The sequence below is a fragment of the Tachypleus tridentatus genome, chromosome 13 (assembly GCF_004210375.1).
Source record: "Tachypleus tridentatus isolate NWPU-2018 chromosome 13, ASM421037v1, whole genome shotgun sequence".
In the NCBI taxonomy this organism is placed as follows: Eukaryota; Metazoa; Arthropoda; class Merostomata; order Xiphosura; family Limulidae; genus Tachypleus; species Tachypleus tridentatus.
Window position 1 is genome coordinate 137,934,408 of NC_134837.1, and position 144,179 is coordinate 138,078,586.

Genomic DNA, 144,179 nt, shown 5'->3' on the forward strand with positions numbered 1-144,179 from the left:
CTTACGTCTTGTTATAGCCCAGTATGTTATAAGTAAGTATCATACAAAATCAATAAAACTTCAGGTACGCCAATAGTTTATAATCTTATTGGATTAGTTTCCCTACAAATTATGTCCATTCCAACTCAGTGTATAAGAAGTTATACAGTTTATAAACGACACAGAACATTCCTTGTACTTTAAAAATGAACATTTTATATACTCTGCTCATATCACTGTACTTTAAAAAGAACGTTTTATATAGTCTATTCAAGTATCAAACTGCACCAGTCCACTCAGAAAAAGCGATTCAATTCTGTTTCTAATATTTACTTAGATATGAGAAGTGTATGAGCTTTTATTATACAATGAATGGTAACAGTCCATATTTTGCATTTCCTAAGGTTTTTCATTCCTATAGCATATATCCGTTTTGAAAGGGACACTTATTTTCATGTTTAGTTTTGTAAGTCGCTAAAGTTGAAAGGATCTTCGCAAATAACAGTAAGTAAAGTTACCGCTTTGCCAGAGCTTGCTTCTTACTAACTGCATATAGTCTATACATTTACTTGGTTTTTTTTTACCCTACTGCTAACATGATCCACGTGTTCGATATTCAAGACCATGAACTGGTCAATAAATTTGATTTTAGAAAATATACAGGGCAGTGAGTCAAGCTTGGAAAGTGGTTGACCTTTTGTGTTTTGTTAAAACAGATAATGCTTTCACTAGAATGTGGAATACTATTTCACTCAATTTTATTAAAAGGAGAAAGTAGTAATAGGGTTAAAACGTTTAATGAAAATAAAACTTGAACAAGAAATTTATTAATACATTATCATCATCTACGTATTTACATTATACTTAATATTGGAAATAAACAGTTCAAACTCTACGTAATCACATGTTTTCTACATAAATTTTATGTTCATCGTGCTTTAACTAGTTTTTGTATACGACTGAATTCGGTAAATAATCATCCTGTGAAATGTAAGAGATTTACAATTTCATTACGCAATACAACACATTTATATTTGTACGTACTCAAATTGCGATAGAGTGCTGTTTCTGATTAGTTTTGATAAGTTTGATTATGAGTTCAGACGTATCCTAATTTTTAATATCGGTTTACATCAAACAAGATAAAATTCAGCTATATCTGGGTCACTTTTCAAATATAATTACCTTGTTCCTTTCACCATTAATAATCAAACTGATGCAGTTCTACCACATGGAAAAAGGCATAATGAACCAGCTTTTAAAGAAAAGTATATCATGGGTCATATTTCTTTGCTTGTAAATCTAACTTGTATGTTTCTTTGATATAGTAATGTTTATTTTCAAACACATTTATTATGTTAATAAAAACGATGCTGTGTTTTACTAATTAAATACTATATTTTATTCAAATGGAAAGAAAAAACATGTTGCTGATGTTAATGAAATGAAGAAAAAATCAAATCCAACAGTAACAAAAACAATAAAATGGAAAAAATATATACAACCTGAAGAAGAACCTGATTTATATGCAATGACTTTTACATCACGTTATGAACTTTCTAGAATCATTTCAAATATTTATATTTGTTAGTTCAAGGACTTTGAAAAAAGGAACAATACCCAACCAAGGAAAGCACCATTTTTTCTCTTGAACAGAATGTTAAGGAATTTAAACAATGGATCTCAATCATTGTTGTAGTTGTACAGAGCAAAACTGAACAAGGTTTCTTGAAGGATGAAATCGTGTAGTTTGTGTTGTATGTGTTAATAAGATCTCTTCTATTTTGTTTATGTGTTGATATGCACTCACATAATATCTCATAAGGTTCGCTTTGTTTCATCAAATTCAAAATGGCAGAATTTATATTCAAAAATGTTTTATGTTGATACGTACTTGAACATTATCCATACATACATAGTGTCGCTTTCTCAATCAATTCTCTTACAGTTTTGTTTTTTCGTACTAAAATGGCGATTCATTTCTACTTTTAATATTTACTTAGATATATGAAATGGATAAAATTTTATTATATAATGTTATTTCTATAACATCTATCCGTCTTGAAAAGGACACTCATTTTCATGTTTACTTTTATACGTCACTAGAGTTTAAAGGATCTAGGTAAATAACGATTAGTATTGTTATCTCTTTGTCTGGAGCTTGTTTCTTACTGACTGCATATAGTGTACACATCTGCTTGTTTATTTTCAGCCCATTACTAATATGAACCAAACTTTGCCTCATGACCTTACAACTTCATCTCAGAAAACATCCCTGCAAGAAAAGACCATCAATTAACTAATTGATAAAGGATGGTTACCTCAGCTTGTGTAATATAATTCTTCACTTCACTTCGAGAATTAGTGGGTAAGGACTAAAATATAACCCTGCTTAATAATTTATTCCAAACTTCAATCGGTAGGATTTTGTTTATTTGTTTTGAATTTCGCGCAAAGCTACACGAGGGCTATCTTTGCTAGCCGTCCATAATTTAGAAGTGTAAGACTAGAAGGAAAACAGCTAGTCATCACCAATCTCTGTCAACGCTTGGGCTATTCTTTTACTAACGAATAGTGGGATTGACCATAACATAATAACACCCTCCTAACCAATTGGCCATATCGAGCCAAAAATTGTCCTCAATTCTAGTTTTCTTTACTTGTTTAAAGTTAAGCGCAAAGCTACACAATGGGTTATCTGTGCTCTGTTCATCACGAGTATTGAAACCTGGTTTCTAGTATTGCAAGTCCGTAGACATATTATTGTGCTGCTGGGGGTGGGTGGCAGCAGGGTATAAATATAATTATTCATATCATTTCGAGAATTAATGGCTGTAGTGTAATATTTCACTTCATTTTTGTAACTGGTGATTAAGGCCTAAAGACTACATGGACGTCCACAGGGGGCGCTTACCTCCGCCTGGAGAAGGAGAAACATAATTCTTTCTCTATTCATTCAGCATATGTATAAAAGTGAGTCACCCCTTGAAAATGTTGTTAATTTATTATATCCATCGTTAGATAACAGAAAAAATATGTAAAACTGTATGTTTTTACAATGCACAACATTATCTAAAATCTTGATTTTAACACTGGCTTTCGCAAATACCTGAAATTTTCATGATTTTAGTTGCAATTTTTCATACGAAGTGTTGTGCACCTGCTGTAGTTTCTGCAATTACGAAGTCTTGCTGTGGATTGATGCTATGAAATGGCCAGGACAATCCTTTGATGTCAATCCGATTGAAAATTTATGTGCTGAGTTAAACCAATTGACGAAAGATAGGAAGCTAAACACTGAAGATGAACTTTTTGCAGTACTTAAAGAAAGATGTCAGTCACTCATAAATATCTACACATGTCCATGTGAAACAGGCCTGAAATCCAAGGAAACGACGAAATATTAACTTGTGAAACTGGTTTGTGTTATTTTGAGTTTTATTTTTATTTTCGATTACTGTTTAGAAACTTGTTTGATCATTTTGTAAGCTAACTGGGATATGAAATTCTAAGAAACTACAGCAGATGCACAACACTTTTTATGAGAAAATGTAACTAAAATCCTAAAAAAGTTTGGTATTTCCGAAATCCAGTGTTAGAATTTGAGATCAGACTTGAACAGATTTCGCCGAATGTGTTCAAATACATATAGTTTTATATATTTTTCTGTTATCTATTAAAAGATATAACAAATCAACATTTTCAAGGGGGGCCACTTTTTGTATATGAATTTTTTTTCTATACATAATTTCACACCACTTTGCTCCGCTCACCGTGGAAAACTTTCTGCAGACGTCCCCGTGCCTGAATGGTATTTTTTTTTCACTTCGTTATGGTAACCAGTCGCTCACCATTCTTCACTTCATTTCGAGAAATAATCACTACAGTTTTAAACGGCCCGGCATGGCCAAGTGTGTTAAGGCGTGCGACTCGTAATCTTAGGGTCGCGAGTTCGCATCCCCGTCGCGCCAAACATGCTCGCCCTTTCAGCCGTGGGGGCGTTGTAATGTGACGGTCAATCCCACTATTAGTTGGTAAAAGAGTAGCCCAAGAGTTGGCGGTGGGTGGTGATGACTAGTTGCCTTCCCTCTAGTCTTACACTGCTAAATTAGGGACGGCTAGCACAGATAACTCTCGAGTAGCTTTGTGCGAAATTCAAAAACAAACAAACAAAACAGTTTTAAACAGTAGAGTAGCGATAGGTGGGGTTTCTCAAAATTTCTGTTTGACATTTTGAATATTGGGACTGAGAGAAAATGATTTTTAAGTACAGAAAAAACTGTAATGGAGGCAACAAAATATTTTCCACAGAGTCTTTTGAGACATAGTTACACAACTATTTATAGTGTGAGGGGGGAGAGAGAAAGAGTGAATATTTATATATACATAAGTTTATAAGTTTTCTTACAATTACTCACATTTGATGTGAATTTGCTCTATCATCATCATCATCAAAATAGTTTAACTGACGAATTAGTATTGACATGAGCGAACATGACAACATGAAAGGACTAGTGCTGATGCGTCGCAACTGGGCTCATTAACCGCCAACATAACGGAACTGGTATTGACGTATTGCAACTAAACTTTCATTGTTGTTAGCCTTGTTTTACACTTTTTCATCATACAAAGAGAAAGCAAATGGAAACAGTATAGAAAATTCAAGTGATTTAAAAAATGGAATATGAAATCTATAGCATTTACAGCAAAAACTAAGAAGTCAAAAAGAAGATTACAAAAATGCATAGGTTATTTATGTAAGAAATTAAAAAAATAAATTTCGGCTACAGCAGATCGTGTACAAAAACACATAATATAATTTCATGAGACAAAACTGTAATTCTAGATCAATCTAACAATTAGACTACTAAACATATATGAAACTATAGCAACAATTAAATAAAAATACAATGTAGTATTAAACAAAGAAAATGTTTTTTGAATTAAGCACAAAGCTACACAATGGGCTATTTGTGCTCTGCTCACCACGGGTATCGAAACCCGGCTTTTAGCGTTGTAAGTCCACAGATATACCGCTGAGCCACTGGGGGGCCAAAATACATATACATAGCCAAATCAGGTTATCTGCTGTATCCACCAAGAGGAATCGAACTCCTGACTTTAATATTGTAAATCCGAAGACTTACCGCTGTCCCAGCAGGGAACTAAACAAAGAATAAAAGTCCCACTTGACATTTTGTTGGTATATGGTGTGACCTATTTATAGGTAGTTAGCAAGTTACATAAATAAAGACCGAAATGACTTGTAACAAGTGTATAAACGTTCTTTTCTTGGTTACACAAGTTATTCTTGAAGTTTATGTAATAACTTCGAAACATTTTGCAATTTTTGTTCAAATGAAGGTCGTTGACAGCTTCAATAAATAAGAGCTTTCACTGTGTACGGAAAAGAATGTTGTATTTCTTTGGTTTTGGAGTAGAAAGTGTTATGATAAGAAAAAGTTTAATAAATTTTTGAACACTTCTTTGAAAATTTTTGAATAACTATGACTTTCAATGTCTTTACCCCATTTTTTATTTTCCTCAACCCCTGTTCCCCACTATCACAGCGTTAAGTCTGCAGACTTCAAACGCTAACGACTGGGTTGCGATATCCATGGTTTTTACAGCATAGATATCCTGTAACCAAGCTTTGTGCTTAGCTACAAACAAACAAATCCTAAATGTCAACGGGTTTTATATCTTTTTAAACGATCATTCCGAAACAAAACACTCGCTCAGAAAACGTGTTCCAACATGTTTTTACATAATAAAATGAGGATTATGATTAGTTCAAGCATACATCAGTTACACAAAATGGAATTAGTGTGAAGATACACAAAAGAGAGATTGGGTAACCACACCCAATCAACTACCCCTTCCTCGATCTTTCTTTTTAAAGCCGATGTAACCTTGAAGTTCTCTGAAACTCTTTCTCACAGAAGTTATTTCCATGACCTTACGCCTGGATAGATAAACTGCGATCTTGCTCTTTCAAGGTCCTCAATAGTCCTTAGTCTCTTTCAGATCCATGTAGACACGTCATTTCTCGAGTATAATCTAGATGATCCAGTTTCGTAATAAAAAGACTCGACCTTGCAAGAGAAGCGCTATCAAGAAGTTTAAGGAAGCTTCAAACAAAGCATAGCTGTTGACCTTGGTTTGTCCTCGGTGAGAAAAGCGCCATGAAAATATTCACATTAAAAAAAAAACAAAAAAAGAAGCTATAACGTAAACAGAACTAGCAGTGCACGTCCGGCACGCAGCGTTGATTATATTCAGCTCTCAAAACATAAAAAAATGTGTCCGTTCTTCGTCCTTTATAAACAACATGAATTATTTTTGACAGAACAATGAGAAATAAGATTTTACATATGTGCATAAAGTTTCATCAAATTCAATCATTTTTAACTGTGTTATAGAGCAAAAATAAGTTAACAGACAGATATTTTTTATTTTTGTGACCTTATTGTGACCTTGACCCTCCAAAAATTAATCACTTCTAACTTTAGTCTTAGTCCAAATCAGTCAGGCCGTTTTTCTAAAGAGATTGCTGACAGACAAACAAACAAACACACATAATGGTAACAATAACACAACCTCTGTCCATCTTCGGTGGCGGAGGTAAAGATTTGTGTTAATTTTAAAACAAGAAATTATTTATATTAAGGCAAATGTAACAATAATACAGCTGACAATGTGTCTCCAGATTTTGGTTAAAAAAAAGGACAAAGTCTCGTCTAAATATTTTTATGTAGTCTACCCTTTTATTTATTTTTATTACTTTTTTAAGACATCTTGAAAGTTTGCTTGTTTCAAAGCCCCCATCCGCAGTAGCGGACTTACACCGGTAAAAACCGGATTTCTATACCTATGGTGGGCAGAGCACAGATAGCCCATTATGCAGCTTTGTGCTTAACTTCAGACAAACAATTGTTTCAAAGTAAGAACTTAATTATGTTGGGAAAATCATTTCAAAAGAGTGTTTGTTTCTAAGTTAAAATCTAAATATGTGAGTAATTCGGTAATTATAGCTCATAGTTTTCAGGATGAGAAATTACACATTGTTACATAAAATTGGCGTCTCATTAGGAAGAAGCAGTTCTATTTCAATAACACGATTGTCAAAAATATTTTTCAGTCGAACTAATTTAAAAAAAAATATTGAGAAACATAAAAGACACTTATTCGAAAAAACAATATTGTCTGAACACAAAACAAAAACTACGATAATTCAATAACTGTAAAGAAAAACTTAGACCAATTGTCCACAATTGAAACATCGTTCAAAAAGTTCTTGAATATTTATGAAAATTAGAGAAGTTTTGGTGGTCGACTTCATTTCATTACTGCATTCAAATCTTATAGTTATAACTTTTTACAATGTATGTTTCTTATGATTTATCAAAGTGACGCCAAATTTTTGTAAAACTCTGTATTTATGAATAGAAATGCAACATCAACAGATTGTTTATTTATCAATGATCACAGAGGTGAGACATTGCCCTGGATCCTTTGATTTATGTGCAGATGTGTGATGTTTAGCTTAAGAAAGATATTGATTCAATTATTTATTTGCCGATTGAAGAAGATACAATAAGTCATTTGGTAGATTTTCTATTAATAATTTAGTGTGCCAGTATGCCAGGAGAGACTTAGTTGTAATCAATGTTTCAATACTCTTGATAAAGACAAACACTCTAGTACCGAAATGTTAACTAGTTAAACTAAGCTTTTCTTTTCAGAAACGTGTATCATGGATGCACAAAGTATTTACTAAAAATGAAGTGGGGAGATATAAAGAGTTGATTAGGCGTTTGTTGGTTTATCTTTTGAAATACTTTTATCTTGTCAAAATTCAAGTGTAGTATTATAAAACTTACACAGATATAATTGCGATTTTGTTTGATTGAAACACAGACAAACATGTAAACAGGCACACAGCTTAATAAGGGTATGTAATGATGGACAGACGTGCGGGCAGGCAAATAGACATTTATATTTCAGTTCCTAGAAAGATGGGTAGTTTCCAATGGTGCCAACAATAATAATCATTATAATCACAATGGTTAATGTCAAAAAGGTTTCTGTAAACAACAATGAAAGTTGCAGTTAGTCCCATCAATAGAAATTGTTTTTTAAGCACTGCATAACACCGACACATATAACAATTTAAGACATTGGTATGATCCTTAATCGCAATGTTAAAGCCAAATTGACAATGATATCAAATATAACTTACACGTTTTCATAGGAATCATATTGCAGATTGTTGATTTAAAGTACTGGACGTATATAAAGGTATCGTAATGTGGATTGTTGGTCTATATTGTCGGACATTCCTTAAGAAACTTCAACGTAGATTGTTGGTCTATATTGTCGGACATTTCTAAAGAAACTACAATGTAGATTGTTGGTCTATATTGTCGGACATTTCTAAAAAAAATACAATGTAGATTGTTGGTTTAAATTGTCAAACGTTTGTAAAGGTACCACACTGCAAATTGTTGATCTCAATAGTTCAAACATTTGTAAAGATACAGCATTACTGAGTGTTGAACTTAGGTCACAGTACAGCTATTTTATTGTATCATATCTTTGCTCTTCTTTATCTCCATATTACTTTATAAGTTTCTCTGAGTGGTTTCCTGGGATGAATTATAAATCCAACTTCTGGGAGGTTATACACAGCGTTTCTATGATCTTTGTAGATTAGAGCCGTACTAACTAGATAGCAAATTGCCCAGTTTCTCATGATCGAAGATGACCCCCGACTAAGTCGAAAATAATAAACAATTTAACCAAAAAGTAAAATACATATTTGCAACTTTGTCGCTATGAAAACATCGATTTTAATCGATTCGCCTAAAACTACTATTTTTAATTATTCATTAATCTTCTTGCAGCTCGGTTTTTCATAAGTATTTGCTTGGTCACTTGATAAACCTTTGTTGTTATCTACGTTTTAAAGAAAAGTACGTGTCCGGGAAAAAATAAACAAACAAGGTTGTTTATCTATCATTTCATACTTTTCTACATGCATTATTCCATCAAAACCAAACTTGACATGGTGATATAGGATGATATGAGGAAGGCTATAAAATGACCGGAGATTGTACATCCTCATTTTCTATATACATAAATGTCAAAATGTGTGTGAATCTCTTCCTTGCACATTTTCACATTTCTCGATCAATCAGCACCAAACTTGAAACAATCATACAAAATGAGAAAGGTCATGATGGATGTGATTTAAACTTTCCACTTTATGTCAGAAAATATAGGTATCAGTACTGTAAAAAGATACACTCTTTAAAAATTCTTTCTATATGAAACTAGGTGTACATTATCACAATTTTAGTGTTTGTTATGTTAAGAAAAACTGAAGCGCAATTTCCTATCGTATGTTACAGATACATCAACTACTTACCTTATACTTATTATAGCTATTCTATTTAGTATTTTACATATTACCTCTTTATTGTTTGTCTTTATGTATTGCTCAAGGTGTTAATAAATAATATTCAATGATATTTTATTTATGAAGTTCAATTCTAATGGCTACCAAATCCTAAATACGGTTCTGAGAGAAATGAACAAATTACGGGTATGAATGTTAAATCCAACTCCTAACAGGGCAGAGAACAATATAAAAATGATCTAGCCTTTCAAGAGGTGAATAAATTCCAGAGATGAATTATAAATACAACTTTTATTAGGATAGGGAACATTATAAAGATTCTTTCATCTTAAAATAGATGAATATGTTCCAGGGATGAAGTATAAATCTAACTTCCATAAAGATGAAGAACAGTGTAATATTCAGTGATGTCGAGAAAACCCACTTGTAGAGAAATATATATGCAAAAACGGCTCGTTTGGGTCGAGGAAATATTTTACATAGAAGAGCGAACAATGTTTCGACCTTCTTCGGTCATCGTCAGGTTCACAAAGAAAAAGGTAGCTAACCGGAAGCTGACCACATGTTTGAAAGGGGTTGTGTAACTGATTGTCGGAATGTAGAGGGCAGTGTTTGATGATTGAATATATAAGTTGTTGTGACAGTTAATGTGATTGAATAACCTTAGACTACTTTAGTTAGTGGAATAAAAAGTGTGAATAAAAATACAAGTATGATATTGGGTGCATGAATAAGTGGGCTTGGTCCTGGGATATGGGGGGAGCTGATATCTCCATCTCAGGATGGTAATCGTCCACATCATCCCGAACGTCATCTCTTTTGACATAACGATTTTTTTCTCACACTAACTGTTCGCGTACTGTGAGCTGGACAGCTACTGGTTAGTCCATATTTTCGAAAAAAAAACGTTTCGCACTTCGAGACTATATGTGCCATTAAGTGAAAGGTTAAGCATTCTCTATTCAGTGAAACAAGAGTACCCCAGGAAATGGCGGCTATGCTGTTTATAAACTGCCTTCCCTCAAGTCTATCACTAAAAAAAAAGAAAAAAGGCCAATCATGATCAGATAGTCCTTGTGTACCTTTGAACAATGTTTTGAAACAATAAAATAACTAGTTAAGGAACTCAGATTTTGCTTCATTTGTGACCACGTTTTTCTCTTGTACCATAGGTGAAAGGATTCTTTTTCGGTCTAAAAATTAAACTGATTATTTGTGGGGATATAACAAAAACAGTGAACAAATTTTATGTATATATAAGTTCAAAGTTTTATTTCAATGAATACTCGTCAGAAGTGCTTTAGCCTTCTCCCACTGAAGAGCTGAGATCGATTAGACAAAAGAATTGGTCTGCACTTTATATCTCGGGGCCACACACGCACAATAATATTTATAAATCAAGAGTAAGCATTTTATGTGTGTGGGGTTAAAGGAGAAGCTAAGGCACATATTGGTCTAGCTTCAATTCTAGTAAGCCGTTACCTTCACCCCTGATACAAATAAAAAAATAATAAAAGTAAAAAAATATTACAGATATGGTTTCCACTCATGACCTATATATTTCACTGATGCTCTTCCGACATAAATACTATCAGCCATAAGCAAAGATCTTTTTTTCAAGTTTTATACATTTTACAGCGATGAAATGATAAATTCTGACACTAACATTTTAGATTTTGTTATGATTTATTATGCACAATAAATGTGCATTTATATATTTAAGCGAGTTTAAGGTCATATTTGGCAACTATTTACTTTTTATCAGAAACTTTAAAAGGTGTGTCTTTCTTAATGGATCAAGTTTGGTGCACAAGCTATTTTGCATCATTTTCAGAATATTTTTATCGATACGCCAAACTTCATGGTGGATCGAGTTTTGACCAGTTTGGCCTATAAGCTGACGACAAATTAATTTATTCATCATTGTTCGGCTTTAAAATCTGATGGAGACAAATAGTCCATTACTGTTTAGCCTAGAAGCTAGTGGAAACCTAACCTTATTGATCTAGAAGGTGATAAAGACTAAAGTTGCCCATTACAGTTTTTCGTAGAGCCATATAAAGACTTATATAGTCCATCACTGTTCGATTATATCCATACTTTGAAATCCTATTAATGTGAAAAAGTTAACTTTTATGTACAGGCAGTTAATTTATCCAGTTAGTATATTAATTATCAAGTCTTATAAACCATATGAAGTTCCCTACCTTGTATATAAGTTAAATTCATGATTCATCCATTGAATCTATCCATCTATTTAAAGATCACAGAAACTTTACATTGTTTCCCATTTTTCTGAAAGATGGGTTTATAACTCATCCTCCTATTAGTCAGAGAAGCTTTATACTATTCCCTATTCTACAAAATCTTGATTTTACATATATATATAATCTTGATTTATAATCCATTTCCAAGATCTCTTTATTTCTAACACACTGCTTTGCAAAAATTTCCATATTTTGCTGCCGTCTGAGTCTGCAATCATGAAATTTTGAAATGGGGTCTTATATGTAGAATCTGCAAAACTAGAAGACGCTGATATTGTGTAAGGAAGTTAAATTTTTAAAGAAAGTTAAAACATTCTCAATTGAATAAGTGTTTATCCCCTTTGCTATGGCAACCCTAAATCAGTTCAGGCGCAAAATATTAGTTTGAAAGATAACAAAATTATTGTAGTGGCTTCTGTCCAAGCCATAACTCACATATAGTGTTGAGACAAACTAGCACCCTTAGTGGCACAGCGGGATTTCTGTGGACTAACAACGCTGTAAAACGGGTTTCGATAGTGTGGTGGGCAGAACATAGATATCACATTGTGTAGCTTTGTGCTTAACTTCAAACAAACCAACCATGAAGACCAAGAAGCTTTCTAAACAAATCAGATATTAGGTGGTAGAAAAGTAAAAAACCAGGAGAAGGTTACAAGGAAATTTCAAAGTTGTTGATTATTTATTTGACTACAGTGAAGCGCATTATTAAGAAGTGGAATGTGCGTCATACTACCCATTCTCTGAGCAGATTAGGTCGCATTTCCAAACTAATCAGCCGGGAAAGCAAGAAACTGCATAGGGATGCCTGCCACTGTGAAGTCATCAGTTACTTTGAAAGATTTGTAAAGTTCCTGTCTGAAATTGTAGTCAATGGTCATTCATTGATAATGTCTTTGTACCTACGTCAAACTAGTTTTTACGGAAGAGTAGCAAGAAATAAGCCATTACTTAAAATAATCATCTTAAATCTCGTATGGAGTTTACGACAAAGCATGTAAATGATACTGTAGACATGTGACAGGAGGTTTAATGGTCAGATCAGACAAATATTGAGCTTCTTGAAATAAATTAAAGTGTTACTTCTGGTATAAGCACAGCACAGCACATCCCACCTGTCAAGCATGGTACTGGTAACATCGTGTTATGAGAATGATTTTCATCAGCATGAAATGATCAAAAATTTGCATTTAAGCAGAATAGTGACTCGAAGCACAAGGCCAAAGTCAAACTGGAGTGATTTCAAAAGAATAAAATGAATGGTTTAGAGTAGCCCAGCGAATTTGTAAGAATTGGAGAAATTTTGTCAGGAAGAACAGGAAAAAGTACACATTTCAACTGTGCAAAGTTGGTAAAGATCTATTCAAAAAGATTTAAAGCAGCACTTTCTACCAAATGTATTTCCACCAAGTACTGAAATTGGGGGCTGAATACTTATGCATTCAGCATCTTTGAATTTATGTATTTTCTTTTCTGGTCTTGCTGGTATTCATCCTCGTTTACACATGAATGTTAAGTTTGATTATCAGAGTTTTGAAATAAAAACATGCTCATTAAAAACATTTTTCTACATTATTTCAAAAAAAAAGAAAAAGAAAGAAAAAAGAAAGAAATTGCCCCTGTGGGGTTATAATACGACAGTGATGACTAACTGCGTTCTCTCTAGTCATTCATTCTTAAATTAGAGACAGCTAGCGTAGATATTCTTCGTGTAGCTTTGCCCAAAATTTAAAAACAACAACAAACAATCATCAAAAGGTGACATTATTGGTAGTGAATGCGTAATTTTACAAGAAACTGAACATTAGAAACCTAGAAGCTGGAATTAAATTCATCTCTAAAATATATTTAGCCATCTAAAGAACATAGAAACTCGAAACTGTTCATTCCCTTCTAAAAGTTGTATCTATAACTCATCCTTAAAATTTCATTAATTTAAGGATCAGGTAATATTTATTCTGATTTCAGCCCTACTAAATATTAATTAATAATTCATCTCTATAACCTATTCATTTATTTTAAGATTAAAGAATCTGTGAACTACTCTTTACCCTACAAGAAGTTGGATTTATAATTTCTCTCTGGAATTCTTTCCATTCTCTCTAGATAAGAAAAAACTATGTACTGTTTTCTACCTCATTAAAAGTTGGATTTATAACTCACCCCTGGAACCTGTTCGTTTGTCTAAAGATAAGAGAAACATTATGTTGTTCACTATCCTCTTAGAAGTTGGGTATATAATTCATACCTGGAATCTCTTCATTTCTCTAAAGGTGAAATAATCTTAATCTTTATATTGTTATCTACCTTACTAGAATTTGAATTTAAAATTTATCCATGCAATCTATTCATCTCTTTAAAATTTGTTTGTTTTTGAATTTCGCACAAAGCTACTTGAGGGCTATCTGTGCTAGCCGTCCCTAATTTAGCAGTGTAAGACTAGAGGGAAGGCAGCTAGTCATCACCACCCACTGCCAACTCTTGAGCTACTCTTTTACCAACGAATAGTGGGATTGGCCGTCACTTTATAACGCCCCCACGGCTGAAAGGGCGAGCATGTTTGGCGCGACGGGGATGCGAACCCGCGACCCTCAGATTACGAGTTGCAACGCCTTAACACTCTTGGTCATGTCGGGCCACCTCTTTAAAAATCAGAGAAATTTATATTGTTCCAAACTCCCAAACAAATTGGATCGATAACTCTTCTTTTGAACCCATTCATTTAGCTGAAGATAAGATAATTTGTATGCTCTTCTTTATTCTGCTAAAAATTACATTTACAATTAATACCTAGAATCGTTTTTCTTTCTATAGATCAAAATGCTTCATACTCTTCACTACCCTATTAGAATTCAGACTTATTATTATTCAACCCTGAAAGTTATTTATCTACATAAAGATCAGAATAATAATTTTACACTGTATATATGCAAAAACGGCTCGTTTGGGTTGAGAAAATATTTTGCATAGAAGAGCGAACAACGTTTCGACCTTCTTCGGTCATCGTCAGGTTCACAAAGAAAAAGGTAGCTGACCGGAAGCTGACCACATGTTTGAAAGGGGTTGTGTAACTGAGTGTCGGAATGTAGAGGGCGGTATTAGATGTTTGAATATATAATTTATTTATTTTATTATATTAATATAGGTATAAAGGAATTCCTTTATATTGGTTTATTTTGGGTTTAAGTTGTTGTATAAGTAAGGCTTCTTTAATTTTGCGTTTGTTTATGTTTATTTCTTTATTTAGTATTTGAGTGTTTTCTATGGTTATGTTGTGTTTATTTGACTTGCAGTGTTCGAAAACGTGTGAAGGTGACTTTCTATGTTCTTTGAATCTGGTTTCCATTTTTCTACTTGTTTCTCCAATATAGAAGTCGTGGCAGTTATCACATTGTATTTTATAAATAATGTTGGTGTGGTGTTTGTCAGTGTAGTTTTTACATAGTATAAACCTCAGTTTTGTGCCTGGTTTTTTGAATAAATTTGGTATTAACAGGAATGTCATATTTTGTTACTAATTTTTTGCCAAATGCTGGTTATTTGTTTGCTGATGTCAGGAATATATGGTATACAGCAGTATATGGTTTCGTGATTTTTTGATACGTGAGATATATTTATTTTAGTTGGTTGATTTTGCTTTCTGTCTAGGTGTGTGCGTATTATGTTTTCTACGGTTTGTGGAGGAAACTTATTGATGTTGATGAAGTATTGTTTTATTTTGTCTAATTCATCGTTAATTTTATCTGGTGAGCATAGTTTTATGGCTGTGTTTATTTGGTTTCTTAGTATGTTGAGTTTTTGGTTTGTTTCATATGCTGAGTCCCAAGGAATGTATAGTCCAGTATGGGTGATTTTTCGGTGGATTTCTGTTTTGAATTGTGTGTCGATTCTTGTAATTTTGAGGTTAAGAAACGATATTTGATTGCTTTCTTCCTGTTCACATGTGAAGTTAATGTTGGGATGTATAGAGTTAATGTGATTGAAAAAATTAAGTATGTGTTCTGTAGATTTGAATCTCGCAACCGTGTCATCTACATATCTGTACCAGTATAGTGGTGGATGTAATGCTGTGTTAATTGCTTGTGTTTCAACTTGTGTCATAAAAATATTAGCTAGAACTGGTGATACTGGGTTGCCCATGCTTAGGCCATTTGTTTGTATATAGTTTTGGTTGTTGAACATGAAGTTTGTCTTTATCGTGGTGAATTCTATGAAGGTTGCTAATTGGTTACTGGGAATGCCTATAGTTGGGTTAGGGTCTCGGATATAGAGTTCTAAGGCTATCTTGCAGGCTTCAGTGGTTGGAACTTCTGTAAAGAGGGATATAACATCGAAACTGGTCATTAAGGCTTTATGATTAAGTTGATTTAGATTATACTTGAAATTAAAAGAGTCTTTGATGAATGAGCTGGCTGATGTTACATATTTGGAGAATGCCCATGCTATGTATTTCCCAAGATTGTAATTAACGATCTTTTTTGTGGCAGATCTTTTTGCCACAACAAAAAACTAGAAAAATCAAGATGCAAACAACAGAAAAGACATCAACATAACAAACCGTTGACTAACCTCATAATTTACAGATCCGACCGACAATTAAACACAGACGAGATACATCTACTTAACAAAGGACTCAACTTCACAATAGCACCTAGATACATTCCAACCATAGAAATCAAAACATGTTTAGAAGATCTAGCCAGGAGACTTGTGATACTTTGTACAGAAAGCAAAAACAAGGAAACAACCAAAAATAATCAACAGAAAGAAGACAACTTAGATAATTTTATTAACATCCAACAGCCAAACTTCCCAGGTAAAATTACAAATTTATATTTTCCAGAAACACCTAAAAACAACATCTTAAACGATTTTTTCAAAGAATTTTCTCACAAAACCATCAACATAATTTCACAAAACAGAAAACTAAATAACAACCTTACAAAAAGAGACATTAATTCCATTAAAAACCTAAAACAAGACAAAAACATAAAAATTCTAAAAGCAGATAAAGGTAACGCTATAGTCATAATGAACACGAATGAATACACCCAAAAAATGAAGAACATCCTATCAGACACTAACAAATTTAAACCAACACACACAAATCCAACAAAGACACACGAGACGCAACTGAACAAATTACTACTACAAATGAAAAAGCCAACACAATTTCACAAACACTTTATTCCTACCTACGTAAAAGCGACTCACGCACACCACTAATATACGGCATCACCAAAACTTAAAAAACCAGATTGTCCACTACGGCCAATAATGTCCACATATGAATCGTTTAATTACAATCATATGGTTTGGCCCCTAGCGTTTTAAAAAAGAAAACCAGCTTAAATGTGTTTAATTTTTCTTGCAAATATAGCTGAATTAATTCACAAATAGTAAAAGCTCATACATCTCCGTTAACAGCAATTTCGTGAAAAAATATGATCGATTGGAATTAAGCATGAAGCTACACAGTAGGTTATCTATGTTTTTCTCACTACGGGTATCGAAACCCGGTTTCTAGCGGTGTAAGTCTGCAGACACACCGCTGTGCCACTGGGGAGCCGTAAGAAATATGGACGCGGTTTTATAATAATCGTTTCATGCTCTGTCTGTTGCCTTCAGTAGCTTTGTGTGTATGTGTATAAAGAGTATTTAGAGGCCCGGCATGGCTATGTGGTTAGGGCGCTCGACTCGGATTCTGACAGTGGTGGGTTCGAATCCTCAACACACCAAGCACGTTCACCCTTTCAGCCGTGATGGCATTATTACGTGAAAATCAATCGCACTTAAGAGTTGACAGATGCTGGTAATGACTTTCCTCTAGTCTTACACTGCTAAAGTAGGGAAGACTAACGCAGACAGTCCTCGTATAGCTTTGCGCGAAATTCAAAACAAACAAACAAATAGTATTTAGTGTTTGAGTATTGGTTTATTTGTCATTAAAGCCTCATTTCGCTTATTTAATATTTGCTATAAAGTAAGATTTATTCAAAACTGTTTCAAGTGATTCAAAGTAGAAACAATTTAATTTTATGAAAAAAATTTACGTCATTTGATTTTCAATTGTGTTATATTTTTAGTGGATAGTATCTCTCAAGTTACGTAAGATATTTCTCAAAACGATTGAATAGCGTGTATTAAATTTATTTTATTTTCCTTTCTCTTAAATTGAATATTCAGGAATCAAAGCAACTTCACTGGATTACGATGTTATCACCTGAAAAAAAAAATGATTTAACAGACGCTGTAACTGGTTGACTGTTTCAGTAGTTTTATCTTATTTCAGTATTTTCCTTTCCACCACTTCTTCTTCAGTTGACAGAGAAGAATAAAAGCAGTTAGCTATGGCAGGTACTTAAGTAAAAATGTTTTTAATGTCAGAATGTCCTTTTGGCCTTCTACTTGAAATGGATAAATTGTTAAATGGATTGATTGATTGATTGTTTAAAATTAAGAACAAAGCTACACAACGAGCTATCTATGCTCTGCCCACCATGGATATCAAAACCCAGCTTACAGCGATGTGAATTTGCAGACGTACCGTTGCGCCACTGGAGAGCTGTTAAATGGAAATATGTACCCTTACAAGTTACACATGAATGACTAAACTCAACCCATGACTCAACAGCTGCAACGGTTTCAATCCATGACCAAAATAGGGACAAGAGTTTAAATCAATGTAAGCTGTCAATATCTACTTATCGTCAATTCAGTTTTACAATACGTAAACGTGTTTGTTTATAAAGTTTTTTGGTTGGCGCTTCGTTATCCATTCTTACCACATTGTCACAAGAAGTGTATGTGTATATATGCATATAATATTTATATTAAAGCACTTAAACACAATCCAAGAAGGTTGCGCCTTTCTAAACAATACTTTGTAGAAAAAAAAATTAGTTTATACCTACTAAATATTTTGGAGGAAAAAAACAACCTTGATGCCAAGGTATAGTCGCATGTGATTAGAGTAAGTGGCGTCACCTCAGGGCGTGGCCTTTTTTTATCACTCAACGCTTCTGTTGAATCTTCTCAAACCCCTATTTAATAACCGAACCAGTTCTGAAGTTGGCAATGACCTACATTTCCATCTCTCTTATCTCCTGTCCTCTGAACCTGTCTGAAGTATTAGTAGGTGCATATACGTTTTCAAATACCAGCAACGGAGAACAGTTCTGGTAGCAATAGTTTCGTTATTGTTAAGTTTAGTTGTTTTCAACGCATCTATTTCCGTCTTTCGATGGATGAATTGTTAAATAAAAATATGTAAACTTACAGTAATTAACAAACATCATATCGAGATAGGAACAACAGTTTGAATCCAAATAAGCTATGGAGATTGTAACCCAATGTCACTGTAATGTTCATTGGGGAAATTTCTCGCTGTTGAACGGATGAGAACTGATCAAGGCCAAAACTTTAACACTCAACTGGCTACTTTGTGAAGTTCGTTACTTAATGCAGGAGTAATACTGTTGATGGTACCAAATAAAGATATCAAATGCATATAAAATATACACTAAAAATTCACTTGCACCTAAAAACACGCAAAGTATCTTTGAGAAGCTTCCAATTACTGCTGGTGTTGTCTGAGTGAAGCATTCTCTCAGATTTGAACTTGAAAACTTCAAAACTTGTTTTGAAAGATTTTCGTCGTTGTATATCTAAGTGACAAAATCTGGTGTATTATATTTTTTTTAGTACATTACTATTATTTTCATCTTTCATTTTAATTAAACTAGTCTAACTTATTTTAATCTTACTCAAAGTGATTGTTATCACGGAAATGGTGAGAAAAAAAGAATTTGGAGATATATTGCTAATTGATACTTTTCTTAAAGATATCTTTTAAATTTATGATTTGTACAATTATCTACTGGTTCACCTACCATCAGGGAAAAAACACGGTTTTTGGAAATAGAAAAGCTTTTAAAACAATAAAATAACCTGCTGAACTCTGAACCAAAAACTTTAAATGGAATTTCCTTAATATCTTATAGGTTTTCGTATTGAAAATATATCTTGAGTAGTAGCACATTCTCTGATGTCTATTGTATGTTAAAAAGCTAGTTAATAATTCCAGCTTGATTTTATCATTTTATCCTTAAAGTTTACATAGGTTGATCTCTTTTACCATAAATTGCTTACTGCCTTTTTCAGAATTGATGTTTATAATATATTACTGATACATAAGACTTTGTTCGTAGTATATTCTTGTTATGTATTTCAAAGTGAAAAATATAATTCACAGTTTTGCACTAACTACTGTGTTATTATTTTTATATAGGTTTAGAAATGTTATTTTATTTTTACACATATCGTATATTGTGAGAATTAAAACAGGTTATAGCACATCCAAAATTATTGTATGTGTTTGTGTTTGTTTGTTGCGTTTTCTTGTAATAAAGCCATATTGGGGTTTCTGTCGAGTCCACCGTACTGTATGTGATGCAAATGAGAATAAATAGTTCGTCTTATATATGACGTAAATGACTAAACCATCAAAATTTGTTTCAAAAGTAACTTGTGAAAAAAAATTTCAAGTAAGGAGCGACAGTATACGTCATCAAAATTTGTATTAGTGATGATTACTTTTTAGTAACATGTTGTAGATGAAAACAGGCAGAATAATTAACTTAGATTATAACAGTACATAAAGTGACACATACCAAGTGATATGTGCATAATTGATAAAACAAAAACCAATCCATATTTTGTTGCATATTGAAATATCTTAAATGTTAGAGTTTTAGATAACTAGAGTACGTGAATCCACAATAAAAAAAAAAGAGTTGAATTTTCAGATCAAGCTGAAAAAACAGCCTTTATTCTAATAGAATGGTACTAAACTTTGTAATATGGAGCTTCGAAAAGTCAAGCACAACAATCAATTAAATTTAAAACATGATACTGTCCGTTATCAAAGTGTACAGTAATATTAGTGATCAAATTATGAGGGATTTTAGATACACCTCTCAAATTTTTTTCTCGAAAATTAAAAACTAGGTACAGATAAAGTATACAAGGTATTCTCAAACACAAACGGTTTAAAATAAAATCAAACCTGCATTCATTTTATATATCATATGCATTATATTGTTAGTTTAATTTACTAAGAAAGTAAGGAACATTTAGGTTATGGTTTGTTTGTTTTGAATTTCGCAGAAAGCTACTCGAGGGCTATCTGTGCTAGCCGTCCCTAATTTAGCAGTGTAAGACTAGAGGGAAGGCAGCTAGTCTTACACTGCTAAATTAGGGACGGCTAGCACAGATAGCCCTCGAGTAGCTTTGTGCGAAATTCCAAAAACAAAACAAACAAGCTAAGGAACGTACGTCACTAATTGTTGTCTTCTATTTTACAAACACTAAAATAAACTGATAAACATTCTTAATTCAAAAATATGTTATTTTTGGTTCAATAGTGTAATAAAGAATTTTATGCGTCTGATACACAAAGTCGTTTGGTCTCCTTATTTCACACTTAAAGAAAAACACATACTCATTATACTTACGAAAACGCTTTTGTTCTGTATGTTGTTGTTTTTTGTGGAAAGTTACTTCTCTGAAACTATTAGAGAAATCACTAATTCACCATTCAAACAAATAATAGCTTTTCTTATCTTAGTATTTAATGTGGGGTTTCAAGTATGCAAAGTGAGACCGTGTAACATATCTCATTTTGACAGGGATAATAGGTTTCACAGTCTCAGTGTTTAAAGTAGTTTGTTTTTGAATTTCGCACAAAGCTACTCGAGGGCTATCTGTGCTAGCCGTCCCTAATTTAGTAGTGTAAGACTAGAGGGAAGCCAGCTAGTCATCACCACCCACCGCCAACTCTTGAGCTACTCTTTTACCAACGAATAGTGGGACTGATGGTCACATTATAACGCCCCCACAGCTGAAAGGGCGAGCTCGTTTGGCGCGACGGGGATGCGAACCCGCGACCCTCGGATTACGAGTCGCACGCCGAAACACGCTTGGCCATGCCGGGCTACTTAGGGTATGGGCCCCTTAGTATTAAATATTAAGCGAACACTTTGGTTGTGTTATGACACCCTGTATTAGGAAAATTAAAATATTACTTTAAAATATGATGATATTCATAGTTTATATACGAATATATTTTTGAATAATTTTTCACTTTTTTTCAGGTAACTGTTTTCTTCTGTTGTTTTCTAATAATTTCAGAAGAAATTGTGAATTTAGTGATGTGCTGATAAAACCATTAGTTAACTCTCATTGATATTCTATATCAACTTCTTACATTATTCTTGGATTACTACTTTGTGTTTTCATATTAGTGCATTTCAAAATTCAAACGCATATTTGTCTCTTTAAATGGCTTTATTGGTTTACTCTAATTTTGATTGATAAAACAAAGTTACAAATATTTTTAGAACTACTACAGAGAAAACGTTTCAAAAACAAAAAAGTTACATTATGCCAGTATCAACTTTAATCGAATGTCGTACAATCAAATTCAAAGTGGTCCAGCTCAAAACTGATTCTAATCTTTCTTCACCTCAGACTTGAGAGGGATGAATCCAGGGTAAGTCGCCAACCAGGGGCTGTAAAATGGGTTGTAGGCAGTATAGAGTGGGCTGTAGGCAGGAATAATATATCTTGTAGGATATTTGTAATTAATTCTGGTTACTCGAGCAGAAGAAACGAGATTCGGATAATAAAAGATCTGAGCGGAACACAAAGCAACCACCAGAGACAAAACGAGCTGAAAGAGAAAATATTTAAATTACTCACGTTGCTTTCTGTGTTCGAATAAAAAAGCGTTTATTAGTTCTTAGATAATCTTAGTTAAATCAAAAAGTTTACAAACGTATTATATTCTACTAGACACACGTACATTTTGTTATTTTTATATGAAACATCGACTTGCTTCCTAGGATTCTATTATGAATTTGCATAACGAACAGATAATCTACATTTCCACATATAATACTGTTACATACTGACAAAAAATGTGTTTTATATGTATTATCAATCGTTCTTCTCTCCAATTTACCCTCCAATCCAAATTGCACATAAAAACTAATCTTAAACATTCGCATAGCATTAAGATGCAAACAATATAACCTAGGAATAAGAAATAAAAGTATTTTGTAAATCATAATAATAAGATTATATATATGAACTTTTCAATTACTTACCAATTTTATCATCTTGGAAGTTTGATTTCGTGACTGACTTATCTTGAAAGTTGCTTCTCTTTGCAAGAGTAGAAATTCTGATTCTTCGTCATCTTTTATAGTGCGTCCAAAATACCCCTTTGCTTATCTACCCTTTCAGTCCCTCTTTATCCCTTCATTATTCCTGGATAATGTATGATTGACCGTGCATTCTTAATGATGCAACACAAAGGCGTGTTTCACTTATTTAGCATGTACTGAGACGTTTAATTTTTGCTTTTGGTTTACCGTTTTGGAGTTGACCATGGAAAAATAGCACGGGGCGGCTGGTACTACTGGACGAAAGGGCGGGTAATGTAGGTCATGAACAAATGATGCAAACAAATAACTAATTTTATCTTATCCAGATTTGCTACTTTTAATTTTCACTTATGGTATTTCAGTAAGACTTGAAATAAAATGAAACAGTTGCTTCTTTTTTGTTTTGATGTGAAATAAATTGTAAAACCTAATGAACTCTCGTTAGTCTAACGTTAAAATTTCTAAAAATAATTATATTGTACGTTAATAAGATTAGATAATTCTTTGATATTAAAGTCCTTTATCAAATTTTTGGTAGTTTTATTCATCAGTTCTACATAATTATATTAGAATTTTGTGTGAGGCATGATATTAGAACTTAGAAAATAATGATTTAATTAATTCACTTTTCTTCTATTTTTGTAAATCCTACTTTGAAACGTCATTTGTTAAATGGACAGAAAAGAAGAGCAACGTGTTTGCATCAAATTTTGTGTGAAAAATGATGAAGGAGGAACAGAAATTCTCAAAATGTAAAGAACTGCCTTTGGTGATGACTGCTTAAGTAAGGCTGTCGCTTTCAGTAGATAAAACGCTTCCAAGATGGCCGGAAATCGATCACAGATAACCCACGTTCTGGGCAACCGTCGACATCATCCATTGATGAAATGGTCGCTAAGGTGATAGAAAAAAATTCTAAGTGATCGACGATTAGCTGTCCGCGAAATTCCTGATGAACTGGACATTTCCTTTAGATCGTGTTAGGTGATTTTAACTGAAAAACTCTGCATTCGTCGAATGTCTGCAAATTTTGTTCCAAGACTGTTGACGGATGACCAAAAGTTTCACCGTCGACATGTGTGCGAAGAACTGAAAAGGCTACGAATTGATTCTAATTTCATCTACGTCATTATTACTGGTGATAAGTCTTGGATATACGGTTATGACCCTGAAATAAAACTTCAGTCATCCCAGTGGAAGTCTCCATCATCACCACGTCCGAAAAAAGCACGACAGTTTCGGTCAAATGTGAAGACAATGTTGATCGTGTTTTTTGATGTTCAAGGTATTGTTATACTCGTGGCCAGAGAGTTAACCAGGCCTTTTATAAAGAGGTCTTAATTCGCTGTGGGAGAATGGTCACTGGTTCCTTCATCATGACAACGCGCCTTCATACACTGGTGTGTCTGTTCAAGAATTTTTGGCAAAAAAAAAACCTTCCTGTGATATACGCCCCCACTCCCCGGATTCTTCCCATCTTGCCCCGTATGATTTTTTTCCTATTCCAAAAATTAAAAATCAACTTGAAAGGAAAGAGATTTGATCACTTTCCAACCATCCATAATAATGTGAAAGCAAAACTTAGTCACATAACAGTTGAAGACTTCCAGCATTGCTTCTGAAAATGGCAGGAACGTTGGAACAAGTGTGTATCAGCTGGGGATATTACTATAAATGAGATAGCATATAATACTAATGTATGTACATTATTATTCGGAATAAAAGTGAAGTCCTGGAACTTTTGATCACACCTCGTACGTTGCTTAGTTTGTTTTTTCCTTAATGTTTCCAATTGTATATATGCGTTACAAAAATAAAATATACTTGAGTCGAATAGACTTCATTTTTTTTTCATTTCACACTGAAAACCCATCAATATATTTAGTTATCCGACAGAACATGTTTCAGTGAAGGCATTCCTAAGAGCTTGTAGATCAGAAGTCGTGCTTAAGAGTGGTTCGTAGCAAAGATTCTCGGCTCAGAAAGTTAAAAGTCGTACATATGTTGTTAATGAAGATTTCTGGATGCAGTGACAACGAAACTTAGCGTTAGTAAATTGAAATAAACTTAGATTACTAATGTTTCTGAAGTCGTTAAATAATTTTTGTATTCAGTTTGAGTATTTCTTGTTAAGTGAAAAGCTACAAAATGTACTGTACTCATAGTAGAACTCGATCTCCACTTTTAGACGTTTAGCATTATAAGCCTAAAGATTATTAGTTAGTCATCACGGAAAGGGAAGCATTTATTTATAAACTTTTGACACGTAAGGGAATCGAACTGAATTATAAATTGTTCAACTTGCAGGACGAAAAACTAACGCCAGTAATCGAAGAGTTAATTGAATTAAATCGAGCATTTAAACACTAAATATGACGAATATGTAAAAGCATCGAATAAATCAATAAATGCACAAGTACTGTTTTTCGATCATATATGCTGTGTGATTGAAAATCGCTTTTAGCTGAGTTTCCAGTCTTTTTGCCTCTACTGATTTTTCAAATATATTCTGTTTGTGTTTATTTTTACGTTCATCTTACGATTAATGCACATTTTTTGATCGTTGGATCAAAGTTCCAAGTCTTGAAATGACTTTGTGAGTCAATCTTGGATTGTCCATAGCTCTCAGTTTTGCATATTTTGCATTTATTGCAAAAATAATTAATATATTTTCAAATATATTCTGTTTGTGTTTATTTTTACGCTCATCTCACGATTAATGCACATTTCATTCTACTTTAATTGCACCAACATTTTACAGTATCAAAATTTTGGGCATCTTTTTCTGTTGTTTTTTAATACTCACGAACTCACATAGTTGACTGTCCCTTTGCGGTTAACTTTCCTGAATGTGAATTTTTGAGTGACATTTGCATCTTGTTGCCACAAAATATAAAATAAATAAGATTGACGGCTGCGCTACAAGATTGACGGCCAAATACCACTCTTCGAAATTTCTAAGCAATCTTAAACTTTGTTTTAACTGAATATAACTACTGACTTTTCAGAGCAACTTAGGCATTATGTGCTCCCGTATTAGCTCTATTTTATAAATGTTTTGATTACTTTAAACACGAAATATCTATTCATTAAGTACATGTTACATGTATATTGCAAAAATAAATAAACACTGTTTGAGTTTAATGCCAAATATATACCGAAGGTTAACTACGTTATGTTAAAACGTTTTTGTTTTTTTTGAGACTCACCACGTCGTTACAGTTCACATCGCTACATTTGGTCGTGCTTTATTTAGCGACCATATATCTTGAAAATAGCTCTGAAGCTTAGTTTCTGTTGTAAAGAGCTGTGTTGTAAGGTTGTCAAATCGAAAGCAAACCATTCAATAAAAAATATTATTATTAGCACTATTTATTCAGCAGAATTAGAAATTGAAAATACTTCAATATATAATACAGAAATACATTATTTAGATTTAGAAATTAAAATAATTGGTAAGGATATCAATGTAAATATTTTTGATAAAAGGAAATATTTTGCCTTTCCAATAACCCCAAATGGTAGTACCTTAGTACCTTATTTCCTTTTTATCTTTTATTTCAATTGATTCTTTATTTGGGAAAGAAGCCACCTTCCAAAACTATCTGCAGGCAGTAAAGGTAGTATAGATGCGGGACGTTGTGGGCTTGAATACCCACATCTCGCTCTCCTAATTTTTTGCTGCTCTTTATTTCTTATGTGATACTGGCGAATGGTAGACTGATAGAGGTGTATCCCCATCGCAATTATAGTCCTACTTCTTCTTCAATTGCCTCCAAAACCAAGGGTATATCTTATAATCTCACATTGTAGCTTGTACCCTGGGATCTTTTCAGACAATGCAGCGTTTTCTGTTTACATTATTTTAGTTTTGGATTGTTTTTGAGTTACGACAAACAAATATAATTAGTCAGAGGTTTGGATTTGCTGTTTCTAGTGTAGTCCTTCCTTATGATTTTACTTATTTTACTATTCATTAAATACACTTCATTAAAGTGTATTTATTTTCATTAAATATAAATATATATATAAGCTGAGTCGCATGTCCTTGTGCGAGGTATGAACTAAAATATGTAGGAGAGAATGTTATGACACATAATGCAAAGATCCTAACTTTCACACAGTTTATTACATATTATTACAGTATTCATTATTATCTTACAAAAGGTTTTGTATAAGCTTTAAAAACTCACTCAAAACATGTTATACACCGTGTGATAATCAGTATTACTTTGTACAGTGAAGTTTAGCCGAAATAGTGGCGGTAAGGATGATTTCTTTACTCGCTTTCAACACCCAACTCTTAATGTCCTTCTACACAGTTTCACGTAATAAATTAACTGACGTTCATTAGCCGCAAAAAATGTCTTATGGAATGGATGAAGTTGTAAGGTCAAGGGTCATATCAGCATCATGGAGACTGTAATCGTACCAGTTTCATCTGAGTTTATATGTTATTGCAATAATAACGGCTATTTTTTTTATTACATTCCTCTATAGAGAGTGCTAGCGTATTCGGTGAAATATAGAAGACGTTTATGATCCCTCTCCCCACACTGTATGTATGTTGTTCTATAGAACATTAATGTGTTTGCTCTTATAACAAAGTCACATCGAGCTATATGCTGTGTCCACCAAGTGGATTCGAGTTCCTGATTTTAGCATTATAGAGCTGGAGGCTTACCGCTGTTTCACCGGGAGGAAGGAAAAATTAATATATTTTTTTTGTTTAGTGTAAAAACGAGGCACTGTATTTGAATGTGGTTAACGTTATCTACATTAAATATAATAAATCCTCAGTAACATCATTAATTGGGTGAATGGGCTGTGAACCCCATTAATATGCTCATTGTTCCAAACTATTACCTCACAATGCTTCGGCATGGCCAGGTGGTTAAGGCACTCGACTAATAATCTGAGGATCGCAGGTTCAAATCCCTGTCGCACCAAAAATGCTTACTCTTTTAGCTGTGGGAGTTTTATAATGTGATTGTTAATCCCACTATTCGCTGGTAACAAGAGCACCCCAAGAGTTGGGTGGTGATGATTAGTTGCTTTCCCTTTAGTCTTACACTTTTAAATTAGGGACGGCTAGCGCAGAGAGTCCTCGTGTAGCTTTGTGCAAAATTTAAAAACAAACAAACCAACATATCACAAAGTTTAATTGCGATTAGCCTAACGACCTAGGAGTAATTAGATAAGGGACAAACTGAAGTTATTTTTTAATGTAAAAATAGTTTACAGTAATAATGACCGGCATTAGAAAAAATTAAGATTTCAGATTTGGTTGATATTGACCAGCACTAAAATATCCAAAGTGTACAAATATTATAGATTCTATTGAATTTTATTTATGCTTTAATTACAAAAATTGTTTGTACACACTCTTTTCCGAAGCTACAGTTAATTCACCCTATTTATAGACATCTTTCAATCGAAGATACACTTCGTCCTGTTTATAGACATCTCTCAACCAATATAAGGTTCGTCATGTTTGTAAATATTTTTAATTTCAAAATACAGTTTGACCGGTTTGTAGATAACTTTTAATCCAAAATACGATTCATCTTGCTTGTAATCATCTTTTAACCTAAGATACAGTTCACTCTGTTTATAGAAATAATACAAGATATGGCTCACCCTGTTTATGGAGGCCTTTTATTTTAACACATGGATCGCCCTATTCGTAGACATATTTTGACACAATCACTCTTCACTCTGTTTATAAATACATTTTGACCCAAAATACAATTAACCATGTTTAGCCCAAGATATGGTTTACCCTGTTTGTAAACAGTTTTCGTCCTAAGATACAACTCCGTTGTTTGTTTGTTTTTCTCAAACCTTTTACATGGGAAACATCTTTCGTTATTTGATTGGACGCATGAAACACTGAAAAGTTAACACTGTAATCCAAAAAACTTAGCACTTGTATTCTTTAATGTCTTTCGTTTTTTTATTTTCTTAGCGTTGTACACTCTCTTTACAGCGACTTCTACAAAAAAAAGTAAATCATTACTAATTATTTTAATTTTGAAGATACCTCGACTCCGGAGAATTTACTTATTGTAAATCTACTTATAGTATAATTCCTAAATTAAAACACAGACCCAAATGTCGTAGCAAATATAAAAACAATTTATTTTAATATTTTTACAGCTGTGTTAGTAAAAAGAAAAATAAGACCACTATACAAAAGATAAAATGTTACTTGATAAAAAAAAAACATTGAAAACTGTCATAGAAAACATAAAGTTTTAGTCTTCTGTCCATCTACTCCAGCTTGATTTCCTTGGGTTGAGCCTCTAGACCCAGCACAAATGAGCGTCTCAGTACGTTTAAAGGATGGTAGTAGTAGTAGCCATAGTTGGCCCATTTTGGAACTTTGAATACAGGGGTCAAAGTGTAGGGAACCCTGATGTAGCGATGAATATATAGAGGAGTTTGAAGACTGTAAGTGTGGGTAGCCACTCGACTAGTTGTTGAAGGCCAAAGAACAGAGTGGTAGCTAAGGTCAGCGAGAATCTGGGCACTTGCGACTGCCAGAAGCATGGCAAAGACCACCTGTTGATAACAATACAATTTCAAAAGATTTATAAATTTGCCGTAATACAAACTCAAATGAAAATATATCATTTATTTGTTAAACTGACTATCACCACTTGGTTGTTTCTACTTCTTTAAGTATATCAGGTTTCTGATCTAAGCTTTTCAGATATTTTAATCATGAATAGTGTGTAAGACTTTGCAAATGTAAAAGTCTTATCTTTGCCAAGTTACACGTTCACCTAACTCTAGTTATTAATTAGTTACTTCTGTGTAAACAACATTAGTGTATTATAATAATTACACAGATAAAGGAGTTTAACAGCGTATTTCAGCTACATTATTGATATGGAAAGTTGTCGAAATGAGCTTTAAACATCTTCAGATGTGAATGGCAACTTGTCGTAGATCAGTACTCAGCTAATCATGACGTTGTCCAAGGCAACCAAAAACTTCACATTTCAAACTTTACTATCCAAAAAGAACAAATTTGAGTGCTAAATCTGGTTGGAAAATTAGGTAGCTTCCTTTAAGAGTATTTTCTCGGTGGGACGGCGGTAAGTCTATGGATTTACAACGTTAAAATCAGGGGCTCGATTTCTTTTGGTGGACACAGCAGATGGCCCAATGCGGTTTTGCCACAAGAAAACACACACCCTTTAAGAGTAGAAGTGTATGTGTGTGAATAGAAGTGTAAAGTCATATAGTTTTTACCTAAAAGTAGAAGTTGTTAAGTTAAGTAGTTTCCTTTAAGAGCAGAAAAACGTATATGTTTAAATAAACAAAAGCTTCAAGGGCTACACCATCTTTGAATGTTTTTTTTCCTTCCGTACATTCGTCCCTCGACCAAAACACTTTAAATCTATTTTAATGACTTTGAAAACTTGATTCAAAAATGACTTCAACGCTCTATTGCTTAATATTTCACCTAAAGACCATTGCATCTTAGTAATTAAAGTTATCAGTAACATTACTTGACTGAAAAATGTAAAATATATGCAATATTTATGGTACGATGTAGTTGTAATTTTGAACATGACTGATAGCTTATCTACACGTTAACTAAGTTACTGATACTTTACGCACACGTTGACTAAGTAACTGGTACCTTATGTACGTATTGGCTAAATGACTGGTACCTTATGTACACGTTGACTAAGAGATAAGTTAGAGACTCTTAGGATTCAGACACAGTTGTCTCTAATTTTGAGCTCTTGGACAGGTGAAATGTAACAGCCACCACAAAGGTTTTCGTCTAGTTCTTTAAAGAGAAGAACGGGTTTGTTTTCACTTATACATGCCTACAGTTGAAAGTGTAGAAAGAATTCAGTGGCGTCACGTCGCGGGCCTTGGCTTCTTCAGTCTGCAACTCCGTCTAACCCTGTCACAACATAACCATGACGTTCTTCACTTCTTGTTATTACCAAAACACAAAATTCGATTTACGTCTGGCGGCTGAGCAGTAAGTTTAAAGGCTTATAAAGCTAAACATCAGGTTTGATATTCGCAACTGCAGAGCATAACTAACATATTGTGTAGCTTTGCGCTTAAAAATGAACATTTTTTAAAATAAAATTTCAACAAAATTGTCTCTTTGACTGACTGAAATTATTTTAATTCTATCCTTGTCCTTCGTGTCACAAAACATAATATTAAAGTGCCTGCCTATCATATGTCAAACACAACTACATTTATTTAATATGCAGTTGATGCTCGTAAACGTAATAATAAGAACTGGTTGTTTTGGTTCACTGTAGGAGATAAGAAGAAAGCTTCTTGCAAGTAGCACATGTGACGCTCAAAGTAAACGTGAATAATAATAGATTAAGTTACTTTCACTCAAATCATTTATAATACCCAGGAGTTTTAGTTGCTAAAACTCTCTACTCCAGTGCTTGTCAACAGTACCAGAAGGATGTGCTTAACTCATACCTAACTGGGTAAGTGATCAAAGAAGCGTATTCATAAAAGCCATTAAATGCCCTCAAACATGAAAAGGGTTAATCAAAATTTAAAACTTTATAATACTTCAAAAGTATGAGCAACATGGAATGCTGTTAAGCAGCTGTATACAGTTTAAGCTCTAAATAAATTAATAATAACCCTAAACAAAATTGAGGAATTCCAAATTTAAGATGATACTTACATGTTTCATCATCTTTACGTTTTTCCTGATTAACCGCAACTACCGATTTTCACGACAACTACAGGAAGAACACCGATAGAATAGCCCTTATATACACCTGGCAGTCGAGCAGCGTAAAGAATCAGGTCAGGTGTCTTCTGCACATCTTAATCAACTGAAAAAATAAAAGTCGGCAATTTGGCCATGAAAAGAAACAGTATGAGCGCCCAAGACGTACCGCAAAACTCTTCATTCACAGAATGTTGTATCAATGAAACAACTTAGAATTGTAACGTGAAACAACTTAGAAATAAGAAATACCATAGTCTGACTTTTGATAATTTGCCAGTTGCAGAGCAAAAAATTATATTGAAATTACTTTCAAAGCAATTTATGTTGTTAAAGTCAAGTGAAGATTTACTGATTTGAAAAAATACTAAAATAACATTAAAACTAACTCTTACTATAAAGTGTGTAAAAGGCACCTTAGTTCAGCAACGCCCCCAACGTCTCTTTTCGTTTTTCCTTTTTTTTTCACCCTGTAAATACGTTATATAGCAAACACTTTTTTATCCTTTTCTCCCTGAAACTACTATTAACACATTGATAAACTCATGCCTTTTCTACAGCAATCTTCAGGAATCTTCCTAACTCTGTGTCTTTACTATATATATTTGTATATATGTAACCTCTCGAACACTGTGCCTTTACGATATAAAACTTCCCTAATATTATTTGCCTACCATATAAATATTTTGATAGCTTGCTAATCCACATGACTTTACTACACCGAGTTTACTTAGTTCAACTACTGGATACCTAGTTAACCCAAGTATCTTCCTTTGACAAACCTTCAAAGAGTGTGCTATCGACATTGTAAATGGTTATTGACCCACATCTCTTTCCTACACTGATCTTCAGAAAGTTTAATAATCCAAGATCCTTAATTATGAAGTTTTCTAATCCATAGTTATTAATTATTCACAATTCAGAGAGTTTCTTAAGCCTTGTTTTTACTATATGAACATTCATAAAAATCCCTGACACTAAGTTATTACATGACCAATGTTTTAAAGATTTTAACTTAATGGTTTTTCTGATGTGATTTCTACTGACATTCGGACAGCCATCTAGTTCACTAGTCTTTCATATATTATCAGAGAGTTTGGTATTTATTCGTCTTTACTGTATTAATATTTTCCAAGCTTGTTAATAATGTATCTTTATGGTATTAATATTTAGAAACCTTTGTTAATATATAGTAAATTTGTTAATCCCATGTCTTTGCTGTGTTAATGCCTATTAAGCTTGTTAGTCACATATCTTTGATGTGTTAACGTTTAGTAGGGTTGTTAACCAAGTGTCTTTACTGTGATAATGTTTAGTAAGTTTGTTAGTCACGTGTTTCGCTGTGATAATATTTACTAAGCTTCTTAATCAAAAGTCTTTGTTATGTTAATATTTAGTAAGCTTGTTAGTCACATGTCTTTGCTGTGTTAATATTTAGTAAAGTTGTTAGCTAAGTGTCTTTACTGTGATACTGTTTAGTAAGTTTGTTAGTCATGCGTTTTTGCTGTGATAATAATTACTAAGCTTGTTAGTCACATCTATTTGTTGTGTTAATGTTTAGTAAGCTTGTAGTCCCATGTCTTTGCTGTGCTAATGTTTAGTAAGCTTGTTAGTCACGTGTTTTTACTATAGAATGTTTAAAAATATTATTATTCATGTTTCGTTACCGCATCCTTGTTCATAAAACTTGTTAGATATGTATATTTACTGTACTACTATTTAAAATCTTCTTAATCATGCGTTTTATTATGACCAACAGAACATTAAATATAACAAGGAATCTTTTGGTTTATATATGCCTTTCTATCGACCAAATTAGAATAACCACTAAAAACTCAAAGTTAAAACTTATCATTCAAATGTTTGATAAATTCTCCTTTCAAATTTGAAAACAACGCCTTTAACTTTTATTTTGTCCAAAAAACGTTCAGAGATCTTATGACAATCTTTCCATTGCGGCTATCATTCCAATAGCTCTCTTATGAATTGTTTCAAATATTACAATGTTCTTTCCACGGTAAGGAACCCAAAACTGATCACACTGCTCTACTCTAAACGTGACCTAGCCAATGACCTATACAATGATATTATAACCTCTTTAGACTTGTATCCAATATTTCGAAAACCTGTAAAGTTATATTTCTAAAGCCTATTCGTATGCATGTTTACTGTATTCATGGGCCCGGCATGGCCAAGCGTGTTAAGACGTGCGGCTCGTAATCTGAGGGTCGCGGGTTCGCATCCCCGTCGCGCCAAACATGCTCGCCCTTTCAGCCGTGGGGGCGTTATAATGAGACGGTCAATCCCACTATTCGTTGGTAAAAGAGTAGCCCAAGAGTTGGCGGTGGGTGGTGATGACTAGCTGCCTTCCCTCTAGTCTTACACTGCTAAATTAGGGACGGCTAGCACAGATAGCCCTCGAGTAGCTTTGTGTGAAATTCAAAACAAACAAACAAACTGTATTAATATAACATTTTATTCATGTGTCTTTAATGCATTAATATTAGCTTATGTTATGTATAACTTCAGCTTATTAGTTATGTATTAATATTTAGAACTCTTGCTGTGAATGTGTTTTTATGTATTAGTATTTGGAGACAAAAACCTGTTATCCAAGCCTCTCTTCCTTATTAATATTTAAAAAGCTTGAAAAATATGTATAATTACTATGTGTCTTAATCGTATAGTAACATTTAGAAATCTTGTCAGTTACGTTTCTTTACCATTTGATAATATTTCGAAAGGTTGTTAATTTTATGTATTTAATACGTTAATATTTAGCAAAATTATTAGAAAAGTGTCGCTACTGTATCAACAACTAATAAAAACATTCTATAAATATAAAATGATATAGGAATTGCAATGTCAAAAATAATACAAAGAAGAATATAGAGAGGATACAGTTAAACATAGATCTTTCCTACACGACTTTCAATATTAAAATATAATTTTACGCTGTAAAATCCATGGTCACAAGTTATAAAGTTGATCAAGATCTTAGTTGCGTCGCATGGATGCCTACTCTGACGTGACCATGATATTATTATAAAAAGTTACATACCAACAGTCAGAAACACATATCTTTCAAATGCAGTAATACTATTAAAGTCAAGTATGTTAATGAGATTCACAACCAATTCACCACCATTACTGATGTTACTGAGGAATTACTTAACTTTAACTACATTCATATACAATGTTTTTACACCAAACATCAAACACTTCATTACATTTTTCCGCCCCCTTGACGTACAACGCTAAAATCAGGAGCTCGATTCCTCTCTATGGACACAGCATATAGCTGGATATGGCTTTTATATAAGAACACACATATTAATTTTTCTATAGCACAACATACACACAGAGTGGGGACGGAACATAAATGACTTATACCTCAAAGAGTGCTCTAGCACTCTTTATGGAAGAATATAACGAAGAAAAAAAAATAACCGCCACTATTACCATAATACATAAACTCAGATGAAAACGATACAACAGCTACCATAACGCTCATATGAAGAACCGTTTATAGAGTTCTACCCACTTCCTACCTTGACATTAAGAGATGGGACTTGAAAGTGAGATCGTTAGAAATGTACCTTTACTCTAGTAATTTTTAACAAGATTATTAGAAACTTGTTTTTAGTGTATTAATGTTTTACTCTATTAATATTTAGCAAAACTATTTGGCATGTGTCGTTACTGCATAAATATTTAGTAAGATGGTTAGAAACGTGTCTTCACCCCGTTAAAATTTAGCAACATTGATAGAAATGTGTGTTATTGAATAAATATTTAGCAAAATGGTTAGAGATGTTTCGTTACTGTATTAAAATTTAGCAAGATTATTAGAAACGTATCTTTACTGTAATGATAAATGGCAAGACTGTCAGAAATGTGCCGTTGCTTTATCAATAAAAATGTGTATTTGCTGCATTCATGTTTAGGGGCCGCCATGGCCAGGTGGGTTAAGGCGTTCGACTCGTAATCTGAAGGGCGCGGGTTCTAATTCCTGTCGCACCAAACATTCTAGCCCTTTCAGCTGTGGGGGCATTATAATGCGACTGTCAATCCCACTATTCTTTGGTAAAAGAGTAGCCCAAGAGTTGGCGGTGGGGGGTGATGACTAGCTGCATTCCCTATAGTCTTACACTGTTAAATTAGGGACGGCTAGCGCAGATAGCCCTCGTGTAGCTTTTCACGAAATTCAAAACAGACAAACAATTAATGTTTAGCAAGATTATTATTGTATTGATATTAACAAGGTTGCTTGAAGTGTGTCTTAAAGTTATTACAGCTTCTAAATAGACAAATACATTTTATAATACTAGAAGTAGTTTACTTGTTGAACCTACGTTATTAATATCCAGCCTGAGTTTGTGAATGAGCAAAAACTCTTTGATACAGGATACTTTTCTTCATTGGTCCTTTTAAGTATCTTGAAATACTTTGAATGAAAATCAACATCACATGCACATGAGGGATATTCAAATTCACTTCTCTGAATCGATTACAGCAAAGACAAGTTTACTTGTAACCTATATTTGCTGACTTTATTGCAGGAACATGTCCTTAAATTAATGAGAAATATAGACCACAATTAGGTTAAAAACTCACCTGTTTTTGAAGATATCTCTAGGAACTACTTCTTCTTACATTTTATGTATGATAAGGTAATGCCAACAGGATAGTTGAAATCTTCAAATGTAGATTAGTTGTTACAGCTCTAATTATTCAAGTAACCATGAATTATTTTATGAATAATGTAAATAGGAAAATTATTTCTGCATAATGATTTTTTTATGTTATTGAATTATTTAATCAAAGCTTCCAGGGTGCTAAATATTTTATATGATCAGTGGAACAAAAGTTTAGGAAAGTTTTATTTAAATACATGTGGTATAAAATTTCCGAAATTAAAGTATAAAACAGCAAATAATTTTATGTTATATTTCACATTGGAAGTGGCCATTACTTTTATAAATAAATTAACAAGAAATGAAAGTTTATAGTCTAGTTGGTGTTCAGCAGTGAATTTTATAACGTAATGTTTACTGTTCAAGATATTGAAAAGCTTGATCGTCATCCATGCACTACCAGGAGTCAAGTGGTTTAACGACAGACGATATTTTGCCAACCATTTGTTTTTACGGTAATACAGGAAAAAAGAGTGCCAATCTGGAACCCATAGCGACACCATCACAAATATTCAAGTTAAGAAGAAAAATATATTCCTTTGTAGTAAAGCTCATCAACTTCCAAAAATAAAACTGTTTTGAAAATGGTAAACTTGTCGGTTAAATCGAACCAGCACTTATTCTGCAGATTCTTCTAATGGTACCTCCAGTGGCACAACGGTATAGTCCAGACTCACAACGCTGGTAACCGTATAGCTTTGCGCTTAATTTCAAACAAACAAATTGATCAATTCCTTAACTCTTTGTCTTTACTTCGCTGAGATTTTGCTACCGTAGTATTGCTACACACAACTGTTTTAATAGCTTGAAAAGTCACAGATGTTTATTAACCCAATCTCCAAAGAGCTATTTAACTCCCTCGTTATTACTGCGTATTAACCTTCAGAAAACGTGCTCTCCCTCTCTTTGTTGTATTCGTATTACAAGAGTTTGGTAACACATATAACTTTTATTATATTAATATGATATTGTTAGCAGTAACAGTTAATGTGCTTGTTCTGCTGTCCAGGTACTCAGTAAGTTTCAGAACAACTCCGTTAAATAGCAAAATAGTCATGATTGTATATATAAATAAGGGGTTAATCTTTCAAAGTTCTTTATACATTTAGTTATTACACTAACTGGTGAAAACATTACAAATGCGATAGATAGAAAAACTGAATTACATAGAATACCCTGCTATCAACTCCACAAGATAATCAGATACATCTGGCGAGTTTGGCACCATTTTTCAAGAAAGATGGAGCGTAACTGTGTCAAGGAAGATGGAAGATGTGGAAAGACTGATGCAACGTCCTAATACACCCTGAAAATGAAGATACTTAAATCTAAAACCTAAATGGTCAAGGGATATTTCTTGTCCTATTGTCAAATCCAGTCCTGTACCACACGGGCCAAATAGATAGTGGTATTACCATCCTAAAGCAACCCACCGGTGTCTAAATAAATGAGTAACACTGTTCGGTGTACTTGGTTAATAAAGATGTTTCTGGATGTTTCTGGATGTTTCTTGGAGCTTAAAGGGGATAAGAATTAGGCCGTTAACTGAACACCACCTCCAAATACATGTAATTAACGTCATAAGCTACTGAAGGTACAATAATTTTCAGCATGAAACAATAGAATATAGAACCGTCATTCACTGGTTCTGAGTCCAATATGGTCGATCGAAGCACCTTTTCAGAATAATTTTCTAGTTCATCTCTAAACTTGTAGATTTACTCAACAGAAATGTGACTACCAAATCTATTGCTTTGCAATATTCAATAATTATTTCGTGAAAAGAATGTGGACCTGTCCAATTTTCATTTTTCCATGATATGTGCAACTGCAATTCCCTACTTGTGAATTCTAGCAATGTACCTTCTTCGTTAGGGGCCAAGCGTAGCCTCGCGGTTAGTATGTTGACTGTGAATTTAAAGATCCATGGTTCGCAACCCATTGTCACAAGTCCTATTCTGCAATTTGAGACCATGAATGCTTTATCAGAGTGAAAGTCAAATCCTAATATTATAACAGAGTAACTTAAGAGTTGGCACTCGATGCTCTGACCAACTAACTTCATTTAACCTTTTAAATCAAAATTTGATATAACTAACACAGGTATGGAATATCGAGAACAAACAAAAAGCATATTCGTAAGCAATCCCTGCCGTTGGTGCTTCTCTAACCAATAAGTGTTTTCTTCGGGTTTTCTATTCTCGTTAGATCTCGTTATTTGTTTTGCTACTTTATGGAAAACGACCCCGGATCTCTAACCCTCTTCCTCATTATACCCTTCGTAAAGTGGCACAGAACATTATGTTTATGTATGCTAAGCAGCAAATAGTGTTCACCGCTAGAGCTTGATGTTATATGCATTGGGACGCACTTAACATGGCAAGCGGTTCAACAGAACCGTTGCCAGGGTAGACAAAATTCAGAAAGCATGCATTCTAATAAACACAATAACTGAGTAACATTTCGAAATTTAACACACATTTCGTGGTGGGAATGAGTGTATTAAAAATGTTATATTTATCTACCCTTATTTCTCCCTGCAGAAGCCAGACATGGACAGGTGGTTAGAGTTCTACTCTTAATCTGAGGGTCTCGAGTTACAATCTCTGTCACACCAAACATGTTCACTCTTTCAGCAATGAAAACATTATAGTCTTACGGTCAATCTCACTATTAGTTGGTAAAAGAGTAGCCCAAGAGTTGGCAGAGAGTGGTGATGACTAGCTACCCTTTTGACTAGTCTTACACTGTTAAATTAGGGACAGCTAACGTAGATAGTTCTTGTGTAGCTTTGCGCGAAATTAAAAAACAGATAAACACATCTTCCCGCCGGTGTGTCAGCGATAAGTACACGCTTTTACAAGGCTAAATTTCTGGATTTTGTTCTCCTCGGTGTACAGAGCACAGAAAGCCCATTATCGTAGCTTTACATTAAAAGATACCCACAATTACACACGTTTATTCTTTGTTTGTTTTTAAATAAAATTTACACAATTGTCTGTCTGCAGTTACCCACAATGGCTATCGAAATTCATATTTTAGGTTAAAAGTTCTTAAGTTTACCACTGAGTAAAATAAAAAGTAAATACAGATGAAAGCTAAAAAAGGACATAGTTTGCAAGACATCAATAGTTGTCTTTTCCTATGTTTCAATAGTTTTTATTCATTTTAAATTGGCCCGGCATGGCCAGGTGGGTTAATTCGTTCGACTCGTAATCCGAATGTCGCGGGTTCGAATCCCCGTCGCACCAAACATGCTCGCTCTTTCAGCCGTGGGGGCGTTATAATGTAACGGTTACCCCCACTCTTCGTTGGTTAAAGAGTAGCCCAAGAGTTGGCGGTGGGTGGTGATGACTAGCTGCCTTCCCTTTAGTCTTACACTGCTAAATTAGGGACGGCTAGCTCGAGTAGCTTTGCGCGAAATTAAAAAAAATATATATTATTTTAAATTATTCAGTGCACATTTGCTTGAATTTGTGTGCAGACGAAGTTCTACTTCAGGTCATCTAATTCAAGACCAAAGATAACTGTGGATTTTCTAGTTAGAATTAACAAAGTCTTAGACCACATATACAAGCTCGCTATAATGCACATTTAATGCTTGAACTACTATATTTGTGTGATTTAATGTAAATCAATACCATATTGGGGGTGCGCTTTTGAAGTATTCCCGTAAAAGTATTTCCACAAAATATTAGGGTTCTCTTAGATGTTAGTTGAACAGTGTATATCTGTGAAATTACAACGCTAGAAACCAGGTTTCGATACCTATGGTGGGCAGAGCAAAGATAGTCCATTCTGTAGTTTTGTGCTTAATTACAAACAACCTTAAATAAATTTTAAAATATTGAAATATAGTTCTACAAACTCCCGTATTTTAATAATTTAACAGAATTTTTTATATTGAATATTAAATTGTTATCTAAATGGTTCATCTTTAAAATCACAATAGGTCAAAGCAGAGCTTACTGTGTCTGTTTCTTCACGTTACTCTACTTCGAAGAGAGGTTATACACGAAATAAACGAAAAAATAAGAAGAGCAAAAGTGGATGAAAAAAATAGATTCTGCTATTCCAGAGACAACAACGTGTACTTTACCTTAATTTACAGGAATTTAGTGAAGTATTATCTAACACTTTTTATTAGTCCTATATGACTGTATATGTGTCATAACAATGACAGTCAAACATCACTGTTTGGACAGACAAGAGTAGCTCATTGATGTGTTTTTGCTCTCCCTCTAACCTATCATTTTAGTTAGGTACGTTTAAACAACAATAAACAAATGCTTTATTTTAATATAATTCTTAAACGAATGTAGTAAGGTAGTTTTAACCATTTTTATTTCATTTCACATACAAACAAAAACCTGTAAAGGTGTTAAATATTCATTAAAGAATGTTGACAGATTTGAAGTAGGAACAGTTTGTTTTTGAATTTCGCACAAAGCTACTCGAGGACTATCTGTGCTAGCCGTCCCTAATTTAGTAGTGTAAGACTAGAGGGAAGGCGACTAGTCATCACCACCCACCGCCAACTCTTAGACTACTCTTTTACCAACGAATAGTGCGATTGACCGTTACATCATAACGCCCCCACGGCTGAAAAGGGGAGCATGATTGTTGCGGTGCGACGGGAATGCGAACCCGAGTACGAACAGAAAGTGAAAATTTAATTAAAATAAAGATGTATTTACTTCTTAAATTTAAAACCTTAATTTTATATTGAAAGATTGAAAGACGTCATATGCCTGTAAGATGTTTCTAAAGTTTTGAAGAAGTAATAAAAATAAAATTAGTTATCAAAAGTAAACTACCTCTATGATAAAGTAAATGAACTTATAAAAAGAAAAGGTCCATCAGACAAAGGTTTAGAAAGAGAATTTTGATTTGCTTGAAACACAAGAATGAGAAGATAGCCAGTTTAGTGAATGAGAGGAATAAATTATTGATAATGAAAAGCCTACTATTGTTTGTTTGTTTTTTCTACAAAATGCCGACTAGTGTAAATTAAATCCACTATACAGTATACGGCTATTTATTAACCAAGAAATATTTAACGATATATACTGTTAGTTCTGACATTTATGCAACAACAACATAAACAGCGGATTTTCGATCTGTAATCCTTTCCAACTAAGAGTAAAACTTGCAATGATAGTTTCATCGGCGTTGCGACAAATAGGAGCAAGCAGCAGAAATCGGATCTTAAAAAACCTTTTCAAACAAAAGACCCAATGTAGTGTTAACAGTTTTCTTTACACAGCTTATCTAGATATCTAACAAAGGTGTGGTTAGACTGACCTAATTTTGTTTTGTCCTGCAGGTGGGAAGAGAAGGGGTGAGAAGAGTTGATAGTAACTAGATGTAGAAAATAAAGTTAAATGCCACGAGGGGCTGAAGGACTCGAGAAAGTCACGCAAGGACAACTACATACGTCACCTTGTGGCACCTGAATGGTTCGAAAGGTGTGCTCTCATTACATCCGTTTGTCTCGTTTGCATCTCACTTTTGTTTAAAGTAATGCTATTTTTAACGTTCTTGACCTAATTTTGATGATGTATTTGATTTAGAAAATACGAAATTAAAAATAAAAACTTAAAGTAATAAGAACAGACCGTTATCTCAATTAAGAATTAACAATACTAGAAATAGGTAAACATTAGTGTATTAACATTGTTACAAAGTAAAACTGATACCGTTGATTTTATATATATTTCAAAGAATCAGAAAAAAGAAAGAAAATAGCGTTATAAGCTTAGTACAGGTAGTAATACATTCACTTAATTACTTTGTTGTGCCTACCACGGGTATCGAAACCTGATTTTTAGCGCTATAAGCTCATAGACTTGCCACTGAGTCACTAGGTGGCGTATTCTTATGGTAACCACACAAAATAATTGTATGCTCATGCTTGTACGATATTATATTCAATTCGTTCTTTTTTTTTTTACTAAATGTTTGTGAAAAACTGGCAATTATTTAACAGTTTTATTAAATATGTTGGCTACAGTATGGTTAGTGACACAACGGACTAACTGTACTCTACATCATAGATATTGAAACTCGATTTTCAGCGTTATAAGCTCTCAGACTTATCGTTGAGCCTCCGCGGAACTTGGAACTTAAAATATTTTCATTAAGTAAGTTAACTTGAAAGTAGTAATTTCATTTTGTATGGGGAGTGGACAGAATACCGCCCAATAGTTAGCGTGACGGGCAGTGAAGCTGAGGTTTTCGGTTCATGTTCCATTATTATAAACATTAAACAAAAATACTTCGCACTTTGAAACCGTGAGTACATTACAAAAACGACAGAAAAGTTGGTGCTGAGATCTGTTGACTAGTTGCCTTCACTTTAATTTATCACTTCAAAATTATGGAAGTTTAATGCAAATAGCTTTTGTTCAGCTTTGCATAAAATCTAACAAACCACTTGTTTGTTATTTTCGTTTCTAAACATGGAGCAGTTTTACTTGTCTAAGATAAATCCATCTGGAACAAAAGACAAAAACAATATTTACAAAGCCTAAATTTATCACTGTCGGAGACAAAGAATTCTTGTATAGTTAATTGCAAATTATTAATTTTTGAACATGAATAAAATTATTCTAAAAATATATAAAATCAACTGATAACACGAATTTGATGTTTTCATAACTTGATTTTTTTTCAGAAAATTTCACTGCAAAATTATAATTAGAAACGATGATTAAACTCTAGTCCATAACCCATCAGTGCGACACCAATCGTATTGTGGAATGAAAAAGTGTTTTATTCATTTATTGGAGTACATTTTCTAATATGATCAAAAACTTTCAAAAAGATAGACTCGATAATTTTTTTCAGGCACATTGTGCTACTATATTAAGAGTAAAAAACTCAAAACTAATATTTCGATAATACACTTACCATTACAGTCTGATAATGGTAAATGTGTTAGTGATACTGGCTGGCTTTATCCTATAATAAAGATTTTACCTTTTTTGTTCTGCCAAACAATGTCGATTTTTGTGTTTTTCTTTTCAGATAGACTTCAACTAATATTAATAAAATAATCTTGTTTAGTTGTTCAGATAAATTATTTTTTCTACTAATCTGTATGATACCATGAGAACGAGCGTGTCTTAGTGTTTAGTGTATCAAACTAGGAATATGAGGGTCTCCAATTCCATATGTCACGCTACCAAGCACTTTTCAAACATCCAACTGTGAGTGAAATATATAAGGGCCAAATCCGCTTTTTAGTCAAGAGTGGCATCTTTTGGCCCTTTTGTGCTGACAACTGGTTGTCTTCCATTTGATCTGCGGCCTGGCATAACCAAGTGGTTAAGGAACTCGACTCGTAATCCGAGGGTCGCGGTTTCGAATTCACATCAAACATGCTCACCCTTTCAGCCGTGACGGTCAACCACACTATTGATTGTTAAAAGAGTAGCCAAACAGTTGACGGTAGGTGGTGATGACTAGTTGCTTTCCCTCTAGTCCTACACTTTTAAATTAGGGACGGCTAGCGCAGAAAACCCTCGAGTAGCTTTGCGCGAAATTCAATAAAAACAAACGCCCCATTTGATCTGCAGTTCAGAAATACGGATGTTTATTCTTCATCCATAGAGGTCTCTAACTTGGAGGTCTAATCAGTTGCGTGTATAATGTTTCAGGTGAATAAACTAGAAAACGGTATGATAATATATTATTTTAAATGATACATCGGCAACGATGACGTAAAAATAGATTAACTCTGTTGACATACACTATGACTTTGTTCTATCAGCACAAACAATAAAAAACGTTTGTTACGCGCTTAAAATGAATGGGAATAATATGCATGTTTTTATATACGAATCATATTTAATTCGCAGATGTGTGACACAACGAATGAGGGAAAACGTTTCTAATAGTGAGAGATGATGACGTAAAGGGATCTACTAACCTTCATTACTTGTTAAATATTATTTCAACACGGATTAGACGGGAGCAGATTTAGAAATACACCGTAAAGAATGAATTCTTTCAGGTTTTCTTGCTGATGTCAAGAAAGTAAAACGTTATGCTTGATTATTCGTTGCTTAAAACTGATTTATGATGAGGTTGTTTTTTGTAAGAACACGTAGTTGTAAAACTATTTTGTGTGTACTCAATGGACATGTATAATTGAAGAAGAAATAATTTACTTATATATTTTGAGAAAAACACTGAAACTACATATTACCACAATTTGTCAATTCAATTTTAAAATGAGGTAGAGATATCTGTGTGAATGCTGAAGTTAAGTTTTATAGACGTATGTCACAAGCAATTACAAAACACGAATTTACTGTCTGTTCACAAAAGTTATAGTTGAACATCGAATGTGTTTGTCAAAATCAAATTTCATTTGGTCAATAAACTATTCGAGTAACTGCATTCAAACAACTTGAAATGTCCGAATTACATAAAACAAATATTTGTTTCAATTGATGTGCTAACTTGAAATGTCCAAGTTACATAAAACAAATTTTTGTTTCAATTGATGTGCCAGGTGTTTTGTATTAAGAAAGACGATTTGAGATATATAAATAAAAAACAACAAAAAACTGACACTCTACTATCAGTGTACCAGAGTAGCTAATTTACAACAACTTGTAGAATTTAGAGTGCATCAAAGTGTGTGTTTTTTCTTACTTCTGTCAAAGTACCATGATATATTTGTAAGAATAACTCAAAACTCTGAAGAAAAAAAAAAAAGAAATTCTATCGAGGAAAACCTCTGTTGCCTTTCTCTTTCCATTCCAGCACCATGATACATATGTCTTAATACACGGGTAAATACCCGCATGAAATGTTTCTTATAACGAGATAGTTCGGCTTGGGATATTTTCTCTACCTATTATTTCACTAGTATAATTACTTTTAAGAATTGTTTTTTTCGTTCGACCACAGTACGAGGAAAACCTTTTCTTTACATTTTGTTTACTACGGGATTACAATGGAATCGTTTCGTCATGTTTTGTGTTATATGACAGCTGTGAAGTAAAAAAAGCTATAAATACAGTTAATAATAAATCAGACAAATTACTGAAAAGTGAGTACACTTGTGGGACAATTGTATGGATTATTTGGAGAGAAAATGCTCAAATATGTTTAAGCAGACAAATTCTTGTTAAGTTAGCAGAGTTAAAGGTAACTGAAGGATACCGTAGGGTAAATGTGCTTAGTTGAAGTAGACAAATTTTTGTAGAGTAATCACGCTTGTGAAACAGTTGGGTGGATATTTAGAGTAAATTTGGTCAGCTGTATTTTAATAGTAGAATTCGTGTAGAGTAAGTAACTGGGTGGATACTTTAAAGTCAATGTGATTAATTGTGTTTGAGTAAACAAATTCTTGCAGTGTAAATAAACTAGTGGTGTAATTCAGTGATAACCATAGAAATGCAAGTGTTCTTTATCCATAAATCATGGCAATAAGAAAATGTTATATTTGTAAACCAGAACTTTGGGAGATTTCTTTATCTATAAACCAGAGTACTGGGAGATATATATATATATAAACCAGAAATATGTAAGGGTTCTTTGTCTATAAACCAGGACACTGGGAGAGTTGTTTATTTATAAACCAGGTTTTGTAATAAGTAAACTTAGCAATGCTTAAGTATTTTTTGAACAAAAGTTGATAATGTAGGTATGGTGAATGAAAACAGTGAAATTAATTTTCTAATTTAATTTTCTGCAGTTAACAACATACTTGCTTGACCCGTTGGTTCACCAGTTATTCTGAATTATGAGTAAAAGTTAATTAATTAAAGAAAAACAAATGTTCAATATTAATAAATTTCTGGTGGTAAAATAAATAAATGATAATGTGCTATTAATGCGTTATCTAATTTTGATTTTGAAATTGCTCATATAAAATTAATAACAATTACACCTCACTAATTTAACTTAGTTCGCACTGTAACAGTCAGGGACGTAGATTCTGAGGGTATGGGGTATACATACACATACATCCCCTTCTTCATTTTAGGTGGGGGTATGGTGCATACAATCATCCCCCCCTATAGTTTGGTCTGTTGAATTCTTTTATTGTATCACAGACCTACAAGTTGTGTGTTTGTTCTTGGAATTCTCGTGTTCTTACCAATCGAATTACATAATTAGGCCTAGATGTAGGCTTTTTCAGTAGCCGAAATTTACATCTTTTATAAAGGCGTGCTTCTAAGCTTTTCGATCTAAGCGATAGTTCGTAAGTATCAGTCAGTAGGCCTAAGTATACATGCAAGTATCGTGGCAACAAGATTACTCTGTGACTGCATGTTTACAGCTTTCAGGTTCACGTAATCAAAAATTACCAATTTGCAAACTGAACAGGCCACATAAGTGGTTACAAAAATCATCCCCCCCCCCCATCGGGTGTAAAAAATCTACGCCCCTGGTAACAGTTATCGTTCATACAGTTTTATAATATCAATAGCGTTTCATCCACCGCTGTATTAATTGTATCCCAGCAGGATTGATAAGTCCTGGTACTAGGCGCTGGATATTATATATATATATAGCTTGGTTGACATATTGTTATAAGTTCTTGAAATTAGTTTATGTTTGTCCTTTGCTTGAAAAGAAGTTTATAACATATGTACAATTTAAGAATTGTTTGTTTGTTTTTTGAATTTCGCACAAAGCTACTCGAGGGCTATCTGTGCTAGCCGTCCCTAATTTAGCAGTGTAAGACTAGAGGGAAGGCAGCTAGTCATCACCACCCACTGCCAACTCTTGGGCTACTCTTTTACCAATGAATAGTGGGATTGACCGCACATTATAACGTCTCCACGGCTGAAAGGGCGAGCATGTTTGGTGCGACGGGGATGCGAACTCGCGACCCTCAGATTACGAGTCGCACGCCATAACACGCTTGGCCATGCCGGGCCGACAATTTAAGAAATGCCATACTGTTTATGTACTTTGTGTTAATTGGATATGATAGTTCGTGTAGCTTAGATCTGTTTTACAAGGTAAATAAAAAATTGGGAATTTAAAAACATGCAAATAGGGATTGTAAACAAGGCTGGAGATACTACAGACATTATTAACTCAAACTTAAAACCCCTATTTTGGCTCCATGCTGCTACCTAGAATTATATTTGCAGTTTTTTAAATTCCAAGTTTTTATTTATCTTGTTTGCTAACCTTTTTATGCTCAACTATAGGCAAAGGATTATCTGGTATGGTGGCTTTGAACATTATAGTGATTGTAAACACAGCTGGGGACTGACTAGCTGATACGGTTCATGGTGACTTACTGTAGCTATTAACTATTTGATCGTATTAGTTCGACATGTAAAGTGCTAAGCTGCAGCTGAAGATTGTGAAGGAGATTTGTTTGATGATATAATGAGCATTTATAGTTTCCGTGTAACTATATTCTCTATGTATAATGCATAGCAATGAGCAAATATATGGGTAGACTAAGAGACAATCTCTACTAAGCGCGTATAAAATTTTATCAGTAAGAAACGTAGTCTTTTCAAATAAAACATATAAATGTGTGCATCTTCCTAGTTATATAAATTAATTAGTCTACGAATGTCTCTAATACAATTTAATATTATGTCTTCTTTTTTTTTCTTTTTTTACTCCTTCACTTCATATATAATATAGCAGTTGGGTCCCTAAAATCACCGATTTTGTATTGTAGAAAGCATTAAGTATCTAAATGTTACAGTCATCCAATGTTAATGTATTACCGGCTGATAATTTTTATTTCACCAGTACTAAGCTTCCTAAACGAACGCCAGATATCTGTAAAAAAGCTAACTTGAGAGGGTAATGATAACATCGTTTACACTAGAATAACCATGTTTGTTAGCTTATGTAAAATAAAGAAGAAACAAATCTTTTTTTTTTTCAATACAGTATTCCCTCGCTATTCGCGGGGGTTACGTTCTTTACCCCCCGCGAATAGCGAAAAACCGCGAATATTGGATGCAGTTTTAAAACTTCTATGTATGAGATTATATACGGTACTAAATGCTTCCCAGACACTTTCTAAAGACACTCTTACTCATTAATACAGTAATAATGTAGTAATATTGCATGCAGTCATGTATTTCACTAATGTAGTAATGATAATGTAAACACATTTTAATTTTGTACTGCAACAATATTTTAATCAAAAAGAAACGTACATAGTATAGTTACCCATACTGTATTACTGTACCGTAAAGTCATTTTCTATGCGTACAACACATGTATTAGAATTGACAGAAAGTGGAACAAATTTAAAGGCAAACTTAGACAGATAAATACAGTACGCACAGTTCAGGTAATAATAATACAGTACAGTACAATTCAGTAATAATTGTTCGATAAAGACGTCAATCGATAAAACTGCTTGAGAGAGTAAATACAGACATACCCTCGAAAAGCGCTTTTAGTTTCTATGACCTACAAAAACCCGGTTTACCGAGCATTCGTTTTTTATGACGTTATGACGTTAGCCTGGTATACCGGCATACGATGCGATAGGGTTACGAGCCTAACCCGCGAATATGCGGGGCCGCGAATGGGGAACCGCGAATAGGTGAGGGTATACTGTATCCCTATTTTATAAAAAAACTGGATCAAGCTATTTCTGTTGTAGGCTGGCTGAATATTAATAATAATAATAAAAATTACAAACTGGCCATTTTGAGCAGATTTTCTCTTCCTTGTAAGCCAAAGACGTGTCTTTTTTCTGTATTTTATACGTGTACAGTCTTAGCAGTCAATATTAAAGGTTTTAAAGTATTGATTGAGCTGCAGCTTTACTCTTTAAGCTGCTATTTGCCCGAACGTTCAGTTAGGGTTCATGATACTTTGTGAAGCCGGAATATTGTTTTTTGTTTGTTTGTTTTGAATTTCGCGCAAAGCTATTCAAGGGCTATCTGCACTAGCCGGCCCTAATTTAGCAGTGTAAGACTAGAGGGAAGGCAGCTAGTCATCATCACTCACCGCCAACTCTTGGACTACTCTTTTACCAAAGAATAGTGGGATTAACCGTCACATTATAACACCCTCACGGCTGGGAGGGTGAGCATGTTTGGTGCGACCTGGATTCAAACCCGCGACTCTCAGACTACGAGTCGAACGCATTAACCCACCTGGCCATGCCGAGCCGACTATTGTTGCTAATGCGACTTTGTGTAAACGATATTTGTTGTTTATACGTGGCTTAGTTCTGCTTATATAATTTGTGTTAACAAAATGTGATAGCTCATGTTGGTAAATAACAACAAATACAGTTAAACTTTAACTTGTTTACACGTAACCTTGACTTTCCTCCCCTCTGAAGTTCTTACAACAAATATATTTATAAAATTAGTTGTTTCAAAGTATTCACGGAAATTAAAGAAGGCAATAAAACAATAAAACTTGAAATGGAAATAAAAACACTGTAAAAAATAACAACATAAGGTCAACCGTGACTTGTTGCAGTAACACTAAGAAAAGTGAATAAAAGTAATAGCCATAAGTTGGTGTTCAGAGATTAAATATAATAATTCTCAAGAAAAATATACTTGTTTTGTGAAAAGTAATTGGTTTAAAATAGCTTTAAAACTTCTGTAATAATATCTAATATATATTATATTATATTATATAATAATATATAATAATAATAATATATCTTTACTCGCTTTAAGTAGCTTAAGAGTTGGCGATGGATGTTGTTGATTCGAAAGTCTATCAGTTAAAAACGGGGAATCGCTAGCACAGATAGTCCTTGTGTAACTTTGCACAAATATCCCAAACAAACTATCCTAACCGTTTCGTCAACTTTTTATAAGGTTTCTTTCTATAAGGATTAAGAAACAAAGAAACAGAAAATTAGCAGTTTTTTTTTAGCAGAGCATACCAAGAATAAAATTGCTTTGAAGACTATCTAAAATAGAACAACAGTACGCCAAACTAAAAACATTTTACTTGCAACAATACAGAAACTTAGGTTTCAAAAGCAATGGTTGATTATTTCGGAAATAAGCGCAAAGCTAACTCACTTGTCACAAGGGCAATGCGCGTTATTCGCTCTGAATTTTGAATAAATAGACTAGAGGAAGAATAGCTAGTCAACAGTACCCACTACCAACTCTAGAGTACAAAAGTAGGATAATATTTTATCATCAGTCTCTTAATGCACTTACAGCTTCGACTTACAAATTGACAGTCCGGCCGCTTCGGAAGTTATAAGTATCATTAACTGGTGTTTATAAAGTTAAAAATATTCCAATTCGGTTTGGCTTTTTTGGTGAAAACCCAATGAATACTAATTCATCAGCAACTGAAATCCGTTTGAAAACCTAGAAGTGTCCTTGACATATCTGGTAATTAAGTGAAACCGAACTAAAATAATTTTCAAACGAAAAAAACCCCTCTGAAATACAGTAAATGTTTCTAAAGTATATACTGGTAAGTAGTGGAGATTAAAATAATGCTTTAATGGTAGACGGCGTCCTTTAAAATTATAATTTAAAAAAATATGTGAAAAGTGAGACTGGATGGATCCAGAGGAATTGTCCTACAGAGAAGAAACGTTACATTGTTGACAGAAGATCAAAGCTGATGTGTTGTGGAACTTATTCGCTAGTATTGAATCAAGAATATATTTGCTAACCCATACATAAGCTGTCAATTTGGTAGTAGATCGTGTTGCTGAGTTTAAAGCGGGAACCTTTTGGCGACGTCAAACAAGGACAGAAAAATTGATGAATATGTTAGAGCTCTACTTTTAGGATTTTAATAGTCAATTACAATTAAGTTAACTGGACAAGTTTGCGATTTGTTTTCCTTTTGAATTTGATTATATAAGTAATGTGTATCAATGTTGTTATAATTAATTTTCTATCAAACTCTTTTAAATGAGCCTCGAAACCGACAAGTGTATTTGATGGTGTTTTTGATGCTGTTATATTGTTAGATAACTCAAATTTATAATTAAATGATTAAGCTAGCATTTCGTGTTTTAGGTAAACCGCAAAGTTCAGAAATTCTGAACTTAATGAGTGATGAAACATTCTTTTTGTTGTTTGTTTGCTTTGTTTTGAATTTCGTGCGAAGCTATCCATCTCTACTTTAGTAACAATAAACCACAGGAAAAACAGCTAGTTAACATCACCTGCCGTCGCCAACAATTTTTGGGCTACTCTTTTATTAACGCAGAGCGGGATCAACTGAAAATGTATAATACTCTCACGGCTGAAAGGCCAAGCATATTTGATGAGGAAGGCTGGAACAGCGAGCAGCAGATTGTGAGTCAAGTGCTCTATCCATCAAGTCATGCATGAACTCTCATTGTTCTTCTTTAAAATTTTGTGTATTTGTTTTCCTGGATTTAGTTCGAGCAAATAAAGAGAAAATCTTTCCTTCCATTTACGTTCCTTAAAATATGTCGACGACTTTTTTTTAATAATTCTGTCTTTAACAACAAAGAATAATATTTATTAAACCACATTAATATTGTTCAGTTTTTCAATCGAAATTGAAGAAACTTCTCCCATCATCTTTTAAATATTCGCATCACCAGAAGATTAATGAGAAAGCAAAGAACAATAGACTAATTGTCTATTGTTAATTCAGTTAATTACTCAACTGAAATTTTGCCTATCCTCTTTCAAAAACAATTAGATATTTTAGTGTATTTGATATTAGACTTTCCCCAGTGGAACAGCGGATGTCTGGAGGCTTACAACACTAGAAACCGTTTTTGATACCTGTTTTGATACACATAGCCAGTTGTGTGTTCTTAACTATGAACAAAGCATTTGATATTTCTGTGCAAAACATCTTAATTAAATAAATCAATTACAAAATAATTTGTACAGCTTTACAAAAAGCAAAACAGTTATCCTGAAAAAAAAACAACCGTTAAAACAATAAGCAACATAACTGTCACAATGAAAATGTTAAAATTACAGCACAATGGAAATTCGTTGAATAAAAATAATTTCAACCTTATCACTAAAATCTTGATGACGAAAAACCCACTTGAAATAAAAATTTATCTCAAAACGGCTGGTATGAGTATCAACACTTTTATTGATAAGCAGAGAAACAACGTTTCGACTTTCTTAGGTCATCTTCAGGTTAACAAAGAGAGTTTGCAAGTGACCGTTGCTGGACACATGTCTTAGGGACGAAAATATAAACGAGAATGGGAATGTAGAGGGCTTTACAGTTGGATTTTAGGTTATTAATTAGTATAGGTATAAAGGTCTTCCTTTATATTGGTTTAATTGTGGTGTTAGTTGCTGTATAAGCAGGGCTTCTTTGATTTTGTGTTTGTTTATATTTGTTTCCCTATTTAGTATCTAGGAGTTTTTTTGTGGTTATGTTGTGTTTGTTTGACTTGCAGTGGTGAAAAAAGTTTGAAGGTTTTTTGTGTGTTATTTGAATCTAGTTTCCATTTTTCTGCTTGTTTCTCTAATATAGAAGTCGTGGCAGTTGTTGCATTGTATTTCATAAATATTTGTGTTGTTTACATAGTATGGACTTCAGTTTTGTACCTGGTTTTTGAATAAATTTGGTGTTTACTGAAATGTTATGTTTTGTTATAAGTTTTTTTCCAAATGTTGGTTATTTTTTCGCTGATGACAGGAGCATATGGTATGCAGCAGTATAAGGTTGTGTAGTTTGTTGTATCTTGGGATTTATTGTTGCTTGTTTGTTGTTGGTCTAGGTGTGTGCGTATATTTTTTTCCCACAGTTTTTTGAGGAAATTTGTTTTATTTTGTTAGTTTCATCGTTAAGTTTATCGAGTGAGCATAGTTTTGTGGCTTTGTTTATTTGGTTTCTTAATATGTTGAGTTTTTGTTTTGTTTCATTTGCTGAGTTCCAGGGAATGTACAATCAAATACGGGTGACTCTTCTGTAGATTTTTGTTTTGAATTGTGTATAAGTTCTAGTGACTGAAAAAACTAAGTTCTGTAGATATGAATCCAGCAATTGTATCATCAACATACCTGTTCCAGTATAGTGGTGGGCGTAAGGCTGAATTGATCGCTTAAGATTCAATCTTTGTCATAAAAATGTTGGCTAAAACTAATGACACGGGGATTCCCCATACTTAGACCATTTATTTGTAAGTAGTTTTGGTTATTTAGCATAAAGTTAATTTGGTGATAGTGAATTCTATAAGGGCTGCTAATTGGTTGCTGGGGATGGGCCTCATGTGTTGATTTTAATTAAAGACTGCTATATATTATTTGAATGTTACGATGTCATTGAAACAAATTTTTCCTATTTGAAAACTGCTACTTTTATCTTTAGCTTTTGAATTTGATATTCTGTTTCTGGTTGTTCTTGTATCACGACTAGAAGAATTTCTCAGTTTAGTTCTCTTTGAATGGTTTCTCTTATGTTGTAACTAGAACAATTTCATAGCTTCTTTTAGTGTTTGTTTTTCTGCTTTAATATGAATGACTTGTTAATTTGATCTTCTTCTATTATTATTTTTATACTGCAAATAGAAGAAACTTTCGGTGTAGTCTTCTTTCTGTTTCTGTTTTCTTTGGTGCTTCAACTTAAAGAAGTTCTCAGTTTTGTCTTCAGTTGGTAGTTTTCTCGTCTTAAATCATCTGGTGAATTTTTTATCTACTTTGGATTGAAATTTCTTTACTTCTCTACTGTCTTGTGTAATTGAGTTAAAAACAGATAACATGTAACCATTAGTTTAATGATCAAAGCTGCAGCCGTTTTTAAAGTGTAAGACTAACAAACTATTACTTACTGCCTATTCACAATAACTATACTAAAGTACTTTTGAAGGTTTCAAAGGCAAAATCTTACAATTTACTTCTCAAATATTTTTAGCAAATTATTATGTATGAATAAAAAATTCGAGTCTTATAACTTTACTTGATTGTAACTATTTGTTAGTAGCTTGTACTTTCCACCATTCTATTATTTGAGCTAATTTAGTTTCTGAAAATATACTCTAATCTGCATTTGCTTTTTTCGCCTACAGGAAGACGTTACGTACAACCACACTAGAGTTATAAACAATCTTCTGCAGCTATTACTGAAATCGAGACATCCAGAAAAAGGAATGCTTACCTTATTTTATTTATTACTTGTATAATATAAAATTAATTTTCGTTACTGTTTATTAGATAGTATCGATATCAAACACTCATCGTTTTCAGAATGTAAAACGTGTCTGTCAGATCAAAAACAGTAAAGTTGAACACAGTTTTCTTACATTTTGTCCATGACTGGTATCTCTAGAAATGATTGTACGGCATTTATATACGAAACAGAATAATATAACAGCACAAATTTTAACCTTTCTCAATCGAATTAGTACTTGCTTATGTTATACGTCAAAGCTAGGCAACGAGCCTTCGGCGCTCTCTTCGTAACAAGGGTCGAGCTTTGCATTAACCATCAAGGCTCTTGCTGAGCCCCTATATGATTCATCAGCTAAAGTACTTCCAAGTAAAGATTGTGTTGTTATTTTTATTAAGAAAAAATAAATGAAAAATATATAATATATATATAAAATATATAAAAATATATAACGCTTTTTCATTTGTTTTTATATTACTTTTAAAAGTAGAAGACTATTTTTGTTTTTATATCGGCTGAATTTAAACCTTCAATTCTCAAATCATAATATATTTTTGAATGTCTCAGTGGTTAAGAAGTAAACTTTCAATATGTTTTGGGAAATGTACAAAGAATAAAAAACAGTGGGAAGGATTAAACCTCTTGCTGATTTTTAAATAGTCTTAATAGTAATTAGATCTAGAGCGTCTTATATAAAAAAACTAAATTTAAAATGTTTGAGAAACCAGACATTCGTGTCAAGAGATGAAAAGAGACGACAGAAATAATTTGTGTACATAATTTTATTGTTTTTCGACATCGTTTTGATTAGAAGTCTGGACCAACCACACCTCGAGGCTGTTAATTTTAAAGTCTTTGTCCTTAGACCAGTATTATAAAAATTAAAAGAAATATTAATTTTTCTTGATTCCCTATTTCTTTTTTTGTACGTCATTTCATTAAAATCACCAAGAATGTATAAACCATGAATTTTGGTTTGGTAAAATTACTTTAATTTTCAACCATGATGTAAAAAAACACTTATGTTAAAAAATAAAAATAAAAGACTCTATAACAAAAGTACTTTTGACACGCTTGGATTATAAAGTTCTTTATTTTTGTCTTTTAACTCTTCAAATCTACATTTCAAAACACAGTATAATATTTTTAATAAAACGACAGTTTATGTACTTCTTTTGTACAGCTACAAAGTCGTTATTAATATAATTTGAAACAAGGGTACAAACAGTGGTTGGTTCAATAACATTCTTCAGTAGAGTGTGATGGATTTGTTTGTTTTTCGCACAAAGCTACTCGAGGGCTATCTGTGCTAGCCGTCCCTAATTTAGTAGTGTAAGACTAGAGGGAAGGCAGCTAGTCATCACCACCCACCGCCAACTCTTGGGCTACTCTTTTACCAACGAATAGTGGGATTGACCGTAACATTATACACCCCCACGGCTGGGAGGGCGAGCATGTTTAGCGCGACGCGGGCGCGAACCCGCGACCCTCGGATTACGAGTCACACGCCTTACGCGCTTGGCCATGCCAGTCCCAAGAGTGTGATGGAAAGAGAAAGTGACAAAACTGAAATAATAGATAAAGTATGTATGCATAAGTATGTGCGTATTAGATAAGGCTTAACGCTAATAATAAAATTACGTCACTGAGAAATCTAATGTGATTTATTAGGTATAAAGAGTAACTCATTCATTGGGATTGGAAAAGTATGACGCATTCTCTTAGACTTTAGTTCGAACACTCATGACCTATATAACTAATTCATTAGTAGTGTGACAAGGTTAAAATGTGAGGATACAATACGCGAGCCGAAAACCGACGACACTGAAGCTTTTTATTTTGAGTTCTTCCGTGGCTGTTGGCGACCAGCACAGCCGTACAGCTGGTCTTGACCCACATTGGACGGCCCAAGAAACTGCTCCGCCTGGTCCAATAAAGGCCCCAAATTTAAAACAGACCAAGAAGTTAAACACCATGACGTAAAATCACGTCACAATTCTCTAAACTAAAATTCCCGTTTACGCACCTCCCCTTACAAGAAAGTGGTTCTGCTATAAATAGAGGTGTTGGCAAAGCATTCAAACAGATTTTACTGCTTCCTTTTGTTCTTTAAGATTTCTCTCCATTTTGGAGAAGAACCACAATTCAGAGAAATGAAGCCGATTGTAAGTATTGGAGAATCTATTTTTTAACTTTATTATTCTATTAAACAGTTTAATTTTTCTTTGTGTGTGTACCCGTGTGCATATAGATTGATGGATATCCACTAAACTTATGTGTGTGTGTGTGTGTGTGTGTGTGTGTATACTACATGTATTTTAAATCATCTTACCAACGAAAATACCACAGAACAACAAAACCGGATGGTGAGCTGTGCATAAAAACATCAGTAGAATAAGTAATAATGTTAAAGTTTCAAACCTTACGTTATTTGTACATTTTTATTCACTTTTTTGCCAATCACCTTACATATATTAATCAACTGTCTAAACTACATCTTTTTCTCTTTTTGTGAGTTAAGCTATTAATATACCAAGGAAAAAATAAACATCAATTGCTAGCACTTCTCATTTTACTCATAACATGATTATTTCTAATAAACAGTTATTATAGCTATATAACACATTTAATTTTGGATTTCATTCTAAACAGATTTTGTTGTCCTTTCTGTTGACGTCTTGCTTAGCCTTGCCTCACGGTTTTAAAGTCAAGCCCGGTTATGCTCTACTCTCCGCCCCGGCCACTGTTTCCCTGTCAAATGAAGAAACATTGGAAGGCTACAGTGTAGAAACAGGAATCCCTCATGGAGGATCAATTATCCCTGGAGGAACTATTGCTCATGGAGCCCTTTCAGGTAATCTACTGGAAGGTGTATCTCAAGGTACAGGCTATACAGTTAAAAGAGATGGAGTAGCAAGTCCTGTTGGCATTGCATATGCCGTCTATGGTCCAGCTGCTATAGCACTAGAAGGAGCAGAAGTTAAAGGTCATGCCTATTCAACGGATGTTGCTCATGGACATATTACGGCTGCTCCTGCTGCTGTTGCGTATGCATTTCATGGACCAGATTCTGTTGTAATAGAAGGAGGTGGGGTCAAAGGTCATAAATATTCTACTGAGGTTGTTCACGGGGCTGCCGTAGCTGATCTTGCTAATGTTGAATATCCTGCTCAAGGGCCAGGAAGTAATGTATTTGTAGGGGGTGAAATCAAAGGCCATGCTTATTCAACCAACGTTGCTCATGGTACAGCCCTTGATGTTCCTGTTGCTGTTGAAGCTACTCCGTTTAGTGGATACTCCTATGCTAGTGATGTACGTCATGGAGCTGCTGCTGCAACTGTGGCAGTTGGTGATCCAGTCGTTGTTGAAAGTGCTCACATCAAAGGATCCTCTTATGCCAATGAAGTAAGCCACGGAACTATTGTTCCTGCTGCTATTGCAGTTGGTGGTAAAGTTGCTGTTGAAGGTGAGCCCATTAGTGGATTCTCTTATGCCAGTGAAATAAGCCATGGAGGTGCTGCCCCTGCTCCTGTTGCAGTTGGTGGTCCAGTTGCTGTAGAAGGTGAGCCCATTAGTGGATTCTCTTATGCCAGTGAAGTAAGCCATGGAGGTGCTGCCCCTGCTCCTGTTGCAGTTGGTGGTCCAGTTGCTGTAGAAGGTGAGCCCATTAGTGGATTCTCTTATGCCAGTGAAATAAGCCATGGAGGTGCTGCCTCTGCTCCTGTTGCAGTTGGTGGTCCAGTTGCTGTAGAAGGTGAGCCCATTAGTGGATTCTCTTATGCCAGTGAAGTAAGCCATGGAGGTGCTGCCCTGCTCCTGTTGCAGTTGGTGGTCCAGTTGCTGTAGAAGGTGAGCCCATTAGTGGATTCTCTTATGCCAGTGAAGTAAGCCATGGAGGTGCTGCCTCTGCTCCTGTTGCAGTTGGTGGTCCAGTTGCTGTAGAAAGTGAGCCCATTAGTGGATTCTCTTATGCCAGTGAAGTAAGCCATGGAGGTGCTGCCCCTGCTGCAATTGCAGTCGGTGGTCCAGTTGCTGTTGGAGGTGAACCCATTAGTGGGGTCTCTTATGCCAGTAAAGTAAGCCATGGAGGTGCTGCCCCTGCTGCTATTGCAGTTGGTGGTCCAGTTGCTGTAGAAGGTGAGCCCATTAGTAGATTCTCTTATGCCAGTGAAGTAAGCCATGGAGGTGCTGCCCCTGCTCCTGTTGCAGTTGGTGGTCCAGTTGCTGTAGAAGGTGAGCCCATTAGTGGATTCTCTTATGCCAGTGAAGTAAGCCATGGAGGTGCTGCCCCTGCTCCTGTTGCAGTTGGTGGTCCAGTTGCTGCAGAAGGTGAGCCCATTAGTGGATTCTCTTATGCCAGTGAAGTAAGCCATGGAGGTGCTGCCCCTGCTCCTGTTGCAGTTGGTGGTCCAGTTGCTGTAGAAGGTGAGCCCATTAGTGGATTCTCTTATGCCAGTGAAGTAAGCCATGGAGGTACTGCCCCTGCTGCAATTGCAGTCGGTGGTTCAGTTGCTGTTGAAGGTGAGCCCATTAGTGGATTCTCTTATGCCAGTGAAGTAAGTCATGGAGGTGCTGCTCCTGCTGCTATTGCAGTCGGTGGTCCAGTTGCTGTTGAAGGTGAACCCACTAGCGGATTCTCTTATGCCAGTAAAGTAAGCCATGGAAGTGCTGCTTCTGCTGCTGCTGTTGTTGGTGATCCAGCTGCTGTTGCTGTTAAAGGTGTCCCTATTAGTAGATACTCATATTCCAGTGATGTAGGACATCGAGTTGCTGCGCATGATGCACTTGCTGTTGAAGATCCATCTTTGATAGGTTATTCGTATTCTTCTGCAATTGGTCATGATGCAGGTGCTATGGCTTTTGGAGGTGTTGGCTCTGTTGCTATTGGAACCTCTGGAGCAGTTGCAGTTGATGGACCTGCTGTAAAGGGTTATGCATATTCTTCTGAAGTTGGACATGCTGGTGGAGTTACAGTTGCTGGCCCTGCTTCATATGGTGTTGGTGTGGTTGCTGTTGATGGATCTGCTGTGAAGAGTCATTCCTATTCTTCTGATGTCAGACATGCTGGTGGACCAGCAGTTGCAGATCCTGCTGGATATGGTGTTGGTGAAATTGCAATTGATGGATCTGCTGTAAAGGGTTATTCATACTCTTCCGAAGTTGGACATGCTGGTAGAGTTACAGTTGCTGGCCCTGCTTCATATGGTGTTGGTGTGCTTGCTGTTGATGGACCTGCTGTGAAAAGTTATTCCTATTCTTCTGATGTTGGAGCTGTTGGTGGTACAGCTGTAGCTGAGCCAACTGTGTATGCTGTTAAAGGTGGAGCACTTCACGGATTTTTCTACAGCGGTGATGTCGCAGCTCCTCACGTTTCAGCCATTACAGGCCCTATTGATGGCAAAAGCTTGTTTTCTCACACAGCCGAAAGTGTTCCTGTAGAGGTTTTATCCCTACGAAAGTCTGTTGAAGTCCATTAAGGAAGATTAAATTTATTTTCATCACCTAAAACTGTGAACTGATTATGTCTAATAAATGGCAGCTAATAAAATAACACATAATATTATCGTTTTTGCCCTGAAAAATGTTGCTAAAGTATGTCCTAAAAGAAAATTTTTAATATCTGAATCTACCTGTCTTCTGCAGTCTTCAGTCTTCATAAATGACAAATGCACTTCGCTTATGAACTTCTCTTGTGTAAAAGTCTATTGTATAAAATATTTCATTTTTAAATTGTTTTATCAAAAGCTCATGTCCTAACAAGAAGTGAATAACAAGATTACACTGCAGTCTTTGTTGTACGATAGACTTAATATAGAAACAGTTTCTATCAATAAATATTTACACAAAATTATTCACTACTTACTTTTCAGTAAATTTATTCACGTGAAGAAGCGCTAAAAACTATGGTTTTAATAATAATTTTCGTGTGAACCAACTTTTATTCAGTTTAGTGTAAAAAACTGTGTAAAAGAAATCATATTATATTAAATTAATAAGCCGGAATATTTATTTCCAAAATAACATTAGCTACAGAACACAAAATATCACCAAATCACATTAATGTAGTTTTGCTAAATTAAATAAAACTGTCATTATTTTCATTTTGTCACAAATTTATCATAAGTGTAAACAGTAATTATAATTTGAGATGAATCGAAAGTTTTAACTTAGACGTGGTAATTATTTATCTTGTTAAGATAGTGAGTTGCAAAAGAATACGTGTTACAATTTATTTATTTGTTATTGTTTTGTTGTTTTTTTAGCAGAAGGAGGTCCATATCAAAATTGTTAGGTCAAATATATGTAATATTAATTTCTTAATTAAGCACAAAGCTACAGAATGGGCTATCTGTGCTCTGCCCACCACGGGTATCGAAACCCGGATGTTAGCGTTGGAAGTCCCCAGACATACCGATGAGCCACTGGGGGGCTATAATATTATTAGGTTCAATGCAGTATGTAAAAGTATGTTAGTAGCATTATAGGCCTACCTAAGTCGACTAAATTTATGAATGTATTTTCCTCGTAATGTTAATACTATTCTGGATTACAATATATAGGCCTATTTTTCCATTGTTTTTCTAATTACAGTAATCGAAAACAAAAACAATAAATATAAATAATTTCATGATAACTTTTAGGATTGATCTTTCTTCACTTCATGTTTCTGACCCCCTCCTTTCCTCTAAATGGTTCAGTCTGAAGACTTGTAACTCTAAAAATCTGGCTATAATACCACCCATGTAAGTCACACGTTAACTTTGTGCTTAGTCATAAACAACCACTTTAATTAACTGTACTGTCAACAAACACAGTTTCTAATCATAAGACTAACCTGCCGATTTCCTAGTTCTTCTGAATGATGAATAAAATTAATTCAAGTTCAAAACAAATGATAGTAATAAATAATTGGTGTTGAAATAAATAAATAATATTGTATTATTAATAATTACTCCAATTATTGTTTTCCAATTGTGACTAGGGATTTACAACGCGGTAGACACACCAGTCAGTCCAATGCGTCTTTTCTTTGAAGCAAACAAATATAAATCAATCAATTCTTAGTTTTAACTGAATCACATTAAAAATTAAATTTCACCCACTTAATATAGTTCACACCCTCACAGTTTTTATTAATGCAATTTGATAACACAAATATTTCAATTATTACTTTTCTCTTGAATCCCGATTAGTCTGACGAGCTCAGGTACTGGTTGAAATATTAGTAATGGATACTTAGCATTGTTGATATATTGTTATACACTTTCCTTTGCTTTCACTCTTAAATTATTTGAATTTTCATTATTTCAAAAAATGCAGCTTCGATCATTATTTAGCCCCTACTATCTATCTATCTATAGGTGTTTGGGTATATGTATTTGTATACCCAGGAGGGTCAGGTACACTAAACCTCTTACTCCTTCCATTACTTTGTTGGAATGGACTGATTAATACTGAAGTAATAACATAACTTAAACCTGGTCCTTTTCAGGGCAATGTCCATTTATATTTTTCTTTCATTTTTTTAAATTATATATATATATATTAAGTCTAGAACGTAGGTGGCTGTTTTATTTTAGCACTATTTTACTGTTATTATTATTATTTTAAATTTGATTTAATCTTAAAGATCAGTTTAACGGGGAGAGGTGTTGGAAGCAATAGCACCTTGGATATTGATATGTTGTACTGTGAATTTATCCTTGTTTAACAGAGTTCATTTGTTGTAGGTATTTTTGGATGTTTTTCATAAATATTTTAATGATTATGTCTGTTAGACTGTTTTCATTATTTAGAGTTGTGTATTCTGTCAATATTTCAGAGAAGGTGGAAGTAATGGCATTGGTTAGTGTGTTTTCAATGTTCGTAGGTGTGGTTTTGTGTGTGTCTTCATTTGTTTTAGGTAAATCTTCATTACTTGTTGATGACATTTCCTGCATGAATGATGTTTTCTTAACTACTGCAGCATATGAGTTTGTTTGTGTGTTTGTGTTTTGTGGTGTTTGAGTAGTAGTTAATTTTGATTGTTCTTGGATTTTGTTTGTTTCTGGCTTGTTCATGTTTGGATTTTTAAGTTCGAATAAGTGTGCCTTAATTGATTTGTATTTTTGGCATCCTTTGTAATTTGCCGTGTGTTCTTCCCCACAATTGCAGCATTTAGGTTTGGGTTTAGTTTGGCACATTGAGATATGTGGCGATTTTCTCCACAGCCTACACAGCGCGCAGTTGCTTGGCATGCTGCTGCTAGATGTCCAAACGTTTGGCATTGGTAACACTGTGTTACAACCACTGATGGTGATTTGGTTTGTTCTACCGTGTATTTGTGGTATCACATTGTAATACCATTATTTATTAGCTGGGTTATGTCTTGGGTATTGTCTGTAACTACTTTAATTAAGTTTGATGGTTTTTTGTTAAATTTGAAATTATGCGTTCCACTGAAATGTGTTTTATGGTTTGTTCACTTAGTGCTTCCTTAATGTCATCTATGTCGATAGAGTGGTGCAACCCCCGGATTTCTAAAGATTTGGGTGTTGGCCTAGCTCCAAGCAAGTGTATAATTATGTTTCCTGTTGAAAAACCGCCTGAAGGCAATTCTTTCAATAATCTTTTTAAATCAGCGAGTTCCTGTCTTTGAACGAGGACTCCGCCGCGAGGCAGACGCTTAATGTTCGTAATGTTAGTCTTAGGTTTACACCTGAATATTTCCGTTGCTAGTTGTGGCTGGTTGTAATTTCCGCGTATGCCTTGTATGATAATGGCGTTTTTTTGTAATTTAAATGCATTTTTTGTGTATGTTTCTATATTTGTTGGTGTTTGTTTTTCTTGTTTTTTCTGACTTCTAGTCTTCACTAGTGTGAAGCCTTAGTCGTCAGAACCAGCTTCATCTCGTTCCGAATTTGTGTTTGTTTCAATATCCAGAGTGGGGTTTTTAATACTTTTTGCAACTAGTTGTTGGATTTTTACTGTTTATCAATGTAGCCTCATAATTCGACAGCAGTTGAATTTATATTTTCTTTAGTTATTTTGTATATATTTTCTTTTTTTCCTAGCTCTCATATTACTAACTTTCACTGGGGAGGTTTTAAATTTTAGATCTTTTTTTGCAAGTTGTATTAATGTTTTAATTTTAAATTATCATTTACTATTTGGCCATCTATACTAGACTTACTTTTTGTTGCTGTTGAGCACGGACCTTGTCCTTCCATATTCGATACCATTGCATCGTTCAACTTGCCTGTCTGCTTTGGCATTCCGGCCGGTATGGCACGTATCTTCGACCTTTTCTTCTAATTTACTGATGAGTAGCCCAGATAAAATTATATCAATTTATAGGTTCTCGAAAAACGGAAATAGGTAATAGAGCACGTAAAACTTAGGAGCCTAAACAATTATGTCCTTACTCGTCTCTCGCCAATCTCAGAATTCCGCGCTCCTACTATATTGCTTGTTTGTTTGTTTTGAATTTCGCAAAAAGCTACTCGAGGGCTTTATGCGCTAGCCGTCCCTAATTTAGCAGTGTAAGACTAGAGGGAAGGTTGCTAGTCATCACCACCCACCGCCAACTCTTGGGATACTCTTTTACCAACGAATAGTGGGATTGTCTGTCACATTATAACGCTCACACGGCTAAAAAAGCGAGCATGTTTGGCGCGAGGGGGATGCGAACCCGCGACCCTCGGATTACGAGTCGCACGCCATAATCTACCTAGCCATGCCGGGCCTACTATATTGTAAACTACCGTTTAGCCCGTCAAAAATAAGAGTGCAAGTACTACCACGCCCAACCTATGATATACACTAACCTCACATTTCACGACTAACTGAAATAAATCGATTTTGTGAAAAATAGTCCACAACAAAATGGTAAGCTTGCTCCTTCCGGGTTTTAAGAAAATCGAATAAGAAACAGATACTGAGAAACTGGAAAGCTGTTGTATTTTTAAAATTATTTAAACAACCAGACACAACACATTTGAAAGCTCGCTTCTTCTATGTTTGTAAAAGTTCTTTAAGTAATATCTTCTTTCTTACTGCTTCTGAATCTGTTATTCATTCTTCCTTCATCTATCAAAACAGTTGTTCAGCGATATCATTTTAAGCGATATTAAAACAGTTGCTTATTTGTATAGCTAGCTTTCTCCGACCCGTCACAAATTGTTCCCCTTCATCATAAAATCAACAAAAAATCAATAAGAATGGTGCAACTTAAATTAAAATGGCTCATGAGTGTCACAAAGGATAAAATTCGCAAATGGCATTTATATCAGGTCATCTCATAAGTAATATCTGAAAATTTAATAGAAAACGTGCATCATAATCTGTCTTTGTAGAAGGCTTTAATGACTAAAATATGTAGTAGAAGATGTATAAAAATGTTCAGACAAATAAAATAAAGTAACCTAACTTCACTTTTTCAGATCATTAATCAAATAAACCCTTATGAAGATAGGTGTGTCTGATGAGCACATTAGACATATATAATACTTTATGAGTCTAAAAAAAGCAATAGTGCAGCAGAAACTACAAGAAACATTCAAGGTGTTTATGGTGCGGAGCCTCTCAGTTAAAGAAAATGTCGAAAATGGTTTCAAAACTTCAGATCAGGTAACTACAGCTTAAGTGATGCTCCACGTTCAGATCGTCCTGTTGAGTTTAATGACGATAACTAGTCTGCACTTGATAAAGATTTGCTGTAACTGTTGAAGAACTAGCATAGAAACTTAATTCAACCCATTCAACAATTCACCGTCATCTAAAACAGCTTGAAAAGGTGTCAGAACTTGGAAAATGGGTCCCCCATGATTTGACAAAAGCCAACCTTAGAGCAAGAGTAGACATTTGCACTTCTCTGCACTCTCGTGATCGTAACTTACCTTTTTTGGACAGGTTAGTGACTGGAGATGAAGAATGGATATTTTATAAAAAATGTTAAGCGCCGCAGACAACGGCTCAGTGTAGGTAAACTGGCCAAAGCACAGCCCAAAACGGACCTCCACCATAGGAAAGTCTTGTTAAGCGTTTGATGAGATATTATTGGGGTGATCCACTTTGAGTTGCTGCCATTCAATGTAACGATTACATTAGATTTCTACTGTCAACAGTTAGAGTGCTTGAATGTTGCATTGAAAGAAAAGAGGATTGTTTTGATCAATCGTAAAGGTGTTGTGTCACACCAGGATAATGCACGACCCCATACCGTAAGGACCACATCTGCAAAGATTGAAGAGCTAGTCTGGGAAAAACTTTCACACCTTCTTTATTCTCCAGACCTTGCCCCAATCTGATCATTATCTGTTCCAAAGTTTGCAGAACTATCTTGATGGAAAAAAGCTTGGAACACATAAAGATGTCAAAACTACCCTCTCTACATTCTTTTTCTCCAAACTCCAAGAATTTTATAGAAGTGGGATTCAGAAGCTTGTGAATCGTTGACAGGAAGTAATCATAATAATGGAGCATACATTATTGATTAAATAACATTAAAAGCGTTTGAAATTCTTTCTTTTTTACTGAACCTAAAATCGGACATTACTTAAAGGATGGCCTGATACATTTATGTTAGACTAGTTATGCTGGGTAGTAATAAACAGTTCTAGACAGTCGAAGATTAAATCCCCACTAACATAACCTTGTCAAATAATGTCCCAAAATAAAATGTTGAAGCACGCCTGGTTCTTTTATTAAAGTTGTCTTACTCATAAGGCTTTGAGGTGAGTGAAAAATTTTATAAAGCTGAAATGACCAATACAATTTGGTCAATATTTGCCACTGTAAACTGATGTGACCTATACACTTAAAATACATTCTGCACGTTTTAGTCGATGTAATAGCTACAGTTAACATCGTAGTTGTCCTTGTATGCTGATGTGACTAATACAATTAGAGTAGTATTTGTGCGCTTTTAAGTTCGAAACTTATATATATAGTTTTGTTGCTTAGCTACATACACGAACGGAACTTAGCAAAACACAACTAGATTTTTTATATGAGTTAGATTTTACTGACTGCGGTCTAAGCAGGTCTTCAGTAGTATCATTTACCTTATCACCATCATTTTTCGTTCTCTTAAAGATCACGTATTTCATTGGTATCATTTTCACAACTGCTAACGAAACATTTATTCAGAAGTATTAGTTTCTTGATTACCATGAATCACTTATTCACTAGTATTAATTTTGCCATTTCTATAACATCAGTTGTATCATTCTCCTTACTGCTATTGATACAGTTGTTCAGTAAAGTCCTTTTTTTACTGCTGCCTAAAACGTTGTCCACTTGTATACTTCTCCTTAACGCTGTATATAAAGTTGTTCAGCAGTATAATTTTCTTGGGTGCTATTGAAACAGTTGTTCAATAGAATAATTTTCCTCATTATCTTCGAAACAGTTGTTTATTAGTGTCATTATCTCTACTACTATGGAAACAGATGTTAATATAATCATTTAGGACTCTGTGGTTCTTACTGTCGTTGAAACAGTTGATATAATGCATTATTGTTCCTACTGATATTGAAGCTGTTGTTAAATTAAATAATTTTCTTTGCTGGTATCGAAGCAGTTGTCCAGTTGTATCCTTTCTGTAACTGATAGCAAAAGAGTTCTTTACTAATGTCATATTTATCACTGATACACAAACAGAATTTCAATAGTTTTTCTTCACTGAACTCATTATAATTTTTGAGTAGTATCATGTTTCTCAGAGGTATCGAAACATTGTCTCATTATCATAATTTTTCTTACCCTTAGTGAAACAATATGTGAATAATATAGCTTTTCTTAGAATTATCGATACAGTGTTTCAGTAGTATCATCTTCTCCACTGGTATTGAAACAGTTATTAATAGTATCACATTGTTTACATCAATGATACAATGATCATTAGTTTTCTGTTTGTCGTTAAGCATAAAGTAACGCGATAGGCTTATATTTGCTGTCCCGATTACGGATACCGAAACCTCATTTTTAGCCTTCAGACTCAACATTGAGTCGCTGGGGAGCTTCTCACATCTTTCGAACCATTTGTGAATAGCAGGGGCGTAGATCCTGGGGGGAAATAACATCCCCCTTCATTTTAGGTGGGGGTATGGTGCATACAGTCATCCCTCCCTACAGTTGGTCTGTTGAATTATTTTATTGCATCACAGGCCTACAAATTGTGTGTTTGTTCTTGGGATTCTTGTGTTCTTACCAATCGAATTACATAATTAGGCCTAGATGTAGGCTTTTTCAGTAGCCGAAATCTACATCTTTAATATAGGTGTGCTTCTAAGCTTTTCGATCTAAGCGATAGTTCGTAAGTATCAGTCAGTAGGCCTAAGTATACATGCAAGTGTCGTGGCAACAAGATTACTCTGTGACTGCATGTTTACAGCTTTCAGGTTCACGTAATCAGAGATTACCAGTTTGCAAATTGAACAGTCCACATAAATGGTTGGAAAAATAATCCACCCCATCGAGTGTAAAAAATCTACGCCCCTGGTGAATAGTATTATTTTACTGAAAGCTATCGAAACAATTGTATCAATTTCCTCACTGCTAATATTGAAAGACTTCTTCTGCAGTCCCATTTCCCTCACTACCATTGAAATAGTAGTTCTGTAGTGTCTCTTTTCTCACTTCTGTCAAAGCTGTTGAACTTATTATTTTTCATAAAAGCTATAAAAGTGTTTTTCAATATATTATTTTCCTTATTGCTATCAGAACAGTTGCTCACTTGTATAATTTAGTTCACTGTTAATGGCACTTCTATTAAGTTCTATCATTCTCCTTAATGCTATTCAGTAGTTGTTTATCAGTATCATTTTCCCTAATACAATTGAAATATTTGTTCATTACGATCAACCTAACTGTATCGAATTAGTTATTCGGTAGTATAACTTTCCTCACTGCTATACAAACAATTATGAATATTAACATCAGGGCCGGATTAAAGGCAACTGATGCCCTAAGCACAGCCCAACAATGGTGCCCCCTCGGCCCCTCCGCTGCTTAACTGACAAGACATTAAGACTCAATAAGTGCTGAGAGTGAAATAAAAGTTTGAAAACTTATAACCCTTCTTCAGTTTTCTTTCAGGCCAGATCCCACAACTATATTAAATAAAAACTTTTATTTTATTTTATTTATTTAACATATTGGTCATGGATCAAAGCCAAGCAATGACTGAGGCCTTTTATTCAGAAATGATGACGGAAATCACTTCTTTGATTAATGATAATTAAAAAGAATTATTTTTACTATATACTTGTTTTCAATCTGAGTTAGAAATTCTCACTTGGATGTTAACAAATTCACAATTTGATGTTAAAAACTGCGAAGTCTTTGATCAAGTCCTCAAAACTAATTTCAGTATGATCTGCTTTGAGTTGCTGCCATTCAATGTAACGATTACATTAGACTTCTATTGTCAACAGTTGGAGTACTAACTTTGCTCACATGAACTTGTTCAATTATTGCACCTTTTCAGACAATCCAAAATTGATTTTGTTCATTTCTCGGTTCTTTACAGTATCTTTATATGGCCATGGTGCCACAATACTGTACTACTACTGGTGGTATAGTGTATACATAACAACGTCAAGAATCATGTTGTTGTGCATGTCCAAGTATTACGCAATTTGTTCCAATCAGTCATTTTTTCCCAGCTTTTCTTCGCTTTATTAGTAAAACTGTTAATACCTATATCAGCCGTCTTGAGATACACAAACATGCTCGTGTTTGGATGTATGAAAATGACGTATGGTTCTTTATCACTAGAAGTCTTCCAGTGTCTTAAGTGTATTTAAAATAGCTGAAGATATTGATAGGCAATGCAAATAAATTCACCCGACAAAGCTATGGATGGCAGACAATTGACAGAAGTGCTGTGATTGGACAGTGAAAAATATCAATGCAGCAATTGGGCGGTTAGGGTATACGCCAGTTGGACGAAATCAACCTCCAAATTATAAGCTGCATTGCACGGAAGGCATGCAGAATAGAATGAAGAACATTTATAAGCTCTATACATAAGTCACGAATAAGTCTTTAATGCATTGGCTTTACCAGGAATTTGAAAATGAAACTAGCGAATCAGAACAGAACAAAAAACTGTCTTGAGAAGTGGCTTATCTGTTGTTCTTGACAAACTAGATGACGGATTGATGATATTTAAGCAACTAACAGCTTTGAACTTAGATGAAGTCGCCAACATTGTTCTCATGAAAATATGATCATTGAAAGGAAGTATTGTTCTCACTTTTTAGTAGACTTGACTTCTATCTTATAGTGCATGTTAGTGTTAGGGCCTAGCAGGGGCCTGGCTTCTATTTTTTAGTGCATAGATAGGGTCTAGCAAGTATAATTTTCATTATGGTGCTATACATGCTAGATTTGACGAAGAATCATTCTTTACTAATGTACACTGCTGGCCAAAATCTTAAGGCCAATGAACATAAAGACAAAATATGCATTTTGCGTTGTTAGACTCAACCACTTATTTGAGTAGAGCTTCGAAAGATGAAAATAAGAAAAGGGAAAATAAAAATAAAAAAACTTTTTTTACATTTAATACGGAAAATGTGAACACTACAAAGTTAGCCTAAATACTAACTGGTCAAAAGTTTAAGACCATACTGAAACGAAGTGTTAATCGGTAAACACGTAACGAAATTTAGTCATTTGTGTTCAATCATTAGTGTTGTTAACATCTCCCACTGACATCTCCTGTGTTACATTGGGTAAAAACACGGCAAAGGCTAAAAAAGTTGATAGAGTCTGAACGTGGCAGAATTGTCGAGCTGCAAAAGCAAGGTCTCTCTCAACGTGCCATCGCTGGTGAGATTGGGCGTAGTAAAACTGCTGTTGCAAATTTCTTAAAAGACCTTGAGGGATACGGAACAAGAATTTCAAGTGGTCTGCCCAAGAAAATTTCGCCAGCGTTGAGCAGCAGGATTCGACGGGTTGTCCGGCAAGACACTAGCCGATCGTCGAACCAGATTAAGGCCCTTACAGACGCAGAATACAGCTCAAGAACAATAAGACGGCATCTACGAAAAAAAGGCTTTAAAAACCGTAAACGCCTTCAAAGGCCACGCCTGCTTCCACACCACGAAACAACTCGGTTAAACTTTGTGAGAAGCACCAAACATGGAACGTAGAAAAGTGAACGAAGGTTTTGTTCTCTGATGAGAACAAATTTAACCTGGATGGTCCAGATGGCTTTCAACATTACTGGCATGATAAGGATATCCTACCGGAGACATTTTCTACACGACACAGTGGAGAAGGTTCCATCATGATCTAGAGTGCTTTCTCCTTCCATGGAACAATGGAACTTCAGGTTATATAGTGGCGTCAAACAGCAGCTGGCTACACTGGCATGTTGGAGAGAGCATCCTTATTGACTGAAGGCTCTCGCTTCTGTGAAAATGACTCGATCTTTCGGCAGGACAACGCTGCAATCCACAATGCCCGCATGACAAATGACTTTTTCATGGCGAATAACGTGATTCTTTTGGACCATCCAGCGTGTTCGCCCGAACTGAACCTCATTGAAAATGTTTGGGGGTGGATAGCAAGGGAAGTCTATAGAAATGGACGTCATTTCCAAGCAATGCATGATCTTCGTGAAGCCATCTTCACCACTTGGAATAACATTCCAGCTAGCCTTCTGCAAACGCTTATATCGACCATGCCAAAGCAAATGTTTGCAGTTATTGGCAATAACGGTCGTGCAACTCACTACTGAGATCTCTTGTTGGGCATTTCCTACCTTCTTTAGGACTTCTTTTTGGTATAGTCTTAAACTTTTGACCAGCTAGTATTTAGGCTAATTTCATAGTGTTCACATTTTCCCTATTAAATGCTAAAAGTTTTTTATTTTTATTTTCCCTTTTCTTATTTTCGTCTTTTGAAGCTCTACTCAAATTAGTGGTTGAGTCTAACAACGCAAAATGCATATTTTTCTTCATGTTCATTGGCAGTGTATCATTGGATGGGACCCTTGAATTATATGTAAGCTTAATTTATAATAACGAATGTGAGACTTAATGGTTTACAAACAAAATCTGATAACTTGTCTGAAATAGCAACTAAAGAATCATATTTCTTGTTTAGTAAAAAGGCACATCATTAAAAAGATTAAGTTAACATGAAGCTTAGTTTGGCCCATCTATCAACAAAATTATTTATTCGTTTGCATGAAAACTGATTACGAGAACCTCCTACAGGTTTTAAATCGTTCTTATAAAAAATATTAATGAATGATACTTTTACTGGTTTAGAGAATGAAGAACGGGTTGAGTAGTTTCTGAATATTTAAATAAATAACATGAAACTATCAAATTCACTGTGTAAAAATAAACTCTTATCTACCCTTCCTGGACACTTTGGTCATTAAAACGGGTAGAAAGTTTGAAATTCGAATTAATCATGAACTTCTGTTTTCAGGTTTATATTTTAACTATGATGGTAGCTTCATAGCAAAGAGATTTTTGAAAAGCTGATTAGAATTTAGCTATAAAGCTCATGAACTTAGCAATAATATAGAACCTCTTAAAAATGAAATTAATAATATTAAATGTTATTTAAGTAAGAACAAATTTTCCAACGAACGTAATAACTAGCATAACCAACAAGTACATGAAAAAACTTCTACCCCTAAAGAGGAAGTACGTAATGTACCAAAAATAATTTTCCTATAACACTATCACTCACCAGTAAATATACTTGAAAAAAAAACCAAAAAACAATTGGGTGCTTTACTGTACAACTTATCAACACGTACAACTTCAAGTCATTCTTAAGCACAACGTCAGAAAAAGGAAAAAAAATATTTTCTTTTAGGACAAAGAAGGCAAACAAACTGTTCGAATGTCATTTGCATGTGCAAATGTTCTGAGTGTTCTGGAGTACATATAAGATCTATTACAAGAAAACTAGGGAACAGAATAAAGAAGCACAGTTTGCTGAGTTATGTGGAAACACCAAACACTCTAAAACAAGTGCTAATTTGTAGTGACAATTCTGCAACTATTGAGTAGTTTCAAATTATTAAAACTGTAGGAAATTATCATTTGTCTGTTTGTTTGTTTTGGAATTTCGCACAAAGCTACTCGAGGGCTATCTGTGCTAGCCGTCCCTAATTTAGCAGTGTAAGACTAAAGGGAAGGCAGCTAGTCATCACCACCCACCGCCAACTCTTGGGCTACTCTTTACCAACGAAAAGTGGGATTGACCGTCACATTATAACGCCCCCACGGCTGGGAGGGCGAGCATGTTTGGCGCGACTCGGGCGCAAACCCGCGACCCTCAGATTACGAAGCGCACGCCTTAACGCGCTGGGCCATTCCTTATATTTGTCAAAATACCAACATATACTTTTACTAGATATTTAAATATATACGTATATTTCTTGCATCAGTGATATCGTGTGCATCATCTGAGACTAAAACATAATAATATTTATTTTCAGCTTTGTAAATAGGAAAAAAACGGCCCTGCAGAAGCGTGTAGAGGTCATTGCTCTTTAGTTATACTCTGTATCATATAACACTAGTATTAATTATCTTCAGCATATTAAAGTAGCATAAAGAAAACAGTCTCTTGTTTACGTCTGTAAGCGAAACCTGGACGTTGTTAGTAATTAGACTGCAGTCTTGTGTGACTGGTTAGTTTATTCCTTTTTTTGTTGACTATATGATAAAATTATTAGCCAGTATCAAATTATCTTCTGAGACCAAATTCGTCGATATCAACAATGTTGTAATCTAATAACAACTTCAGTTCTTGTTCTTATCTTCATGATAACCAATTCTATCTTAGAAACCAATAACTACTTGACAATCTTCAAACTATGAAGAATGTTATAATGTAACGAAACATCTAACCTTTGTCCTCGTTTCTCTGACAATCAGCTCTGCTATAAAAAAATATCCCTTAAGCTATTATAAGTTAGAATATAGGGCTATTCCTCGAGTGGTTAAAGGGGCTTTCCTAAAATATAGATGAGCTACATCTTCAAATGTAAATAAAATGGCCCATGATAAGATATTATTATGCATTACTTCCATAGATACTAGTGACCATTGTAAGTAGATATGGTCTCTTCAAGTAGCCTCCCAGTGGCACAGCGGTATATCGCTGGCTTAAAACTATAAACTGGATTTCGATACTCGTAATGAGCAAAGCACAAATAGCTCTTTGTGTAGCTTTATGCTTAATTTCAAACAAACTCTTTAGGTATTTTATTATTCCTAATTAAAGACAAAAATTTTGGTGCGGTATTTTATTGCGCCACTATTGATTATTAAGACGCTTTGTGTTAACATAATTATATTTTCATCATGAGACTTTGTGCGACTGCATAAACGGATTGAGCTTTTTACAACGTACCACAGTTCTTAGCTTATAAATATTTTTTTAAGTTTCTATTTTCGGATCCTGGTGTTTAGTTTTCAAATTAGAAAGACTAGCTGAAGGGTATATCCATTCCTTGGACGGAAGTTGTGTAAATACATGATTAATGAAAGGTTATCTTGGGACATAAAGCTGCTACATTTTATGTAATTGTAAAAGAAAAAACAAAAGAAAAACGTAAAAAATCGCCTATAAGAAACGCAAAAACTTATATGTATCTTCCCTTGGACTCAATGAACATTCATACCCAAGTTGGTGAAAATACATTTACAGGAGGAATATAACAAGAGAACATAACTAGTCATCGCTACCTACCTCCAACTCCTGGGCTACTCTTTTTACCAGCAAGTAATAGGATTGATCGTCACATAATAACGCCCTTATGGTTGAAAGGGTGAGCATGTTTGATGTGACGGAGATTCTATCCCGCGGCCCTCAGATTGCTAGTCGAGCGCCCTAACCACCTGGCCATGCCGAACTGTGCCTTCCAAATAAATACACGATAATGAAGGAGAATGCGGAATTAGGTTATTCAAGCAATAAACAATAATATCTTTACCATTTCCATAATAGTTATCCTCATTTACTAGATCAACTACACATGACGAGCGACCTCGGTGTTGACCGACAGAATTTTTCTCCTGTTCGAACAGAACGAGCTCTTCTTTGATTGCTAAGCAACTATTACTTTTTATTTCATTATCAACTTCCTTACTTACAAGGGCTCGTTCTTTTTCCACGTGAGAGAGCTGACCCTGTAAAAACCTTACCTAGGTTTTGTTTGGAATCACCTCGAACTAAAAGAACTATTTCGAACACTTTCATGATATACTCATTAGTAGATGGTTGATGAAAAACAAAAGATCCTGACAAAGAACGAAATGTGAAGACAAGTTCTATCATTGTCTGGTAATGCTAAGAAGAATCATAAAAAAAATCTAGGCTAGTGATCGTGCTCCATCCAAAACCTGAAGTAGTATTTTTTCGGAGGAATTTTCTAAAAGGTATGTTTAATTCACAGTATAAAAAATTTCATTATGGCATTGCTTCAGAAACTTGCGCAAAGTTACAAAAGGGCTATAACACGCTTTAGAAGGATTGTTTACTTTCATCACGAATTTTATGACAACACTCTTGACCAAGTAGAAATGAAAATTGCTTTTAAATAATATGTTTAACTCTCTTCACTTCTTTTTTAAAATAATGGTATTTAATCACAATGTGATACATTACACCGTAGTTTACAAAGTCTATTTTGTAGTTAATTGTTTGTTTTGTTTTGGAATTTCGCACAAAGCTACTCGAGGGCTATCTGTGCTAGCCGTCCCTAATTTAGCAGTGTAAGACTAAAGGAAAGGCAGCTAGTCATCACCACCCACCGCCAACTCTTGGGCTACTCTTTTACCAACGAACAGTGGGATTGACCGTAACATTATAACGCCCCCACGGCTAGGAGGGCGAGCATGTTTAGCGCGACTCGAGCGCGAACCCGCGACCCTCAGATTACAAAGCGCACGCCTTAACGCGCTAGGCCATGCCAGGCCCTTTGTAGTTAATAGCCATAAAGCTACTGATATGCCTATGCAATTCTGTATCTGTAATGTGTAAGATTTCATTTGTGTAAGTTTATGTAATATTCTGTACTTAAGAGTATAAAATGCTATTTGTGTTTCCATTTAGTGTGTTAGATGCTATATGCTTTTGTGTAGTGTTTCTATGTGGTAGTAACTGTTTCTGTGCAGAGTACAAGATATTATTTTTGTGTTTCTTTAGTATAAAAAGACTGTTTGTGTTCCTAGACTAAAGTAAATGTTCAAAGTTTTAGACACACACACACATACATATATAGTACGTAAAGGAGGGCAAGTGTGAACATCACGTTATCCATTAGGTTACAACACATTTCTGTCGTACAGTATAGAAACTGTGAACTTCAGGAATATGAAACTGAGTCATTATTTTCAACATAACCGTTTGTTCGGCAGTTCGACCCCAAATATATTTTTCCTATGTATATATAGCATTTTATTCATTTATTTATCTCCCTAATAACGTTCTTGTCGGATTTTAAATTGTAATATTGATGTTAAGGATATTTAATAATTACCAATAAATCTTACAATTTTTTCTACTACAGTTATTTGTAATTACTAAAACTTTTAGCCCTTTTTCATTAATAGATTTTCAAAGTTAACAGATGCTTCAATAATGAACGTCAGACGTGTCTACATCTACGGGTTTCGTTCAGCATGTCTGCGTGAAGGCTGAGTTCCACTTCTGTGGTGGATTAACTGATAGTAATAATTCACAGGAACAAAAAGATCGCCACGCTTTCTTCATTTTTTGAAGGGTTCACTGTTTATGAAGGTGTAAATTTTGTGTATCCTAATTTTCAGAAAGCATCTGAAAAGTCACCACACAGAAGACTTGTTAAAATCAAAAGAATTATGTCCTATATATGAGGGGGTGAATTTTCTTATTGGATACAAAATTGGCTGTATGGAAGAAAGCAGGTTCTTATATACATAAAGTTCAATCAAAGTAGATTAGTGTCACAAGGTTCAGTATTAGGACAATACCCACTTTCGATTGGCATCAATCACAAAGGTAAAGGAATGGTCAACAAATTACTTACATTTACTGGTGATGCTAAGGCCTTAGGTATTGTTTGCTCCTAAAATGCTTTACAAAAGTATTTAAATAACTTTGCAAGTTGGGCAAATAAGTGACAAATGGCTTTTAACTATAATCAACGCAAGGTAATGCATGTGAGTTATCATAACAACAACCTTAAGAGCACTATAGAAGAAAGCAATATTGACGTTCAGTTGATCAGTCTCTTAAGCCATTCAAGCAGTGTATTGTTGCTAGGACTGTATTCTAACGACTGCTTATATGTGTATTAAAAGTTTATAAAGAGTTGCAAACTCTCTTTGTTAACCAGAAGATGACCTACGAAGGTCGAGGCGTTATTTTGTGCTTTAATTAAGTTTATACACAAACATACAAATCTAACGATATTACAATTTTATTGTATAACTCACCCATTAGGCTTCAACCGGATTATTATTTTCAGTTTCGAAACCTTATCTTAAGAAGGAAATGAATTGTTTGAAAATGTTCAAAGAAAAACTACCAAGATGATACCTGGGTTGAATAGGTTGTCAATTTAATATTTCTAATGTTGTTTGCTTTTGGAAAACGAAAAGTTAAGAAGCACAAAATGCATTTAAAACTATTAATGGAATTGATAGTCAGTGTGTTATCTTTTTTTTTTTTTTTTTGTCTTTAAATCTGATAATGGTAGAACTAGGAATCAAAGCCAAAACTTTTGGCAAAGTAGAAGTCATTTTCAACTACGACTGTTCATTTGGAACAGGATGCCTTCAGGTCTTGTGAAAACAGTAAACTTAAGTGTAGGCTTAATAAATATTTAAACGATAATGACAAGCTTGAAGGATTTTTTTAGTTGTTCAATTTACCGAGATGGTTTAGATGAATAAAAAGTCCCTTGTTTTCCTTAAATAATACTACTATAATTGTTTAAATAAATTTATTTTGTTTTATTTTCAAGGTAGTAAAGAAGATCAATGATGACCCTATCAGCTTCTGCCAACAGAACATGTCTTATAATATGTCTGTTTGTTGTTGAAAGTTTAGTTCTCGCAGCACCCCTTACTACTCTTTCGATTCGAAACTATCGTGTAATAAACTTTGTACAGAATGCTGCTTTAATACCCAATTTGAAGCTCCAGGGTAAAGACAACGTAGGAAACAGATCCAGCTTTAACGACAATGATAATAAAGACAGCGTGTCGTCATTTTCTTTACCACTATATATTCTTGACGAGACACTAAATGGCACTTCAGCCCAAACAAGCGTGAAACATTCTTTATTACTAATCAAACAAATACCCATGGAACAAGACAACACTCAATTTGTACATAAAGAGCAAGTGAATGTTTCTGGAGATCCTAGTAACCATAATTACAATACAAAAGTTCAGTCTTATGTTTCCAGTAATTTTAAAAAACAGAATTACAATACAAAAGGACATGCCTATGTTTTTAGCGATTTGAGTAACTTGGATTACAGTACAAAAGGAGAAGCTTACACTCACAGAGATCATAGCAAACGGCATTACACTGGACAAGCATACATTTCTGGAGAACCTTACAACCAGAATTATAAAATACATAGTCCTTTTTATTCCAACAAGGACTTCAGTGGCAAAAACACAATTCTTCATTCCTACACTTCAACTTTAACATTACAAGAGGCACTGAGTCCTACAATCTCATCAAATTCACCTTCTGCAAAAATATCTGAACTTTGGAACAAAAATAAGGTAACACAACGGAATGAACTTAGAACACACATATCAAGAGCTTCCGAAAGGTCTGAAGTTTCAAACATTTTCATACCTGCATATGGTTCTTCACAAGTGTGGGACTGGTTTCCTAGTAATGCTAGCATTGTCATATCAAACAATCATAAGCCTCCTGGTTCGGTTTATCCCCCCCCACTTCTCACAAAAAACAGACCCAGCACTTATTACAAACCAGTCAACAAACCTTTAACTTTGATTAATCATCATAACATTTCTAGTTATGGCCCACATAATCTGCTACAGAGTCTGGAATCTTCCACAAACAGAACCCCTTCTCTGACAGTTTTAAAACCATTAACCTTTGCTAATGAAAAAAACACTGAATATAATTCAGATTCTTCACCACAAGTAGAAGCTGTATCGCAAAACATTTTCTATGATGCAGAACAACCATCAATATCCCTATTAACAGACCCTGCTGATACACCAACTGCCATTGAGATAATTGGAGAGTTGATCAAGGGACCTGATCTCATCACGTCCATACCTATTCTAGTAAACGATTTTGGAAAAAATGATACTCGTATTAAAACTTCTGTTACACATGAAGGATTAATCACTGTTGCTTATCAGGGCGAGAAAAACGAAACTACTTATAGCAACTCACCAGTATTGGACGACGAATCGGACAGAAATGTGAGCTCTTCTGAGCCATTCAGTATAAATGAACTTTATTCTCAGATCTTTACATCTACAGAAGGTGGTATTACCAGTGAAAAAACAAATATTGGAAGCTATAATGTTTTGAGTGCTTCTGCAGTAAACCCCTCCAGCGTTGTTGTTCCATCGCCATTAGGCGTTTTTGTTCCTTCTTCATCATCCAGTTTTCTAACACTCTCATCTCTTATAAAACCACCATCCTTGATGTCCCTCTTCAGGTTCTTCCTACTGAGTATCATGATTATGATGGTACCTTCAGCATTAACAGGGATGAGTATGGTTGCATCTGCCCTGATGAATAATGGATAAACTGAAAGAACACGAATTTATACATACATCAAGCAAACAAGGTTATAGACGTTACAGAACGAAGGATCGAGTTAGGTTTTGTATGCTGCATATGTAGATATATTTAAAATTTATCTGTGTCAGTGTCTTTCACTAACACACATGTAATTGATAGAAATGAATAAAAAACCCTATAACCCGCGTACTTTCAAAAGGTAGACCTTTCGAAAGAGCTCGGGTTATACAGACTTCTTGATGCTACGCGTTTTTCTAACATCATGAACATGTGTAATTGAAACAGCTACCAATTAATGTAAAACTACCAAAATGTTTTCAATTAGGTGAATAAACGTTATACAAACTTTCGGTGTTAAATCGTTAGTTGTTTATATGGGTAACTCTTAAACTTTACATTTCATTAAAAACAACACAACTTCCTTTCTTTTGTTGTTCCTCGGTGAGACTACAATAAGTTTATAGTGTTACAATGCTTAAATACGGAGTTCGATTTACTGCTGTAGAAAAAAATAGATAATCTAATGTACCTCTGTTTCAAAATAAGCAAATAGTTATTTTTTATAATTCCAACTTATCAACGAATATTGAGGGTTTTCTATTACAATAAGACAACTGTAGCGAAAGGTGCAAACACGTTTGATGACGGGATTTAATCCACCTACCCATAGATTACATGTTGAGTGACCTAATCACCAGGCTTGATTAGGAACCTATAAACTAACAAATATAATGATTACATCTTGTAAAATATTGTTTTAGAAAGTTCACACAAAGCTACATATTTGGTGATATAATTCGTTCCCACACCCCAGAATTACAAGTTAAATATCCTAAAGAATCAGACCATGCTATGCTTGTTTGAAAATCTATCCACTAACTGATATGATTATTATATTTTGTCGAAAAGTTTTTGGTTTAGAACATTTGCACAAAGAGTTATTTGTACATAGTTGTCCCTAATATTTAGCAAATAGACTAGAAAGAAGACAGCAAGCCACAAGTACCCACCATCAATTTTTGGGTGAACAAGTAATCAAACTTGACTGGCCATTTTATAACACACTTACAACCACAAAGTGCAGAGCGCATTTTTTCAGCAATGAGATACAAGCCATGAACATTTGAATTTACTGTTTGTGATTCAAGAAGTCAATTGACAGGAATGGTTAGTGTAATAAATGTGTCTGTTTTATTTCGTTTGTTTTGAATTCTGCACAAAACTACAAGAAAACTATCTGTACTAGCAGTTCATAATTTAACAATAAAAAATGAGACAGCTAGTTACCTCATTGGTAATTCTTGGGCTAATCTTTTACCAATAAACAGTGGGATTAACTCTCACATTATAATGCCTACACAGCTGAAATGGTGAGCATGTTTGAGGGATGATTATTCGAACTCACAGATTGAGAGTCAAACTCCCTAACCACCTGGTCATAGGAATTTTGAAGTCATAACCTATTCTTACAGTCCATGTTGTGTCCAGTCATGCTCTATTGATGACTGTGCTTTTGATACTAAACTTGCATCAAAACTATCATTGCAAAATATTTTGTTGTAAGGGTGCTATGTCCAAAACATTCCGCTTTTCCCTGTTGGCTTTTCTAATTCATCTAGTTTATAAACACAATGGTTTTCCAGTGGCCATTTCAGCAACAACTTTACATATAAATCCATAGACAGAGTATCCAGCAATTTTGCCAATATGTCTTTTATGAATTAGTTTAAGTTAGTTTCTTACTCCAAATCCTTGATTTGCATGAGCATCGAACCAATATGTTATAAAGGTAACTTGTGTATATGTGAGTTGTGTCATTTTTACAGATAGAAATCCTTCTGGATTCTGTTGCATATTGCAGTCCAGGGAACGTGAACAACTTTAGCTGGTGGCTTTTGTATCCACAAGTTCTCACTTGTTGCAAGACATTGCACCTCCCTTACCATGGATGGTGTACAACTTGCTACAGGGCTTTTTCTGGGTTGTTTTGATGGCCCTAGTTAATCCACATTGAATTTCTATAAAATGTGGCATTAAATATGTTCAAAATTATGTTTAATTAGAATGTGTAAATGTGATGCTAAAATAAAAGACAAAGAAAACACTCCACAATAAATTCTTATTAGAACAATACATAGGAACATCAAAAGACAAATGGTCATGGAAATACAAAGATAAAACTGAACTCTTCTTTCAAGTTAATACAGTCACTTGTTGGATTACTTCTAATGCAATAACTTATATGATAATTGATTAAAAATTATAAACAAACAGGACTACATGTTGAGCAATTTATTGTCTTTTCACCAAATGTAACACATGAAGAACCAAACATTTTAAATGTTTCTGCACAAAAAGAGTAAAGACAGAAATAAATATCCCTTAATATCTTGAAATAAATCTTTCAAAAATTTTACACACAAGTTAAAGCATTCAATAAAACACATTATGTATACCTTCAAAACGTGGTTGTATTTACTAACAGTTGATGTTAGTGGTTATTTAAAACTATTCATGAGCCTAAAAATGGGACACAACTCTTTTTACCACTTTTAGACCATATATGCATAAAAGTGAACAATTAAGTTACTGTAAACATGGTCTTTATACTTGTTTTAGAGCAAAGCCTAAATGCAAAGGGCTATCTGTTGTGTCCACTGTGGTAATTGCACTCCAGATTTTAATATTTTAAATCTGTAGACATACTGTTTTCCCATCATGAGGCAGCCTTTACTAATACAATTTATAACTTGCTAAATTATAAAGTGAACACATTAAAAACAATTACATGAGAATATACTTCTTTTTATTTGTTCTATTCCTATATTTAGCAAGTGATAATATTTTAACTTGTTGGTTTCATGTTTATTTCATTTTTTATTATGTGTTTTTCTTTATTACTTATTTTACACTGGAAAGTGCTTTTAGTTACCAGAGAAAAAAAAAACGTTAACAAAATATTGAAGCCATCACTAGTTCTGTCACTTCAATGAATTGTAGTAATTTAATTATTCTCCACATATAATTAGCATTGTTACTTCAGTTATATTGCTGTCAGCACATTTTATCATAATTATTTTAGCAACCTTTAAGTACCTTAATTGTAATAATTACTAAACCAATTAATCACCCTCAATATGTAATTATCATAATAATCAGAACAATTAATCACACTCAACACATGATTACCACAATTACTGAAGCACTTTTCTATTTTCCTTGTAATAAATATTTTGTTATTGTAGCAGCCTTTAACTATCCTGAACAAAGAACTATCATAATAGCAACAGATACTCAAACTTATATGCAAAAACGGGTCGTTTGGGTTGAGAAAATATGTAAAATATTTTCTCAACCCAAACGAGCCGTTTTTGCATATAAATTTCTCAACAAGTGGGTTTCTCGACATCACTGAGATACTCAAACTACTGCTGCAAAGGAACAATGGCCTAATGGTGTAAGAATATATACTTTGCAAGTTAATTCTAATAGATAACATTTATAAGTTGATCAAACAGTAACAGCAGATTTTATGTGGGATATCTTGTTCATCAACTGAACAATCTTTACTAACATAACTCATAACATCACTAAATTCAATACACTTGGTACATAATTCTAGCTTCTTATACTGCCACAATTCTACAAGCATACAGCAAATGATATGGACACAAGCACATAACCTGGAAACATTCAACTCCTAGAGTAAGACCAAAAACTTCAGAACCACAAATAGATTCATACAAACAAATTATGTAAATTAATGCTTTAAAAATGCATGGAATGAAAGTAATAAAACTGTTTCAGGTACAATCATTTGTACTTTACAAAAGGTTTTTAAGAAAGATACTTATAATAATCTCATGGTACTGCAATACATTCCAAAAAATGAATATACATATTTCAATCAGTAAGGCTGAAAAAGTGATTAATTCAGCCAAATTTTATAATAAACTGAGCATTTTAGTTTTGTATCCTGCTATTAAGCCAAGTAGAAAATACACATAAATAATGCGAGTTTAATCAAACTCTTCAATAGCACTGTTGGTTTCAGTGACAAATAGCCATTTCCTTTTAAATGCAGTTTTATGATGTGATATGATGCAAGACCGGAAATCCCAAACTGAGACTCATGAGTGGGATTAGTGAAATAGATCTCCATTAGACTGAATAAAGTCCTAATATTTACAGTATGCTTACCACTGTTTTATATTTATTAAAAGGCACACCCATTATTTTCAAAAACCTAACTTATTACCACTGATTTTCATACTTTCAAAACAAGGTTTATAAACTGAGCTAATCTTACATTGAAGTCAGGTAACAGAAATAAACTTTTGGGCTATCTTCATATTGCAAAGCTGCAAAATTCATTAGGAATTGAAGTATAAATTACTCAATAAAATGAAAACTAATTCAGTAAGTTCAGCTTAAAAATTTTCAGTGAATTAATCTTACAGCTGACTTTACACCAGAATATTCAGTTGATCTAGTACATGTGCATGTACATCTACAAGTTAGTGTCTGTCTCACAATTTTTGTACAAGCCTATATAAAGAGCTATCTGTACATAAACACTTCTCATTTTGAATTGATAGACTAGAAGAAAGGCAGCTAGTCAACAGCACCCATCACTAACTTCTGGTACTACAATATCTAATATATATATATATGTTCAATAAGTAATGCTCAAAGGTGAGTCCTTCAGTCAACTTTTACAACACTCTGAGCAATTTAATTCTTAAATAACCTGCTACAGTACAGTGAGTATCCAGTATTTAGTTTCTAAAATTTTGAAGCACATTAGTCTGTAATTAACCATGTGTTGAATCAGTAATATAAAAAACATATTACTTCTTTCATCATTCAAAACAATAAAAACCTGGAAACTGCAAGCATTAATAGTTAAAGAAGAATTCCATCATTAGCTTTTTTAATTATTTAGACACACTGAAAGATTTAAACTCAAACAAACAAACATTAGTGAATAAATTAACTCTGTTGCTAACACCAAATTATTTTTTTCATTGTTTATTAAATACAATGTGGCTTGTGTTGAAGCAACATGGGTTGCACTGAAAGAAATCATTTCGTTACTTGGCATTTTGTTTCATATTTCAGGCACTCATAAAACTCTATAGGAATATGTTAGATAAGGTGCTTTGTAGGTATAAAAATGGTTGTCCATACAGTCTTTACTTCTACAAGTTATATACATTTCTATATTTTTTCATTTTAACAAACACAAAGTATTTAAAGATATTTTTATTTTGATAAAAACTAACATTGTTAAAGTTAAGTTCTTAATCTTTCCTCATCATTTTCCAGACTGATCACTATTTGCACTAAAAGATTCTTATGTGGTCATAAGCACTACACACACACACACACACACAAATCATTCCTTTTCTTAATTAACTAAACTGAAACTAAATAGTTTTAGAAGTTCACCATCCTTACAATATAAGCCAAATATAAGAACTAAATATAAACAATTATCAAAATACAATCTTATAAAGTTTAGAGTAAATTTACCAAATTACCATTAAGGACTTTAATTAAAGTAATAGTAAGGCAACTGAAAATTAACTTAGACAGTAACTCATGGGGATAAAAAAGCCATAGCAGTTAAAACAGATGAAACTACCAAATAAATTTTACCCTTAATGTTGTACACTTCCCTTAAGATTAGAACTATACTGATGCAAGACCATTACAGTTTGTCAATCTTAACTTTTTCAGATTTTTCAGAACATTAACCATTTTCTTGGAGGTATTTACTTTTAAATAAAATGAAATGTGAAACTGGAATGGATTTGCAAAAGTGAAAATTTTCTAGATGGATGCTTTTACTAGTTTTCACACCTTGTCTTAAATGACATACTTATTATCACTGTTAAACACAAGGGTTATTTTTTCTTTCATATGCAGATAGCTTTTAAGTTTGATAGGGAACTTATATGAAATCCTCTGTAAAACATTGCTTCAAAAATATCAATTATATGATTTAATTACTATAAGCAATTATGTAAAGAAAAATGCAATTAATGACATTTGACTCAAGTTTGCTAGAAAGTTAAAACTACCTTTCAGTACTGATAAACAGAAGTTAGGATTAGTTACAAGAAACTCAATTTTACCATTATGTTAGACAAGAGTGGAGAATAGTTACTTTTCTACTGTATTTTGCAAGGATTGAGACTTGTTGAAAAGTGTATTTCATTATTGTGTAAAACAAGAGTTGAGATTAGTTAAAGCATATTTTACTACTGTGATAAACAGGGGTTGAGATTAGTTTAAAATGTTTTTACTATGATAAATAGGAGCTGGAAATTATTTTAAAAATGATATTTTACTACTGTGTTAAACAAAATATGGAATTAGTTAAAAACTAATTTAACATTCTTAAGGATTAATTAAAAAATTCATTTTAATACTGTATTTAAAAGTAGATTAGTATTTATTTAGTATTATTTCAATTAATAATAAAATTATTCAATACTTTATTCTTCCTAAAGTAAATTTCTTTTCCAGTATACATTGGCTCTCTTTAACAAAATTTGGTTCAGACTGTTACACTAAAAATAAATTACTGTGAAGTTCAGTTAAGACTAAACACCTAAACAGTAACAATGATTCCTATCCAGTTTGATTAAAACTTAAACTAATCCTCAACAAAAACTTTTGTGAAATTTGGTTGATTGATACACCAAAACCAAAGGGCTTGATTAAATACTGTAACAATAAACATAAATCCTGTGATTCACAACTTTTCCAACAGAAACTAGACTTCTGATTGATAATGAGAAACACATCTGTACAGAAAATACACAACAAATCCAAAATACAATTTCAGATTCCGACTTTAAGCTGCAAACTCAGCTTTGAAGTGAATATATTTGTTACAGCTAAAGCACTAAAGGTCTTGATGAAAGTGTCAGTAGTGAATGGAGGTAAATAAGTATTATTTACTTAATATTTTAAATATAATAATGTTTAGTTCAATGTGAAATGAATTATGGCAGAATAATATACTGGTGGCGAAGCATCACAACATAATTCATATAAATGAAAAAGTTAAAGATGCTTAAAAATATCATCATCTCATTTCTTTAAACTTATGTAATATCTATGATCTCTATAAAACTTGTTGCAAAGTAATTCATATTTCTTGAAAAAAATATGTATGACAGCTTCTTTTCAAGAAACAGTCACTCATTTATTTTAAAATGACAAAAGGTTGTGTTTATTAAACACATTCTAGCTTCTTTCACAGAAAGTCCACTTTCATCAGTTCAAGAAAAACATAACAGTGAAGTTAAGGACACAAAACAGTACAAGTTTTGCCACAAGAAAAACTATCAATTCTTCTACATTAACAGGGCAGTAAAAGTTACATTTAACAGAGAAACTATCATCTCTTCTAAAACAACAGTACATTTCTTATGACATAAGGCAGCAAACGTTTTGTAACAAAATGAACAAGAAAAGCTCCTAACAATAAGTTTCTGAATGTTCCTTCTACCACTGGCTAGTAAAAACTAATTAAGGTATTACACAGAACAGGCCCATACAAAAAAACATTTCTGTACACAGTTTAACAGTAATTTTCAATTCCAGATGTACTATCAAATTTTCCACCTCATCGTAAAATAATTTAATTTGAATAAGCTTCTCAAATCAGATTTCCATTTTACACAATTAATAGTGTACCTAATGTTAAAATACTGTTTAATTTTTTTTAGCTTTGGCATTGTTGATATTTTATTTTTTAGTTAGTAAACCATTATGTCTATATTCACATCAGTACCTCCTATTTCTTCAAAAATAAATTTCTTAACATTATTCTGATACTTATTAATTAGACTTCTGTGGAAAAAAAAAAAAAGTGACACTTCTATATAACCAGTACAGCCTTACAATCTCATCACATACATATTATAGTGCTGAAATTTCTATATAACTAGTATCTTTTAACTAAATAATCTCATTACATAGATACTAAATTCATTTTAATGACAAAATTAACTCTTTAAAAACCCAAAAACCATTTGATAGCTGGTTTTCACTATGAAGTCTGAAAAAAATGTCTAAATGACTCAAATGCAGGAACAATAATAGTGAAGCATCTGAAGTGCATTCAAGCTCAACAACATAATCATCAATATTATTAAACTTTAAGACTTGCACTATTTTCATACAAACAAAACTGAGGTAGTGCACAGGTGGTTAACATAAGCTAAAAAAGTGGGTTCTTTATCCTCTTTAAATCTTGTGAACCTCTTTACACCATTAACAGATCTAGTTCATAACATAAAACTATAAAATGTAGTCTTTAACAATATTATTAACACTCATAATGTATACAGAAACTATTGTGTGTGGTATGTGATTGTTTGTTAAGAAAATAATTCATAACCACAAGCAAAATCTAATGCATAATGCTTAACACTATGTTAATAATACTCATCACTAGAAACATAATTTTTAATTAGAATGATGCAGATATACTGAGTTTATAAAAATGACAATGAGTTTACGATAATGGCAAAAAACAGATAGTTAAGAATAATGGCACAAACAGTTTATGGAAAAGAAAGTAGACAGTTTTGGTTAATGAAAAACAGCAACAAAATGTTTAGGTGAAACATGTTGATAACAAAAACAGTTAAGGGTAATGATATACAGAGAATGTAGGGTAATATCAAAAACAGTTTTAAAATAATGACAGAAACAAGGGGTTTAGGATAATGTAGGAAATAAATAATTTCAAGCAATGATAGATTTGAATAGTTTATGTTAGTGGCAAAAACAAACAGTTTAGAATAACAAAAAATTTAGAGTTTAGGATAATATCAGAAGTAGCACAGTTGACAAAAAAATGGATGGTTCAAAATAATGACAATATAAAGAAGTTAGGTTTATGTAATAAGGTACCTGAGCAACTGACATTTTTAACAGAGTTTACAGGTTAAGCAACTAAGTGGAATTTAAGAAAAGCAAAAATAACTAAAAGCTAGGCACTAAAAATATTTCAACCTTTTACAAAAAGAAAACAAAATTGGTCTACAAATACAAATATGAATATAGAAGAAAGTTTTGTCAACAAATTTTGTAACATTTTTATTTATTTTATATATTCTACCAAATATTGACATCCATAAATAGAAATATTGCATTAATTAATTCTGTTGTACTCGTGTGTAATTTATTAGAAGTCATGTCTTCACACTTTCACTTTTAGATCAGGTCTAAAGAAAACATATACTTATAAATCTAGTTTTTCATTGTAGTATCATCTTTAGTTAAGAAGATTACATTATTTCCATCAAGCTGGAATAATCATACATTTATATAATGTGAGCTATCTCACTTTGATTAACAGTATTAAAATACAACGTTTAACAGACTCACTGCCTCACACATTAAGCTAACTGAAAAACAAAGTTATTCAGTACAATAAGCTACATAAACGTTAATCAAGATGAACAGTATAATTATCCAACTAGCTAACAGATATGGTTATTCAGTATATTAAAATACTGCTAACAGTGAGAATACTCAGCTCAGGAAACAATGTATCCTAATAAAAAATAAATTATTAAATTAACTATATTCATTACTTGGTGATTTTTAGTTCTTATATTTGTAAATTTGCTTGCTTTGATCAGAAACTTGTATTATATCAGCATTTCAGCAAATAAGAACACCCAGCACTTCAAATACATCAAATGTATTCAATAATAATAATAATAAAAAGAGAAAGAGAGAATCCTCACATTTGTGCTTCTTCCATTGTATTGGTAGAATTTTAAGCAAGATTCAGAAAATAAAGAACCTTCTTGAATACTAAATACATCCAAGCATGTAGATGGCCTAGTGATTCTTGAACTAAGAAACCATCAACAGTAATATTTGTAATGAACTTGGAACATCCTGCATTGTAAAGAACACTGGAGAAATAAAATCTAAAATTACTATATACAGACATAGCTGAAATAGATCATACTAGTTTGATAACTATCCAGTCCTTAGTTGTTGTGGTTTTTAACATAGATACCACTTTCAGACATGGAAGAATAGGTTAGTAACTCTGTTTTCTACCACCTAAAATGCACAATAAGACAAAAAACACAGATGTGTGCAAACAGAAATTTGTTGTACTTAGGACTAGTGTTTTGCAGCTAAATTAAGTTACTCCATCAGTTTCCTTCTTCCATGAAATTCTTCAGTACACAAGTGACAGCTCCAAGAACCTGCATCAAATTTTAGATCACAGAAAATAAATTACTTTCTAACTATTTTAATACATACACATCAAAATATTATTTTTTAATGTTTCAGTGTTCTCTGTAACAATATTTCAGTGTGCATAGACATTAATATACACCTACAACTACACACTCTGAAGAAAAGTAGAATAACACATAAGTCACGTACTAGAAACTGACAGCTGTATATAACTTGTGTAAAGGCATACTGATGACATTTGTTCATTTCAGTACTTAATACTAAGCTACACAATGGTATACTCTGTATCATATCTTTGAAATAACAGACCAGACAGAAGAAATAAAATACGGCATTATTTAAATAAAATTTAAAAGGTATTAATCAAAAGATGTTTAGAAATAGACAGTTAACTTGTGATAATTATGGATATTTTAAACAAAGTGTATTTAAGTTAAGAAGTAAACTGAATTACAATTATAGGTAATTATTCACTGGCTATTAATGTTAGGCTTAAAGTTACATTTTAGAGGTTTTGAAATGATGAGACATTAGATAAAATTTAACAGTTATCATTAAAAATTATTTAGTAATAGATATCTTGCAGGTCATTTGTGATCAATATTTATATTTAAATTTAAAAATTGTATTTAAAACAAATATAAATCAGATTACAATTAAAAGTTACTCATTTACTATTATCATTGAGCTTAACATTAAATTTTGGAAGTAAACTTTTTGGTTAAATATGGTAGTGTGTTTTTAATATTTATAACCAATTATATTATTATTATTTGTAGAGAGAAATGAGTGAAGTTAAATCAAACTTGTTACACATAAATACTAATAGCTATACTAATAGCACATTACGTATAATCTTAACTTCAATTGATAAAGTGTGACAGATGACTGGGTTAAAGTGCACTTTTAGAAAGGCCAATAGCCAGGATGTACAGTTTATTTGCAGGGTGTGCAGGTTAGACAAGAAGGTGGAGGGTTTTTTTGAGTGGAGTTGCCAAGGAGAAAAAAAATAAAATAAACTGCTTGAAATAGTGGTGAAGCTTAGTGAAGAACTTAAACTTCTACATGTGAAAGGTACAGTTGGTAAGCGTGATTTCAAAGTATATTTGGAAGGAAATAAGGATAAAAGCTTAAAAAATAATACACTTAGGGGAAAGGATGGACTTGGATTTAGATTACATAAGTGGTTCCAAGCAACTACTAGTCATGGGGGAGAGGCAATTGTAGAGGAATCAGATAGGACCACAACAGATGATAGTGTAAAGGATACCAAAATTACAGTTGTGTTGATTCTCTAGTTAGACTTATAGACAGATTAATACATGAAGTAAATAATAAAGAATATGCTCAAGCTATCCATAAGCAGGGGTACAGAATATAACTGGTAGATTTGCCTTTTTATTACACAAAGCAACTAGGCTATCTGCACTAAACATCCAGTAAAAAGTTAAAATTAATGTAAAATTATTAAAATTTGTAAAAGGAAATTAAGGTAAAACAAAATAAAGTTTAATTTTTAAATTAAAAACATAAATAGCATTACATCAAATTTTTATATCTAGTTTACAGCAGTAAAAGTAAGAGAGAAACTACAGTAATACAAGTTGTAAAGGACTTTTTGTAGCATAATCTTAATTATCATAACTCGCCACTATGACTAACAGGTAAGATCAAACATCATGGCCGTATTCTAATTTCAAATTGAACCAGTTGTCCTTTAATTCTAAAAAAGGAATCATATTAAAAAAAAGTCTAATATATAAATTAAAACCTTAAATAGCATTACAAAGACTAATGGCCTATAAAGGTGGACAGTGTTACCATTGCCAATGACATGGACAAACCTCGGGACAAAACATGTTTAAAATTGTGCTGTCATTACGACTCTCAATGACGGCAAGACAGTAAAATGCGGCTTATTGTGACCTGAGTATCACACAGACAACACATTGGTGAATCAGTCCCAGATAAAAGAAAACAATGAGTTAAAAAAATGTGACCAATGCATAGTCTAGTTAGGACAACTTCCTCTTTCCAATCCTTATGGAAGTAAAATGGCCAAAGTCCAACAGAGAGTTTTATTTGGAAAAGGCTGTTTTCATGTTGCTCACTCCAAGTCGACTGCAAACTGGCATGGAGCTGAGCCTCGAATACAGGACCATAGTCCACATTTGGAACAGGCACAGCAGTGATAGTGACAGAGCAGACAGATTTAGCTGTAGAGTCAGTGAGCCCATTCCCGCAAATACCATCGTGGTTCAGTATCCAGAAAAACTGGATAGAAGTAGACATTAAAGAGAAATGGAACAGTCAGTTTTGAATATCGGAGAGAGCAGGGTGAGAACTAATGTGAAGTGATTCCAGGGCCAGTAGAGAACTAAGCGAGTCAGTATAAATAGTGCAATTTGAGTACTGCTTAGCTTCTATGTGATCCAGGGCAAGAGAAATGGCATACAGTTCAGCAGTAAACACAGACTCTGAAGAGAGAATTCTGTGCACAACCATTGAACCACAACAAACCATGGCAGAGCCCACACAGTCACCTGATTTTGAACCATCTGTATAAATAGGAATGGAAGGATGGTTCGAGAGATGTTCAGCAAATAACAGACGGCACTTCTAATCAGGAGTATCTGCTTTTCTCAGATGGCTTAAAGAAAGGTCACATTTGGGGACTGTAATAAGCAATGGTGGGATGGGCTGACCTAAGTTATCCAAGGACAGACCCAATTCATTCAACTGCATCTCAATACGAAGGCCAAAAGGAAAATGGCAGATGGTCTGTTCTGAAAAAGCAAGGCCCACTGAAGAAAATAAAAAACACAACTGCAGGTGGGATGCTGTGGTAATGATTGAAGTTTCGAAGCATACAGTAAAGACAGTTGCAAATGGCAGAGAAGGAGAGAAGGTTCATGAGACTGCGTATAAGCTCTGGACAGGGGAAGTGCAGAGCCAAAGTCTGGGATGATGAATGGGGTCCAGCATCTTCAAGGCTGAGGTCTTGGCAGAGCCATACACCAGTGACCCATAGTCTAGTTTTGATCAAAAAAGAGCACAATATATCTTTAGCATAGAACGTCGAGCAGCTCCCCAAGTGGTGGAAGGGAGGGCAAGGAGAATGTTCAGTGCTCTTGTACATTTGACTCATAGCTGCTTGATGTGTGGTATAAAGGTTAGCTTATGGACAAAGATAAGCCCAAAATAACTTTGACTCAGGGACCACATGTAGCACAACTTCACCAATACAGAGTTCAGGAACAAGGTAAATACCCTATTGGCAGCAAAAGTACATACAAATGATTTTACAGAAGGAGAAGTTAAAACTGTTTGCTGTGATTCACTTCAGTAAATGATTGAGAGCAGTCTGTAGCTGCCGCTCAATATATCTCATGTTCAACGATTGACCTAAGATGTGAAAGTTGTCGACACAGAACCCGTTTGCAACAGTAAGAGGGAGTTGTTCAGTGATAGTATTAATCTTTATACTGAAAAGTATGGCACTCAAAACACAACACTGAGGGACTCCAAATTCCTGTAGAAAAGAACAATAAAGTGTCAAACCAACACGAACTTGGAATTGTCTGTCCATAAAAATTTTTTTAATAAAAAATGGGCAAATGACCATGTAACCCATATGAATGGAGGTCTCGCAAAATGCCATACCTCAATGTAGTATCATAAGCCTTTACAAGGTTAAAGAATATTGATACAAGATTTTGTCCTTTGAGAAATGCTTTTCTGGTTGATGTTTCAAGTTGATTCAAGTAGTCCATGGTGGAGAGCTGTCATCAAAACCCATACTGGATGAGCAAGAGGAGACTGTTTGATTTGAGGAATCAAACAAGGTGAACATCAACCATCCTCTCAGAGGTCTTACAGAGATAGTTTGTCAAAACAATTGGACGGTAGTTTGAAGGAATCTTGGGATCCTTCCCAGGCTTAGAAAAAGATAGGATAATAGTCTTGCACCAGGCATCACGAAAAACATTCTCCTGCCAAATCGGATTAAAAAAAATTAGAAGAATAGCAAGAAAAGCAGGAGATAGATGGTACAGCATCTCATCAGGTCCGACAGATATGCTGCCAGACTGATGAAGGGTCAGTTTGAGTTCCACCAGTGTAAAAGGGCAATTATAGTCATAGAGACAATCAGCTTGAAAGGAAAAAGGTGATCACTCTGCCTAACCTCTTATGGCTAAGAGGGTGGAGAATGAAGCAGAAGTGCTAGATACCCAGCAAAAGTTTTCATCTAGGGTATCAGCAATGCTCCAGGTATCAGTTACTTCCTGGACATCAAAGAGTAAGAAGATTGAGAGGAAGACAGCATTATGTTGCCCACTGATCTTTTGAATCTTGTCCCATATGACTTTGGAACTGGTGGTAGAAGATATGCTGATTGTAAACTTAATCCAAGATTCCTCCTGGCTTTGATGTCTTACCAAAAAGCATGTGCACAGGCCTGCTGGAAAGCAATGCAGGTCAAGAATGGGGGATACCAACAAAAAGTATCCTAGGCTCGTTTTTGAGCCTTCTGTGCCATGTGGCAGGTAGAATTCCACCACGAGCGAGAATATTGGGGAAAATGTGTCTAGGTTTTAGAAATACATTGAACAGCTACTGTATAGTACATACAATCACTGCTGTCACGCAGTCATCTACTGATGGCTTACAGACGATGGCAGGATCAAGTTCTGAGAAATCAGTGAAAGATGGCCAAGTTGGCATGTTCCAACTTCCACAGGAGCAGACAGGTTGGGTAGCATAAAGTGTGGCCAGTCTTTCCCAAAATTATAGGAAAATGATCACTGCCTCATGGATTATTACCAACCCTCCATGAAAAGTGGAAAAATAGTGAAGGGGAGCATACTGAGAGAACAATAGCAGTAAAGGACTGACTAGGTGCATGAAAATAAGTATAAAAACCAGTATTAAAATGAGAAAGATTGTGGTCTGAGAGCATACGCTCTAGATAGCGACCCCTCCCATCAATATCAATACCTTCCAAGAGGGTATATTATGACCTAAGAAGTCCACCAAAATTAATAAGGGGGATGGAAACTGTTCAATGTGAGCATTGAGGTCTCTTCAGAAGACAGGTAAAAAGAACAAACAGTGATGGTATGGCCAAAGGAAATGCAGATGGCTATAGTCTCCAAGGGTGTATTGAGCAGCAAAGACAGGGTGGGCACATGCTAATCAACCAACAGTGCCACCCTTCCATGCATGCACTCATGCATCACACAGCCTGTCATTTCTGTACAAAGAAAACTACTGAAATGTGACTGTATCAGCAGGTTTCAGAAATGTTTCCTGTGAGAAAAGACATACAGGATGGTAGGAAGCAATTGGTGCTTTGATCTCATCCAAATTAGAACGTAAACCTCTACAGTTCCATTGTATCAAGGTGGCCATTTTTATTTATGTGTAGGTGAATTGAGTGCAGAGCCCTTCTATTTTCGACCAAGTCTTTTTTTCTTTATTCGAGTGAGGTCTGTTGACCTCCATGAATCCTGCCCTGGGTCGATTGGGTAGGTCTTTGCTGCTTGAAGGGGATTCCAGTGACTGAGGATGTAAACGAATAATTGTTTTGGACCTTGGGGTGGGAGAAGAAGACGTATCCAAGGAAATGCCTGTACCCAGAACCTAAGGATGTGAATCTTGGGGTTTGTTTGAATGTATGTAAGGGACAGAGATGGGTGATGAAGTTGATTCATTAACTGTTTTAAACATGGAGGTCAAAAAACTTTTCATTTGTTTTGAGAACGATTCTTTTGGAGGCATAGAGAGATCTGTCTGCACTCTCACTGTAGTTGTGGAATAAAGTGCAACAGCATACATCCGAAGTGAAGTGGTGGGCAGTAACTTTCAAGCCTCAGGGTAAGTAATGTTTTGAATAGTCTTAAAACGCTGCACCTCTTTTACTTCCAACCATTTAGGGCAAGAACGAAAGTAGGACGGGTGAGAGCCATTGCAATTGATGCAATGAGGGTCCGTTTCACACTTATAGGCATCATGGTCTTTGTCACCGCAACAAGCACACATCAAGGAACCACGACATGACATCTTCGAGTGACCGAACCGCTAACACTGGAAACATCGGAGAAGGTTTGGAATATGTGGCCATACTCTGTAATTAAGATAACCTGCCTTGATGGTGGCAGGCAGATGTGGGGACATAAATGTCAGAATGAGTGCATTGGTTGGCATCATAATTCCATCTTTGCAAGTGGATATACGCCTCACTGTAGAAACTCCTTGGGTGGAGAAACCAGCGAGAATCTCTGACTCTGAGATGTTCTTCAAATCCCTCTCAACAATAACTCTCATAATGAATTCAACAAGGTACAACAGGTGGTACAGATGGTGAGGATTGCTGCTCAGAATCTTCAAGATGTTGTCATTTACCTATAGACTGTTTTTTCACCATTTTATTTAAGTTTTTATTTGAGAGATCCATAATAGAAAAAGAATGTTTTGGTTCTCACTGACCCCACCCACCTTGGAGCCCTAAGAGGGGATGCACTACAATGCCAAACAAAGACACTGCAGCAGCATTAGGGTTTCGTGTGCACTATACCCAAACATCAGCCTCAGATACAATGTCCAGAATACATGTTGAAAACATCCAACTCTGGTACTCAGTTGACCCCAGTCTAAGTGGACCAGCCGGTTAAACCTAGGGGGGTCACCCCAAGGCTGCCCGTCTACAAGAATTCAAGGCAAAAGTGGTGTGTTAGGTTTAAACCCCTCAACCACCAGGATCCTTTCCTCCCTTCACAGGTCACCACACACAGGAAAAACTTGGGTTGATGTTTAGATCCCAGAGGAAGTGAACTGAAAGAAAATAACCTTCCCTGGGAGGTACCCTCACCACATACAGGAATCCACAGCAATAGGCAGAACATAACTGACAGAGACAGTACTAATAGCAATACAGTTTTTTCGGTACATGTTGGGGCTAACAATTTAAGGAAACATAGATCTGAGGAGCTTATGGATAAGTATAAAACATTGATAAGAGCATTTAAGGAAAGGAGACACAGCTTGATTTTGTCAGGGATACTACCATGTATAAATTGTGGAGACAAGATACTAAGTAGGTCACTAGAATTGAATGCCAGGCTTAGATCAGTATGTAGGGATGAACAAATAAGCTGGTTGGATATGTGAGATAAATCTGATGGGAAAGTTAATCTTTTTGGAATGGACAGATTACACTTAAACTAGGCAGAGATTAGCATATTTAAAAGGGCTATTAACTTAGCTCAACAAGAAAACATGCACAACAGACATAAAATAAACATATTTTAAAATCTATGACTAATTGTTACTATTGTAATGCTGGGAGTATTATAAATAAAATTTGAGAGTTCAAAGCAGTTGTAGAAATTGAGGATTTTGATATTATAAGTATCAACGAGACTTGATTGGCTTTGAACAATACTGACAAAAGAAATGTTTGGAAATACTAGGCTATAGATCATTTACTACAGATAGAATATTGAAAAAATGGAGACGAGTAACTTTTCATGTTAGAAGTAAATTGCATTCTATTGAGTTAGAGCATATTAACAAAAACAGCACTGAGGTTAAGTCAATTTAGATTAGTGTTAGTGGACAAAGAGGAAAAGTCTTTTAACTGGGATTTGTTATGGGCCACCAGGTCAGAATGTGGAAGGTAATGAGGAACATTATAATGTAATCAGAATGGTAACTGAAAATTTTATAATGATTATGAGAAATTTTAATTTTAGGGGTATTGACTGAAACAAATTACAAGTCTAACTGTGAGGGGGGGTAGGTTTTTGAAAATTGTTTAGGAATTTTTATACACCAACTGGTTATGGAACCTACAAGTGAATAAGCTATATTAGATTTAATATTAGCATCCATAGTGGATTCAGATTACGTAGTTAGCACACAGGAGCACCGACAAAAGTTGTAATATTTTCAAAAAGAGACCCAAAACTCGAGCACTTTTGAATAACTGACTATTTTTCTTCAGGAGAATAAAGTATTCAATGTGAGTATTATACAGTTGCAGTTGGTAGGTATTTAAGAACAAGTGAACATTGCACTAATAGGTTTGGGATTTTACTTTATGTAGAATTGAGGAAAACTAATACCCTTATTCCAAATTTCAGGAAAATCAGTTTCGATGGAATAAGACATTATCTGGCTTCTGCATATTAGACTAAAGAGTTGAGAGGAGGATCTTGAATACATGGTAGAAGCATTCTGGGAAAAATTGATATACAAATATATATATATGAAAAACAGTGATGTAAAAGATATCATTCTAAGTTATGAAACTGTGAGAGAAAAATTGGGAAACCTAAAAACTGATAAGTTCCTGGACCAAAGAACTTTCATCCTACAGTTTTAAAAGAATTTAATTATCCAATTTGTAAAGTGCTAGCTAATACTTTTTACAAGTCATTCAGTAGTGGAGGAATATTAGAAGACTGGAAGTTGGCTAATGTTAGTTTAATATTTAAAGAAGGTGATGAACATTGTCCATGCAATTATTGACCAGTTAGTGTTATATCAGTGGTTGGAAAGATTTTACATTGTGATTAAAGATGCATTAAAGAATGACTTAAAGCAGTTTAATATAGTGTCAAAGAGCCAGCATGGTTTCGCTAATGGAAAGGCTTGTTTACACAAATCTTCTGACATTCTTTGAGGATGTTACTACAAAAGCAGATGAAGAAAATACTGTGAATTTGGTTTTCCTTCATTTTGAGAAATCACTTAATAAGGTGCCTTAGAAAAGTTTTGTTACAAATGTGGAGGAAATGTTATTAAACTGGATAAAAAATTAACTGAATGTAGAAAACAGAAAGTAGGAACAAATGGAGTTATATCTGACCACTTCTCAGTGTGCCTTAGGGTTCTGTCCTTGGAATGACTAACAAACTTTTGAAGTTTACAGACGATAGTAAGATTTTTGGGGTGGCTAACTGTATCAAAGATGTTGAAGACTTATAGGGAGATTTAGATCATATGATGCATTGAGTCAATATATAGCATGTGTTGATTAACTATCCAAAATGTAAGGCAATGCATGTAGGTTTTCACAATTCAAATTATTGTTATGATTTAAAGAGGAATAATTTAAATAATCTAAAAAGTGTATTATAGCTAGCAATAGCACCAACAGGATTTGGGGTAGGATCTATAGAAATGTTGAGTACAAGATAAGGGATATTATTGTTTCACTATATAAATCACTTATAAGGAATCAAAATTGTAGTATGTACAGTTTTAGTCTCCCCTCATCAAGAAAAACATTGAATTGTTGAAGAAAGTTCAGAGAATAGCTACTAGATGATACATGTCCTATGAGGAGAGAATAAAATACCTAATCTTGTTTTCCTTGGAGAGAAGGATCAGAGGAGATTTTGATTGAGGTGTTTGGGATTATTAAGGGTATTAACAACATAGATCCATCAAACGTTTTTGTGCTTAGCAGTGAAACCAATAAGAGAAGGGGTAGTAAATTCAAACTGTGGCAGTATAAGAGTCATCTGCAGTTTAGGCAAAATTACTTTCCAAACAGAGTGGATGGTTTTTGGAATGAGCCGACTTCAAGGGTGGTGAAGGCAAAAATTTTAACTGAGTTCAAAAAAAGATTGGGTAAATGCATGAGTAGTAAAGGGGTAGTTATAGCTAGAAGGGACATCCTTCATGAGTTAAGTTTCTTTTTGTCCCTTTAAATTTTGTGAATTTATTTATGAAAAATTAGGATCATAAAGTCACCTATAGCCTCAAAGTACAGAGTTTTTTTCTCCTCTTTTTTGCAGCAACATGTGCCACACAACTGATCCTTAGGCTTATAGTCTGAACATATTAAACCTAAGTTTTATGTCGGATATGTTTCACACAACCATTAAGACGACTAACGGAGCAATAGATTTTTGCATTTGAACCTCAAAGTGTCAACTGAAGAATAGATTTCATATGCAATTCTTAAGATATATTCAACAAAGAGTAGATTTTCAGTCACCACTTTTAAAGTTGATTACCTGAAAAACTTTCAGTATCAGATAAAAACATCATATCCCTTACAACAACAAAAACAAACATAATTGTGCCTCAAGTCATCCACATATCAGCTATAAAAAAAGGACAACAAATACATGTTTCTAAACATAATATCAAAGTTTTACAAGACACCCTAAGGCAGTGGTAGAAACAATTATCTTATGGTAATAAAATGCTGTGAAAATATAAAACTTTGCAAATGCTATCAGATCCACTTCACAAAAACAAAATTATCTCTTACTTAAAACAACAGTAGCATTAAAATAAAACTGAATTATACTACACACTGTATGAAAGAGAATTTTAATAGATTTTCTTTCTTCATGGGTTCAAAAAAAGAAGAATTTTTTTACAAACAATATTTATTAATATTTACCTTGTGGAGGATTTAAGAGAGGAGGATTAAGGCAGTACATGTGGTATCCTCGGTCACAGTCATCACAAAACAGCAGCTGGTCCTGTTGGAAACAATATTAGTCTATTATAGTACAAGGCTTATACCAACTTTGAGAAAAACACTTTACAAAACACTAATCAACACAAATTGCATAGTTTACAAATATATGAAACATATTTGTATACTGTACAATTTATGTAAATCCTTTACATTTAACAGAATGCTTGAAACTCCTCAATACTGAGAAACAAAAATACCATTTGAAAAAGGATAAAAAATTATCCCAACTTCTTATCACCAACATATCTGAAGAAATCTCCTATAATAACACACAATAGTTAACACTATTACGTGATTTACTATTCATCCTACTAGCAACAGAATTATGAATAATATCTTACTGCTTTGAATAGAACCATATTTTCTATTATGCCTACTATACAATCACACCATAGATCTTCCAAAGAAACCAACAAGAACCACAGTAATGTCATGGTATGTTCCTCCTACACCTACTAATAGCACAATAATGTCATGAATTGTTTCAATTAAACCCACTAGAACCACAATAATGTAATGGTATGTTCTTAACACACTTCCCATCACACCAAACATGCTTTTCAGTCATGGGGGCATTATAATGTGATGGTCAGTCCCACTATTCATTGGTAAAAGAGTAGCCTATGAACTGGCAGTGGATGGTGATGACTAGCTACGTTTCCTCTAGTCTTACACTGCTAAATTAAGAACTACTAGCACAGAAATCACTCATGTAGCTTTACGCAAAATTCTAACTAAACCAAACCCAATACACTTACTACTAACATAGTCACATCATGCTATGTTCCTAATACCCCTACTAGTAAAGCAATCATATTAAGGTATCTTCCTCTATTCCTAACATCACAGCAACATCATATCATGGCATCTTTCAGTTACAACTACTAGTAGCACAATAATATCATAATATATTCCTGCTACATTTACTAGTAGCACAATCACATCATGATATCTTCCTATTATACCTATTAGTGGCAATATCAAATCATAACTTTCACACCTTTTCCTTCTTCATGGGTTTAAACTGACACATTAAAATGACCAACTGAACAATAGTTCAACTATTCCTATTAGTAGCAAAATCATGTCAAGGTATTTTTGTGCTACGACCATTAACAGTAAAATCCTTTTAAAGCATCTTCCTGTTATACCCATGATATCTTCCTTCCCTCATCATTATATCATGTTACATTCTTGTAGTACCTATGAGAAGCAAAATCATTTCAAGATATCTTCCTACAACAGTCACTAGTAGGACAATCATATCATCATATCTTTCTACTTTACCTACTAGTGGCAGTATCACATTATGTTTTCCTATGATATCTGCTAATAGCACCGTCAAATGAGTATTTTCTTACTACATCTGCTACTAGCAACATGATCTTATCTTTCTGCAATACCAAAAAGCTAGTAGGACTAACATATCAGTATCTTTCTGTTACACTTACTAATAGCAAAGTTACATCATAGAATCTTCATACTATATCTATTAGCAACAATATCATCTCATGGTGTCTTCCTACTATATTGCTGGAAGCAAAATATCATCACTGTATTTTCATAGTACACCCACTGGCAGCTGAACCAAAAGAGGGTATCTTCTTGCTATAATTACTAGTGACAAAGTCATATCATGTTATCTTCATTTATACCTACAAGTGGTAAAATCATCTATTTTCCTGCTACATCTACTAGTAGCATAATCATGCCATTATATCTTCTTACAATATTAATCTTGTAGTTTATGCCCTATGTATTCATGTTGTTTATAACAATGTTGTATGTACGATTTAATCCATGCATCCATTAATAACCAGTTATTAATAGCCCTGATAAAGAAGTGTAGTCACAACAATGTTAAAAGAAAAACAATAGTTACCTACACAGCTGGCAACAATATGAATAATTATGATAAAATGTGTAATACAAGTCTGATTAATTTTTATGTTAAATTCTGAGAGTAAAGTTTGATAAACAAGTACTTACATCATTATCTGAAGTACCACATAAACCACAAGACTTGCATTCAATACACTGCCAACGATAGTTTTTCACTGCTGCAGTCATGATGGGGGTAAACTGCAGACATGTGGGATGGGCTAATAATTAAATCAAACCATTAAGTCATTTAACTGAAGGGAAAAAGTCCCACAAAAGGTTTTCTTCATGCTAGGAAATTAATGCCCCTGTAACACATTAAGGAACTATGAAAACAAAAATACAATTCTAATAGTAATTACCATATAGCAAAAAACAAACAATCTTATTAGTACATAAAAAAAGAATCTTGATATTACTGTTATGTATACCAAATGAATGCTTATACTTGTTATGCATACAAAAAATAATCCTCACAATAGTTGTTACCTATGCAAAAACAACTATAAATACAGTGACCATATTTTCTTTAAAATTTAATAAACACCTATGAGCAAATCATTCTGAATTTTTAATATCCATTTAGGAGGTTCTAGAGATTATGAAAATGAATTGTGAAAAGTGTAAGATAAAAAGCAGTATTTTTATACTTTACAGGAACATCACCTTGCAGGTGAATTATTGAGATTGAGTGCAAATAATGACATTAAATAAATTAAATTTTGTTAGAAATAGTTGTAAAACTTAAAATTATATATTATATTTTTTCAAACTATATACATTTAGAAAAGTTCTTTCCAAATTTAAAAAAATGTTATCCAGTGGTTTATCACTGGAAAGAAAGTTAACAATAATTGCATAATGCACTTAAGTGCAAAATATGTTAGCATTATCATGATAAAAGAATTAGTTGGTTGGTTATTTGGTGTTTAATGGCACAAAGCAACAAGACTATTTGCACCAAATGAGTTGTAAAAGAGCAAACCAATCTCTGTAGAGAATTCAAATTGTTTCATTTCTTTTTGAAAGACAACAAAAAAGACATTAAAAAGGTAAAAAACAATAAAACAGAGCAACAAGTACACAATAGTTAAAAATAAACAAGGTAAAACAACATGTACTAAAATAGGAATTTCTGTTTTTTGTTTTTCTGGTATTGCTATTGAAATCCAGAAAAAGTTAAAACCTAAATAGAATTAAAAAGGTCAATGGCCTGTATAAAAACTAAAAACACAGTCAAGACAAAAAATTTCACCATCACCAATGACACTGCCCAAAGTCAAAGGGTAAGCAAGTCTAAAATGGTCAGGAACTCCCAGTCGTAACAACACAAAAACAGTAAAATGTGTGATTTTGTCATGCATCACAAAGGCCATACAATGATTAATCAGAACCAGATAAAATAAAACTAAGAGTTAAAACATGCAGCCTTGTCAAGACAAATTTCTCCTCAGGATCCTTGTTGAAACTATATGACCGAAGAGTAGTAGATTTGATCTGGAAAATCTTGTTGGAATGTACTCACCAAGTGGCAAGAAGCTTGGCCTTGATCACAAGACTGTAGTCCATATATGGAACAGACCCAGCTGAAACTGCACCAGAGCAAACAGTAAGTCTGTGGTGTTAGTGAGCTCATTCCCCCAAATGTCGATGTGGCTTAGTATCCAGAAAAACCTGATATGAACAGATTACAAAGAAAATTGGTCCAGGCAGTTCAAAATGTCAAGGAGAACAGGGTAAGAAGCCACATCAAGCAATTACAGGGCCTGTAGACAGGTGACAGAGTATGTGTAAACAAAACAGTCGAAATACTGGTTAGCTGCTAGGGCAAGAGAGATGGCATACAGCTTGACAGTAAACACAGAAACTGTAAATTGGAGTCTATGATAAACCATTGCAGAGCCTACAGAGGCACATGACTTCAAACTATCCATATAAATAACTACAGAGGGATGGTTCAAGAAACATTTGGCAAATGTGGAAATGGTAACATGCCATGGAGAAATGGGTCAAACATTAGACCTTGAAACATTATTCAATGTCATACCCAAGTTGTTCATGTGTGCCCAGATACAGAGGCCAAATGATGGAATAATGAACAGTCTTTTACTGAATATAACAGTCCATGAAGGATGGAAAACACAATCCTACTTAAGGTGTTGTGACAAGGAGTGAAATTTAGCAGTGTACTATGCACAGAATTGCAAACAAAGATGCAGATGTAGTTCAGGAGACAGGAAAAGCGTGGAATGCCTCCGAGCAGAGCCTCTGATGGTAAGCTGAGTCCAGCATTCAGAAAGCCTGGTTGTACTACAGACCAGAAACATAGAACCAAGTTTTAATCCTATGAAGAAACAATAGATCTTTAGTATAGAACATCAACCAGCTCCTCAAGAAGTAGAAGAAAGGATGTGGAAGATGTTTAGTGCCCTGGTACACCTGATATAAAGCTGCTTGATGTATGCAATAAAAGTCAGCTTGCAATCAAAAACAAGTCCCAAGAACATTGTCACCAAACAAAAGTTTGGAATCAGGATGCAATCCCCACTGGCAGTAAAATTGCATGCAAACAATTTAAAAAAAAAATGTACAATTGTCCAATGCATGAAACAATTGAGAGCAGTCTAAAGCTGCTGCTCAAGAAACCTCATTTCATACTAGTTGTCAACCTATAAACCATTTGCAAAATCAGAAGAAGCTGATAAGTAATGGCATCAATATTAATACATAAAAGTGTGACACTCAAGATACAGCACTGAGGGACTCCTACTTCCCATGTGGGAATGAACGAGAAGTTGTAGAATCCACATAGGCCTGAAACTGCCTGTCAAGCAACAAATTTCTGAATAAAAATAAGCAAATGGTTGCATAACTCATAGAATTGGAGTTCATGCATGATTCTGTACCTCCACATCATGTCATGAACCTTCTTCATATCAAAGATGACAAAAACTAAGTGTTCTCTCTTGAGAAAGGCTTCTCTGATCAACATTTCAAGTTGAATAGGGTGGTTCATGGTAGAACACAGTCACCAGAACCCACACTGTGTCAGCAAGAGAAGGTTGTTCGATACTAACAACTAAATGAAATGAGCATTGGCTATCCTCACCAATATTTTACATAGATAGCTTGTCAAAGCAATAGGTCAACAGTTTGTAGAAATCTTGGGATCCTTTCAAGGCTTATAAAAATTAGAATAACAATAACCACCCTAAAATTCTACTACAAGTAATTCTCAGCCTCAACCCTTTTCTAAAAATAACAGATTTTTTAACAAGATCTTTAAACAACAAATTATATATTAGATGATAAAAACTGCAAGTCAGATCTTAAGGATAGAAGTTACAAACAGATGACTATCCAAATAAGAAAATGGAAACATTAAAGTAAATGCTGAGATGCATTCCAAGCTACAATATTTGATGTAGAAACCAGCAATTTGTCTTATTTACATTAAACAGATGTGATTATAGCAGAGAAAGACTATAGAAAAGTCTTTATTATCAAAATTAACTAAAAGAAGTGCATCCTATAACAAAACAACTAGAATTTTGATTGAAAAGAAAACATAAAGAAATATATGCAAATAGGCTGCCAATTAATAGTTTTTTACCACAGCCAATTATCAATTAGTTTTCTTGGAATTTGTAAAACATTGGAATAAAACCAATCAGGTAAATGATGTACTTACAAAGTAAGCAAACAGCACTAGTCAAATCATTACATGAACACAAAAATCATTTATCCAAACAAGATCAAGAGGCTTATAAACACCATGTAAGTTATCAGAAATAATAAGAATATGAGTTTTACAGTTGATCCAGCATACAAACTATCTGCAAGCAATTATCTCTCTCTAATCTAACAGCATAAATTAGGAAATGATGTATTACATATGCTAATAATAATATAATATTAAAATTGAACTCACTTATTGATTTAGTAAGACTTACTGAAGAAGTTATTGTTTTGTTGAGAGAAATTTCAGAAGTATTAAACAAATTACATAAACTATGTGTTAACATATTTTCTGTAATGTTTTAATTTATAATTTGCTTGTTGTGGTGTCAGATTTAATGAATATTATTAAAGGTTAAATTAATGAACAGTTCCTCACTCAGAACAAAAGACAATGTTTTTAATGCAGACATTTTAAGATAGTCTTGGTACTGTAGACTTGAATGAGTATTTGAATATTTTGAATTAAAGTATTTTATATTATTTTGTATATCAGTATCTGAATCAATTCATTTTTCTAACTGTAAACCTTCACAATTTAATGACTTGTGTATTCCACTCACAACTATATAACCTGAATTTAAATAAATATATTTGTAACTGGTTTCAAAGTTGAACCTCAAATGACTAGCCTACTGTTCTCCTGTTACTCTTTTGTTAAATCCAGCAAATTTGTAATTATAATATATTACCCTATCCTAAGCAAGGAAGATAAAGCAAAGAGTGGAAAATCAACGCAACAGTAAAAAACTGGAAGGTTACTCGTAACATCTTCTGTAAAGCAGCTAGTCTTCACATGATCAATACGAGTCTTGCAGCTCAACCCCTTGAATTTTCACCTATTACTGAACTACAAAGACTTGCACAACCTACTGACCAAACATCTGGTAAAAAGTTTAATGTAAATTCTGTAAAATTCATAAAAGGAAATTAAAGTTTAAATAACACATAAATAGCATAAAACCAATTTTTACATCTAGTCTATAACGTTAAGAGAAAAACTATAGTAATTCAAGTTGTAAAGGACTTTCTGTAGTTTAACTGTAATTATCACAACTCACCAGGAAGACTAACAGGTAAGTACAAAAACCACCATCAGTCACTTGAAGTTGGCCTTTCCAATCCTGGTTCTGAGTTATTTGACATTATGGCCATTCTCAAAAAGAAAAGTAGTAAAGAAAGTTTTAAAACACGTGTAGCAAAATTATAACAACTCCCCAGGATGATTAATGGGTAGTTCAAGCATATAGTTCAAACAGCAGCGTTAGTCACCTAAAGTTGGCCTTTCCAATCCTGGTTTCAAGTTATTTAATGTTATGGCCAGTTTCTAATTTCAAATTGAACTAGATGAGCTGTGATTTTTAAAAGGGAGCCACATTAAAAAAGTTGTAACATAGAAATTAAAAAAACTTAAATGGCATTAAAAAGATTAATGGCCTTTAAACAACTAAAAATATCACCAAGGTGGACAGTGTCACAATCATCAATAACACTGTCTAACATTATGGACAAACCTTGGGACAGAACATGTTTAAAATTGTGCAGTCACTGAGAGTCGTAACAATGGCAAGAAAGTAAAATGTGGCTTATTGTGATCTGAGTGTTACATAAACTACACACTAATGCATCAGTTCCAGAAAACGATAACTTAAGAAACTGTGACCAATGCGTAGACTAGTTAGTATCTTTTTTCGTATAGCAAAGCCACATCGGGCTATCTACTGAGCCCACCAAATGGAATCAAACCCCTGATTTTAGCATTGTAAATCCATAGACTTACCACTGTACTAGCGAGGGGCTAGTCTAGTTAGAACAATTTCCTCTTTCCCATCCTTACGGAAGCAAGATGGCTAAAGTCCAATACAGGGTTTTATTTGGAAAACCTTGTTTTTGCATTGCTCACTCCAAGTCAACTGCCAGCTGGGACGAAGCAGAGCCTTGAATACTGGACCATAGTCCATGTATGTAACAGGCACAGCAGTGATAGTGCCAAAGCAGATAGACTTAGCTGCAGTGTCGAGGAGCTAATTCCTGCGAATACCAACATGGCCCAGTATCCAGAAAAACTGGATAGAAGTAGATGTTAAAGAGAAATGGGCCAGTCGGTTTTGAATATCGGAGAGAACAAGGTGTGAACCAACATGAAGTGATTCCAGAGCCAGTAGAGAACAAAGTGAGTCAGTATAAATAGTGCAGTTTGAGTACTGCTTAGCTCCTATGTGATCCAGGGCAACAGAAATGGCATACAGTTCAGCAGTGAACACAAAAGCTGAAGAGGGGATTCTGTGCACAACCACCAAACCACAATAAACCATGGCAGAGCCCACACAGTCACATGATTTCGAACCATCTGTATAAATAGGAGTGAAAGGATGGTTTGAAAGATGTTCAGCAAATAGCAAACAGTATTTTCAAAGTCCTCAAAGATAAGCCTCAAGAACTTTGTCTCAGGGACCACAGGCAGCATAACTTCACTGATACAAAATGCAAGCAAATTGTTTTAGAGAAACAGAAGTTAAAGCCATTTGTTGCGGTCCACTTCAGTAAATTATTGAGGGCAGGCTGTAGCTGGTGTTCAATATACCTCATGTTCAACGGCTGACACGAGATGTGAAAGTCGTCAACATAGAGCCCGTTTGCAACAGTGAGAGGGAGTTGTTCAGTGATGGCATTAATTTTTATACTGAAAAGTGTGACACTCAGAACACAGCGTTGAGGTACTCCAAGTTCCAGTAGAAAAGAACGAGAAAGTGTCAAACCCACATGAACTTGGAATCTCCTGTGCATTAAAAAAAAATTTAAAAGAAAATGGGCAAATGGCCATGTAACCCATATACATGGAGATCTCACAAAATGCCATACTTCCATGTTGTATCATAAGCCTTTTCAATGTCAAACAATATTGATGCAAGATGTTGTTATTTGAGAAAAGCTTCTCTGATTGACATTTCAAGTCGAATCAGGTGGTCCATGATGGAGCGCTATCATCAGAACCCACACTGGGTGAGCAAGAGGAGGTTGTTTGATTCGAGGAACCAAACAAGACGAGTATTGACCATCCTCTCTGAGGTCTTACAGAGACAACTCGACAAAGCAATCTTGGGATCCTTCCCAGGCTTGGAAAAAGATAGGATAATAGCCTTGCACCAGGTATCACGAAAAACATTCTCCTGCCAGATCAGATTAAAAAGAATTAGAAAAATAGCAAGAGAAGCAGGAGATAGATGGCGCAGCATCTCATAGTGTACATCATCAGATCCAACCGATGTACTGCCAGACCGATGAAGGGCCAGTTTGAGTTCCATCAGTGTAAAGAGATGATTATAGTCATAGAGACAATCAGCTCAAAATGAAAGAGGTGATCGCTCTGCCCGTATCTGCATGGCTTAGAAGATGGAAGAAGAAGTAGAAGTGCTAGATACCTGGCAAAAGCTTTCACCTAGATTATCTGTGATGTTCTGGAAACAGCTACTTCCTAGCCATCAGAGAGCAATATCAAGAGGGGGACAGAATTATATTGCCCACTGACTTTTCGAATCTTGTCCCATATGACTTTGGATCTGTTGGAAGAAGATATGCCAGTTGTGAACTTAATCCAAGATTCCTTCTGGCTTTGACATTTTACCCATCAAGCATGTGCACGAGCCCACTAGAAAGCAATGTGGTTCGAGAGTGTGGGATATCTACGGAAAGAATCCCAGGCCCATTTTTGAGCCTTCCATGCCACGTGGCAGGCAGGATTCCACAGTGGATAAGAATATAGTGGAAAACGTGTCGAGGTTTTAAGAATACATTGAACAGCTGCTTGTATAATACAGTTAGTTACTGTTGCCACACAGTCGTCTATTGATGGCTTACAGATGATGGCAGGATCAAGTTCTGCGAGAGCAGTGAAAGAAGACCAGTTTGCCTGATCCAGCTTCCACCTGAGCACACGGGTCGGGTGGCATCAACCATGGCCAGTCTTTCTCAAAATTATAGGAAAATGATTACTGCCTCATGGATTATTGTCAACCCTCCATGAAAAATGGAAGAATAGTGAATGGTAGCAAATTGAGAGATCAATAGCAGTAAAAGACTGACTAGGTGCATGAAAATAAGTATAAGAACCACTGTTAAAAAGAGAAAGATTGTGATTAGAGAGCATACGCTCTATGGAACAACCCATCACAAACAGTGATGGTAGACCCAAGGAAACACGGATGGCTACGGCCTCTAAGGGTGTGTCGAGTGGTAAAGAAAGTCTGGGCACATGCTGATGAACCAACAGTGCCACCCCTCCATGCACTCATCCATCACACAATCTGTCATTTCTGTACAAAGAAAACTACCAAAAGGAAACTGTATCAGCAGGTTTCAGAAATGTTTCCTGCAAGGAAAGACAAACAAGATGGTAGGAAGCAATCAGAGTTTTGATGTCATCCAGTTTAGAACGTAAACCTTGACAATTCCATCGTATCAGGGTGGCCATTTATATTTACGTGTAGGCAAATTGGGTTGAGAACCCTTCTGTTTATGACCATGTCTTTTTTTCTTACTGTCCTTATTCGAGGGAGGTCTATCGACCTCCATGGATCCTGCCCTGAGTCGATTGGTAATGTCTTTGCTGCAGGAAGGGGATTCCAGTGACTGAGGATGTGAACGAATGATTGTTTTGGATCTTGGGGTGGGAGAAGAAGATGTATCCAAGGAAATGCCTGTACCCAGAACCTAAGAATGTGGATCTTGGGGTTTGTTTGAATGTATGTAAGGGACAAAGATGGGTATTGAAGATGATTCATTAACTGTTTTAAACATGGAGGTCAAAAAACTTTTCATTTGTTTGGAGAACGTTTCTTTTGGAGGCATAGAGAGATCTGTCTGCACTCCCACTGTAGTTGTGGAATGAAGTGCAGCAGCATACATCCGAGATGAGGTGGTGGACAGCAATTTTCAAGCCTCAGAATAAGTAATGTTATGAATCGTTTTCAAACACTGCACCTCTTTTACTTTCAACCATTTAGGGCAATATCGAAAGTTGGATGGGTGAGTGCCATTGCAATTGATGCAATGCAGACCAATGAGGGTCTGTTTCAAACTTGTAGGCATCATTACACTTGAATGATTCAATCATAACTGATTTTGAATATTCTACTATCAAAACAAAAAGGTGTTAATTAATGAAATACAAAAAAAGAAATTGTCCTTATACATCATGCAATTCATAAAAGTACAAAGAATTTTCAACTGCTTAACATGAGAAATAAATACATTTCAATGGGATATTCCAGCTGAACAAGATACTAAGACCATAGTAAATAAAATTGACAATAAAGTTTTCCTGAAAAATGGAAAGTGAGACTAACCTTCTCCAAACCTGTAATTCTAGTTTGACACATACTTTAGTCAATTAAACTACTTCATGTTAAATGCCACAAATCTGTTTTTGCTTAATGGTCTTAACTTTGACTTCATTGAAAAACTGATGGTGTGCTGTCCTTGAAAAACATTTTTGCAAATAACAACTGAACTTACTTCATACAACATTTTGCAATCATTTCAGTCAGGAAGAAAATAGCCAATTTGAACTGTTAACAAACTGTACCTCAAGTTAATCAATTACTTACCAGAACGACCACAATCTGCACATGACACCAATTCTTCTGCCAATCTGGTTTTTTTGTTCTCACTGCTGTCCCCCACACAAAAGTCACAGTAAGGGCTAGGAGATGCCAATGGCTTGTCACATATATTTTTCTGAGCTATCCAAGAGCCAGGAGAAAGAAGTGTAACAAAATGCTTTCAACTTTATTTCAAATAATGACCTAGAAAGCTGAGTGTGGTTAAAGAATGGTCTTATCCTTTTAAAAAAAATTTTACATTTTTTTTTTGGTCAAAAAAAGAGTATTCTCCAAATGCATTAGGATCAAGTTTATCAATCATGATTTGGATTTTAACAGTCACTTCCTATTTATCAGAACACTTTAGTACAACTTAAACAATATTCTATGCAGAAATGGAAACTTTGGGATACAAGAAACCAAAATTATCATTGAAAAAAAAATAAACTTCTACAACTCTTATGCTTAGTACACATCTTTGGGTTACCATTATCATCAGTACTGCACAAGTTAATCAAAGGTAATGATACAGAATACACCACTTGCTACTTCAACAACAAACCTATATGACACTTATTTACTTGTGAAGTACATCTACTTTATCAAAACTTCATTCCTCATTTTATATATATGCAACTGTACTTTTGTTGTACTTGTTTTCAAGCTAATTATTGCAAAAAGCTCAAAAACCTAGAGTAATCTTTGATCCATGGAAGGAAAAGATATGATGGCTGTGACTGACCAGCATTTCAAAGAATGGATCATAATTTTCTTATTAAATGTCAAGTAAAATAGAACAATTTTTGCTTTTGTCAGTGTACATAAACATTTTCCTAGGACAGACATTTTTCAATTAAAAAAATTTTCACTCAGTTTGGAATATTTAATAATCAGCAGTTGTATATAGTATACATGCTTGGTTAATTGTATAATCACCAAGTGTTGTAGACAGGTTGATGTGTTTGTTTGTTTTGTTGGTTTTTTTTTGGGGGGGGATTATCTAATTAGAAGAAATGTTTGTCTTCTATGTTAAAGTGCAATAAAATATTACGATACCACAGAAAAATATGTTTTTAAATTTATTATTTACTTATTCAATACAACATTTAAAATTGGTGTTACATGGATATAATTTAAAATATATCCTGAGGCCACCAGGTTTTATAGGTTTGACTTCTTGAAAACATATTTTTCTGTGGTATCGTAATATTTTATTGCACTTTAACATAGAAGACAAACATTTCTTCTAATTAGATAATCTGAAGTACTTTATTTTCATTGAAATTTGTTAAAAAAAACCAAAAACTTCAAGCATAAACATTCTTATTGCAATAAATAAAAGTATCACTGAAAATATTGCTTTGTTCAGGGTCACATAAGTTTTAAAGACAGTATTTCCATATGAATTATAATTTTGATACACTACAAAACAAATGACAATACCATATTTTAAATATTTAAAATAAATATTTCACTTTTTTCCATAAATTAACTTTAACAAACTTTGGTACAATGATTAAAAGTACTAAATCAAACTGACCTAACCAAGTTATCTACAAAACTACAGTAATCCACATTTCAAACTCAAGTTCAAAATTACAGCAAGGTACCATAAGTGACGCTTCTGAAAAAAATACACTATACACTTATATAAAATAAGTATATATATAAAACAAATGCATTACATACTTGTAAAACCTTAGTCTTTAAAAAAATAAATACACTACATACTTGTATAACCTTGCTGTATACAGAGAAATACACTAAATACTAGTATAAATTTGGCACATAGAAAAACAAGCACTACAGACATGTATAACCCTAGTGTATATAAAAACAAATATTCTACATACTTGTATAACCTTAATTTATATAACAGAATATATTGCCAACTTGTAGAATGCTAATGTATATACAAACAAATACGCTATGGACTTGCATAAAGTAAGTATATATAAAAACAAGAACACTACACAACACCTGTTTAACCTTGGTGTGTATAAAAGCAAATACACTACAGACTTGTATAACCTTAGTGAATAAAATCAAATACATTACATACTTTTATAACCAGTGTATATAAAAACAAACACACTACACACTTTATAACAGTATATAAAATGAGATACACCATGTACTTGTATAACTTAAGTATATATAAAAACAATACTATATATTTGTATAACCTTGGTTTACATAAAAGCAAGCACACAGAATATTTGTAGAACCTTACAGTATATAGACAAATACACTGCATACTTGTATAACCTTAATGTGAAATAGATTCCAAGGATATATATAGTGTATCAAAAAATTCACTGCATGCTTGTATAACTAACCTCAGTGTATATAAGAAATACTCAACATACTTGTATAACCTTACTCTATATATATCTACACACACACACACACATATCTCTGCACAACAAACTGCTATTACTTCATGTACTGCTCTAAAGATTTTAAGCATATGCCACAAGCCTTGAACAAAGCTCATATCTCTACACCAGCCTACAATGTAACAAAAGGGCAATGCATCCTCCTTGCACAGTAGTCCTTATAAGTACTGTCTTCAGAAGAAAAGCCCATTCTTAAATAGGTTAAAAAAAAATTGAAGTGGGAAAAAGGATAGGAGGTGGAACAGAGATGTGAATAGGTAGGAAACTGTATCCATTTCAAACAGGAAATATTATTTCCCAAAATGTGGTGGCAGAGCCAAAAGTTATTGACACAAGTTTTTTTTCTGGGTGTTAAAATGTCACTACAGTTGACAAAATATCACATTGCTCGATTTCCAATTATCTCATAGCAGTAACTTGTGACAATGGTTATTAGTCAGAGCATTCCATATTGAAGAGATGTTTATTCAAAACCACATCACAAAACATATACCTATTTTGTAAAGATAACCTAAGACCTATCTTTCTGGAGTAGCCACTGAGAAGGGTTGGTTCATGATACAGAAGGGACACCCCAGTCATACTTCCCATCAAGAGGTTAGTCTCATATTTGTGGAATTGAACAATTCCAAAGGGGAACTTTCCATATCAACCTCAACAAGTGGCCAGGAACTAGGCAAGCAAGGTTCTTCCCTTCGTTCAACAATACAATTACCTTCTGTAAAGTCAAACTTCACTCTGGATGTATATATAATAATCCCAGAAATATAGAGTGAAGTTGACAACAGCAGAATGAATGTCAAATTAACCATAAAAAGAAGCCAGCAAAAGAACATCTTCCAAAAAAATGAAAATTACATCTTATAAACCAAGTGACAAAGGATTTCAAACTTGTAAAATTAAACCAGCATCTAAATTTTACAAGCAATTTCCTCATGGTGGGAAGTGAAGAAAATAATAATTTCAGCAATTCAGCAACTCTTTAGAGCAACCAATAAAAAAAATATATGGATGTGTGTTAGTATAATATTTATTAATATATATTAATATTATATATTCATTATCCTAATCATGATACTTTTTAAGTTATGAGAAAAAAACTACTCACGACACAGGGGTACAAACACTTTCTGTTGTAACTGTACATATAACTCAAGATTACTGAATAGCTACAGGCATGATCATATTTAAAAGCCTACTTAAAAAAACAAATAGATATTATGTGATGGTGGCTAAGTCTATAATAATACTTGTATAATTATGTAAATAAATATGATTACATACTATAATGATATACTTAAGTATTATTAAATAGCATAATTAAACTACTTAACTTCCTGTGTTAATTAACAAGTTACAACTTTCCTACACTAAAAATATATTTCTAACAGTTACTTATTTCTGCTCTCATACATAACCATTCTCGTTCAGTACTGCTCTCTATTTGCAAATGTTTTTTTTGTATAACACAAGCTTTCACTCTTACATACCATCAGTTCACATAGTCAAAATGTTTCTCACATGCAAATTATAATGTGACGAAACTTCCACCAACATATGCATCCTACACACAACTTCCTCTATGCTATTCTGTCTATCACCTCTCAAGTTTAGGCCGAAACCTAAGCACAGTGAGAAGGAAGGATGGGAAGACTGATCAAAAGTATCTGTTGGAAATATATTCTCAATGTAAAATGACAACTTCCAACAAAGTATCTTACATCTCACATACATAGTGACAATCTCACACTGAATAGGTCAAGGGACTGGTACAAGGAAGAAACTAGAAGCATACTTCAAAAGTGCCTGAATGATACCATCAATCATGGAATCCTCTAATAGATGAATTATACACAGGGAACTGCACCACTTCTGTTCCAGGTATATTCTTCATGCAGACATAGAAAAGGTGAGGCAGATCCAAGCACAAAATTCTGAAATGCACATCCTATTCGAAGACAAAAGGTTGGACAGTGATCCTAGCCACATTATGTATAATAACTTCATTCTCCTTGACGAACAAAATGTGAATAAAAAAAGGGATGTGCCCCAAAATTTAGAGTGACTACAGTGCAATGGACCAAACAAACAAGTCAACTGCCAAGAACTGACATTCATGTGGGAGTAGGGTCAGGATCATACTATCAATAAGTGAACTACAATACAAAACTCAACTGCTGGGAACTGATATCTATGCAGAGGTAGGAAGTAGGATCATACTGTCTTTACCTCAAGTTCAGCTGACCAGAGGGAGAAACTCCCACCATTGTATGGAGAAAAGGGCACATCTGAGGAGAGCAATATAAAATATTCCACTCAAACCAAATAGATTGTACCATCTCATAAACAGTAATATCTTCAGCATAATGCCAGAGGTGGAGAGGAACAACTAACAAGTGCACTCACAGTGACCCACAACATCAGAGCAATGCTCCTGAGGTAAAATGAGTGAGGCACTACCATAAATACAAGTATGAGGACTTATGATGATTGGTGGGACATGGAAAAAAAGGAAATCATCATTACAAAAACTTAGCAATTCAAATATATATATATGTTTGTGGTTTTTGGAGGTTTATAAACACGTTGAACAAAAAACAAGTACACTGATATACATGAATTTAACAATGGCAATTCTTTTAATGTTTTTGTTACACATATTAGCAATATAAATCTCATAGTTGTTTTGAAAAATTCAAAGAAAATGTTTTTCTTCTAAAAGGGACTTTTTTAAAACTTCCTTTCAAATGTCTTTTTGTATCATAAGATTTGGCAAAAGATTAAAAAACTCAAACAAAGAAACTGTAACAGATACATGATTTAAATTTTCTATATTTATCAACATCAGTTCTTGTAAATGTAAACAGCTTCTCTATACAAACTTTGAAATTACAATTTACTGGTATATAATTAATTGAACTTAATATTAATGTAGTTCGGTATAAATAGTACATACTTTTTAACACTATCAATAAAAACCTGGAAAACAATATGTTCAATACATATTATGCTGTAAGACTACTACACAGAACAATAACAAAACTTTCAAATACATTACATAAAATATATGGTAATAACAATACCTCAAATACAAGTAAAAAAAACATGAATTAAAAAAAAAGATTATGTCTGAGAAGATAGTACATAACACAAATAATAATAAATCTAATATAGATATAGTTAACAGTACTAGATACATATACAAATTAAACAGAAATGATGTATTACAACAATAATGTAAAACAAAGTGTACACAACAATAAAATACTGTTTCACAACAATAAAGACAATTGTATCACAAAAACAGATACTCTGTACAACAAAGACACTGAGAAATTATACATATCAATCCCAACAGATACTGTATCACAAAACAGAGACAATGTAAACAAAAACTTTATCATAGCATAAACATTGCATCACAACAGAGATAATGTATCAAAATAAGATACTGAAATATGTAACAAACAAATTGAAATACATATGTAATAACCAATTCTTGCATCATGACAGGTTATGTATAATGACAAGAAAGAGATTGTGCATCACAATAAAAAAAATCAGCAATAAAATAAGTGTAATAAACAACAAGTGTATCATCATAAAAACAAAGAGAGATATAACACAACATGTATACATGAATGTCAGGAAACAGTATATAATAACACCAACATAAAGATAATGTAACATAGTAACAAAGACACATCCATTATTCACCACAAAAAGACAGTCTATCACAACTCTCAGAAAAATCAATGTAACTGTAATGTTCTGAGCAGACATTCACTTCCATTTCCTAAACTATCTGTACATGAAGCTGTAAATGTACAAGTGCATCTGTTAAAAAATACATTTCAAACACTAAGTACTAAGGGCTTCATATTCAACCATTTTGTTCATTACCCTTCTTAACCACAGTATTACTATATCACTTTTATGAGAACCAGCATGCTACCATATAACTTTTCTATGTACATTGAACAATATTTGAGCAAAAACACCTAAGTTCTAATTAAATATAAATGGCTAATTCTGACAGCTGTTATAAAAAAAAAAAAGATTATACAAGATTTTTGAATTAATACATTTATTACATTTTTTTAAATAAGTAAAATCAATAATCTATTTGCTGGAACAAGAAAATTATAGTCAAGTAAAAAAACAAAATGAGTTGGAGCTAGTGTCTATTTTACAAGCTGCTAAGAAAGCATTAAATATTGGTAGCTATAAGAATTCCATCAGAACAGTAGTTACAATTCAAATAAAAGTGAATGTATTATTTATAATAAGTCAATACAGCATAAACCCAACTCAGATGAAAGAGAAATAAACACTAACTGAACCAAAACCAGTGACTCCTGACTACCATTCTGGACCTGATCTAGACCCAAACAGTAACCCCTGATCACCAATCTAGACCCAAAAAATGACTCCTGACTGGACTCAATCCATGACCCATGATTACAATATCCATCCCAACCACAAGTCCAACTATCAATCTAGATCCAAGCCATGACCCCCAACTACTGATCTAAATCTGAACTGTTATCCAGAATTTTAATGATCCGGAGTTACATGTACACTAAATACAAAATCTCTGCATACAACAGCTTATTCTTTTCGAATAAAACTACATTTTAAAATCCAGCTAATAGAAACTAGCATTTATAAAACATTCAATATATTCAAGATTTTTCTAAATACAACACTACTAGTGTTATGACAAGTTACCATGCAATGATTCAACAATATTCATGTTCATTTCTTGTAAAATGAGACACTTAGCCATGAGAATTTTACATTTTGGTAATTAGTCTGTTTATAGATGTTACATGTACTGTTCCATTAGTATCATTACTGGTCACAACTGGCAAGTCTAACTGAAATTGTAATAAAGCCACTTCAATTTAGTAGATCTACAGTTTCTCAGCTTTTAACTGAAACTAGTTGAACTTACTGAATGAAGTATAAAGAATGATGTTTCTTGTTCAAAGTTTTTCTATTATGCACCTAAACTTTTGGACTTAGCATACTTGAGCTTAAGTTCCAAATGCAAGTCGTTCTTAAGTAATGACTGAAATACCCATAGAAATTATATTCAAATTATCAAAATGCTCAAATACCCTTTTAATAATTACAGAGAAACAAAAAAGGTTCATTAACTCCTAAGCTTTCTGACTAGTAGATGGTTTTTTTCTTGTGATGAAAGCTTTTCAAGGCAAATTAAGACAGTGTGCATTGCATTATTTCCCAATTTAAAAAGTAATTTATAAATATTAAGTAGTTAATTACTCTATGGTAAGGTGTTTTTAGTTTATATTTTTACACTTTTCCTACTTGCAGTAGCTTATAAATATCTCCTATATATACATTAAATATTAACTGTAGGAATCTTGAAGTGCGTGTGCAATAAAAAGACAAATATAGTAAAATACACTTTACATCTTAGTAATTACCATCATCAACCTTACACTCTAAACAATACAAGATTTATTTGATGTTACACAATAAGCTTTCTGTGGCTTTTAAGTATAATTCAACAAAAAACATTCTCAATAATGAAAAGAGCAGCTAAGAATATTTTAAATTCCCATATCTGTAGTTTGTTCCTTAGTCTTTTAAATTCACTATTTTCTGCAGAAGCTACATCTAATTATTTTTAATGAAACCATAAATTACTTCCCACACTACTTCATTCACTTTAAACTGAAATCAAATAACTTTGCCTTAGTTATTTTTAAAGCTAAACTCCACTGGTCGTTTTCCCCATTATATGCTCTAAAGTCATAAAAAGGTGCAAAAAAAAAAGACTGTATTAAAACAAAGCTGTAAAAGAGGAGGAAAGTCACAAGAAGCAAATCCTTAAAAATTAGATTCTCCAAGGATGATAGCTTCTTAGAAAATACAATTCTATGCTTTAGCATGAGCAAAAGAAATATATAAAAAATCAATAACTGCAGTTGTTTAAAGATGAGACTCCTTACAGCTGTACAAAAAGAGGTAAATTTAAAATGTATTTCTCGTCTTTGTAAATTACACTAAAAAATTTACAAAATATCAGATCTTAAATATTTTTGTGTAAAAACATTGTTGAAGTAGTTAGAATTTCTGTTTGTACTTAAGCTTCGAAATTTGATATTCAGGTGCACAATCAATACCTAAAAGGTGCTCAGCACTCCAGACAGGTTTTGCTCTAGACTTAAAGGTATAGTTTCTTGCACATATCACAGTGTCTGAGCAAGTTACATTCAAATATTAATCAAACAATTTTACTATCAAGCAGCATAAAATACATAATACTTCAAAGTTTTGATTCCTTTATATAAATATAAATATGTAATGTTATGAGATTCAAGCTATTTAGACTAAACATTTGTGTTTTCATGTCATAATCTGTAGTCATTTTACATAACTTATGTTTATTTCTTAATTTTTTGTGGTGATTATGAGGTCAGTCAAACCTACTGGACCCAGGCAGAGATTTGATAGTGAAAATAACAAATAAAATATAAAGATCTTTCTCAAAAACATTTGATGATTATCTGGAGGCTATAGAAGTTTTGCTTATGAAATTTGAAAATTTTCATTTGCATAAAAGTTGAATAATCAACATTTCAAAAAAAATAGGCATGATGAAAAACATTACTTAAAAAATCTTAAATTTTAATAATAATTATAAAAAAAATTGATATTTTCTGTGTGAAAGCCTTGTACGGTTTACTGATAACCTGCAAAATTTTGTAAAGATCCGCTTACTAATTTAAAAGTTATAACATTAAAACTATAATAGGCACAAAGTGATTACAAGGTTGGTTCCTGAGACTAAACCTGTGCTCAAAAGAGTTAATATAATGTGCATCTTAATGAAATTTGGCAGATTATCATTAAACAAGGCTTTCATAAACAAAATATTACATTTTATAGTTAAGTTTTAAGATTTGTTCATGCATTTTCTCCTTTCAAGTGTTGACTATCCTAAATGCAAAGTAATTTTGATTTAAAATTAAAAATGCCTTTGGGTATCAGACAATTTTAAAATTTAATTTGTGAAATCTCTATAACTAGAAATATGGTTCCAATTTTATGTTCTAGCTTTTGAATATAAGTAATTTGAATCTCTAATTTATAAAAACCTATAGATTTTATATTCAGACATCACAAACACCTAATTTGAACCAGTGCTGTATTCAACATACCACATGAAACACAAAAATAAATGTTTAGCTGTTTTTTGAGATGTACTTTTAAATTAAAAACTTAACTAATATATAAGATTAACATTTGAATTATAATATATAATTTGATACTAAACTTATTGACACAAATTTATAAAATAGTGCTTAAATGAAATTTTGAATGCGAGTCAACAAACTCGATGACATGGCCTTTAACTTGTGTCAATATGGTTAAAAGTTATAGTATGAAAACTATAACAAGCATAAAATGGTTATTAAGTCAGTCACTTAGACCAGGACCATACTGAAAAAAAACTAAGCTTGAATACAACAATTACCATTGTCTTGATCTTGATAAAGTCTAACTACAATTTAAGATTGGATACAACAATCACTATTGTGATCTTGACAATAATAGTTTGACTAATATTTAAGTTTTGATAAAATAAGTAATTTTATTATCTTGATAATATAGTAATTTGACTGATGTTTAAGTTTCGATATGACAATCGCAACTTTTGTGATCCTGACAATACAATAGTTCTACCAGTATTTCAATATTAATAGGAATGTGATGATTGTTATGATACTGTTCATGATGATTCTTTTTATTATTATTTAATCATCTTTTGATCCTAATGTACTTTATCATTGTACCAAGTTTTACTGAGAACAATTTGATACTATTTAAATGTTTGAATCAGATACAAAATACATATTAATGACCACATCATCACTACATATCAATAACACGTAGACAATGACAAAATGCTTTTGTTCTTACAAAGAACGATTTCTGAAAGTCTATGAAAAAATGTGCATGTATAAAAAAACAACCAATCAGCACAAGATTTGTGTGATTGTGTGTGTATAATTAGGGGACTGAACATACAGATTCTAAAATTTGCATTTCATCCCTTCTTCTAAGTTTCAAGATCCTATTCTAAACATACATGGTAAGATGTCTAATACAGTTCTTATGTTGTGTTCATTTATGATGGCCAGCACTTTATTTTTGTCACTGAGAAACACAATTAAGCACATAGAAAAAACCTTAAACATGCTTTATACAGTAACTACACAAAATATACTAATTCTAATTACAGTAAAATTACAAAAAAGCTACCTTTCTTTTTATGTCTATGTAAAGTATGGCTCTTTTACACAATTTTACTTAACATGCCTTTGATGACCACTCAAAATCTAAGTTACATGTAACATGAAAACATTGTTTCAAATAGTGTGCAAAAATATAGGGAGAAGTTCCTAACCAAAGACAAAATTTATGATGCAGAGGAAAGATGGAAAGTGAATGTCTGCCATACCATTACTGGGGCTGCTTAGGAAAGATAAGAAGCTGTCCTGAAATTTCCTCAAACCTGCCAGTGGATCATCTGACTGTGTTCCTGCAGAGGAAGAAGGAGAAGACATGGTCGATACTTTGGGAGGAATGGAGTTTGCCTCTTCTTCTGCATTATCAGAGTTATTATTATGACTGTGTGAGTAGTGATAGGAAAGTCCTGGACGACTCTTGTACCGAGCACCACAAACTAAGATTGAAAATTTATATTATCAATGTAAAATGTTCATACTTCAGTGAAAACATGACAAATAAGGAGGTTAAACAACTCAGAAACAATACACAGGCTTGGAAAAAAGTGACTATACAATTATTTAATTTAGATTTTAGAACATACTTTAATTTCTAACATCTTACTCTAAAACAAAAGAAACTAACTTTTCTTTGTAATATTTTTTTAGTATCAACATTATAATTTTCCTATATTGAAAATGTATCTCTGATAGCTACATTATCTCTCTCATTCAGTGCTTGCATAACAATTTTTTTATACACATTCACAAGCCTTGAATCTTCCACATCTCAAATTGACTGATTCTAATATGTCTCACATGTAAATTATCATGTGATAACCCTCACCAATAAAAGTGCAACATGCTTTCCTGACACAACTCCCTCTATTCAATTCTGTCAAACTATCACTTCAAGTTTTGGCAGAAATCCAAACCTTATGTGGGGAAATACCCCACAGAAAGTACAGCCATCAAAACTTAAAGAACTGTGAGACCACTCCTAGGGAAAAAAATGTGATAGGACTGAAAAGACATTGAGAAAGAAGGACAAAAACCTAAAATAGATGTGAAGTGCATGGGTTCCAAAAAGGAAATTCATTGTCTACCACAAAAGAAACACGAAAGAACATCCCCTCAGTGACTGATAGAAACCACCAATGCTGAATAGTCAAATGAAACATGATTAGTAAAATCCAGACAAAATGAAAAAGTAAACAAAAGTGCCAAGGTAAAAAGGAATAAAACCACAGTCCTGAAGCCTCTTACAGATTGAACCACATCCTCTACCAATGGAGATGAGCATCAGGGAAGAGGAACAATCCAGAAGAGGATAAGGAAGCAGGAAACCCAACATTGTAAGGAATATGAAAATCTACCAACTCACATAGAAGACAAGAAAAGAAAAGAAAGAAATCAAAATGAATATCTGTGGATTGTCCTGATAGATGGGTGTGTAAAATTACTACCCAAACAGAGGAGAATATGAGGTATGGAACAGGAAAAACACATGCAACTGGAAAAACCAATAACCTAGTTGGCTGTGGTAGGAATAAATGAGTATGTGAAGATTACCCCATTCAGAAGTGGCTAACCATAGCTATACATCCAATAAATAAATAATGGAAAAATTATCCTCAAGAAGTCAGAAACAGAAAACCCAAATATGATCAAAGACTACATATGAAAATGGAGTAGGCCAAAAATTGATTGAATGGGATCAATCAATCCAGTACTCAAAACACGATCAAGCATACAAGATGAATGGACAAAACATGCAGGTAGGATAAGTAAAGGAATGAAACTGCTGGACACATACAAGAAAAAAATATAACAATTTCAGAATGAAAGCAAAAAAAATTGAATATTGCTAAAAAATGCACAGGAGGAGCCCCAAGAAAATGGACTGGTGGAGAACAAAAATCTGACCATAAGTCGTTATCAGCAGAGTACAGGAAACAAACAGAAGTGTCCCACCCAAGAAGTTCCCAAAAGAAACTTGTAGAGAAGAAAATAATGAAGATGGCAAACTTCCAAACAAGGAGTGAAGGAAAAGGATATGTCCCACAAAACTCCCTAAATTACATGTATCACCTAAGAAAGGAAATGGAAGATAAACATTACTTGTAGGAGAGTAGATAGGGTATAACAAAACTAAAAAACATGGTGAAAAAAAAGATTAACAAATAGAAAAAGGACATAAAATCAAGAAAATCTTCTTAATGGTAGGTTAAGGCAAAAAAGAATTGAAGTTTGTATATGGTGAGGCTTGCAAGTATCTAATCTCAAAAAAAGCAAAAACTAATAAAGAAGACATGCCAGGAAAATATAATATACTGAAATGGATTCAGCTTTACAGAAAAAAAGTGAACAATAAGGGAAGTGGGTAAGATGGATCCCAGCCCACAGGAGCCAACACAAATGAAATTAAGGATAAGATGTGTAAAGGATGAATTAAATTAAACGAATGGTAATATATTAACAGATATTTGTTATGCCTAAACTAACACAATATCATAATTAGCAATAATCCTCAAATATAACCACAAGTAAACCAAAACTAACAGATGCATGTTAAAACTAATCAAACATTACAGAACAAAAAATGTCACTAAGCTCTGACATAAAAATATTAACCTAACAAGTATAATAATAAAACAAAAAGGAATGTATAAAAAGAAACAACTGTGTATGAACAATAACCTATGTATAACACATGAAAAATAATATAGTAAAATGAATTATTGATACCCAAGTCAGATAAATTACAGGTAATCCTAAAATGACAAAGGACCCTAGTATCAGTGGTACAGGAGAAAGGATATAACTATGCATAATTTCTATCCTGAACTGGACTATAAATTTTGAGTAAACTTTAGAAACTTGTACTATAAAACCAAATAACTACAGATAATAATATTGAAAGTATTCAAAAACAATAACAATATAACACCTTATCTTATCAAAGTCAGTGGACTGTATATCAAAATATGTGGGCCACAAACATGAGATGAGGCCCACCAAATATCAGCTTCTTCATTTGGTTTGTTTCAAATTTCATGCAAAACTACATGAGGGCTATCTGTGCTCGCCTTTCCTAATTTAAAATTATAAGACTAGAAGGAAAGCAGTTAGTCATCACCACCCACTGCTCTACTCTGAACTACTCTTTAACCAGCAAAAACGGTGGGATTGACTGCAACATTATATGTCGAGTGCCTTAACCACCTGGCCATGCCCGGACGCAGTTCCTTGGACAATCAATCTCCCAATGAACTAAAGCTTAAGATCTTCCTATGGAGTACCACGACTTGAAGCCAATGTCAATGTACTAATAAAGCATATAACCTCCAAAATGGTAATGTAGAATTCATAATGCAAATTGAATAACTAAATACAAATGTGTTGGAAGGAACATTACAAAATATTTTTGTAATGGAGTGATAGTTCAGTAACTGGGTAAAAATGTAAAATAATTAAATTTCAGGATAACTCAACAAGTTACAAATATGACTGCTGTAAAATAATAAGTGAGTATAATATACTGTATAATAAAGAGTAAACTTGTTGAGAAATATTAATACAAAAATAAAGAAAAAATTAAAACTCTTGAAGAGAGTCCAAACTAGTGCCAAGTGAAAAGTGACAGTTCAGTAGAATTGAACAGAGGGAGTCATGTGCATCAAGAAAGTATGTCGCACTCTTATTTGTGGTGAAATGTTGCATGATAATTTGTATGTGAAATTCGCTGGAATTGGTCAATTCTAGATGTGAGAGATTCAAGGCTTGTGACATGCTCAAAAATTCTGTTGCATATAACAGACAGTAGTGAACACAAATAGCTATTTGCATGAAATATCTGAATATATAATAATAACTATACCTACTGTATCTTATCTTCTGCTTCTCTCAACTCTATATTATTTTTATTTTACTTTATATATGAAGCTGCTGTAGCTTGTATGTTAGTTGTATATAAATTACGTGTTAGACATACAACTGACAATATGAGTAAAATTTATTTTTTAAACTTTACTTTTTAAAAAGCGCATTAGAAACAAGATGGCTGAAAATGTATAGAAGTCTTAGAGAATTCAGACACTCTACACTATAGTTACTATTTTATAAAATGCATCTGCCAGAAGATTACAACTGACTGATTTTTACCATTTTTCTAAGACTCAAACCTATACTGAAAGAAGAATAAACTATCCTTCACTTCTACATTTACCCTCATGGCTGTACAAGTCTGATTATTTGTATATTTTATTGTGATAAAGTAACAACTTGATGATTTCAGGGTGTATGATTTATTAGTGTATGTTCAATTATTTTTCTACAATAAACAATAAAGTAGAAAGATACTCTCAAACATCTATGGTTTCTTGGTATTTGTTTCTTTTACTATTTCTATTCTAAATGCCAACTTAGGAACGTTTTGTCATAAACATGCAGTTTTCTTTCCTATTTTAAATAAAGTAACAATTTACTTTCATATCTGTATAGTTTTTTTATACTCATGTATTTTGTTTTCCTATTCGAAATGAAAAATTAGTAACTTACTCTCACAACTATATGGTTTTTCAGCATCTGTATATTCTATCCTTTCACCCCTTTTTCTGCCTCTGGTACTCTGCTATATGAAAAAATGAAAATATCTAGTTATTTAACAATATTTATGACAATAAATATTAAAAAGAATTCAAAAATCTCTTTTAAGTTGCATATTAAGTATTTATGTATTTTTATTATTGTTTAGTGAAATGTCATAACCAGTGAAAGCCTGAGATGTAGTTCTAATAATTCCATATATCAAAGAAAGAGAGATAAAAAAACAACAAAAAACATGAAGACAATTTCATTTCAACCACTTTTATTAAACTTCTGGACATAAAAAAGTAAAACAGAACTGAAAATACTGAAAACAATGCAGTACATACAAACATTTAATTGCCCCTGACAAGAACAAAATTCCAGACACCATCCTAGAACTACCACTTATAGCCATTATTTCAAGAAATAAGGCATAAAAATTCAACTTCCATTCTTAGAAAGATGGCATGTTTAATCCACAATAAACTTTCCACAGGTTCTCCACCGTATGTGGACATTTGCTTCCAAAATCTCAAATAAGCACACCAAAATCTACAAAAGTACACAGATATTTCAGAAAAGATATCATGACAACTATTTTTGTTCTTAACGAGTTCATAGCAATTTTAATCTGAATTTTGAAGTGTAAATTGATACTTTGTCCAGGATCTAAAGTGACTTTTGTTGCTAAAAATATAAGATATTTAAAAAAAAATTAGAAATTCAATGCCAGAAATATTATATGGAATGTACATGTGCATTTGAACCAGGATTTTGAAGAAAAAAAAAGTTTGTTTCCTCCCCTCCACTCATCATCTCTCACATTTAATCTTATATTTTAAAAAAAGTAATACTTTTATCTTAAACAATGACTAAATGTATTCATGACAACAAAATTTAACAATAAAAATACAATAACTATAGCAATGAAAAATAAATCATTGTTTAGACTTCATATACTAAACTCAGACAATGAGTAGTTATGTCATAATCATCTTAAACAATTACTGAATGTAATAAAGCCTTCAAAATAAATAAGATCAATCTTTCATTCAAAAAACACACACAATACTACCTACACCATCTTGAACAATGCTTAGATGTGTGAAACTGTTTGAACAAAATGTAACAATAGAAATAAAATGATATTGGCAGTGAAAAACAGTTCTTTCATGTTTGATATATTAAACTTGCATAATGGCTTATGATACTATAATAATCTTAAGATAATATACAATAGTCACAGACAAATCAATGACTATTACATTGAAGAACAAAAAATATTTCTAGGAAGGGAACAAAAATATCTATTCTGATTTTACTGTCTTTGGATTGAATGATTGACTGGATAACAGTTTCAGTTTAGAAGATGAATTAGACTCTGCTTATCCTCCATCCTTTGTTGATAAAGAACTACATTTATTTTCATGTTTCCTTCCTACAAATAACAATTTGTTACCATTTACTATTTTATACAGCTTCTTTGTTAGTAGCTGTCCCTTTTTTTGTTCAACACTTTTTTGACTATCATGTACTTTGTGTATTTTTCTTAAGCTTTCTGTCTTTCCAGTGTCTATCATCATCTGTGCCACACCCACTTTCTTCATATCATTGTTTTATACTGCTTTTTCTATCTTTAAACAATTCTTCTGCACAACTCAATGTTTCGGTGTCTTAAATCATAACTTTATTAAACTACTTTTTATATGTTATACCAATAAGTATAGCACAAAATCTTAACTAATAATCCATAACTTAATAGTATACAAGTTTTATGTTCTTAATTCTACATGGCAGTATTTTAAAAACTACTGAATTTTCCCTAGTGTGACATACATGACATATTTTCTCTAAACGTTTTGTATTCTCTGTTTTAACCACCACTCCTTAAAAATGTATAAAACTAAATGAAATTACTCACAACAGAATCATTTGCTCAGCCAAATCATAATTTTTACAGCCTTCAATTTTGTTTGGTTATAGAGCTACTGAATAGTAAATTAGACCTTCCAGTTACGTTCACTTGTTACATCCTTTCTTTTAGGATTTGTTAATTTTTCTCTCTTACATTTAATTATATATTACCTATAACAAATAGAAAGTTCAAGTTTTTGTCTATTAAATGACATTTGTATAACACTGTGTAACATATAAGCATCAGTTCCACTTACGAGTACAAATGTTGTTCCCATAAGAAAGTTAACAGCTTGGATGAATTTGCAACAACTCATATCATATAGTTAGAATGTCAGGTAACTTTTGAGATTAATAGATTGTTTTTTTTTTGCATGTTATTAGTCTTGTGTTCTTTGGTGCATTATTTAAAAAGGCTTTAAAAGAGTACAAAGATATCACATGGTTGATAAAATTGACCAAGCACATATTCAGAGAATTAACTTCCTCTGAACTTCAGTTTTATTCTTCAACAATCCTCTCTTTCTTTCAAAAAATGGAACAGAGTTTATTCCTTGTTTCCTTCTCTTCAGCTTCTAACTTCTATTTTCTTTTCTTCTTCTCATTTTCAGCATTTTCTACTCTAGTTTTTGTTCATACATGTTATAAGCCATCTTAGCAGATCATAACATTTCCCTAATGAACTGAATTTTATGGAGCTGAAACTTGTCAAAACCTAAAACTTTCACTGTATCCTTGACAGTTTATATAGCATTCACAGCTTTCTCCCAAAATGCCAATTCTCTCTTTAGTAGCAACATTTATACTAACAGATACACATTTTTAAGTCTGCACTTTCATGGGGCAGTACCAATGCTTTCTTAAAAAGGAGAGTCGGAAATCTGTGTTTCAAGTTTCCGTTGTCAAGCTTTATAATTAAGACATGCCTCCAGAAATGATCTACTCTCTTTCTTTCTCTCCCTGTTTTCTAAAAAATATTATGTTTGGTACATTTTCTACTCATCTGTAATCTTACTTTTAACATCCTCTTCAAAAATTGCTTCTTGTAATAAAACCTCTACGTCTGTGACAGAACCTTGATCAAATCTTTTCAATGGAGACAAACAAACTAGTGCTTTAACTAACATCTTTTCAAAAGGAAGCTTAGTGATCAGTTACAATGATACAGTTGTACAGAATGACTGTATTCCAAGAATTCCTTTGTGTTTGGTCAGCATATCCCAAACTTTCTCGGTTAATGATGACCTTTTAGTGTCTCAGCAGTTTTTTCATGGTGCTCCTAGGCAAAGAAAAAAACCTAACAGTTCCATTTATTTAGTATTCAGGTACAAATATCTTATACTTAAGTATTTATGTCCTAACAACTTAATACCCATTTAAAAGAATAATACACATAAACTAAAAATGATAACAATATTTTTATTTCATTTTTAATTAACCACAATTACTAATGTAATGTGTGCACCTGTTGGGCACTGCACAGCTTCTCAAACCTTGGAATCAGATTAAACACTGCCACCCTCATTTCCTGTTCCATATTGATTTCCACATGGTACTTGCTTTTTATCACAACAACTGCTGAAAACTCAGCTTTGCAGAAATGTGACATTGCAAATGGAATTAGGATTCGCTGAGCTTTCAGCTTTTACTGATATCCAAAACTCAGTTAGTTCCATGCTGCCAAATTTTGTTTTTAAAGTCTTGTCACAAGACAGCTCAATTAGATTTTCTTCTTCTGCAGAGGTAAATTAAGATGGGACCTTAGCCTTAAATGGGTCTTGGATCCTTGCAAACTTCTCCATATCTTTTGGAAAGTAATTTTCAAACCAGTCACTGAGCTGTGTTAGATACTCCTCAAAAACAGATTTTAGTTCATAGGTCAAATCAACTTCACTGGATATAAAAACTGCTGCAACAAGGGGAAACATTCTTTGCCACCATCATCATTCACTTTTCTTCTCCATAGTAGTAACTTTTTTCTGAAGGCTGAAACCTTCTCTGTAAGTTTCAGAATGTGCATGTTGCTTCCTTGCAGAGAGATATTCAACACATTCAGTTTTTTCGAAAAGATCACACAGGTATGCTAATTTTGACAAAAATCAGTATCCAAGAAGATTTTAGCACATTTATGTTCTTCTTCTTTGACATAAGAGTTCCTGTCATAATTGGAACACACGGGACATTACATGTTACAGTAGTATAACAAAGATGTGTGCTTAGATCCCATATCCTCACACAGTTTTTAAAAAATGCCACCTTCTGCAGCCTAATTTTTATAAAGTTCACCACTTACAACCCACTTTCCAGGACTGGGTTCAGTGGAGGACTCAGATGCTTTGATGCAAGGGCTTCTCTATGGATTATGCAGTGGATCCACAATGCATCAAGAGCTTTGCTTTGCATGAGCGTCTGCAATCCTCCATAACAACCGGACATAGAGCGACCATCATTGGTATTGATGCCAATGCACTTAGTCCAGTCTGAGTTGTTTTAACACATAAAAGTGTCAAGGATCTCAAACAATTCTTGAGCCTTTGTACCTGTGGTGATACTTTTACAAAGGAACAGATCTTCCACAATTTTGTCACCATTTACGAACCACGTGTAGCAAATGAAATAAGCGTCCTTGTTACTGTCCATCACCTCATCTAGCTGTACCCTGAATTCCTTCCCTTTCATTTTTTTCTAAAAGTTGATCAATGAGGTCTTCAACCATGTGTTGGATTCTATGACTGATAGTATTGTTCGATAAAGGCACCTTTAAAAGCAATCTTCCTGCAGCTTTACCAACTATAATGTTCACTATATCCATGGCAGCTGGCAAAATCAGTTCTTTTGCAATGGTGAGGGACTTTTACATTTTGCGACTCTTTCTGACACCTTGTATCACGCTAGCAAAGCATTGCTTGATACTGATGCTTGTTTCAAAAATGTATCTTTTTGTTCTTTCAATTCTTTTAACTTTCTGGTAAAATAATCATGGGATTTACCAGCCATGTTAGGATCACTAGTCTCTAACTGGCATTTTAGTTTACTTGGAAGCATGTACTCTGGAGACAAAACTTTTATACGTAATACACACTGCAGACACTCTTCATGATTGACATCTACTAGTGTAAAACCAAAATTTCTTCACAACTTTGCCACTGGTTTGTAATTCATCATCCTTTTCTTCACTCCCACACTTCTTATTAATGTTCAAAATCTTTCCATTTTTATGCACAAGGACTAAAATTCAATAAAATAACTCACTGAACTTTACTAGAACTCACAGACACTTGCATCACAACACTATTTTGATTACTGGTGGACTCGGAGAGTCAACAAGTATTTATATACAAACTCTAAGAAACAAGAAAGTTTGAGAAGTTACTGGAGTAGCCAAAAGTATAAGTAAACAAAAACATACCTCACATATTCGAGAACGTTATCGAAAGAAATGTGGCGTGATCTGATGTTAAAACTGTAAAGTACCTCAAGCTAATAGTTAGTGTGGTGTCCAACAGCTTTCGATATTCCTGTGTTTCCCTTGAACCACTATGCTGAGCCTTTATTATCAACTTTGAAAACTTCTGTCTTGCTTCCCCACAGACAACATATTCATTGCCTAGCTGGATTTTAATGCTACTACCTAGATTTTTCAGACTTTCTGATGTTATGCTATTAACAACACATTTTGACAAACCAACCAGACTGTATAACAGGTGAATTATAAGTTGGTTAGTTTGGAATTCTTTGAGAAAATCTTCAAACAGAGGAAAACTCACAACAACAACAACAACAAAAACCAATATGAGTTTCATATCGAGCTTCCCTTATTGTTTTGAAGTTGATAGTCTTTGGCATTGTCTTTGGATCCCTCTCTGACATGCTTTAAAGCTGGTCCAATGCTCAGCCAACAAACTTGTGTGCACTTTATAAAGGATTTCTCTAGAAAGTCAAGATATATTTGCATGTCTTTATAACCATTCCTTCTTCCAGATAAGACCTTGAATAGTCTAAATAAATCTTATCACTAACTGTTCTCTTTCCTGACCAAAGAAAAGACACCTTTTAGTACCCACAAAGTACAAAATGTTTAATAAATAACATTTATTAAAAGGTTATCAGCACCTTTTACTGATGATAACTACTACTTCATGATGAGCTTTATGCATTTTTAAATTTCCAATTAAATGAGACTATGGCAGCAACTCTTACTATATATATATAGTAATATATATCCACTTTATACATTGTGCACTGTATAAAAATTACATGTACCTACATCAACAAAACCATTCCACTCTAAAACAACAGTTTTGACTAACTTTGAAACTTATCTAAAGATTGTCTTGTTGACATCTGTTCCTTCACTACACATTGAAAATACAGATTCCAATTATATATTATCACCTCGTAAGGGTTCCACTGTTAGTTGGCAACAGATCTTCCATTTGCATGAGAAGAACAATGTCTTATGGTATCTACAACCAACAGACTTCAACATGAGTTGGGGAACTGTATTTTATCAAGAGAGCCATTTTCTTCAGTTGTGCCCAAATTGTTTCCTTATATTGCAATAAAAAAAAATTTAGTTGAATTTTGTATTTCATATATCAAATTTGGACACAATCTGTTTGATAGTAAGTAAGATAGTTTTGTTCTACTCATACCAAAACTGCCTGCTCTTAACACTTAAACATTGCTTTAAAAGTTTCAACAATATCATCATTACCTCTTTCATTTATTTTGGATGATGCAAATTTTGCTGCTCAGATATCTTCTGCACACAAAATCTCCTTCCTTGATAAAGTGTTAATCAAAATTATAGATTTCTCTGTTCTACTTAATGTCCAAGACATCTGACTACAAAATCCTGCTTTTGTCATCTGCAAACATTGTACTTTCATTTTCCTTTCAGGTGTCAGTGATTGGTTGACTTTTGAATGCAATTTTATGGGATTCAGCAAAAGAACATATTTATTCAGTTTTTATGATGGAATCCTGATGCATGTTGAATAATTTTGTCACATTTCATTTCAGATTTACAGATGGTACATTTTGCTTAATACAAGGTACTTCCTTTAACACAACCCAACTTCAATTCACGTTCATTTCCATCAACCTCAGACAACCACCTTTCATTAAACTTAGTTTTTATTCCTGGCATAATTAACAATTAGCAAACTCTTACCTGAAATAAATATTGATATGTAAGGTTGCCATGAACAGTTTTTAAAACAGCTTTAGTTGTTGAATATTTTAACACGTTTTCAACATTTTGTTGAAACAGTTAAGATTTACATAGCATAAATATTCTGAACTAACTTTCCTCCAAAACTGACAAGTTCATGTTATTACCACAATAGTACTTAACACTGCATTTTGCCGTACTGATTCATTTGTTATCAGAACAATGTTTTTAGTTCCAGCATTTCTGCAAAAGAAACCTCAATCTATTAAAATATGAAAACAATGGTTTCATTGATCTAAATAGATCCAGGTAATATATCCTACAACTGAAGCTATTACTGATTGGACCAGACAGGAGTGCCACACTGAAAGAAATATAAATATATTGAGGATTACACAATACAATTTTGTGATATTTTTTCTGCAAAATGCTTACATTATGTTTGTCACTTTTCTTTAACTATTTGGGTAGTTTCCTTACCCAATTTTGTAAGTATAGGAGAGCATAAAAATTTCTGTGAAATGTTCACAAAAAATACAAAATACAGGAATAAATAGAAAAATATAGGAGTACTTGACACCCTTTTGTTTGATTCCTGGTCACACACTGCAAGAATTTCATTTAGCTTATGTTTTAGTATTATATTACCTTTTACTGATGATAACTACTACTTCATGATGAGCTTTATGCATTTTTAAATTTCCAATTAAATGAGACTATGGCAGCAACCACTGAGACTGAAAAAAATCTTCACATTCTCTATATTATGTTGAAAAATCCTTATCACCTCTTGGTTTGTGGAAAAATCCATTTTCAAAAGTACAACCAAGTCTTATGTAGTGCTGCAAAAAAAACTTCCACTTCTCAAGTAAAAGTTAGGTTTCATATAAATTATCCAACTCTTGTCACAATTATTCACCTTAGGTGGGAAGAAAAGATGCAGTCACAAAAGTATTGAGCATACCACTTAAAAGAATGAAATCAAAATTGGTAGCCAAACTAGTAGCTATATTTATAACATTCATAAAAATTTTACAGAAAATATTCATTCAATTATAAGATGGTAGTGTTTTTCCTCTAAAACAGTGTTAATAACTTTCTTTATAGTTATGCCATGGAATCTGGATTCAAAGTTTCTCTTAATCTTCTACATGTACGTATAGCCATATCAATCATAATTATTTATGTTAATTGCTTAAAGTCATACCAAGTGACTTTTGCATAGGCATACACAAAACATTTGGTCAAAATTGAATTATTTTTGTTGAACAGCTTTACACATGTGGTTTATAGATAGATCAAATCTGACACCTAATTATAGGTAATAAAGATCCATCAGTGTACCAAATTTGAAAATAAATCCATGAAAGTATGTTTTTCTTTCAAATAAATTTCCATACTCTTGATGAAAAAAAAAAAAAAAAGCTTCAATAAAAAATTGGATACTTATTGTGTAATTTTTAATAGGCCTTGAAATTTTATATACGAAGTAGGTGTTCAATAGAAAGCATCCACTGAAAATACACAACAGTTTTTATTACCACAGTCAGACTAATGATTTTACATTACTTCTCATATCCACTCTAATCACTACTTACAGAGAATTAAGAAAAATACGCATTAAAACTTATTCACTCCAGCATGAATTTAAACAAAAGACCCTTGACACATACTAGTATACATAGCCAAACAATGCTCATTCCTCAGTATGACACAAGCCATCAAAAAACATAACATCAGACTAGTAACACAGACAAACACCACACTTTGTCAACCAATAAGCTAAGATGGTACAGTTGCTTATTGTAAGCAACTTTTGCTTACACCTACTGTGAAAACTGGGCACTAATATGCCAGGATGCTAAAAAATCTGCTCTGACCAAGCTTGAGCTAGAGTTTGAAGCAAAACTAGTTAACAGAACAAGAAACCCAAGCAGTTAATCCCCATCCTGATCATTACAATACACAAAACTACAGGAATCATGTTCTGACTTCTTCTATTATATAAAAATTAAAGAATTATTAGAAAATAATCAACTCACAAACATTTAAATGAATTTTGTGTAAAAATAAGTAAAGTTGTTTAAATGTGTGATATGAACACATCTTATGTTCTCTATATGTTATTAAAAATAAGGAATTTTAAATAAAATTTAGTTTAATTCTATGCAGGTTTAGTATAAATATGTGGTACAGAAAAACAGTTAGTTCTTTTATTTTAGTTGCCTTTCCTTATTTGAGGTTCTCTGGTATCTACTCTGCCATTGGGAATGTTGCTGCAACTCTGCACATGGTCCAAAATAGATAAACCACAACAATGTCCTTCACTGGTTGAACAGATTATATTTACATATTGTAAGAGTGTCACCAAATATTTGTAACACTCAACACTTATACATCAGAACAGGACTATATCAAGTTATATTTCCTATAAAATATGAATCCTTTAAAAAAAAAAAATTCTCAAATGATAATTGTTCAATGGTATAGGACCTCCTTTTCATCATTTTTTAAACTTTTTATGCATTTTTATTTGGAAAAAATTGAAAAGTATTTTCAAGGAAATTTACAAAATTTAGTCCAGAACCCAAAATCTTCCCAGTTTCAAATATAAGTCCAAAACCTTGACAACAATGTCTATGGAACACAATACTTCCCTTTGTTTGGTCAAATAATAACCATAACCCCTCACACACACTCTTTTAATTTGCCTCCAACACTTCTAATATTATTTGGTCATTAATCCAGTATGAAAATGTCTGTCATATACCCATACAAGTATGGACTTGTATTTTATATGAAAAAAGATTGTGATTCACTTTATATCACGTGTTCAGTCTGTTTATACCTTAGATTAAAACTCAGTTATTCAGTTAAATTCAAACTTACTTAAAACTTTCCTGATCAATCCTGATCACTGTTCCTGATACCTGCATGAAATTTCATTTTCATGAGTATACCATAAGAAACTAATGTGTATTATTTAGGTCCAAATGTAAAGTAAACTTTCCAAACTTGGCTAAACATTCAAGATACACATAAAAAAGTATTTTACTTGAACTTTTTTTTTCTTTTTACGTGTATAAGTTTCTTCATACTCTTCTATATCAGACTCTGGATCATCATGCCCTCCAAGATCAGGAAATTCATTTAGATCTTCAAACTCCCTGAACCACAAATCTTTAGAATCTTCTGCAAGTTTCTCAAGGTTGTTCTCTCCTCCATCTTCTGCTCCAAACATAGCATTTTCCACAATGCTGATTTGGCACATATCTAGAATCCATACAATCCAAAACCACTGCTTAAACAAAAAGTTACAGATTAGGCTAGTGTGTAAGTTTGTACAAAATATTTATTTCCAAATAAATGTTGCTAAGACTACCATAAAATAGTTCTAGGAAAAGGGATTTAAATTAAAATGTACATATTTTAAGATATGAAAAAGACATAAATTTGATAATTCAATCCATACAACTGTACCTCATGTTATACTTGCAACCAGAGCAAAAATTTTTAAAACCTCAAGAGCTAGTTGCATGTAGTTTCGTAAGGTGGTCCCAGTAGATCATGCAATATCTTAGCTTTTTCATATCAAAGTTTCTACATATTTAATAGCACATAATATTACCATTTATTCCACAGCCAAGTAGATATTACCCTTTCAGTATCGTCTAAATACATTACATGAAAAGTCTAGATATACAGTATTTATTCTTGTTTTTAAAAAAATACCACATTTGAATGAAATGCACCACCTCCATCAGTGACATCTTTTTCTCGTATCCTTCTAGTTAAGTACCTGTCATTCATTAGGTACTGCCAGCGTTTCTTTTTCCAACATCGAGCAGGATAAGTATATAACTGTCCTATATTTTGGCCAGGCATTCTCTGCCATTTTGGCATCCATAAATTTGAATCACTCTGAGCAACCCCAGTTTGAGCATCTAGGAATGGAAGTCGAGTTTTCCTCTCTACACATAGATGACTGTTATAATTGGCAGAATTTTCCACAGCTTCTCGATAAGATGAGTCATTTAAGATCCTGAAATATTAAAAAAAAACAATTTTACAAAACTTAAAGAAATAAGTATTCTAAACAAGTGTTTAAATTTTACTCACAATTATTACTTTGTATTTAATTCTGAAGTTAATGTAAAATGAGAACTAAGCAAACCAATCACTTACAAATACCAATAACACTGATTAGTAATATATGACATAACCAATTAATCAAAATCAATGTTCCTAATTATTACCTTTCTTTGATTACTTCAATCGTCCAAGTAATCGAAATACTGTCATTATGACTTGTCATTATTTTTCATTAATTAGAGGTTGTTCTGCTTAAACCATTAATGTTACAACTCACAGATGTAATTAACAAATATAAATTAGTTTCTGATTATTAACATTTGATGTGAAAATAATTTATGAGTTAAATGTAACTAATTAATGAGTCTGATGATTAAATGGTTACCAAATAATTTCCCAGGAAATATAGGATAGGTATAGGTTAAACTCCATTTAAGGAATTAAGCCAAAACAAATTTTTTTACACTATTGTCTAGAAAGTAAAAGGATTTTTTCTCTCACTCTATTGTCAAAATGTTAAATTAATGCATTTTTGTCAAACAGGATCATTAGATTTTGGAAATTATTGGTATTTGGTAATTAATTAATCATTAGCTTCATTAATCAATTTTTCTTCAAAATTGATACATTTAAACAAAAAGACAATTTGCTGGCAGGAACTAGCAACGAGCTGCTTTCCCTCTAAAATTAGGGGTTTGATTCTTCTCAGTGGACTCAGCAGATAGCCTGATGTAGTTTTTCTATAAGAAACACACGCACACATACAAACACCCTCTAGTCAGCAGTTCAAATTACATATTAAAAAAACATTGGAAGTGGATGCTGCTTTCCCCCTTAAACATAGTTCAAGAATTAAACATTTAAAATAAAAAATTAAGAAGTGTTCTCCCAACCTCATTATACATTACCTTTACTCAGCAGGTCCTATAAAATAGAGAGGAAAAAAGTTTGAGAAAACTTCTCTCAGCCATTTGCTTTCCCTCTAGTCAGCAGTTCAAAATTATTAACAGTGCCAGATAGCTTTTCAACAACAAAGAAAAAGTTAGTAAGTTTAATACCAATGTAAAATCAAGCCTAAGACCCCTTGAATCACTTATGAGTTCAAAAATTGAGTACAAACTAAAAATACTTTTCTTATTTGGATAATTGGAATAATCAAGGGCAGTAAATGACAAATGAAAACACTAATCATGAACAACTGATTTAATTGTTATTTAAATTAACTGATTAGTTTATATGACACTAATAAATGTAATCACTTCACACATAATTAATTATATTGCTCAGCTCTAAGTGTGATTAGTTTATGAAATAAGTAACAAGCCACTATCAACAGTAGTGGAAGCTGGCACTTTACAAAAAGTTTAAAAGGAAAATGGATGATTTGCTGAGAAAAACCAAGAATTGGTTTATTTTCCTTTATGGGAGAAGACAAGGACAAATTCTGAAGGACCAAATAAATAATACACTTGTCCATATGATTTGCCTAATGATACAATTTGCATCTTACTCTTTACAAATAATAAAAAACCTATTATAAAGTTAACTGGAGACAAAATACTCTACAGTTTCGTTATTTGAAAACCTTAATCATATAAATGTAATGTGTTTTTAGCACATAACTGTTTGTGTTTTTTTCTCTTCTGATAAAAGTGAAGTACAAGATTAAAAAATTCAACATGGCAGACTGCTGAATTATGCCTTCTGAATGTATGTATATGGAGGATACATTCAGTGAATGGCAGAGCAGTAATAGTGAACTTTACACTCTCCCAGTACTGAAATATTTTAGTTTTTAACATAAATTCTTTAGTCAACTACTTTCATCATCAGAAAAACAGATAAACTTACTGACTTCCATTTACCAGAAACCTTTCTTTGTTACAATCTAGCAACACAGTAAATCTTGTCTTTTCATATATTTTCATCTTTCTCTACCTTTGTTTACAAACCTCTCAACTTTTGTTCTTCTAATTGTTATCTGGGTGGGAAAATTAAAATTCTTAAAATTATTAGAAAGGATGGAAAGAAAAATAATAATGTAATTGAAATGTCTTTGAAGAAATGCAAAAACATGCCCAATGGTTTTATCAAAGATGGAATTAACTAAATTTGCACATACATACATACCTAGTGTCACAATAAAAAAAGAGCATAGTGTTATAATTATATTCAAATAAAATGTTTCTTTATCACCTTTAAATACTGATATTGATTTATCATAACTTAGAAACTTATTAATAAATGCTAAAATCTATAACATATTGGCCAGATTGTTGAAAATTTAAAGGTAAAACTTAAACACCCCAGTAATACTGAAAAAAAAATGACTTAAAATTCCAAATAAGATGAGCATCACAAAATACAGATCATATTTTATGGTATAAATATGTTTAACTGTTCCTGTATTTATTTTTAAAAATAATAATAATAATAATTTTCACAAATCAAAACTTGGATCCTACAAGTGCACTATATTAAGTTCTGAAATACTGTATTAACTAATAATTAGAATTCCTTCATTTCAAATACATATAGGATCTACATGTTTAAGTATGGTGAAAATAAATTTCATTTTCACTCCCTTTTTTTTTATTACATTATAAATGTCAGGTCAATTGTTCTTGAATTGTGATTTGAATTTTTCATCTTTGGTGATGGATGTGCAAATGAAGCCAATCTGTACATGTCTCAACAGACTTGTATTAAAATTCTAAATTTCATCAAAAAAATGTCATGTGACTTTAATCTCATATAGAATTATTTCTCATTAAAGTGACATCATAAAACTAACCATGGTATACCTACCTAAAAAACTAACTGTACAACTGTTTCATTTTTTGATTAACCCTTTTGCTACAGGTTCAGTATAATATACACAAGTTACTCTATACATTTACATGTTAAGTATTAAAATTATAACTTTTGATATAGCAAGTGCATCTTCACAAAACTTGGTAGTTTAGTAAAAATTACAAGTTATTTTGTATACAAAAATCAGATATTTTTATTAAATATTTTTGTTAAAGATTTGTTTGTGAAAATAGTGTTTCATTACTAGTCTGAGTGCACAATGGTTTCATGTTACAATTAAAAAACTACTTTTTGTCCCAAAAATCTCAAATATTATTTGCATAATCTCTAAAACCTCCTAAATACATTTGAAACATTTGTTTTTAATAAAACTTTATATTTTGTTATTTTCCATACTCAAACTATGTGAGGTCTGTCACTTAACCAACCTCATTACCATCATAAAAAATTAGGAAACAAAAATAAATTATGCTTTTTCATGCTGGAATTACTACAATTTATGACACAAAAATACAAATGTTTAATCTAAGTAGATTAGTCTTATAATGCTCCATATTTACATATATATTTTTTATTTTTTATTATTCTGGCCTTCCAGTCATGCCTAGCTAACATAACTTGCATTGATGCATATCGAGTAATATAAAAGTGAACTTTAGTCTTTCCTGTCTTTTAGCAGACTAGTATTTTGTAATATACAGTCCCATTTCAATTATTATACATTACATATATATATGTATATAGATTATTACTATTTAGAAATATATTATTAAACTTATTTTTCTGAAAATATAAAACAATAAATCAAGAAGTAAAGCAAACTGATATTTTCTTGCTATGACCCTTGTACTAAGTTGCTGCTGGACATAGGTTGCTAAACATTTTAAAATTTCACATGTGGAGTATATCAAATTTGTTTTAAGGTTTTATATATATAGCTGAATAACCAAAAAATCAAATAACCACACTATATCTCAAAACGGCTGGTATGGGTGTTAAAACTTTTACTAATAAAGCAGAGAATGTTTCAACCTTCCTAGGTCATCTTGAGGTTATCAAAGAAAGAGTTTGCAACTGACCGTTGATGAGCACAAGTCTTAGGGACAAGAATATATATAGGTACAGGATTGTAGGGAGCAATGCAGTTAGATGTTAGGTTATTAATTAGTATAGGTCAGGAGTGGCCAAACTTGCTTAACATAAGAGCCCCATACAATAAACTTCAGATGTTTGAGAGCCGCAAGACATGAACAAATATTACACACACGTGTTTATTATTATATGCAAATTTGTAGACAAATTTTATATAAATATTACATAAGAATATTTATTTATTCATGTGTGAAGTTTTTATACATATATATATACACCATGTTTGCAAAATTCTGGCTTATTGTTTTAACTATATTGAGGGTATTTAATATTGTAATAAACTATGAAAACATCTAAAACAAATACAAATTTGCATTTCATTAACATTAAATGAGACTGCCAACAATAAAAATAAATGGGTAAGAACAGATATTTTTAATGGTATTTGTCTCAGTAAATATATGGTCAAAACATGGAGGAAAACATGTAAAACAATAAAATTAGAGAATATTTAATCAGATACCACATTACACAATTCATAATATTTTTCTGACATAAACAGACATTAATACAATGATCAGGCTATTTATTGCTAGTAGAGGTATTGTGAGTTTCCACCTTTGTTGTGAGTCATTGAAATTCTGGCTGATATGTTGTCAAGGCTGTACGAAGTAGCTCTGACAGGTGTTGATTTGTAAGGATTGCACAATGCTTCGACTTTACAAACGTCATTACAGAGTACAGTGATTCACTACAGTATGTTGTGTTGAAAATTGAGATGAGCCGTATACCCATTTTCTTCCATTCAGGATATTTTATTTCTGGAATTTGCTTCCAGAACTCAATTGTAGAATGGGATTTATGGATCATCTTTAGACTCAGGTCCTCCTGTAGTTCTATTAATTTCATTTCCACAGCAGATGATTCTGTAACCAGAGTTTCGAGAATTGGACAACCATCATTGATTACATCAACCATGAATGGATTTACAAGAAAGGCAAAGTAAGGCTTCAGCTCCTACAGGTCCTCAAACCTGTCTAGGAAATTATCAAACAGTCCTTGTAATTTATCTTTGTATTATTCCACTTTGTGGTCTTTTATTTCAATATCAAGGAATGTATTTACTCTCCTTTTGAGATTGGGAAAGTAACTGAAGTTTCTTAACAATACATCTCTTTGACAAAGTCTTATTTTATTCTAAAAGCTGAAAATTGTCCAAGTAAGATCAGAAACAATTTTATCCTTCCCCTGGAGTGCAAAGTTGAGAGTTGGTAGATGATTCATCATATCAGTAAGGAACATCAGATCTTGTATCCAATTATCATTTCCCAGTTGAAAATAGAATCTTTTCTTTTCTTCAAGAAAAGTAATAACAGGCTCCAACAGATCCACAAACCTATTTAAGACATTGCTAGTTAGTTGACAACCACCTCACAATGCAGTGGAAAAAGACATCACTGGGTTTATCTTGAAGCTCCAGTTCTTCAATAAAAATTTTGAACTGTCAGTGGGTCTTCCCATTTAAGCGTATGAAATTGACAATTTGAAGAACAAATTTCATAACATCTTCATACTTAAAGTATCTTGATGCCAGGTGTTCATGATGAATAATGCAATGAACAGGAAGAAACTCTGAAATGCTGGGATCACTTTTCATAAGTGCAATTAATCCTGCATTTTTCCCAACCATTGCAGGTGCTCCATCTGTTGCAACACTGACAAGTTTATTAAGTGGAATATCAGCATTCTGTTAAAGCTCTGTCAAGGGCATTTTTAATGTCAACACCATGAGTTATTTCTTTTAGTGCCACTAAGTTCAACATCTCTTCTTTCACAATTACATAAGAAGAAAATAATGAACAAATACTGCCAGTTGGTTGTTTTGTTTTTTGCACAAAGCTACTTGAGGGCTATCTGCGCTAATCACCAGTTGTGGGTTATCTTGCATGTCAGTAGATCTGTTAAGGGCTAAGCTGATTGCAAGGGAATTCTTTAAATCATTTTGCATTTTACCTGCAACATCAGCACTGATCTCGGAGATACATCTCTCTGTAGTGTAGTGTGAAGCTAGTGTTTGTGCTATTAGTCACTGAAATTATGTGTTATTTGGATCTAACACTGAAACAACTTCAGCTATATTTTTCTTAACAAATTTACCATCTGAATATGGGCATTTAGCATAAGCAATATTCTATTATATAACAAAACTAGCTTCAGTTGTTGCATCAACTTCCTTACCGAACGTTGTCAACAGTGTCCGCTGGCTATTTAGTGATGATTTTAACACAGTTAACTTGTTTTTCCAGAATTCTGAGTTAGGGGGATAGTCAGACAAAAAGTTCTTATGATTTGTTTCACAATGGCATTTCAAGTTATTGGCTTTGGGATGACTGAGTAACACATTGCAGATAAGACATAAAGGTTTACTTCCTGTAATGGTGAATACAAAATCTTCCTCCCACTTTGGTTTAAAATTTCTGTGTTCATCTTCATACTTTCATTTCTTACAATTTGATGACACCATCGTCCTTCAAAAATTTTTCATAGAAACTTTTGTTTGTTTTGTTTTTTGAATTTCGTGCAAACCTACACGATGGCTATCTGCACTAGCTGTCCCTAATTTAGCAGTGTAAGACTAGAGGGAAGGCAGCTAGTCATCACCACCAACTCTTGGGCTACTCTTTTTCCAACAAATAGTGGA

The 144,179-nt window shown here is 33.4% G+C and overlaps 4 protein-coding genes and 2 long non-coding RNA genes across 8 annotated transcripts in view; 3 read left to right on the forward strand and 3 right to left on the reverse strand.

Annotated features, from left to right (window-relative positions):
• Positions 1-21,995: 21,995 nt before the first annotated feature.
• LOC143239047 (uncharacterized) lies at positions 21,996-22,991 on the reverse strand. The gene is made up of 2 exons (XR_013020988.1): positions 22,836-22,991; positions 21,996-22,399 (listed from the first exon to the last, which is right to left on the reverse strand). It is a non-coding gene; the product is annotated as an uncharacterized LOC143239047 (long non-coding RNA).
• A 6,021-nt stretch (positions 22,992-29,012) lies between these two features.
• On the reverse strand, positions 29,013-31,745 carry LOC143238443 (uncharacterized). The gene is made up of 2 exons (XM_076478671.1): positions 31,588-31,745; positions 29,013-29,459 (listed from the first exon to the last, which is right to left on the reverse strand). Exons 1-2 carry the CDS (start codon positions 31,597-31,599, stop codon positions 29,169-29,171), a joined length of 303 nt encoding a protein of 100 aa, XP_076334786.1. The 5' UTR covers positions 31,600-31,745; the 3' UTR covers positions 29,013-29,168.
• Positions 31,218-54,878, forward strand: LOC143238444 (uncharacterized). Its single transcript, XR_013020584.1, has 3 exons — positions 31,218-31,381; positions 41,659-41,800; positions 54,304-54,878. It is a non-coding gene; the product is annotated as an uncharacterized LOC143238444 (long non-coding RNA).
• A 1,070-nt stretch (positions 54,879-55,948) lies between these two features.
• Positions 55,949-60,255, forward strand: LOC143236305 (uncharacterized). The gene is made up of 4 exons (XM_076474581.1): positions 55,949-55,987; positions 56,519-56,569; positions 57,057-58,158; positions 58,194-60,255. Exons 1-4 carry the CDS (start codon positions 55,949-55,951, stop codon positions 59,879-59,881), a joined length of 2,880 nt encoding a protein of 959 aa, XP_076330696.1. The 3' UTR covers positions 59,882-60,255.
• Positions 60,256-74,523: 14,268 nt separating this feature from the next.
• Positions 74,524-79,501, forward strand: LOC143239629 (uncharacterized). Its single transcript, XM_076480934.1, has 2 exons — positions 74,524-74,809; positions 77,380-79,501. Exon 2 carries the CDS (start codon positions 77,396-77,398, stop codon positions 79,163-79,165), a length of 1,770 nt encoding a protein of 589 aa, XP_076337049.1. The 5' UTR covers positions 74,524-74,809; positions 77,380-77,395; the 3' UTR covers positions 79,166-79,501.
• Positions 79,502-81,262: 1,761 nt separating this feature from the next.
• Positions 81,263-144,179, reverse strand: part of LOC143239630 (zinc finger protein DPF3-like) — a 79,206-nt gene continuing 16,289 nt past the window's right edge. Inside the window, exons 2-9 of one of the 3 annotated variants that reach the window (XM_076480936.1) lie at positions 137,236-137,522; positions 136,536-136,753; positions 126,361-126,430; positions 122,034-122,258; positions 111,141-111,275; positions 101,905-102,017; positions 99,835-99,916; positions 81,263-89,416 (exon numbers count right to left, since the gene is read on the reverse strand). In XM_076480936.1, coding sequence (XP_076337051.1) covers positions 89,355-89,416; positions 99,835-99,916; positions 101,905-102,017; positions 111,141-111,275; positions 122,034-122,258; positions 126,361-126,430; positions 136,536-136,753; positions 137,236-137,522 — 1,192 coding nt within the window. In that variant the 3' untranslated portion in view covers positions 81,263-89,354. Of the gene's footprint in view, positions 89,417-99,834; positions 99,917-101,904; positions 102,018-111,140; positions 111,276-122,033; positions 122,259-126,360; positions 126,434-136,535; positions 136,754-137,235; positions 137,523-144,179 lie in introns of all 3 variants that reach the window. The other 2 variants (XM_076480937.1, XM_076480935.1) reach the window with 2 other exon arrangements.

Bases quoted from the DNA above. Each gene is read 5' to 3' on its own strand.
- LOC143236305 (XM_076474581.1), top strand. From the start codon at position 55,949: ATGGAAAGAGAAAGTGACAAAACTGAAATAATAGATAAA. The intron at 55,988-56,518 runs GTATGTATGCAT...TTGTTCTTTAAG, and splicing joins AAACTGAAATAATAGATAAA to ATTTCTCTCCATTTTGGAGA. The intron at 58,159-58,193 runs GTGAGCCCATTA...TATGCCAGTGAA, and splicing joins TGGTCCAGTTGCTGTAGAAG to GTAAGCCATGGAGGTGCTGC.
- LOC143239629 (XM_076480934.1), top strand. From the start codon at position 77,396: ATGATGACCCTATCAGCTTCTGCCAACAGAACATGTCTTATAATATGT.